Here is a 121896-nt window from a genome sequence, read left to right on the forward strand (position 1 = left end):
TTGCCATGAGTGTATTGTAGCTCCTGCAGTTGCTTCTATCCTATAATCCCTTTCTCTGTCAGCTTTAAGTCTCTAATCATGTGCTTTTCAGTCTCTGCTGAGTGACTCAACTTGTAGGTTTTTGTTGAGTCACTCTTTTCTGTATAACGCACACACACACACACACACACACACACACACACACACACACACACACACACACACACACACACGACACTGACACTCAGTGTCTGTTTTCCTGGTAAACATGTTTTTTTTTCCCATATCCACTTCAGAATAGAAAAGATTGTTATTTTGACTGATAGACTTTGTATAGGGAAGGCAAACAGGGTCGCTTAAGGGCCACTCCCCCTTTCAAGAGCGGAAATGAAAATATTGCAAGAGAAAAAAAGAGATTCAACAAAAAAAAAAAAAATACAAAAACAACAACAACAGGGAAGCGAGACAATGGGTAGAGACAGAGGGGCAACAAAATGTTAGAGAGATAAGAAAAAAAAAGGTTTATACAAATTGCAAAGGTCAGTGACATAAAATAAATAGAAAACTGAAGAAACATTAGAGGCAGGCAGATTTTTCTTCACAGCCAAGAAGAAAACTTTTCAGTGAGAGGAGAAGCAGACGGAAAAATTTTTCAGTCTCCATTGTGACGCTGGAGATTAGTAAATCAACATTTCCAATTTCTGTGTGCACTACCCATTTAAAACTAGAGATACACAGGGCCAAGACTCGTTCAATCAGCAGCAGCATAGGCAATAAAAAGAATAAACAGAATCAAACAGACTATAATAGAATTCTTTGTCTATACATCCTGGTCATTTTGGCTTGCATATGTGTCGACACTTCACACTGTACACTCGTTTATAAACTATACATGAATAAAAGCAGCAACACTTTGGGATTTTGCCACAGCCAGTTATGTTGTGTTCATTTGTTGATGCCTGTGGAGTTCCTTCCACAGCTTTCAGAGGCTACTAGTGAATGATAATATAATATAATATATTTTGCTGGTTTTTAAAGTTGCTGCTGCTGTTGTTTCTCTGGCAGTGAAGAGATAATTGAATTTTGTAGAATACAGTGACAATTATTAGGCTTAATTCTCCTGTAGTGTCCTGTCTTTTAATTAAAAAAAAATATATATATATTATTTTTTTCATTTAATACTGTGCTGGGCATCAACTGATGCTGCTTATTAACATTTTCTTTTCCACAGCAGCAGAAAATACATTTAAATGATCCATGACATATACAGTGTGGTCAGAAATTTACATCCACTCATCATGGGCAGGAATGTCATGTTAATTTTGGGATTGTAATGATTTCTTTGAACTGTTCTTTTTTTTCCACTGTGGAATGATTGTACAGCATACATCTTAAATAATTACATCTTCAAAACACAAGAATTGGATGCATAAGTTTGAAATTACTTGGGATTTTTTCTAATCCCCACAGGGTCAAAACTGTACATGTAGACTAAAAAAAGGTACATACACTCCCACTAATACTTGGTTAAATGTTCTTGGCAAATTGCATCTCAATGAGATGCTTTTGGTAACAAGCTTCTGGCATTATTCTGACTGGATATTTGATCACTCTTCTTGCCAGAATTGGTAGAGTTCATTTAAACTGGTTGGTTTTTCTTCACGGACCCAGCTTTTAAGTGTAGTTCACAAAGTTTCAGTAGGGTTGCGGTCAAGGGTTTGGGAAGGTCATCCCAGGATTTTAATGTTAAGCCTGCTTTATCCATTCCAAAACTAGTTTCGATGTGTGTAATGTACTTGTACCACTGATAGTAAAACAACTCCAAAGCATGATGCTACCACCACCATGCTTGACAGTTTATACAGTGTTCTTAGGTTTGAAAGTGTCACCTTTACTCCTCCAAACATACTTTCTATCATTGTGGCCAAATAGCTCAATCTTTGTCTCATCTGACCATAAAACCTTTCTGCAGAGGCATTTGGCTCATCCAAGTGAGCAGCTGCAAATTTCAGTCAAGCCTGAAGGTGTCAATTTTGGAGCAGGGGTTTCTTTCTTGGTCAAGATTCTCTCAGTCCATGATGATGTAAACCTCACTTTACTGTGGGCAGTGACGCTGGTATTCCAGCAGTTTCCAGTTCATGGCAGGCTTAAGACTTAGTGGTTCCTGGGTTGTTCCTGAGCATCCTTTCCTCTCATATGAGGGTGACAGTTTGGATCTTCTTACTTGGTAAAGTGGTGACACATCTGAATAATTTGTACTTACATACAGTTGTTTGAACTGATGATCTTGGAATCTGCAGTTGTTTAGAAATGGCTCCAAGAGACCTTTCCAACTTGTTTAAAGCTACAATTCTCCTTCTTAGATCGTCACTGAGTTGGACTTTCCCACTGTTCTGAGTATTGGTCAGTCCAGTGAGTGCTGTCAGACTAATCCTTTTTATGCTGGCAGAGAGAAACTAACAGTTGATGTTGTCAGTCATGATCACTAATGAGACGTTAACAGGCTTCGGCCCTGTCAAGTTAAAAGATATTGTAGAACCGTCAGCACCACTTATTAAAATATTTGAGTGAGTGTATGTATATATTTGAGCTCCAAACTACTATTACTGCCCATGATAAGCATATATAAACTTCTGACCACAACTGTACATGTCCCATATGTGAGCAGCTTTAACATTTTGGGCTAATTGCACTAATATATTTACTATTGGTGTGCTGATCAAACTTTCTGTTTAATTAATTAATACATTTTAAAATATTGCATCTTATATTTCAGACAGTGGACAAAAGCAGTCTTTTCGCTATAGTACTTATAGTGCTGTCTTACTGGGCAAGAGGTTAGAGTCTTTAGCTGTTTGATCTTTATGGAAGACATGAGATAAAGAAATGCTGGTGTTTTTGTGTGTCAGTGTAGAGTAAAATAGTTACAGTAATAAACATCCACTAACTCATTAGCCTATGTACAGATAAAACTAGCATCCCGGGTGGACTCCCACACAGCAGATGGGTTAAGTGGGCTTCTTTGAATGTAACTTCTAATTTTACCCACAAATAAGTTTAATGCTGCATAAGACTGTAGATAAATGTAGATAATGTAAGCTACTTGTACAAACTTTTGCAGCTTTTCTTATCAACTTATTTGCTATGAGGTGGCAGTGGTTACTGCTGCGACGCTGTGATCTTTGATTATTTGATTATATTATTTGATCATTTACTCTTGTTTCTTAGTATTCTTTTGGTTGTGGTGAGGGTAAGAAACAACATCCTGATCTAAATTCCTTCAATATCAGTTACTGTTTTATTACAATTAACTGTCAACTGCAGTGTCAATGTGCTGTCAGTTTTGTGAGCAGAGAACAAAATTAATTTCATTTGAACCTTTTTTGTACATTTTAATTCTATTTTACCAGTAACTATTTGTCTTCTGATTTTGGATTTTCTTTTTCTTTTGCTCTGTCAATCTCTTCTAGGGGTCCGATGGGTTCGATGGGTAGTCCCAAACCTGGCATGCAGCAAGGAGGCCATGGAGGAGGAATGGGAGGAGGAGGGATGGGTGGGATGGGAGGAGGTGGGATGGGGGGAATGGGAGGAGGAGGAATGGGAGGAGGGATGGGAGGAATGGGAGGGGGAGGAATGGGAGGAATGGGAGGGGGAGGGATGGGAGGAATAGGAGGGGGAGGAATGGGAGGAATAGGAGGGGGAGGAATGGGTGGAGGAGGAATGGGAGGAATGGGTGGAGGAGGAATGGGAGGAATAGGAGGAGGAGGGATGGGGGGAATGACAGGAGGAATGGGTAGTGGAGGAATAGGGTCCAGAGCCGGTGAGCCTTACCGCCTGGCGACTCACGAAGCTCCTACATCTCCTAGACATATGCAGTCTAGCCAGGGCTCTGGAATCGGGCAGGGTCCAGGGTCTGGTCAAGGGATGGGTCATGGTCCAGCTGGGTCTAGCATGGGAGGCCATGTAGGTCAAAGTCCCGGTCAGCACGCCTCTCGTCGAAACCTCCAAGTTGACTTCAGTGGATCCGGTGGCTCCAGGACAGGTCGGTCTCCTTCTGTGTCTCCTGACCGTGGTGTGACACCCACCTCACCATACTCAGTGCCACAGATAGCACCCATGCCGAGCAGCAAACTGTGCCCAGTGTGCACCACCACAGAGCTGTCCAACCCACCAGCTGTACCCAACTACAATACCTGCACCCAGTGCAAGGCCACCGTCTGCAACCAGTGTGGATTCAACCCCAACCCTCACCTCACTGAGGTAGGTCAGGTTTGACAATGCAGAGGTTTATATGAGTGTGTTCATCTGTATGCATGGAAAAAAGTATTATTCATGCATAAATAGAATAAATAATATGGTCAGGCTCATTCCTAAGTGCTTGGATGAATATCATTTAATCCTGTAGGCGGGCAGAGGCCAATGCTTCAGTTTCAAATGTTTATAAACAACAGCAAAAAAAAAAAAAAAGAGGAGCACACAGCTAAAATCTGAATGTTTAAGAAATTGATCCAGCAGAGAGAGTGGTTTGAGATTTTTTTTTCTGGCCTGTTGAGTCAGTGAAAAGAAGGAGAGAGAGAGAGAGAGAGAAAGTTTTTGCTTAAACAGGGACTTCTTTTTTGGCCAATAAAACACATTTGACTTACATGAGACTGAAGTGAGTGAATGAAGGAAGCAAGCCAATGCAGTAAAAGGGATTAAAGGCGGGAGAAAAATGGCTTAAGATGAGGGCAGTGTTGGGTCAGGAAAAGAGAGAGCAAGAGTGAAACCGTAAAGCTGTATTTTTTCAAGAAACACATGTAATTTATATTTAAAAAACAGAAAATATGCAAATAAGTGGTATAAAAGCTGAATGGATGACTGTGTATGCATTTGTGACAGACAGTGCGTTTATGGATTCATCAAGTGACAGCACTTCCTCGCTAAAACTGCCAGAATCTCCATTAATGTGCCAAGCCATGACACATGGGTCACAACTGAGAATTGAACCCAGGTGTGATGTGAAGACAGAAAGTGAAGCGTCATAGTACTTGGCAGTCAAAAAGACAAGATGAAAGGACAGATTAGTGTGATATTCAGAGGTGAATGTAGGGATGAGGAGGAGGGAGAAGGTTAAGAGTCTCTTTTTGATCGAGAGCTTGATGCTCACCTTTGGCGATGGGGTCAAACTATCAGCCTCTTCTCAGCATCCAGTGACTAATATCAAATTTCACTATCTCTGGGCAGATAGAAAAGGCATTAGACAGACAGCACAGCCTCACTAGATTCAGAAGCATCAGGGCCCGTCTGATATATTAGCCATGCTGACACTCATTGATTCCCGCTGTTGTCGGATACAGGGGCTTCTCATTCATAGACACCACAATAAACACTCTGCTGCATTAAACAAACAATGGTGTTTGTGTTGTTGTGACTCATTTTTCATTTGCTTTGGTATGCTGGCACCAGAAGCATGTACCTAGTACATCATTCACCCTGATGCTCCATGCTAACAAATTAGCATAGTAAATGGCTAATTATATTCACGGTTAGAACACTCACAGATTGTACTGGTAATTAAAAGTCTTCTGTTTTGCATTATGAAATTAAAAAAATGTTGAAATCTAAAAAATTAACATTAACAAATGTGTGATCACATTCATCGTCACTGACACTTTCTGTATTGTCATACTTTTACATCACCAAAACTTATCCTTTATCTCTGACATGTTAGCCTGGAGCTGGTGGTTACATAATGTATGGTCAGAACAAAGGTGATTTTAGTGCTTATATTCAGCACTCGGGTTGTGAGTTTCCTGCAAACATCAAAATGCTAACAGTCAGTTTGAACACGAGTCATTCTCAGCATAGCCTGTCAAGTTTTTACCAGCTATTTTTTTTCAGTTCTCCTACTATATTTACAGTATGGCAGCTTCTGTCAGGCTCATACGGGATAATTTTTAATACTAAACACTGATCTGCACTGAGGCGCACATCCTCTACTTGCAGTCCAGTGTGTGTATGTAAGAGAAAAAGTGAGTGAGTACTACATGTTGATAATAGTGGATAATGCTAATGAAGTGGAGGGAGGCAGGGATTGATAAGCCTCTGACTCTGGGATTTGCACTGCACTTCTGATAGATTAAAACACACATCACATATACCCACAAAGCTTCACACATACAACAGCACACGCATATAGATGCACTTGCTTGCTGCATGTCATTGTCACCTTTCTAACTTGAACCTCAAACAGTCCTTTTAGAATGGATTCCAAACACACACACACACACACACACACACACACACACACACACACACACACACACAAGGTTGTAAAGACACAACCCCACTACTTGGCTCAACATAATTCATGCATTAAGCCTCTGCAATAAATTGTGACGTTAATTAAATGAAGGGACCAACAGGGATTTCCTGTAGAGAAAACACAACAGCATAAAATACCCACTGGTGAAGTAGACACTCACATGTCAGTAGATTAGTGGTGGTGGTGCGAGGCAAATATTCTGTACCTGCACTATTTGCTGCATTTGAGCCACAAACCCTCCATCTTGTACAGATTAATGCGCCGGTCCTCCTTTTGTTTGGGTTTGTATGAATTATGGATTAGCTCTTTTCTCATGTTAAGATTCTAGTCAATGGTCTCACAGTTCTGGGGAAGTAACAAACAGTTCCACCCTGCAAACCGTATTAATGTAATGCAATTTACAATATTACGATGACTTACTTACTAATGGTAGCATGAGATTAATAAGCATTAGCATGTCATATATGCTTATTTACTTTACTGCGTTTGCAATAATAAGCAATAAAACATTTAATGCAATAATTAAATGAATATGCTCCATACTAGCTGATATTGCACAAAGCAAACATTGATGGCAGAGGTAAATGACTCTTTAAATATTATTTTGGGATTTTTTTCTGTTGAAATCCACCCAAATATTATGATGATGACAAAGCGAAGGAACATATGAAACGTGTATCCTCAGTGATGTTTCACGCTCTTTAGGATATACAAATAAATACACACTGAAGGCTTTCTGAAAAACTTCATTTTAAATGTCAAACTACTCTTGCCTCCACCAAAATATCTTTGTTCAGTTCTGTGTGATGGAGGGTTCCAGTCATGTTATGTCTGCAGCTATGGATACTTAAACTAAACATTATCCATTATCACTACTAATCGATGTACCGTGTACCCTGGTAATCTGACATGCAGAGCTAGGCTCCATATCTGCTGTGCTATGTTCTGATTAGATTTGCGTCATTTAACATTAAGCAGAAGCAGCCAGGCAAGGAAAGAGATTATTTTAGCTATATTAGCAATCAGGTATGTTTTATTATGAGTATTTGCAAAAACAAAGCAACACGTGCAGGCTGGAATACAACCAGAAGGCTTGTTTTTTATGTTGTAATTCTGAAAGAGGATACGCTAGGCTAAAGGAGAAGAAAAAAAAAAGGCATGAGCCATTTTTCTCCAGTTTCTTTACACCTGTATGTTGATGTTTCACCATCTTGTTTCATTCTAGAAATGCAGATAAGTATTTTAACTGAGTTATTCAATGTATTCTATGTGGTGGTAATCTTATGAACAATTCCAGGTTCCATATCTCATCCATATGTTCTGGTGTCTTTTGTAGCAGATAACACTGAGAACAGTAAACCATGAGCGATACAACAATTATCCAGCCAAAACGCAGGATCAGAGAGAGATTATGATCGATGTATCTAATTCAGGAAGGTGGCATTTATGAAACTTGGCTTTCATTGCATTAATTGGCATTTGTGCCCAATGACGAGTCATTTGGAATCATGTACTGAATACCCAAAATGTGGATTATAGTGCCATGTCACTGGGCTGTATATTGTCTGTAACTGAAATAACATGAAACACTTTTATGTTACTCTGAACATTACGTATCACTGTATGAAAACAACATTTTTACACTGAAAGAAGAAAAAGATGACGTCTAAAGAAAAGACAGACCACAATCCCTTTGCCTTCTTGTACTGCAGCCCTGAAAAATGAATGATTTGCTATAGAGCCCCAAATATCTGTGAGAAGTACGTTACATGCAAATTAACATGCACTGCAGGGCCAAGAAAAAAAATGTTTTTGAAATTTTACATTCCTTGGAAATTTAAACCACTGGTTTAGCCCAAAATGACTTGTGCAAGTTTTTTATACCATGACAGCAGTGTTCTAGGAACAGCAGCAGTACTGGTCTGTGTACTGGTTGCTCCATCGCTTTGGTACAGTTATATGTCAGCGGTGATTGGATTGACAGGACTGGTAACCATGAAAATTGGGTCCAGGTGTCCATGGTGCTACTCCTCCTGACCTGTAATTTTTTTTTTCTCCCAGTGAAATATGACAAGACATACAAATGGGATTGTCATGAAATTTCTACAAGCACTCTCAGTTCCAAGACAGTGACTCTCAATGCCTTCAGTAATCTGCCTCGATTTTTCTAGTGCCACCAGAGGCTGACATATAATATGTTGTTTTGAATGCAGTGTCCTTATTACCTCGCCCACCAATAGGTGGAGGGAGGGTTTGTTTGTCTGTCTGTCTGTATCTTAGCAATATAACTCAAAAGGTTTTTAACCAAAACTGATGAAACTTTGTGGAAATATTCCTCATGGGCCCAAGAACATATGATTCAATTTTCAAGGTCACCAAAAAAAAATCTCTCATCAATGGTGAATTTTTTAAATTCATATCTCAGTTAATGTTGATAATTCATTGACTTTTTTCTATATTAAATTAAAATACAATAATGCAAAGGGAAATACAAACCCTACACACACACACACACACACACACACACACACACACACACACACACACACACACACACACACACACACACACACACACACACACAAAAAATCACATACACATTACAATTCATATCTCGGTAAATATTTTTATTTTTTTCATTTAGTTTTTTAAAGGATGCTATAACAATACATAAATATAGCCAGACTATATATGCCATTATCTGTTCATGTGGCTCTCGCTTTTTAAATAAAAATATCAAATCAGATATTACAGTTTTTAAAAGCCAATAAAATACCTTTCTAATCTTTGTGATCTAGTAATTTATGATGGAGTAGGACAACATTGGGTGCATTGCAGCATTTGGAACATAGAATAATTGGGGTGGGGGAAGGTACGTGCTCCATGAAGTGCCTTTCTATGTATGGGTGTCCATGAACACTGGTACAGGAGTTTCTGTATTTCTCAGTATGAACAGAAATAAAGTCAGTAATCATCCAACCTTTCACTGACTGCAATCAGCAGGACAGAACGTTAGATTTGGATTTATGCAGTAGTTTTATTTTTAACCCAATACCTATAAAACATTTCCATCCATCATCACTGTACTTTAACAATGTTAGTTAGTAACATGCTGCCACTGGACTATGTGAAACTAAGGTTGTGAACATGGTAAATATACACGCCAAATATTAGATTTTAAGTCCTGTACTTTAGCATGTTAGCATAGAATTGAGCTAACTTCAGATAAAGCTAAAAATGTATCTAACTGCTAACAGGTATGTAGACCTACTACTGAACACTATATTTGAGCTGTTTTTAACTCCAGATCATCAGTTTGAGGCTTTAACAAAGAATGTCATTATAAAGCACATTCACAGATAAAGATCTGTGTTATTTTATGTAGTCATCACCATCTGTGTTTCCGATATGCCTCCTGCAAAATTACAGGTAGCTTTTTTTCTTTATAAAATGGATAAATAGCATTTAGAAATGAACCAGATGAACCCCTGCTCATTTGATGTTTTGTGTGTGCTGTGTGCTGGAGTTGTCAGTTTAGCACATTAAAAGGATAAACTCTGAGTGTTGCAGCTCTTATGAATATAGATGGGGGACGCTGAAACACCCACACGACATGTATTTGCAACTCATTTATGTGAGTTATTCATTCCTTGAAAAAGTGCACCTGGGGAAATTTGCTAAAAATCCTTGCTGTGTTGGTTCACATCTGAATCCATAAATATTTTTTGCTAATGGGTTGCGCGTTGTTACCTTTTCCAGATGTTCTGAAGATTAGATTGAAAAACAGTCAGCCATGTTCTTTAATGTTGCAGTAAACAGAAGTCTAGAAACAACTAAAATATACTGAAAAGTGTAATAATTTCTTTTAAAATCCAAACAAAATTTTGCTGCCTACCCCAACTTTGAAAGTTTGGTAGGCCGCAGCTGTTCCAAAGCACCACTCACTTTTATACTGTCATAACTGCACTTTGAACCAGCAACCATTTGTTTCTTCCCTTCATTTGCAGAGCATTGTTGACACTTTGCAGTTTTTGTAAACAGATTTACTGCTCTGAAAGAAGAGTCTCTCTCATTGGTTGATTTAAAGACCCATATAGAGTCAAAACCTCAGAAAGAAACTGGCTATCTAGGTAACAAAGGAAGCTGTGTTTGAAAACCTGAGCATTTACATCCATATAATTAGTTTATCTTCTTCCTCTTGTGACCATATGTATCGTGCAGTTTAACTTTGTTACAACAAATATTATAGTATTAATATTAAATAAACTGTGATTCTTTGATTACACCTCCTGACATAAGGCAGCACACTAGTACCGATATAATGTGACAAAATTTCCTCTTCTATAAAGAAGAAAGCAAATGTTATACTTTTTAAAATATTGTCTGAACACAAGTAGCTTTACTGTAATTTATGGCCAATTTACTTGACAGTTTTGTTAATTAGTGGTATGAACACACTCATGTCAGTAGCAATACAGTAATAAAGGTTTTCAATCAGTCTAGCTACGTGGTTGCTTGATCGCTTGCCTAAGACAGAAAATCTAACTTGGTGTCGATTTGAAGTCATGCCGAGTTGGTGGAGGCAACACACGAACAACAACTGAAAATTTGTTCATAAAACGATAAACTTGAACCACTTTAATCTAAAATTTCATTATGTAGATGTAGTATTGTTAATATTTGATGAGAGTTTTTGATGGAGTTTTTCAAATCACACTCTGGACTGATAATAAGCAAAAGGAGACTTATTGTATTTCAGTTGTTTCTCACCCATAGAGCCCAAGGCTGTTCATTTTGATTCTACAGTGTTGTAGATGTAACAGATATTTTTCTTCTTTGTTTACTTTTTTTATTTAAAAATTCAACACACACTGGGAAATGGAAGTATGGAAATACTTTCACTGTACATCATCCCTATTTAATGCATTGTTCTCAGCTAAGCTGCATGATTTTATGTGAAATGACATTCAGCTACCAGAAAATACACTAGCAGCCAGATGTGGTTATGCAAACTGATGTGCTGACTCAATATTATTATACATGATATATGATAACACTCAGAGAACTCCATTAATGAAAGGAATTAAAAGCATTCAGGCTTTAATCCAAAGTGCCGTTAGAAGAAGCAATGGTAGAGTCACAGTTTTGAATAAAGTACCGAATTACAGTAATGCTTTCTACATTTTTCTTTGCCTTTACATTAAACTGGGTTTATATGTTACATCTTTCATAGAAAAATACAAACAAACAAACAAACAAAAACCCACTTTAGGATTAAAAACTGCTATTAATTCGTGGCACTAAGATTTTGTGAGTTTACTAGAGGGCATGCAGCTTTTTCATTCCAGGAAGTTTTTGAGCCAAAGCACTTTGTGGATAAATGATGAGCCAAGAAAACAGTCAGATGTTTACAGCGAATGCCAAAACAAACAACAACAGAAAAAGGTGAAAGAAACCTAAAGAGAAGGAAACCAAACAGGCTGTCATCCATTTTTTTTTCTAAACCTCCTCTACTAGGACACTCTTCTGTCAGTTAAAAGAAAAACACCCAAATGTTGTTTACAATTAAACAATCGCTTTCACATCAGTCTGATTTGTTTAAATATGCAAATAAGTGTAACTAAAAAGTTTGTTAAGGTTTTATAGTTCTTATGAGCACTGTTGTTAATACTGACTAGGTCTCTACCCACATCTGCCCCTGTCTCGTCTCTCAGCTAAACCTTTTGGCAGCATGTCTTCCTCCCTGTAGCCTGTTTGTTGTTCAACAGATTGAGTGCTAATTTTAGACTCAGCGTGCATGTAGGGCTGCTAATAGAAAAGTGTGTGTGTGTGTTTTGGATTAATTAGTTTTTTGGTGAAATCCGCAGATTGTGCTTCTCTCCTTCCTCCTCTCAAATCAAAGCACCTGCCTTTCACACGTTCTTTTTATGTGTGTATGCTCTTCATTGTATTCAGTAATCTGTAAGAAACATACACAGTGATTCGTGTTTACTGAGTTTCATGGCTTCTAAAAAATGTAAAACTTATTTTTTTGACATGTTGCCACATCCAAACAGTCTGCTGTAAGATCTTGGCTCTATGATGAAGCAAGCCAAGAACAGCACACACACACACACACACACACACACACACACACACACACACACACACTGCAGTGTCTTACTTCATTCATCTTTAGCCATTTGTGAAATGAGGCAGACACAGTAAATTACAGTGTCCCAAAAAATTGATATAATTTTGGAATCTAATAACATTGCCAATTCTTGCTCAAGTAACAAAATGTGTGAAAACTAACCAAATTTAATTTTTAATGTGTTTTTTTTTTCAGGTTGAAGAACACTGAGTACTGATTTTTTTTTTTTTTTTTTGGGTGGGGGATAATCTGTACCTGATAGAGTATAACTACAAAAGGCAACATCATTGCCTTTACCAAAACTCCACATATACTGATGCCAGACTTCAACCTAGAAGCACTTAAAAGGAAAATCTCTGACAAATTTAAAAAAAAAAAATTAGAACCAGCTGCACATGAACACATGAACAACAGGTTACTGTGTATCCTGGAGCTGAAATTTCACAGGTCATTTAATGAGATCAGAGCCATTGCTTTTCATTGCTTTTCACTTTGTAACTGGAAGCTCTTAAGATAATAGTGGGTTGATAAAGCTTGTAATAAAATCTATTATTACATAATTTATTAATATATATATATATACATACATACATACATATACATACATACATACATACATACATACATATACGTATATGTATGTATGTATATGTATATATATGTATGTATGTATATGTATATATATGTATGTGTGTATATATATATATATATATATATATATATATATATATATATATATATATATATATATATATATATATATATATATATATATATATATATATATATACATATATATATATATACACACACACACAAACAAAACTTTAATGATCCCACAATGGGGAAATTTGCACATTACAGCAGCTCAGTGCAGAGAAGAAGGATAAATAAAACAGGATGAATAAAACAAATGAAATAAAATAGAATAGAAAACATTATATACATAAGATATATAGCAATACACATATACAGTACTTGCACCCATCTCAGTAATGTGTATATCTCCAGTGGTGCCTATTCTGTTCCTGGTAGCCATCCTGATGATGACATTAACAACAAAAGCTAATGACACAGGTTACAGGAATGACACTTTAGTAATTACCTCATTATGTGAATGGCAGTCCCGCCCACCCTCCCCCCGAAGAATGAAAGGAGATATTCGTAACTATACCAAAAAAGGCCTAAATGAGAGGATATATTTTCATCACCACAGAGGGCTGATAATGACCATAATTTAGACAACATTGAATTAATGTAAATATAATGGCTGGTGCCAGCTCGTGATTGTTGCTCTTTTTTTAATGTTTGAGCACCAGCTGCATCTATACTACAAGTATTGGTAGTATAGGAGTTAAAGCCCTGAGACTAACTTTAGCCTCTGGATTTGTTCATTACCTTTAAATTAACCTTAACATAACAATTATTTACATTTTTATTTTATTTTGAATGTGTTTTCCACAAGTTGCTAACTAAATTGCTACTAAAGAAGGCCTCATAATAAAGGAGCTTGTTGTTTAACTAAATCGTTACTGGCAAACTCTTTCCCCCAGTTTAAACTGTCTGAAAGCTTCCCATCAATAACAGTAATCTTAAATGAGCTTAAGTGAAGTCATATGGTAAAGTGAAAAGGCAGGGACTAATAATATATATTTGTAAGTGTGCATTATCATTGCCAGGGACAATTTTTCAAATTATTTTTTGAATCCAGACATGCAATTAAGTTTCATTTTAAGCAGTGAAAGTAGTCACCTCTTCTAAAGCCACATTTCAACTTCACTGAAATGTGAGAAAAGCATTTTTCAGTCATGCTGAAAATATAATTTACCCCCTATTTCAACTAATCACGCAGCAGACCTTTTCTTTCTGTCCATCACTGTATCATAGTCTTTCTCTTCCTCCTGCATTCTTGGTAGTTTAGGCCACTATTTCTTGATTTCCAATATGACTTCCACATGTTATCTCTTTCTTTAGCTCACTGGCCGCTCACTGTCTCATGCCACACATCTTTGGTATCCCTCCTCTGTTTCCCTCGCTCCTTCTTTCTCTCTTAAGGAAACAGTCTGTCATGGATGGCTGTCCGTGAGTGAGAACTGAATCAAAAGCCCCAGTGTCTGCATAAACCTCCACCAAGCAGCAAAAATCTAATTTGAATGCCTCCGGTAACACTGACAGCTCAGTGGAGATGTGCACACACACGCACATATACACACACAGATGCATATATTGTGGACAGTATGTCTACAAACAAACTGTGTATGTAATATATCCCACCAACTTCCCCCAAAAAGTTAATGTGTGAGATTTAAATAAAACAGAATGCAATGATTTGTAACTCTATAATTAAGTAAAGGCCAACACAACAGAAAAAAATGTGGAAAGTTATAAACAATATAATACAATATTGATTTAAATTTGATCCCAGTACCAAAGTTCAGTAGGACTTGGCGGGTGCAGCATTGGGGAAAAGAATTACTTCGAAATAACTCTCCTAATAATTTGAGCTCCAGATGATTTTTCTCTGTGTGCAGGTTATGATCACCATCACCTGGAAACAACTCCAGGCTGCAGCACAAGAAAAGTTAACTTATTCAACAGTATTTTTATTAATCTACCAATCAGAGTTAATTATCCATTAATTAAAGGTGCCCTGGCCCACTTTACCCCCAGAACTAAGGGGGGTGGACAGCAAGGACACTGGCAGCAGGATGCTATTTTAGGACATAATCTGGATTTACTCTTTCAGTGACGAGCGGTATAAAAAATTTCTACATATGTCCCCGTTAAAAGGTGTATGTGAGGGAAATGTGCTAAAATGGCAACTGAAGTGAAAGCGCTGTCTGAAAATGCTAAAGGAATGCCTTCTTTTATAAACTCTTTTACACATGCAGCAGCAGTCAAAAGTTTGGACACTAAATCTGTGAGTGTGTGTATCACTGAAATGTTTGAAATCAGATCAGATGGGCTGTGACTACAGTTTCAGTGAAGACAGTTCAAAGCAACACTTTATAATGCCACCAGCACTTGGAAGCTGTTTTTATGTTATTTACAGCTTGCTGTTCTGCCTCCACAATGTTGTCTTTCATAGATGGAACAGCTCTGTCTTTTTACATCGGCTGAAAATCCAACTTCATACTGGGCTCAACAAAAACTCTCTCATCGTTGGCTTGTTGTTGTCTGTCCAAAAAAAACAAAAAACAAAAAAAAAAGGGGGAGGGGGGGGTGCTGTATCAACTGTTTTTTTTTTCTGTGTGTGCTTTCTACTTTAGAAAAGGAAAAGTTTAACTTCCCTCTCAACCAAAAAAGCTTTTTTTTTTTTTTAATCTACCTCCAAAATGAATGACTTTGGCTTCAGCCATCTTTAATAGAAACATCCATCACTGCAACTCATTGCATTTACACAGATAGACTATCTACTTGATCATGGGTATAATATGTATGATATGAAACTTTCTTAAATTCTTTTTGCCACACAGTCCCTCACAGAGTGGTGAGCCTCTCTCCAGTCTTACTTCTTTATGGGATGCTCTTCATGTGAAGCGATTCACCTGCAGCCAGAATAAAAATATAAATTCATATTCAAGTTTTGCTGGCATCAAGTTTAAAATGAGCAAAAATAGCAATATTCCTCAGTTTCATAAGTTACCTCTGAACTGTTTTCTACTGTTTATACACTCAGTGGTCACTTCATTAGGGACACCTGATCAATTGGTCATCAATATTAACACATGGCAGCAACTCATTGCATTTAGACATATAGACTTGATCAACCTGCTGAAGTATCAGAATGGGAAAGAAAGGTGATTTAAGCAATATTATAATATTAATTAATGAATTAATATTATAATAAGTATTACCAGAGAACTTTTTCCCTTCCCTAAACATAATTATTGCTTTGTGTACACCACAGGGCTTGTCTATAAATACAGACAGTTCACCTTTAGACTGTTAAAGTATCAGATATAAGCACATGACCTCATGGCCTGCCATTAGGTTTAATTAATATGTTTCAAACTGACAGAATCACAATAGCTTCCTTTAAAGGATGAGCTAAATTCAAATATTCTTCACACATTTTGTAGGACATGTTTTATCTTCACCAGCCTCTTTCTGACTCCGAGTGGCCCCTGTGGGAATACCACCCCTAACCCTGCCCCGGTTACTGTGCTGTCCTTTCCAATTAGTCAAACCGAAGCACACTTTCCTGTTTTGTAATTCTTCTATAACCCCTTTATCTTCCTCAGCTCTACTCTGAGGTCTCAGGGTTTTAATTTTTTTTCACACTTTGGCAGACAACATGACTGTCACCATGGAGACCAGGTTACCCACAGCAAAGGTCACTGTATCTATGATGGATGTTTGAGGGTGTGTATGCTGAGATAGCAGGCAGTGCTTTATGTTCCCAGGTGTGAAGCTCCTTGAGCATGTTGAGACGGAGGAACCCGCTGGGAGTGACTGTGATGGCAACAGCATGATCAGGGCCACCTGGGGAAGCATACTGAAAATGAAAACAGAGAAACACACAACTAACTACAGTAACACGAATCCAGACAAACACTGGCAACAAAATTAATGCACATAATAAAAAAAAATTCATTTTCAATTGCTTATTTTTTAATGTCTTTGATGTCCTATTTATCTGTATTCACAGAGCACACTCAAAGATTGCACATAGTTGTTTATTTCTGTCTAGCCATTGTGTCTGTTGTGCCAAAGAGTAATAAATACAAATGACAGGTCCCGATGTTTACCTTCCATCCAGGAATGCCTCAGAAGCTGCAGACACAAAACATCAGCAGACTGACATAAACTCGGTTTTTCAAAATCATTTTTATGTGTGTATTGTAGCATTCAAATGTATTTTCACATAGATGATAATAGCCCTTTATCCATAAACAAACAAGAGTTTAGTTAATGTTGGGAATGCAAACCAATACTGTACCTTCTTTCAGGTATTTCATTAGTATCAATTTCAAGCAGTGCATATGCTTACCAAACAACTGATTTTTACAGTACATTGACTAATGAACATACTACTACTAGTACTACTACTACTAATAATAATAATAATAATAACTTTATTTGTATAGCAAATAGCGACCAGCTGAAGTTATAAGGGATCAGTAGCTCTGCTATTGTCATGTGTCAAGTCTCTTGTTTCAAGTTTGTGTATCTGTCCCCTCCCCTGTTCAGTTATCTCACTTCCTGTTCTATTTTTGGAGTTTGTCTCTTGCACGTTTTTTGAATTTTGCTTTCTGTGTCTTGTCTCCTGCGACTCAGTTCACCTGTATCTCGTCCTCCCCAGCTGTCTCCACTTCCCCTAATCACCCTCCTGTGTATTTATTGTCTCAGACTCCCCATGTCCTGTGTCAGAGTGTCAGTTTATGTTCCTGTTTTCCTTCTCAGTGTTCCCTAGCTCCAGCTCCCCCTAGTCCTAGTGTGTTTCTTAGTTCTAGGTTTCTGCATGTTTATAGTTTTCAGTTTCATGTTGTACTATGTTTCACACCTCTAAGAACCTGCCATCAGCCATCAATAAATGGCTCACTTTTAGTTCGACTCTGTCTGCTTTCACATCCTCCATTTCAGTCCTCACTCCTTCCACACTCCACACGATCTGAAGTGTCTTTAGAACATGACAGCTACAAACACAGGAGCCTGTCTATTTAGGGCTTCATATGATATTGTTGTAGTCTAGCTGCTGCGTTCTGAACCAACTGAAGTTGGGCTAAGGAGGACTGAGGGAGGCACATCAAGAGAGTTATACAATAATCGAGGGGGGAGAAAATATACTAAATAAATAACTAACCTAAGTGTAGCTACTGCTAGCAGATAATTTAATTTAATTTACAGTGTGAAAACAACCTGAGGAATAGACTAACAGGTAGCATGGCTCTTATCCAGCACATGTGGCTGTAATATCACACATGTGCTCGGATATCAGCACTTTTGTCTGCAGAAAACGACTATTTTAGCTACTGATGTCAGTGCTTTTAATAACTTGAGATAATGTGTAAGCGCTCCATGGCATCTAATGCTGAAGTTGTTCAGTATATATATATATATATATATATATATATATATATATATATATATATATATATATATAAGTACTCAACAGCTGTGAGATCCCTCTCTATTTCCCCTGTGATATTTTGCTTACAGGGCTGGTTTTGCCACTTTAGAAAGATAATTGCTTGAGGGGATAACATATCTTTTGTCCAGTATGTTGATCATTTTACTCACCGTTTTTATTGGACAACATATCTTTGGCCAAATAGAATGCAACACTTTGGTGATTTCAATGTACCTTTGTGAGCTGGATGGATACACTGAGGTGCTTTTGTGGATCTTTGAGTTGATGTTGGATGACTCACGTTAGCAACGATTTCATTGTTTTTCTTGGTGCTCACACATGAATTATTCTACAGTTTATGCTGTGTTTTCAGGCTGTTGAATAAGTCATATTGCTTTGTGGAGTACTTCCCCCCCTTTGCATATGATTTCTTCTTGGTTAACATTAGTTGCACTAAATCCAAAGTATTTCCAAACAATGGATGATGACGCACTTCGAGGGACAAGCGCTGCACTTTCTACTGTGCCAGAAATTTAAATGTTGTGTATCTGCCTTTTAAAGCAGTGTTACTCCTTCAGACTAGTCCAGAAAACTTCAAGCTGCATGATACAGGGACATTTAGGTACATCACGAGGTAGTCTATCATGTTCATTTAATTGTGGGAAGCCAAAATTGTGATCAAGATTAAAATGTGATTAATTGTGCAGCCCTACTGCTTACTGTACGCAGTGCCAAATGGCATATTTTTATGGTTGTGGGTGTTTGGGTCCAATGAAGGGAAAATCATTCCAGTAAAGACCAAATTACCTGCAGTTGATAGAACTGAATAAATTTCCCTCTAAATAGCAGATAGTGGTTATGGGAAAAGGTGTGTGCGTGTGTGTGTGTGCGCGCGTGTGTGTGTCACTGTTAGGGCAGTTCAGGATTATCTCCTAATATAGCCCAGCGGAAGTATCACAGTGATAGCTTCCCTGTGTGTGTGTGTGTGTGTGTGTGTGTGTGTGTGTGTGTGTGTGTGTGTGTAGCCTGTGCCTGTTGGCTTTAACCAGTGCCACTTTAACTTGGCACTGGTTAAAGCCAAGCCTGCTTGGCAGAGGAAACTACCGGAGACACAAAAACAGGAAACAAAACCTGATCATAAAGATGCCTCTTAGTTCAGTATTATTTATTACAGCAATATTGTGGCAGCTGGAGCCTATCCCAGCTGTCATAGGGCGAGAGGCAGTGTACACCCTAGATAGGTCGCCAGTCTGTTGCAGTCTGTGAGGCTATGTGTTTTAAAGAATAAATGATGACTGAAGCATTGCAACAGACTGGCGACCTGCCCAGGGTGTACCCTGCCTCTTGTGCTATGACAGCTGGGATAGGCTCCAGACCCCAGATGGGTGGATAAATGATTATTAAAAATGCTGTTAAACAATGAGCAAGAAATGGCAACTAGTTCCATAAATAGAACATGTTGAAAACTTTGGGAAGTCTAGGAGATCTCCCTCACTGGCTTCCCATCACTGTTTATTGTAACACTGTAGCACCAACAGAGTTAAACCATGTGTCCATGTGTTCCAGGTGGATAAAAGAAGAGATGGGGGTGTCCGTTTTTTAAAAAGAATTAATTTATCCTCTCTTGACCTATTGCACTCTTTCTTTCCACCTTACCTTTTTCATATGCCTCACTCCTTATCTCCCTTCTTATCTTTCCAGCTTTTTCTCTCTCACCTTATCTCTCACTCCTTCTCTCTGTGCTTTTGCAATTTGTTCTCTACTGTGTGTAGAGGAAATGGGGAGGAATGGGAGTTATCTTCCTTCATGTATGATGAGGATTGGTTCTATTCTGGGGAAGTAAAGAGAAGGTGAGAAGCTACAGGGACAAGGGTTCTCTCTCCACATGCATTAACCATGAGAGCAGAGCAGCAGAGAGGCTCCAGCCAGTTGATAGAGAGAGAGGGACCCCAGGCTAGCATCGCACACCTAGAAACACTTACACACTTGGTATACAAATATGCATTAGCACACACACCTATGCATGCTTAGAAAAGCAAACATGTCAGCGTCAAGACACATGCGAACTTGAGTCTGCTCATACCAATAAATACTTGGCCTAACATTGGCACACATACATTTGCAGTTTTGAGTGCAGCTGTAAGCCCAGGATTTTTCAGGAATTTATAATGAGGTGCTTTAAATGATTTATACAGTACCTTTTTCTGACATCCTCATATGCCTGCAGACAGACAGAAAGACAAAATTAAAAAAAATTAAAAAAAAGACCATGAGAAATGCAGGCATTTCACACGATCTTTTTGGGGAAAAATAAAAAATAAAAATAAATGTTTCACTGGTAGTTTATATTGGTGGTAAACTGTCTTTATCTTTTTTGTCTTCCTTGAAGACAATACAAATTTTAGATTCAATTTAATTTAATTTTTTTGTTGTTGTTGCTGTTGGAATTGCAACTGACTGAATTTTGGCTCCGTCTGCATCAACAATTACTGTAAAAGTGTGCACTGGGTACTAAAATTTAGACAATTGCGCTCTTTCCAGACATCAAAGAAAAATTGTTTGTCTGTGGCTGCTGAAGCGATTGCAAATTACAAATCAGGCTTTTTTGTATTTGCGGGAAACATTGCGGTTTATGTTCAATTTGCTAGCTTGTTAAGGTCAAAGGAGTCTCAAGATTGTGGTTTAAATAGACCAACACTGACTATTATGTTGCTCTTGTGTGTTATATTGTACTTTTACATTGTGATGTCTCTTTTCACCCCAACCTCCACACTTATGGAGTATTCTTTTTTTTTTTTGTGACAGGGGGGAAGGGTGTTTTGTTTTTGCAGGCTATACTTGTCACATTAGCCAGTTGGCTATGTTAAAACAGTTATATGGACACATTGTATAACTCAATCTTCTGAAACCTGTGCTCTAGTCTTTGCTAGTGATCTTTTACACCCATATTTGTGTATGTCAACACACTTTTAATTGTCCTTGGAGTCCAAAAGGAACCCAGAAACATAGAGAAACTACTATCACACACGCACACACCAGAAGGTAGGTTGTCGATAAAAGGATGAGAGAGGAGGAGGGAGAGCGGCAGTTGATGGAGAGGGAAAAACTGGCCATAGGTAGTTTTTAAAAGGATGGCTGGGCGCTGTCACTGCGTGATAAGACTGTTTGAGGTGGAGGTGATACAGCTCGTTCACACTGTCATACCTCTGCAAATAGGTCTGCACCATCTGGCTGTCTGGCCAGCATACTGGTTGGAGAGATGTCTTATCGCCCCTGTCTCTTGAAGACTGCAGACACCCTTTGGTGTAATGTCCTCAATACTCTGTGTCATATGGCAGTTCAAATCATCAAAGAAATCTAATCCAAGCAGAAAATTAACATGTTAAACTAATTAAAATCTGTGTTCCCTTCTAAGAAAAGTATGAAAAACCAAACTGTGTCTTTTAATCTTTACCTAGCTAACTCTCATTGGGGCCCTGGTAACCCTATGCTGGGCAGGGTAAACTGTTCCCTTGCTGTGTTTTACATAGGGGTCATTGGAATCGTTGGAATCACTCTTTATCTGGCCCCTCACCCAGGATCAATTTGTCATGGGAGCCCCTACCAGGGGGCGAAGCCAAAGGGACAACATAGCTCCAAACAGCTCCAAATATTCCAGCATTGTCACATTGTCGCTTTTACAGATAAAGTGTTGTTGTATGTAAAAAAACCCCTTTAGGCCAAACTCATTTTGGATTGGTGCAACATGATGTAAATTTGGTTTCGAATACAGTTTTTTTTTTAACTCAGTATTGATGTGTGCAGAACAAAAGAGTGCGTGGATGTGACAGAGAAGTAAACACATATATAAATTCACATCAGATGATGTTATCCTTCATGTTTGTGTAATTTATTTCCTGCAAACAAGCAACACCACTTTCTTTATCATTTCATTAAAAATGCATTGGAAATCCCATCATCCACCTCGCTCCTCTATTCTGTGTTTTTATCTCATGTACTCCTATCTCGCCGGATTTTTCTTTTCAAGGGTTTCTTTCATGCATACTTTATTTTTCTTTCCTTGTTGTCTTTTCATTCTAATCCATCCTCCTCTTATTCATCATCTTCCTTTGCTCACTCTATCCATTTGCATTTTTATTTTTCAAACATTTCCAAATGTTTTTTGAGTTCTTTTTTCCATCCATCTGTCCATTGAAGTACCCTGTGGTATTGTTTTTCAGCCTCACTGAAATATAATATTGATTTAACAGCACAGACTTCAACTGAAGGATTTAATCACAAGTTCAGTATTTATACACACACCAACACACACACATAATTTTGTGTGAGGACACACAGTCACAGAAGATATTCATTAACCTTTTATACTGTAGTAACCTTATCCATCATGACTAAAATCATAACTCAAGCCCTCACCACCTAAACCTAATTCTAACCAATGCTTGAAATATTAGATGTATTTCCACTCACACGCACTCAACCTCACACAATGAGGTTGCAATCATATTGGATTGGGCCCAAAGTGCTGAGCCAGATTTTAATTAAGAAACATGCATTATACTGTAGTGTGCTAGTGGTCAATACTATCGACCAGTTGGAGTTATTCAGTGAGGAGAGGCCATGGATGAATGGTGCTGGAGATGTGTGTGTATATATCTATGTGTGTGCCTACAGTTGAGGTTGGTCATCGGGAGTGTGTTTATTTGCAGATTGTGGCAACACAGCGAGATCACCCTGAGATAGCATGATAAGAAAGTGAGTTATGAAACGGAAAACAGACACTAGTGTGTGTGTGTGTGTGTATGTGTGTGTGTGTGTGTGTGTGTGTGTGTGTGTGTGTGTGTGTGTGTGTGTGTGTGTGTGTGTGTGTGTTGGTGCACATCTTTAGAAGTGAAAGGTGACTGGGTTTTATGACATTCTCTTAGCCAGAAGCTTGCTAATGGTAATTGTGTTGGGATAGGTGTGTGTGTGTGTGTGTGTGTGTGTGTGTGTGTGTGTGTGTGTGTGTGTGTGTGTGTGTGTGTGCGTGTGTGTGTGTGTGTGTGTGTTAGGTTAATGTGTGGCATTCATCTGGACAAGGCAGGGAATGAACTGTCAGTTGAATGAGGGGTAGTCTTTCTCTCTGTCTTCAGTTGTTATAATTTAAGGTTTGTGGTTTGTGGCACCGTGAATAAAATCTCAGCAACTGTATAAAGACAGCTAACATTACAAAAACCTTAACAAGCAAGAACACGTAATCTACTAACACTAGGTTTTACAGCTATAAGAGTATAACAAAAGAGGCTAATTATGCAAAATTGCACTGCTGCCTTAGATTATTATTAGTCTACAATGATATATGTTGCATGGATCCCGGAGAAGCAAGTGACAAAGTTATAGAAGCTGGGAGAAGATTTCATTCAAGAACAATTTGTTTCAATGGCAGCATCATTCACAGATGGCAGCCTCCCCTTTAAAGCCAATGGGCCCCACATGACCCACAAAAATTGTGTTGGCCTGGCTTCCAAATACTCCAGGCCCTATTTAGTCAAGCATCTGGGAACAAATGTGATCTATGTAGGCCTGAACTGATAATTCATGCGACTCAAAGCATCGGCTACCGGGTGTGTGAGACCACAAAACACCCCTGGGGAACCCATGTCCATGCCCCAGCAGGTCTTAGCTTTTTTGGTAGTACAAATGGGGCCCACAAAATAATATGCAAATGTTGTAACTATACATCCACTTTCTTCCACTTATCCTTTTCAGGGTTGCGGGGGGCCGAAGCCTATCCCAGCTGTCACAGGGCGAGAGGAGAGGTACACCCTGTACAGGCTGCCAGCCCGTCGCAGGGCTAACACAGATAGATAGACAACCATTCACACTCATATTCACACCTATGGGCAATTTAGACTCACCAATTAAATTAATTGGTGTGTATTTTAGGGTGCAGCAAAAGCTTGGTTTGCACCACACCTACATGAAAACAGCCATATTCTGCTAAATAAACTTTCTTTGAACATAAATGACTGAAGTTTGATGACACACAAAGTTTTCAAAATGCACTGTAACAATTTACATTAGTTTTCATTAGGTATTAATTGTCATTAATGTAGATTATCCAACATCACTCATCTTCTGAGCATCTAATCTGTCAAAGTGTTCCATTTCTGTCACACAAACAGATGACCCGCCCCTTAAACACCTTAGCTTACGTTAATGTTGATGCCATCAATCTTTTTGTCAGTGCCAAGATGCATGCTTAATGCTAGAATAAATCTTTGTCATATTTATAATGTATGTAATGTAAATGTAGTTTTTATTTTTAAAACAAATTCAGGTTGTCGATAAAAGGATGAGAATTTTTAAGCACAATGATGATCTCGCTTTAAAAGCAAACCTCTGTGCAGGTGTTACTAATAACATGAATATCAATGCCTCCAGGCCATGCTAGTGTAAGTGAACAAGCAACAATGTCGAGACTTTGAAACTAAAGCAGCTAAATGGCTAAATTCAAATATTACCTTCTATATTATTTATTATTATTTGGCGAGGGGCGAAGATGATGGGATTTTAGCTTTAATTTTTATATATTTTTTAACTTTAAAGTTATTAGTCATGAAAAATAGAAATGATATGTTCTCTGACAAGCCTTGCAGGTTGTGACATGTTATGTGACAATCCAGCTTGTTCTTCTGTTGTTCCTGACATCTAGTAATCAGGTTGAGTTTGTGGAAGATTTGGTCTTTCTCCAGAGTTAAGCAAACAGCAGGCAGGTGGTTGTGTGGGTTGAGGTTATTTATAGGGGCTAGGAAATGCATAATGTCAATGGGTGTTTTCACAAGTATGTAAAAGGAATACAAATGTGTTGTGTTGGTGTGTTTTCATAATTAACTGTGGAATCTGTGTGATTCATGACGGGATTACTTGCAGGGACGTCCTCTATCCGTGTGGAATATTGATCAATACATTCGTCTGTTGCCATGACCGTGAGCAGCCAGACAAACTGTTCACTCACTGAAGTCATTGTGCAAAAGCACCTCTACTCTGTGACTAACTCAGCATACAGCGACAGTATGCCTCTGTGTGCCCTGCATCTGTTAATGTTTCATTTAATATATTGTCATTCTCATATGCTGTAGTGATTCTTTTAAATCCAATATTCACATTAATTTGTTGATTGTTATTATCTTTAAACATTAACCTCCCTAAGTTGAGTACACATGTATCTGAGAAGGTTCTCAGTAAATTCTACCTGCTGTACATACTGTATATTAGTGTCCTCATAGGAACCATCTGTCTAATCTAAATTCTCACAATGGAAAGAAAAACTGGGTTTTCGAACCCTTGTTGTGTCCACTGACGTTCACGGTTATTTCTGTTGGTAGCTTTTTAGCTATTTAGCTGCATCAACAAAAAACAAACAAATGGTACAAGGTAGCCCAGCCATGGCAATGGCATGGACTGTTGTGAGTAAATGTACAATATTATAATTAAATCAACTACTACTATGACATGGATGATTGAGAACTTACACAGATTATAATTAAATCTGTATATTTCTGATCATCATCACACCTATGAACCTATGAAGCGAATCAAAAACAACTTAATTTCCCCCTGCTTAAAAGTTTTTACCAATTTTCACATTCACAATGTTAAGTAAATTTTCTTTTATCTGAAGTTGCCCTGCATTCCTACAAACGCTCCTATGATGTTGAGTATTTTCACTGCGTCCCTCTCTGCTTCCCTCCTCTTCTTTTGTCTGTAAAGCTGCATACATTGTTGATTGACAGAGCGATTAAAAACCTTGTATATGCCCTTCAATAGAGGTGCAAATAAATACAGCAGAGGAATGCTAGGCTGTATGATGTACTATATGTGTGACTATAGAAAGAGGCAAACAATCAACAATAAAATGTTTACTGTTTGCCTGAAAATTGAGAAGCTCAGGACAAACAATCAAAAAAAAAAAACACAGACAGTGGATACAGGCTTCATTTACATTTAGATGTGACACTTCTAACCACTCTAGACAATTACAGCTCATTTCAGGTGAATTTAAGGCAAAATGTAACCATACTATACTTGTAATCCTGAATAGACTTTCCACTGTTTCTTTGCACAATTAAATATTTTAGCTACTATGATTCTTAAGAGGAGCCATCATAGCTTACGTCTGCTCCCGCTGTGCTCTTTCATCCCCCGCCGTTTCCTAGGGCTGTTACAGTTTCACAGATACCCCCACAAAGACAACAGCTTCAACTTGGAAGTCATTTTTAATTCATGTGATGACTGATGCCTCAGTGCTGTGGACAAGAAGCATGAAATTATTGTCAGTGTTTGAGCCATTTTTGTGTGATGTTTGAGAAAAAGTGTCATGTCACTATACTTTCAAATAAAAAACCATCAGTGTGTTGAGATATGTGGGTGGGTAAATCCTCTATGTAGGCTTATCTAAGGCAACATTATGGCAAATACCATGATAAAATAGTATCGAGTCGACTGTGAGTACCAGTGCATTTTGTCTTCCAGGGTGCCAAATACTGCTATTTTGTCAAAGATTGTTAATCCTTATATGATTGCCCTATAAAGGGTTAAGAACACCGGGACACTAGTATTTATTTCAGCTCTACTTCACAATCCAGCCCTAAATTTACAATATACACATGTATATGTCGCAGAGTATACTATACAGGTGCAATTTTCTCTTGAAGTGCTAAAATGTGTACTCAAATTCTTTTGCATCTCCAAGGTGGTCAAATGAAAGGACACCTATTACAAGGTGGTTGGGCTTCTACACTTGTGAGCTGGTGAGATGCCCTTGAACAAAGCACTTGTCATCCAAACACTTGAGCTGCTGGCACCAGTGTAGCACTGTGACTGGACAGCTTCCAGGTTCTGCTCTCAGGGTTGAGTGTGGTACAAGATGGTCACGAAGCACTGCACAGATGTTCACCTAAACTAACTCCTGGAATAAAATGCATTTTCAAAACTACTACTCACGAGAGTGTTGCAATATAGTTTGAAGATGTTTTTATTGTGTTGAGGGACATTTTAAAGAGAAACTTCGATAAATGTTTGGCAGTGTTGCTGCAGACGATGTGATGAAGCGAACTTTTAGTTTTCGCTGTGAATTGACGGGAACACCTGGTCAGTAGTGTTTGGAGATAGGTGGCATGAATATTTTATGCTGACAGCTGGTCACTGTGTATGAGAGTGTGTCCCGTTTGTGTGCGCTGTTTTTCAGTGTGACCAAGTTCATATTCAATTGCCAGTTTGCGTGTGACAGACACATGAAAGCAGCACATCCTTTCACTGAGGCCTAATGTGTTAGAATTCTTTGTTTTTCTCCACTGATTACAGAACATTGGCTTCTTTTTAAAGGTTAGTATATGTAAAGTACTCTATCCTGTGCAGTTTAGGCAACTGAACTCTACAAATCAACAGGATAACCACATTAAGTGTATTAATTCCTCCTCCTCGGTCGAGTTCCTATTAACTGTTTTCATTAATTAGAAGATAGTAGGAGAAAAACAAACAGAGATGTGAGATAGTGAGAAAAGGCAGAGCAAGGAAGACCTCACAGACTTCCTCCTCTATGCTGTTTTAGCTCACTGATTAGATCTTGACCCACCCGCATCCTCCCCCCTTCTTTCTGTGTCTCCAGGCTAGTTAGTAACAAATTAGAGTCACAGTAATCTTCCACTTGCCTGATGTACTCAAAAGTAGAGCTGCAGGTATCTATGTTCCAACCACATTTTGATGGATGTTGCAGCTGGTATGCGATTGCATTAATTCACTGCTAACTCTCTACACATTTTATCTGTAAAGCCACTTGATCTAGTTATTTAGTTATTTTAATCTACATTTAATTTTTAGCTTTGGTTCCTCTACTTTTTGTTCCTTTAGGACTAACATATGCTTCCACGTTCATGGTGCTGTCTTGCAGGGTCCCAGAAAAGTTACTACAACAGTGTGTTCATAACAGCAACTAAATTGGCACCTCAGCTATCTGCTATCATTTGGTAAATCAGTTTAGCTATTTCTTACCACCTGCATCTCCCCATCTGTGTTTCAACATCTGTTCAACTTTTTTGACACCTCTGGCCCTTTTAAAAATGAATCCAGTTGTTTCCAGTGTGATTGCATTGTGTCACAAAGACACAGTCCTGACCGAGTTCAGCCTCTTAAACAGACAGACCTGACCTTCAGGTTAATGACTGTTACAAGAGGAGCTCAGACCTCCATGTGTGTGAGTGGAGGTGTGAAGTGTCTGCAGAGAAATAAGAGTGGTAGCAACAAAGAAAGTCTATGAGGAGAGCTGAGCTTCTCAAGGTGGAGGTTAAAGGTTACAGTCACAGTCTGCAGTGTGTGTGTTTTTGTTGGAAAGCACCATTCAAAGTCTTGTAAAAAAGTCTGTGGAGTTCACAGTGTTTCTTTCTTTACCTTAACAATAGGTCATTAGAACATGCTCGCATTATTCATCTTAATAACCATATTATGCTTCTTTTTTTTTGACTGGTAAACAACATATGCTGCTATTAGGCATGATGTTCTGTATATGCCTGCATTTGTAATAAGATGAAGACCACAGGCTGAAATGCGCTGGTCAAATAATGAAGCCGTTCTTTATACCACAAGTATTCAAATGTTGATGGAGCTTCAACCTATTTTGCATTTGTGACACCAAAAGAAATTAATAATTCTTGCAACATATTTTTCATCAGCACCAAGAGGTTTGATGCTGACAAATCTGAAAGCAGTGGTTTGGATAACTTTTTCATATAAAAGGATGCCAAAACAGTGTTTGCATCAAATTTCCTAGCATATGAACCTCAAATGTACTTTTTTTTGTTTAATCAAAATATCCAACATTCCTGATATAAGAAAACAGTACACTGATTTGTCTTTCTTTTATATTTCCTTCTGTGTGAGTGTGCAGTCAGCATTGTTGGAGATTGTCAGGGCTCATTTTCCTCCTTTCAAAAAAAAAAACATTTGCAGCTATTAATTCTCGTAACAACTTCCATGGGCCTGAAAATGGCCTGTGCTGACCAGCACACCACAAGCAAGCTGACTGGGAGAAATGTGAGGCCCACACACACAGGAGCCCATGTCCTGTAACTTGAAATCACTCCTGTATGCTGCTGTTACAAGATACATTTCATAGCTGTTCTGTAACAGGCTTATTAGTCTCTGTTTGGTCTATAACTTTCTACCAGAGAAGCTAATATAATACTTTTGTGCTTACTTTTGGAGTGTCAGAAAATGGTGACTGCTCATGAACACGTTAGATGTTGTCTGTGTGCATTTTATAAGACTGTATAAGGCAGGTGTATTAAAGGGGAACACCAATCTGCAAAAGGGAAGTCCCAGTACTACTAAATGACCCTATACAGCATACAGTATGCATACTGTGAGCAGTAGATTTGGGGATTTCTCTTGGTACATATAATATATTGTCTTACATTAGAGCATAACAATCAGAGAAGGCCCGTAAGTGTGTGTGTGTGTGTGTGTGTGTGTGTGTGTATATATATATATATATATATATATATATATATATATATGTATATATATATGTATATATATATATATATATATATATATATATATATGTCAATGTCAATTTTATTTCTTGAGCACATTTAAAAACAACATTGTTGACCAAAGTGCTTCACAAGATCAATTACAAAGTAACAAAGAAATTTCCATTGATGAATAAAATAGAATAAGACATAAACATAAAAAACAAGGGATAAAATAAATATGATGCAATAAAAGAAAACTAAAACTGACACACTAAAACAAGAGACACCACAACATAAAATCTGATGGGATTCAAACTGAACTCAAATTAAAATCCAAGGTAAAAAGGTGAGTTTTTAGAGAGGATTTAAAAGACTGTATGGACTCTGCAGTACGAATATAAAGTGGCAAATTATTCCACAGTCTAGGGGCTGCGACTGCAAAAGCCCGATCCCCTCTATGTTTAAAATGAGACCTCGGTTGCACTAAGAGCATCTGGCTAGATGATCTCAGTACTCTCTTGGGGTTATAAAGTTTGAGCAGCTTAGCCAAATAGCTGGGTGCCATTCCATTTAAGACTTTAAAAGTAAGTAAAAGAATCTTAAAATCAATACGAGACTGGACAGGGAGCCAGTGTAAACCTGCTAAAACTGGAGTAATGTGTTCATGCTTTCTAGTACCTGTTAAAAGACGTGCAGCAGCATTTTGGACTACCTGCAAACGATGGAGAGATGATCCTTCAAGACCCAAATACAGAGAATTACAGTAGTCCAATCTAGAGGTGATGAAAGCATGAATAATTTTTTCAAGGTCCTTTGGAGGAAGATAGGATCTGGCTTTGGCAATCAGCCGTAACTGGTCTTTACAACTGTGTTCACTTGCTTCTCAAATTTAAACGAACTATCAAAAAACACTCCAAGGTTTCTGACAGCCGAGGAACAGTAAGATGCAAGATGGCCAAGAATACCAGTTAGCTTATCCACAGGGATGCGGCTTCCAAACACAATAGTTTCTGTCTTGGTTTCATTTAAAGTAAGAAAGTTCTGTGTTAACCAGTCTTTGACATCATGAAGACAGTTAAACAGAGGCTGCAGCGGGACAGAAGCATCCAATTTAATAGGGAGATAAATTTGGATGTCATCTGCATAACAATGAAAGGGAATATTGTACTTCCTAAATATCTCTCCTAAAGGCAGCATATATAATGAAAACAAGACTGGACCCAAAATGGACCCCTGAGGCACACCACAACAAATATTGGCTGAGGGAGAGGAATATTCCCCCAGGGCTACAGAAAAAGACTTCTCAGATAGATAGGATCTAAACCAAGACAAAACTGTGCCTTTAAGACCAACAGCATGTTCAAGTCTCAACAAAAGAATGTTGTGATCCACCGTGTCAAAGGCAGCAGTTAAGTCTAAAAGAACCAAAACAGCAGAACAACTCGAGTCAACAGTTAAAAGAAGGTCATTAAAAACTCTTAAAAGTGCTGTCTCTGTGCTGTGATGGGATCTAAAACCAGACTGAAACTCTTCACAGATACCATGAGTAGTTAAAAAGGTTTGAAGTTGATTAAAAACAACCTTTTCCAATATTTTGGACATACAGTAAAAGGTAGTTTAGAAACTGGCCTATAATTGGAAAGAACATTTGGCTCAAGATTTTTCTTTTTAATAATAGGCTGCACAACAGCATGCTTGAAGGCAACTGGTACGCAGCCTGATAAAAGTGAGGCATTCAGTATGAGCAAAATACTGGGCCCAATGATGTGAAGAGTGTCTCTAAGCAGGCAAGAGGGAACAATATCCAGAGGGGAATTAGAAGGCCTTAGTTGAGATACCACTTCCTTTAGAACTAAAGAAGTCACAGGCTCAAACTGCTGAAAAACAGCTGAGAAATTTGAAGATGAATCTTGGTCTAAAACAGTCTGTGAGTGTGAAAGCCTTAAAGAGGAGATTTTATCTACAAAGTGTTTCAAAAACTGATCACAAAGTGTAGAAGAAGCCTCCATAGGAAGAGCATCACAGGGGTTAATAACTGAGTTAAAAATATTAAAAATAACTCGAGGTTTGTGACTCTTCCTGGAAATCAGGTTAGACAGGAAAGCAGATTTTGCAGCTTTAACAGCCCTCTGATATTCTGATAAACGGTCACGCAGGATCCCTAAAGACACCTGGAGTTTGTCCTTCTTCCACTTTCTCTCGGCGCGCCGACATTCGCGTCTGAGAGTGCGAGTGGTGTCATTCAGCCAGGGCTGATGTGATGATTTGTTACGTTTGATCCTGAATGGAGCGACAGAATCCAGGATATCAGAGCACGTTGAGTTAAAAACACTAACTAACTCTTCGACGTGTAGATCAGCGTGGAGGTTGGCATCACAAAGGACAGAGTTAGTAAACGCGGAGGAAAACTGAGCAGCGGTCGTGGCATTTATCGTGCGCAAACGCTGCACAGGTCTCTCGCTGTCCAGGTCTCTCGCTGTCCAGTCCCTGGTTACAAACCACAGTGTTAAAAATTACAGTAAAATGGTCTGAAATCTCACAGTCCTTAATATCAGCGATACAGACGTCCAGACCATATGAAAGAACCAGATCAAGTGTATGTCCCTTTTCATGAGTTGGATCACTCACCCACTGAGTGAGATTAAAAGAGTCAATAAGGGCGAGGAAATCCTTTACCAATGGTCCAGACTCACAACAAATATGGATGTTAAAATCACCGACAATTAAAACACGGTCGTATTTCAACATGAGACTCCCCAATAAGTCACCAAAGTCCTGGATAAAGTCCTTAATGCATTTTGGTGGACGATACAACAATGCGTAGAGGACTGAGGGAGAAGAGTTCAGTTCCAAGAGCTGCACCTCAAAACTGGGGTAGAGGACTGGTGACAACTGTCGGCAGCAAAATTCAGATTTAAATATATATATATATATATATAGTAACAGTGTTTCTTGGCAATGAATCTTATATCACTGAAAAGCCTGTTTATGTCCCCTTAAATGGTGCCACATGGTAGACTCAGCCCTACAAACCTTAGAAACATGGTGTCTAAGCAGATACTAACTCTGGGTGGCATTACCTTTGGCCTCCAGTAACACTGTGAGAAATCTTGGAGTCATTTTTGAGCAAGATATGTCCTTCAATGCACATATTAAACAAATATGTAGGACTGCTTTCTTGCATTTGTGTATTATCTCTAAATTAGAAACATCCTGTCTCAGAGTGATGCTGAAAAGCTAATTCATGCATTTATTACTTCTAGGCTGGGCTATTGTAATTCATTATTATCAGGCTGTCCTAAAAGCTCCCTGAAAAGCCTTCAGCTGATCCAAAATGCTGCAGCTAGAGTACTGACAGGGACTAGAAAGAGAGAGCAGATTTCTCCCATATTGGCTTCTCTTCACTGGCTCCCTGTTAAATTCAGAATTTAATTTAAAATCCTTCTTCTTACATACAAGGTCTTGAATAATCAGGCCCCATCTTATCTTAAAGACCTCATAGTACCATATCACCCCAATAGAGCACTTCACTCTCAGACTGCTGACTTACTTGTGGTTCCTAGGATACTTAAGAGCAGAATGGGAGGCAGGGATCCCACCACCAACTTTCCGATTAGTAGATGACCTTCTCTACCTCCTGAGCCAAAGTCACCCCCAAGTGGAAAAGGATGGAATGACCTGGCTGCAGTTCTGACCTCAACCCCACTGAACACTTGTGGGATCAGCTTGGGCATGCTAGTCGTGCCAGAGTGAACAACACAACCGCATTGACTGACCTGTGATAAATGCTCGTTGAAGAATGGGATCCATCCCGCAGCAGTGTGTGACCAAGCTGATGACCAGCATGAGGTGGCTGTGTATGTTGGGGTTACTGAAGCAATACTTTTGTTAAACCCTGAATGTGTGCATTTCAAACACGTCTTGACTGATTTAGAATCCACTTTGGTGGTGTACAGACGCACAATCACAAAATTTGCCCAAATACTTATGGATCTAACTCTGTTTTTCATTTTGTTTCACTTACTTGTAACATCGTCTTCCTGTGTTGGTTTTTGCATTTTTGTCATTTGTTACATTATTAGTTTCTTCATGCTACTTTCAGCTTTCTCTTGAGAAATATGTTTTTCAACTCTGTGGGACTTCCTGGTTAAAGGTTAAGTGAGAAATGTAATAACTAACCAAAACCTTTCAACCCAAGGTTGACTTCATGCTGTTGATTTGTGAGCGCACATCTCCTAATTGTAAGACATCGTCTCCTTCTGCTCTTCTACAGGTTACCTTAGTAAAAACCTGTGATAGGTCTAAGCATACTACTGTTCATGCTTTACTACAGTGAAAACAAAGCAAATCATTCACACACAAGGAAAAGACTAGCAACGGGCTGGGTAGCTTGAATATAGGGAGTAACAAGATAATGTGACACCTGAGAAGAGCTACACAAAAGGTAAATTAGATAACTATTGACAAGTGGTGCACAAAACTGGTGGTGACAAAAAAGTCAGGAAGCAGAATTAAATGAAGTAAATACAAAGATTTGGTGATTTCATAATAAAACATGAATGACTAAGCAGAACCCTAAACCAGCATAACTCTGGAGTCACAGTTGTAGGGTCTCTTAATGAAGTGGTAAGGTAGGTTCTTATGATCCCCCTGCTTTTCTGCCACTTAAGGCTAGTTGGTTTGGATCAGCACAAATGCAGTGAAAGTATGTAGGGCGACAGAGTCTGAATTAGAATAGGGCCATGCAACACCCAGACAACAAAGTTATGATTTTTTTTTCATTTGTTGAGCTCTTTTTGTCGTGATTCTCTGTCACTGGTATAGTTGTGTCAGAATGATTAGATGTGATTAGGTTGATGAGTATACTGAACACACCCCTGTGTAATTCTGCACCTGCATGAACCAAAATACCAGGTGAGGTTCTTTTTGTACACCCAACTCACTGTAATTTGCACTTGCTTTTGCTCTTCTGTGTCCAAAAAAAGGACAAAATTGTCATTATTTTAGTTTTGTGTAAATTGTTTAACAAACCCTTGAAGTCCTGCACAATTAGCCAAGATATTTTTCCTCACCTGTTACAACAATGGTCAGGCGTGCTGGTTTAAACCACAATATGGAAGTTAGAATTCTACTTTGCCATGCTGTTGATTAACCTTGACATGATGAGAGCTGAAGAGCTGCTGGGATTAAAAAACTGCTGACTTCTTTCCCTCCACTGTTTGCTCTTTCCATCTCCTCCCTGTTCTTTCCATCCCTCACCGTATCCCTCGTCCCTTCCAGTGTCTCTTGTGATGTAGTATATAAAGCAGAGGGCTAGACAGAGAGACAGGATTAAATCAGCTCCCCCTTCTCTTTCTCCTTATCCACTTCTCTTCTTCTCCCTCCTCTCCATGTTCATCAGATGTAATTATGGCAGCGCAACATAGGAGGACTGCGCACAGCAAAATTATACTTTCAAATTTCCTTCCGCTTTAGCTATTCAAGGAACGAGACCTACATTTTCAACCTGATCAGAAAGAGAACAGAAAAATTGGATACAGATGAAAACAAGAATAATCAGTAAGAGTAGGGGGAAAAAAAGAGGGTTTAAAGAAGAAAAGCAGATGTTTGGACGGAAAGCTACAGAGAGAATATGTTAAATGAGAAATAGACAATATCAGGCTGTAGAAATGGCTGTAGCTGCTGAGTTAACGGAACATGGGATCAGTAATGCTGTCAAGCTAGAAAATGCCAGACAGCAAAGCAGGCTGGGACAGCACAGTGGGAGGAATTGCTTACTTAGGGTACATGAGTGATGCAGACATTTCTCTCCTCTCTCAGTGTTTCTACATCCTCCACCTTACACTGTACCACTTTGCAAAAAAAAATTAGAAAAGGGGTTGGGGGGTGTTATTAAATACCGGGTGGGGTAATACAGTACATTTGCGCATTGCATTGTGGGAAGAAAAGGGGATGGGAGAAATCCATGAAACGTGCAGAGATTTACTAGCTTTGCTCTGACTGCAGGGGAGCTAAAATAGCACTATTTATGGCAGCTAGGTAGCAGTGGTGAATGCAAAGCTACAGTTGGAAAGACAGGACGAGAGGAGATTGGCACAGCTGAGAGAGGAGCTGGGTTGTTTTTGCAATCGGTAGAAATTAGAGAACCAAGCAAGGTCCGGACACAAGGGAGTATCAGCTCTCATCTGGAGGAGGAAGAAAAGGAAGGAGGAGGACAGAAGAGGAGGAGGAGGAGGAGGGTGATGTTTTATTTTTATTTTTAGATGGTGAGGAGTGTTGCATATTTATTTCATTTGACTGTGTGTGTCTCTTTATATATCTTTTCGTATCCCATTTGTGTCCATACTGTATCTGTGTGGGTGCATGCGTGCATACCTGCGTGTCTGTGAGGATTTATGTTTTTGTACATGTGAGAGATGCAATTTTTTGCACTTAGGTTGCAGTTTCTACTGTGCAGTCATTAAGCATTGCAGTCAATTTGTGGCTTAATTTGTGCAATAATTTGTGGATTATTGCTACATTGTCTTCACCGAAGATGTCCGTGGAAAGAAAAATAAATCATATTTTACGTGCAGCATCCACTTACATTCTTTATATTATCTGCAGCTTTGAAGCTGGGTAAATGAACACAGTTTATGTTGTTTAGATGGCAGGAAACATTAATGTGTCATGTCAGAGTCATCGATAATATTTAAAGAAATGAATAGTAATCAGCTTTGAAAGAAAATATGAATTAATTACAGTGATGGCTGTAAAGACTACATCATTAAAGAAAAGTTCTTGAGCCATACTAAGCCTGTTAGTGTTATGCAAAGAATTGTTCAAACTGACAGATACCTGATTTACATTCAAGTGGTATTGCCAAAGATGTGGTTTAACAAGTGAATTATGTATCAAATTATGTATGAAACATCTAACCTATTTCCATTCAGTGGATTGATGTATTCACAAAAATGTCACTCATTTGAATATTTCATTCAAAATAACTCTATAGTCTCTATGTAAGACTTGGACCAAACTGATGCCAAATACTCTCTATATATCCAATATTGTTACATAGACAAATCAAAATGACTTTTCAAATTATTCAAATTGAGCATATCCATATATTTGATTTTTTTTTTCTTTTTTTGTCTGCAGGTCCAGGAGTGGCTGTGTCTGAATTGTCAAATGCAGAGAGCTCTTGGCATTGATATGACCACGCCCCGTTCCAAGAGCCAACAGCAGATTCACTCTCCGTCCCACCAAGCCAAGCCCATTGTCCAGCCTCAGCAGCCTGCACCTCAGCCAACACAGCCGACAGCAGCAGCACAGCCGAAATCTTTGGCACAGAGTCAGCCCACCCAGCGGCAGCAGCAGCAGCAGCCTCAGTCTCAGCCCTACAGCCAGACTCAACCCTACTCCCAGTCACAGCAGTATCCCCAGTCCCAGCAACAGTCATATCCTTCATCACAGCCAGGGTCCCATACTCACACTTCCACTGGCTTACAGAGACATCCAGGCCCTGGCGGCCCCCCGTCTCAGACAGGGCCCTCTCAGCAGGGCATGAGATCTGGCCAATACCCCCAGACAGGTCCTGGAGCGCCAGGAACTATTGGAGGTCCCACAGGAGGCCTTAGCCAGCCAGGGGGTCCTCGGATTCCTCACCCTGGTGCAGTACCCCTCCCTGGTTTGACCAAGGCACCCTCCCAACCCGATTTGGGTCGTGGTTCTCCAATGCACCAGTCTATGGCACGGCATGACCAGACCAGAAGCGCTGGATCCTCCCCAGCTCACAGACCTCAAAGTCAGGCCCCTCCTGCCCAGGATGGCCTGACCAAACTATTTGGCTTTGGGGCATCGCTGCTCAATCAGGCTAGTACCTTGATCAATGTTGACCCTCTACCTACCGCCTCCACCCAACCAAGCCCTGCAAGAGGCAAGGTGGTGTTCAGTAATGCAACACCTGACAACAGGCAGCAACAACAAGGGACCACCAGCACTAAACCATTCAGTATGGGGGGTCCTCATGCGCCAAGCCAAATAAGTGGTCCTAATGTGCTAAGTCAAATGGGAGGTCCTTATCCATCAAGCCAAATGGGGGGTCCTCATGCACCAAGCCAAATGGGAGGTCCTCATGTCCCAAGTCAAATGGGGGGTCCTATGGGTGGACCCCATATGCCAACTCAGAAGCAACAGCAGCAGACCATGCCCCAACAACAAGAACTGCAACAACAGCAGTCACCTGCTCATCAACAAAAAGGACAGCAAGGACAAAAGCTACAGCCACAAGGACAACAGCAGAAAACACCTACTCATCAGCAGAAAGTGCAGCAGAAGCACGAGCCTGTGGCAGCAGCACCTGTGGTTGCTCCAGAGCCTATGAAACCCAAAGTGAACTGTCCTCTTTGTAAAACAGAGCTGAACATCGGCAGCTCTGACCCACCTAACTACAATTCCTGTACGCAGTGTCAGAGCCAAGTGTGTAACTTATGTGGCTTCAACCCAACACCACATCTGGTGGAGGTAAGAGTGACACACGTACAGGCAGTGCACCGAACCTTACAACATATTACTGCGGATATATAAGAACACAAACTGTGCTAGTACACACACAGGCATGTACACTTTCCCCTCACACAATCCTGTTTTTTTAAGAATGTACCAGATTGTTGATTTGGCCACTTCTAAAGCTACACTTGGAATCAGCTCCAGATCTTTTATCTCCATAAAATTGTCATGGAGTAATGAGGGAACAGGCCTCATTGTCCAACTAATTTTGAGTCTTTGGGGGGGCTATGTATAAAGATCACTTTAATTCCTAAACACTTAATGCAATACTTGTCTTAAACCCCTTAATTTAAAGCTAAAAGTGAGCATTTCAACATCTTGATTGATTGTTTTAAACTCCACTGCAGGGATGCATTACAAAATTACAACAATTGTGCGATTGCCAAAAGTATTCATTCACCCATTCAAACCACTGAACTCAGGTGTTCACTTCCATGGCCACAGGTGTATAAACCAAACACCTAGGCATGCAGACTGCTTCTACAAACATTTGTGAAAGAATGGGTCGCTCTTGGGAGCTCAATGAATTCCAGCGTGGTACCGTGATAGGATGCCACCGTGCAACAAGTCCAGTGGTGAAATCTCCTCACTACTAAATATTCAACCATCAGCTGTTAGTGGTATTATAACAAATTGGAAGTGATTGGGAATGACAGCAACTCAGCCACAAAGTGGTAGGCCACGTAAAATGACAGAGCGGGGTCAGTGGATGCTGAGGTACATAGTACACGCAGGTCACCAACTTTCTGCAAAGTCAATCGCTACAGACCTCCAAACTTCCTGTGGCCTTCAGATTAGCTCAAGAATAGTGCTTAGAGACCTTCATGGAATGGGTTTCCATGGCTGAGCAGCTGCATCCAAGCCTTATATCACCAAGCACAATGCAAAGCATCAGATGCAGTGTTGTAAAGCATGCTGCCACTTGACTCTAGAGCAGTGGAGACGTGTTCTCTGGAGTGATATATCACTCTTTCTCTGTCTGGTAATCCAATAGATGAGTCCAGGAGAACGGTTTGTCGGACTTTGTTTGACTGGATTGAGTCAGTGTAAAGTTTGGTAGAGGGGGGATTATGGTGTGGGGTTGTTTTTCAGGAGTTGGACTCGGCCCCTTAACCCCAGTGAAAGGAACTCTTAATGCTTCAGCATACCAAGATTTCTTTGACAATTTCATGCTCCCAACTTTGTGGGAACAGTTTGGGGATGGCCCCTTCCTGTTCCAACATGACTGCACACCAGTGCACAAACCAAGGTCCATAAAGACATGGATGAGCAAGTTTGGTGTGGAAGAACTTGACTGGCCTGCACAGAGTCCTGAACTCAACTCAACAGAACACCTTTGGGATGAATTAGAGCGGAGACTGCGAGCCAGGCCTTCTCATGCAACATCAGTGTCTGACCTCACAAATGCACTTTTGGAAGAATGGTCAAAAATTCCCATAAACACACTCCTAAATCTTGTGGAAAGCCTTCCCAGAAGGGCTGAAGCTGTTATAGCTGCAAAGGGTGGACCGACATCATATTAAACCCTATGGATTAAGAATGGGATGTCACTCAAGTTCATATGCGTGTGATGGCAAACAAGTGAATACTTTTGGCAATATAATGTATATCCATCCATCCATCCTCTTATATTCATTCAAGGTTGGCTTCTTGTGCCCTTCTGTACTTGTCTGCTAATTTTTGAGTGCGCCATTTAATTCTAGTTCTGACTACAGAAAGTGTGCTCTTTGATTTTTCCAATGCTGCAAATGTAGCAACATTGCCCAGAAACCCACCTTGAAGAGGATACAGGCCAAACTTAAATCAGGCTTTTTAAAATTATTTTTATGGAAGAAGTCTTAAAATTTTGTGTGCACAGCTTGTACTGTTGGCATATGCTCGTTTCACCTTTGTATTTGAGTCTAATTGAACTTGGTTTTGTCTCAATTCATAAATTTTCAGTAAAAAAAAATAGAAAATTATTCTGAAGTTAATTTATTAGTTGATGTGTTATCTCGTGTTATCTAAATTCAATGCCACTTCCTTGCCTCTCACTGCCATCCCCTTGAGCTATGGTAGCCTGTATTTAAGCCACATTCCTCAAAAAAAGATTAGAAATTATACTAATTGGAAAACAGAAACATCTGCAGTAGTGAGAATCATAACAATGTTCAGGAGTTCATGTTACACTTATCTGCATTATAATCTACTGTGACATTTTCTTTTTCATCATGTCAGTTTAGACGGTGTGTTGTGCACATGTTGAAATATTCTTCTGTACTAAGGGGAAGCAAAAAGAGATGAATGATGAATTAAAATAGTAGAAATACAATGAGCTAGACATAGGAGAGAAAAGACTGTGAGAGAAAAGACTGTGTTCCTAGGAGAACCATAATCAAAAAACATAGACATCCTTTTCTGTTTCGTTTTCCTTCTGTCCTCCAAAGTATCTCTGCTCATGGTATAAAGAAACAAGTGTAAAGGCTAACCGCCCTCTCACCTCCCCTTTTATCGATCCAGATGCAGGCTTAGAGTTGAAAAGAGGAGAGAAATCAAAAGAAAAGGAAAGGTAGTAAGTATATCAGGAAGAAGCGAAAGATAAGGAACAGAAGAATAAGGAGAAGGAGAGGAGTGTAAGAGTTTATAAGGGTAAGTACAGTAGTAATGCAGAGAAGGAAGTCAAATGGAAAAAATGTATAAAAAGGGAAAAACTGATGAAGGAAACACATGAAGGAAAATAAACAAGGATGCATGAAAGTCAGTCAGTCAGAGAGGCAGGCAGATTTATAGAGACTCGCGGTATATTTACTTTGAGGCAGCATGATGGCTCCTAGGTCTTGAGTACTTTACACTAATGTGAAGTGTTTGCCTGAAGATCGCCCTAGAGATAATACACATAATACCTTTACTACCATGTTCAGGACAGTGATAAACACACAGTAACAAGCAGGAGTGGGTCATAATGTTATTTAGATCATTAGAAATCACCATTGAAACTGTCATGCTTATTCATAAGTGGGCTTACTTGGACTTACTATTTATAGATAGCAAAGAGATGTGTGTATGCTATGAATCTTGTGTGTTTGTATGCAATGTGGGTTAAGGCTTGCAGGTCTTAAAAAGTGAATAAAGTGAGAAAGGAGAAGGTGGACAGAGAGATAAGACAGAAAGATTAAAAAGGAAAATAACAAATAAAAAAAAAAGGATGATGACTTCTAACTCCTGAGCTCTCTAGAAAAGGGCAATTATACCTAGAAAAGATGGGCATGATCACGAGAATTAATCAATATAAGCATACAGAAAAAAGTGGCAATAGAAATAGAATAAGAGTAGATTTCTAAGAGAAATTCTTAGAAAATTATGAAAAAGAACTCAAGGTGAAATTGAGATGGATGAAGAGACATTCATAGAATCAGAGGAATAAAAAGAGAAATTTTAAAGTGGGATAAGGAGCAGAGCTATGGTGCAAACAGTTGGAAAGAGAACTTGATGCTGAGAGGAAACCAGACATGCAGAGCTGAATCATGTGCAGCTTTTAGTCTAGAGGGAACACACACACACACACACACACACACACACACACACACACACACACACACACACACACACACATACACACACACACACACACATGCAAAAACCAGAAATCAGAGCAGTAGGAGGGAAAAAGAAGGCAATAAATCAAGGAAGTGAAGCAAAGAAGGGCAGGGAAAGAAGCCAACAAAGAAGTGATGATATCCCAGATGAACTGCATATACAGTACTTTTTTTTACACCTGATAACAATTCCCATCAGCTCAATCCAGGCTGGCTTTGTAGGTTTTACAATTTATCTTTACTCTTTGTTATTTTTACTTAACACACACATCCACAAAACAAATACTGTATGGATGTAAAGACTCCAGTTTACATCAGCAGACAGGAGTCAGCCTGAAGCTGAAGCAAGCTACTTTATATCTTGTAGAAGCAAGCCCAGCAAAAGAATGACTACCAAGCTGTTGCTAATATAAATACAAAATGTGCAGGTCTTCACTTGACCTGGGAAGTATCCTATTAGATCAATTAACATGGCACTTCAAGTTATAATGCAACCCCCCCTCCCCCCTCCCCCCCCCAATAGATCAAGGGCCATAATCTAGAGACAAACGTAAAATGTCCTGTTATCAAATTATATAGTTGTTTACTTTAAGTCATTATTTGGACTCTCTTTATCATGTATTTAACTATGACTATGAAACAGAATTCAACCCTTTGTCTTTATTAAAAAATGAACACATCTGACATCACAGTGCAGCTACGTCTGAGAAAGACAGGAACACTGTGGGACAGAGAAACATGGAGGTCGCGCTCGTTTGATTTATCAATAATTCAGAATAGTTTTTTTATATATATAAATAGAGAGAGAGATGAAATATGTAAGGGAGAGGCAGTGTCTGCTGAAACAGAAAAGTAAGAAGTCACATGGTTTAGCCTTCTCCCTCTCCTCTATCCTCTTCAGCTTAATCCCTGCCTCACACAGACCTCATCCTCCTTCTTTCCTTCCTTTTCTGGTAATTTTTTTTCCTTTCTGAATTTTTTCCTCTCCCTTTTTTCCAAGGTTGTTTTTTTCCCAAATCAATTACTTAATTCGACATGAAACATGCTAATCAGTATGACTTTGTCTCAGGTGATGCCAACATCACCATGACCACACACACACACACACACACACACACACACACACACACACACACACACTCACACACACACACACACACATATAAACCAGGTGTTAGTGAATGAGTGAATGAGGTTATTTCACTGTCCAGTCTGTCATTCAGACTTTCTCGGCTGTCACCACTGCTGTCCAAACAATTATTAGGATAACTGCACCACATCTACCTGACTGTGTGTCTAAATGTGTTTGTGAGGTCACATTTGTGTTTGTGGGCAACTGCACATCTGAAGAGAACTGATTAGGGATTGTGGCATTTAATCTGCTGAGTCATGTTTGTGCACATGTGGTGTATTCAAATCCACCTGTTTCGCCTGATGGTGTGTTTGTCTACAGTGTTTCGCTTTTGTATGTGTGTATAGTTTTTTTTTTTTTGTGTGTGTGTATAGTGTCTTCATGTGAGACTGTCTAACCTTAATGTATGTTGTAAACTTGCTTCTGATTAAGTCTCATGATAAAGTCACTCAATTATTCCTCCCACACAAAGGCCAAAAAGAAGGGAGAATGTACTTTCTTATTCCCAAGGAATGCCCCAGTGGACGGATCTGCATATTTTGATTTGGCACCATTATTGCACTGGTTGCCCTTCTTGACACAACCATCCCACTCATGGCATTTAAAATGACACATGAAATTTTGGCTTGTTTGGAAACTTTGTAGGGTTTCTAATACTTGCTGTGGCAAGTCTTACTTTGCTGGAGTTACACATCCTGAACTATGCTGGCATTGCTGTTCATAAAAATATGCCTGCAGCATGTAGTAATCATGTTTTAGATGCATTGTCATGTAATTAGCAGTTAGTAATATAGTTTTAAACCTCACATAAACCGCTACACACCCCTGTCCTAATGAGAAGGTCTCTATTTTAGTATTTAAGTTTATGAGAACAAAGTGAAGAGCAAAGCTGGTGAAAATCAGCCCAAGGAGCACTTCAGCATTTCATCATCATGTACAACACTTCAGGCCTCATCTCTGTTATTACCTGTTGAAATATAAACCTCTATAATAACTGGTAAAGGCAAAAGAAGACTGAAAAGCATGCCTCAGAGCTACATTCAAGTTACAGTATTTAGTTTAGAGATGTTCAGTCCAGACATGATCGGTCCAGGAAATCTGGCAACAGAACGAAATAGATGCAGGCTAAGGGTGAGAGAGCGCCACACAAAGATGTGTCTGCAGCAGTGCATAAGGCAAACCCACAGACAGAAAGGGAGACAGACTAAATACACCGGGGAGGGAGAGATAACAAGACAAGATGACACAAAATAGGACACAGCAGCAATCACGGTGGATAGAAACACACAAGTGCAGGAAGCAAGGACTCTGAAAAGTTAAAAAACTGAGTACTTAAAACATAAAAGAGGAAACATGTAAAGCATAAAAATGTAGAGAGCAGGATGAGGTGTGACACTTTGGCAGTTCTTTTTGGTCGGCCTACATTTAGCTTGAGCATCAGTCTGGATCTGGAGGTCTCCTGCTACTAGCTTTGTGGAACATGTTACATTTACAGGTGTTTGGAGAGGTCAGAAGTCATAGATGTTCCTGGCCAGGGTAGTTTGAACTTTACTGTCACATTATTTTCTGTTGGCCAGTGTATTTGAATGACTGCATGTGTCCTCCCTTTAAACCTTTTAGACAGCTCTGCTATTTTTGTCCTATCTGCTATACATACTAAGGTCAGCTGATTGTGGCAAAGCATGTTTTACTAGTGACTGTTGTGCAAGTACTAACTGTAATAAACATTAATGCATTACATTACTGAGATATATGTAATGCTACATAATATAATTACAACACTCAACACTGATCTTGTATCTCAGGTGCTGAGTTACCATAAGCTTCCAAGTAGTCAGTGACAGTCAATGATGATGTGAATGAAAGCCAGGTTTAAAAATATCAAAATTAAACGTTAAAAGCAGGCAAATGCCTTCAAATAATGCTTTGCAATTATTTGTTCCTTTATTATTGTGTGTTGTTTGCACAACATGCAACATTAACAGCTTAAAGTATGAAGGAGAAAGGCTGATTATTCACATTAGGATCACAGTCTTTGCTTCTATATTGGACTCCCAGACTGCTGCTACCTTATTAACCATATTATGTTGATGCCTTCTTGCTCTCACAGTCAGACAAATCACTGTGCCTCATGCAGGGACTACAGTGACCAAAAGGTTAACATAGATAATTTCACAAGTTTCACATGCACATCTGTAGTAATGTGCATGCCCATGTGTGAGGAGTCCCCACAGAGCTAAACTGGGTCATTGTTAAGGTTGCTCTCTGTACTGTTGGGGTCATTAAAGTTACTGGAGTAGAATTAGATTTTTTACGTAACAGTGTTTCATTATGCTCATCTTTTTCCCTCCTTAGTCTCCCTACCTTTGTCTTTTCCCAAGCCGCTCTCTGTCATCTTCCCTTATTGTTTTCCCCCTACTCTCTGGTCCACTGGTTAAAATAAATGGAGAATAACAATCTGTAAAATGATGAGCAGAGAGTAGACACCCAGAGAGGGGTGAGGTAATGGAGCGAGGAAACAGCACAACCAAACTTCTAACAAAAGACAGAAGCTGCATAATGTTCCATTAATTGTTTGACATTTAGTCAACTCCAAACAAAAAAATGCCATAACGTAATGTGTTCTGCTGCAAGATGATGGCCACATCCAATTTAGATTTGCATGGTCCGAAAAGGAAACTCTCACAGACACAATAAACACACAACGGCGCTAAATCGATTCTTGTGATCCTCGTCATCTGCATAATCCACTGTGGCTGTCGAGTCAGCCTATCAGCCTGTGTTTGTTTGTGTGTGTTTTGTGCACTTACGCAGACATATGAGTGTCTTTTAATTATAAGTGACGAACATTGTTAAGAAAGCAGTGATGTGCATGTGTGAGCACAATGTATGTAATCCAGTTGGCACGTGTGTGTTTTTGCGTGTTGCCGTGCATGTGCCGTGCGCGTGTTTGTGTGTCACAACAACTTCTACGGTCTGTTCAGCTGAACTGCCGGTCAGCATTTGAAAATAGCGCAGACAGGAAGAAGCAGATGTCATGCCGCGCCAGACAACCCGAACCCCCCCCCACCCGTAGTACAAGACACACACCCATCCCAAACACTTCACCTGTGTGTCTCGAGTTAGTGTATTGTTTTAAATTGTACTTCACTTGTAAGTGTCCACATTCACTAAGAAATTCATTTAAGAATATCTTGAAAGTTTTGCATGTTGGAAATATAGTCAGGAGATCAAAAGTCAAGTATAATCCACAGCATTACATCCTATGAATGTTTTTAGTTTTCACCCCAAGGCCAGACTGTGCACTACAGCAATGGTGGTACTCTTAAATACAACCTCTAGGAAAACACAAACATGTCTTCTGCTGCTGTAGTGAAACAACTCTGTTCTCAGTGTTTGGACAGCACAGACATTTCCCAGCGTGCACACTCTGACAGCAACAGTTGCAAACATTTGCTAAAGATCCTGTGTTAAACTCTTAGGGTTCAGAGACGTCTGAGCTGTCCTGGGCAGAATTTGCCGGAGCTGCCAGTCCTGAACAATACTAATAGATATTTTTTTAATGATTCATGTTTGAAGATATTCTACTGTTCTTTTTTTTTTGGGGGGGGGGGGGGGGGGGGGGGGGGTTACTTACATATTTGAATAGAAGATATGCAAAAAATGTTAGTCTGTGTGGTTCAACAGTTATTGTTTAAATCTGACTCTTTCAAGGATAACTGATTACACTGCAGTTCTCGTCTTTGCATTTCATCCAAAACCTGCAAACGTGTCAAAATTGGTGTTTGAGAATTTATATCAGTCAGAACTTCTGCCATGCACTAAAAGATGCAGACATGCACCTTAAGGCTTGAAATAGAAGGATCAGTGTAAGGAAATAAGGACAGAGTGAGTCATGTTTCTGTATTTAGAAAGAAGTCCGAATAAACACAGAGGATAAGAGCAGCAGCAGGAACGACTGAGCTACAAATGGACAGACGATTCGCTACTGCACTTCAAGACATCTCACTTCAATTAATAATACAAGGCTCACCATCCTGTGCTTCTTTCTTTCCTCTTCTTCCTTTCCCAGCCTCTGTCCAGCCACCTCCTCTCCATCTGTTCCTTTCATCTCATCCTCCCTGCCTTCTTTTTTCATCCTCTTTCACCCACCCAGATTCTCCGAGGTGGGACTCAAACTGGCAACTTTCTCATCATTGTTCTGCTTTGTGTGTTAATGCAGTGTTCCCACTTGCAACAGTTCAAACGACTTTCCCCCTTCTAAATTTTCTTTTGGTTTATTTTTCACAGATACGAAACTAAATAAAAGGTTTATTAGATTTACCTCTCCGGTAACAGTTTTCTTAGCATCATAGCACATTTTATTTAATAAGTTGTATGTTTATTGAAGATGTTTTCATAATTTATGGTGTATTCACACCTACTGTGTATTCACACTACTTATAAAAAGAAACATTGCAGTTCACTTTTAATCTCTCTTCTATTTTCTTGCTACTTCTAGTACTAACCTAGTCAGAGCTCTTGATTTATTCAGCACAGACCTAAGTCCACTCACCTCCTTAAAGAAGTCACACAGTATGAAATTAGAAACCTGCAAGACACGTAACTTTTATTTTTGCTTGTGTTACTTTCTCAGAAAATTAAAGGGTTAAAATTAGTCACTAAAATCAGGACACAAGACACCTGCTTCTCTGAACTCTTTTCAATATACAGCCATATGAAAAAGAAAGTCTGCAGAGGACTCTCTGTAGTCGGGTACAAAACTAGCTTCCGCAGAAATTTAGAGGGTACTGTAAGTAGCAGCCACGTGCTGATAATCAAATGCACTTGATTAATTGATTATCAGCAAGTGTGAGCACCTCTATAAAGAAGAAGTTTTGTCAGTTTGTTGGTCTGGAGCCTTCAGGTGTGTGTAATCACAACGCCACAGTATCCCTGGAGTGGATGTTCCAGCAAACTCACCCGAATGTCAGACCATGGGCAATACTCAGAGAACGATCTCAGACTCTACAGGCCTCAGTTAGCATGTTAAATGTTAAAGGCCATGACAGCACAATGAGAAAAGACTGAACAGGCATGGTTTACTTTTTGAAGCATTGCTAGGAGAAAGCCTTTTCTCTCTAAGAGGAACATGGCAGCACAGCTTAGGTTTGCAAAGTTGCATCTGAACAAACTACAACATGTCTGGAACAAAACCAAACACAGCATATCAGCACAAACACCTCATACCAACTGTTAAGCACGGTGGTGGAGGGGTGATGATTTGAGCTTGTTTTGCAGCCACAGGACCTGGGCACCTTGCAGTCATTAAGTCGACCGTGAACTCATCAGTGTACCAAAGTATTCTAGAGACAAATGTAAGGCCATCTGTCTGAAAGCTAAAGTTTGGCCCAAACTAGGTCATGCAACAGGACAATGATCCCAAGCACAGCAGCAAATTTACTGAAAAAGAAAAGAATCAAAGTGTTGCAGTGACCCAGTCAAATTCCAGACCTCAACCTGATTGAAATGCTGTGGCGGGGCCTTAAGAGAGCTGTGCATATACAGTACAACAAACCTCAAAGAAGATTGGGCTAAAGTTTCTCAACAATGTTGTGAGAGACTGATAAAAGTCATAAAGAAAACAATTTCTTAAAGTTGTTGCTGCCAAACGTGGTTCTACAAGCTACTGAATCATGGGGTGCACTTAGTTTTTCACAGGACTACATGGAGTCCTCAGAGTCCTGTGAAAACCCTGTTCTTTACGTGGCTGCACTCTCCTAAATGCAGAGCAGTGGATGTTGGTAACTGAATGTATTTGTGAAGGGAAATTGTGTCTTCAGTCAGAGAAATTTGTAACTGCTCTCTTGTTTGGTTATTATTGTGGTTATTGTCTGACTGCTGAACGCCATGAGAAAAAAAAACCCCATTCAAAAATGTTATATTGAATAAGTGAAAATGAAAGCTGATGGCAACTCTAACACTGATATTCTTATTTAAGCAGTTCAAATTTGTGTCATTTAAATCACAAACAGTAGCAGAATTCAGTGGTTACACACATTTGTTGCAGGTTCTTTCTTGTTGTCATCATTCCTAATGCATAAAACTGGGATGTTAAAGAACAAATTAAAAAATGAGGACTTAAGAAGGTTAATTATGGAATTTCAGAATTCCAAAACACATTTTTGTATTTCTGTCTTGAATCCACCAAATGCTTTTAAAATCTCAAACTAACCGTTTCACCTGAAGTTGACTCGGCTCTCAAACCACGAGTAGGTGCTGTATGTGCTTCTTAATGCTACCCAAAATGTGTTTTGCTCACCTATTCATTCCATTCAGATTTTCAGGCTGAAAGCTTTTAGAGGCACGTCTGTGGCATCGCGTGCTAACTTGGCCTGTCACAGTTGGTTCTTTAAATACCTGCAGATGACGTAAATTGAAGCGAAGCGCTCGGTTTGCCTCACATGCTTCAGTGAGGTGGGAGGTAGGAGGGGCGAGTGCCATTTTAAGATCATTCTGTTAGTGCAATGAGACTGAAGACTGATAAACCCGTGCTGGTTTGCAGCAGGGGTTTTTGCTCCTAAAATACTGCAAGTGTGGAAATCACTTCACAGACTGCAAATTAAGTACTCCCAGTCTGATGTCACTTGGGTCTTTTTTATGTATGCGCCTCACTCCATTTCAAACACATCACATACACTTCTCTTTCTTCCCTTTTCTTCCCTTCATTTATTTTTTTTATCGCTTGAGTTTATTTCTACACAGCAGCTCCAAAACTTTGTCTTCTCTTTCTCTTTTCGCCACCATTCTTCCTGCAGTTTTATGTTGCCTTTACCTCCTCCTCTACTTACTCCATCACCTCCTCAAGCTCTCAATCATCCAACCTATGCACCTTTTTCTTTTCCTTTCCTTGTGCATCTGTTTTTACCCCTCCATCTACTCCCCTTCCTCTCCTTTGCCAGCCTCACTTTCCATCCTTTTCTCCCCTTCCTTCTATTTGTTTTACTTTTCCTCATTACTGACTTTCTGTTTCTAGCTCTTGTTTGCGGGTGAGTTACAGCTCCATCTATATATTTTTACATCTTTCACATTCACCTTTCTCACCTATTTATCTCTCTTTGTCTCACTGACTCTAACTATTTGGGTGAATGTACAGCTCCCTGCTGGAAACAAAGGCCTTTTCTGTAAAGCACACAGCAATATACAAAAACTCAAAAAACAACACCCACAGTTTTGCCCCATAAACACAGGAGTCCTTAAAACATAAGCACTGCTGTGTTCCTGCGTGACCAGGATGCTGGCTCTGCAAATCCCTTTGCCACTATACTTTCAGAAGGAAATATTGGGAGAAATCACACACACATGAATTTTGGTGTTTCACTTTCTATACTGACCAGGCCTTTGAGGAATCTTTGTATAATTTAAGCATAATTTTAATGTTATCTTTTCTTAATTTGTAAGAAAGGGTAACATTAAAGTTTCATAAAAATAGCTTAATGTCCCACTGTTATGAGATTTCTTCAACTTACAGTAAATACACAGATTAAACACATTAATCTGTGACTGAACTTATTGTGGATAACTAAAATTATAAGAAGCATCAAAGGGGCTGAAAAAGCTCAGCCGTGATTTAAATGTATTAAGTGATGTAGAAATATGCGTGTGGGCACACATTTGCTTGCCAAGCGAAAGGTTGCTGGTTTGATTGCAGCTGGAGACACAAAAATCCTTTGGGGTTGCGTCAGGAACCCCAAAGGATTCCTGACGCAACCCCAGCGTAAAACTCAGCCAAATCAAACATGCGGACCGACCCGCCGTGGTGACCCCTTGTGGCAAGGGAGCAGCCGAAAGTAGCTTCTTCTTCTTCTTGTTCTTCTTCCAAGTGATGCAGCAAGATCCATGGTTTGCATGCCCTCATCCAGTTTAGATATGCAGATTTACAGTGAGTGCCAAACTTCAGGAGAAGAGGTGTCTGAGGAGGGCAGTAAGTTTGTTCCCTCTTTATAAACACACAGGAGTGGCTGGGGATTTTTCACCTGTTCCAAAAGGTGTCTGGTTGAATTTTTCAGGAGCCTCAATAAACAGTTCCTGAGAGTTATCTGAAAAAGTAGTCCTTCATTAGCAGCAGTAATTTTAATGACCCCCCCATTGGGACTTAAGCAGCTAAAACGCGTGTTGTGTGGCCTGAGAGAGAATTTACATCACTCTGATCTCGGAGCTTTTCATCTTCATCTTAACAAACTCGTTGCACAGTGTGCATGTGCTTGTGGAGGACAGAAATTCTATGAAAGTATTCTCTTAACGCCTGTCAGTATATACCTGCTCTTGTATGTGACGCTGTATGTATAGACCGATGTTACTGCCTGGGCGTGGGCTGTTTCTGAAGTGGAGGCAGAATTGCCCTCCTGGGAGCTGTCAAGTGGCAAGTCTCTCGGGGGGACCACACAGAAGGATGTAGAAAGTTATTTTTCTGGACAACAAAAGGGAACCTGATCTCTTGACAGTAGTGCTCTTATATGAAACTATGTTTGCACTTAAGGCACAGCGTGCTGGGAAAGACGCAGAGAGAAAAATCAATATGCTCATCTTTGGAGTTGAGGTGATAGGTGTGCGTTGTCCGTATGCTGGCCTGCATGTAGCATACTTTAAAGTTTTTCCTGCCCTACTTTCACTACTCCATCCGCCATGTTGCTTTTAAATGGGTCAGTGAGGAGAGTTGTTCATTCCCCTGGGCTACACAGCTGATCAAGTGAACCCGGCACATACACCAAAAGAGACTCCCAGCACAGAGGCACAATGTGATTCTCCAGTTAAAACCCAAAGGTAGAGAGGGACAGTACTGCTGAAGAGAAGATGGGTATTCCCTCACTGGAGTGAAAAGAGTGAATGAAACCTGATTTTTTTTTTTAAATACCTTTAAATGTAGACCTATGATGGGTATTTTTTTCTAACAGTGTCTACAAAGTGAAAAATATACCCAAATAAAACTCTGGTTTCTATAGATTCAAAATGCAGCTTTCAGTATAATTGTCTATAAGGGTCACGCCAGTATGCTTGACTAAGGAAGAAAGGTATCTAGAACTGAAAAACAATAAAACTGGTCACAGTCTACTAATACATATAATACAGGCTTACTTGGAGGGTCAGTACCTCTAACCTGAACTGTATACATAACAACACATCTTGAATTTATTATCATGTTAAATTTTCCAACAACTGTTATTAAAATATATATTTAATTAGGAAATAGGAAAAATTAGGAAGTCCAGGAAATAATGAAAAAAACAGAAATCCAGAAACCACAAGCTCCAGGGAAGCAGGGCCACACAAGAGGGCACATAACCAGACACACTGACAAAAGGAACACAGGACTATAAATACACTGGGAACTGGCTGAGGGAATGAGAAACAGGTGAAAGCATTTACACACAAGTGAAGACAATCAAGACAATCACAAAGGAGGAAGTAAACCTGACGAGACATGAAAGAAAACCCCAGGAACAGGAAATAAATAAGAGACAACTGCACTGACACACGAAGACTGAAACTAAAGTAGATGGCAGATTGCAGGGAACACAGGAGGGCAGAGGCACTAATGCAAAAAGACGAGCAGCCGGGCGAAGTAACAGGTATGGAAACACTGAGGGAAGTAAACACAGAAAAATTAACAAACTCAAACTAGGAAATGAAGCTTAATAATAATAAAAGACAAGAATTCAAAATTAACACTAGAATAGTAAAGCAATTCGAACAGGCACCCAGTATCCCACAGAAACAAACAGGGACCAAAACTTAAATATCAGACTGAGAAGTGAAGCTCAAAATGAACAGAATGAATCAAAAACTCAGGAATGAGCAGAGACAGTAATTAAAAAAAACAAACAAAAACTGGAAGCACTAGACCAGCAGATCCAAATCCAAGACTCAAAACACTCCAAACCATAGGACCATGACATCTGGGGCAAAGTATCGCCCTTGACCAAAAAACAAAAGCCTGTGAGGCAAAATGAGAATAGCCACACATCAGAACCACTGAGAAAGAAGCGTAGTAAAGCGCTATAGTGGTGTTCAGATTCATGGCCTCAGTAACAGCTTTGCCAATTGCCAGTGACGGAAAAGTAGCGGAGCATTGTTTTAACAAGTTGAAGCTTAAAGACACAATGAGACCAAAAAAAAAAAAACGAATACCATTACTGTAACTGGGTCTGCTTTAATGAAGAATTCTCTTTGAGCAGTATGCCGAGCAGAGGCTTCTTGAGTCATTAGAGCTGAGTGGAGTGAAAGTTTCTTAAAGCGACAAGAAGCTTGTTATCCTCAGGTTTGCACACGCAACAGCGCAGTTTTCTGTTTGAGAAGTGAAAGAACTTCACAATGAGTCTTGATCTGCAGTTGCTTTGCAGATCGATTGCACAGGAAGTAATGTGTGATGGGTGGTCCTTGGACTCTGAAGGTCCCAAAAGCCTCTACAGTAGGTAGCTCTATCAGCATTTTGTTTAACACAGCAAACAGTGTGCCAAAACAGCCCGTGCATTCTTACAGTTGCAGTACGCGATTTAATCCTTTAAAGTTAGTTGGATTGATAGAAGTGAAGTGAAGATCCTACACAGGGATTAAATAGATTATCTCATGTAATGCTTTCCTTTCTTGAGTACTTTATTAGCATGATTGTGAGTTTAGCATGTGTTTCCTAATCAGAGCGTAGAGAAGCCAAATGTCTCCGTGACAGGGAGCGCTGGTCGCTCAGGTGCAAAGGGCACTCAAATGACAGCATGTTTGTTATGCTGGGGAATTTACCTGAGAAAGGTGCTGCAAAAGGAGATTATTTAGAGACTAAGGTAAAAAAAAACAAACATTATCCTGTCTTTGGTTGTTTACAAAGGCAGAATCCTGAAACTAGCATATGTTTTAGTGAAGAAAAAGACAGAGGAGCAAACTTGGCAACCATCATAAACCAAAGAGACCATACTGTGTGGATATATGCACTGAAATCAGTGTCTCCTCTTTTTTGTTTTTACAGCTGTTTCTGTTTCTCTCTGAGGTTCTGATGTGTTCATATCAAAGGCAAACATGTTGATCTGCCTTTCTTTCGCATGTTATCTTCCTCTCACACACACCATTTCAAAGTCTGTAAAAGAAAAACGACTCATGGGTCAGAAACACACAAAAACCCATAAATGGTTGGTTGTGTGTCTGTTTTTGTAAAAACAAACAAACAAAAAAAACACACCTAAAATAACACAATCTGCTCTTTAAAGGAAACCCAGCACAAACACACACACACACACACACACACACACACACACACACACACACACACACACACACACACACACACACACACACACACACACACACTTATCCACAAACACACATGTATGACTCACACTGATTATGAAGTGAGATGGGTGAATGACTCACACATTTCATCTGTCCTTTTTTTGTATTTCTCATTCTCTTTATGGCACGACCACTCTTATTGGTTCCATTAGTGCTCCTTTTATACTCCTACAGTTAGTGTGTGCTTGCGTGTATCTGTGTGGCAGGCGTGTATTTTGGGGTTGTGATTGACAGGGAGAACATTGATTCACACCCTTTTTCATTCTCTTGCTGTATGTCTCTATCTCAGTACTTCACTGTGCTTCACACACCTGTCTGTGCTGCGCTGGGGTTTCACTGCTGGATGTAGAACCCAGCATTTCTTTATGGGAACAGCAGCTGATGGATTTGTCAACAACAACAACAAAAAAAATGCAAGCCTGAACATTTTAAAGAGGGAAAAAAAAAACATCCCTCAGACTTTAATATAAGCATTAAAGTGATAATAATGGTGCAATCTGGAGCCAACTGCTAAGATCATCAGGAACTGAAGAATTTGTATTAAAATAAATAAGCTGAACTGACCCTGATTGCTGATGTTTTCAACATGGAAAGTGGTTGCAGTAAAGACTGAACCCTTCTACATTCTTCTGTGCCCTTTTCTCTACCCCAGCTTGCCCTGTCTTAAATGCCTGACAGTGCAACAGGTGGAGGCTGTAGCTGTTAAAACAGATACCAATCTTTTGACAATTTTAGATTCTTATAATGAGAATATATGAAGGTCTAATGTAGCTGTTAGAACCTGTTAGAAAGTCTGTGATAGACAGAAGAAAAAAAAAGAAGTACAGCTGATCAAGCTGTACTATAAAAAAATCCTATAAATACTACTGAAGATTGTAAATACCAAGCCATTTATAATCTAAAGGGCTGCAATCCAAAAAGCTGGAGGTGTTCATTCAATAGGTTACTGGAAGGAAAACAACACTCTGTACTGCCATATACCCAAGAACAAATTCATAAATTGTCATAGGGCACAGGGTCAGCTGGTAAGGTTTCACTGCTATTCTCAAGGAGACTACTGAAAGACAGATGCTTGATGTCACAGGCTCTTATGTGCCATGTCTTCTGTGACAAACATTTGACATAACATTTGCATCATTTTTAACAACTCTATCTCCTGTCCTTTTTTTTTTAACTAGAAAAACAGTCCCATCCTAGTCGTTATCTGAAGTTGAATAGCAAACTTAAATTTGCTTTTATTAATGATTTATGAATGAGTCAGCTGTAGGCAACTATGAGCTAAAAACAAATTTCCTTAATAACCTCAGTATTCAGTATAAACTCCCCCTGACAGCGTGACAGTGTCCTCTGCGGTTGCCATGACAAATGTTGGTGGCCCATCTGCCAATCAGCTGTCAAATCCTGTATGTGTGGCTGCCCGTTGCTGACACTGACAGCTATAAAGATGTGACACACGCTGACACACAAACACTGATAAAGATATGTGTGGATGCAAATGTAAACAGTCCGTCACTCAGTCATGCTTTGTGCACGCAGAAAGAGATGAAGGTTCACACAGCCGACTGCTGAAGTCTGTGCGCATGTGCAGACGCAGTTACATTACATGCAAACTCCTTGATTTTGAGAAAAAAAAAACAGATATATGTTCAACTGTGCATGTTTAAATGGGATCCCATTTAAACGTACACATGGATCAGTGTGTGACACTATTTAACTTTACCTGTCAGTGACAGACATGCAGAAAACAAGAAAAAGAGGGGAAAAAATGGGCTGAATTTATGAAAAAAAAGAAAGTGGGAAATAACCTGACAGTGACAGGAGGACATGAAAAAGGAGAGGCTAAAAATGAAGGGCTCAAATACAGGGAATGACTTACATGATGACTCAACTTTGAAAGAGAAAGAATGAAGCTAGAGGATACACCCAGCACGATCCGTCTACCTCATCTCAAGACACCCCCCCCTCCCGTGTTGTTTGCTCAATGGATGAGTCCCAGGCAGACTGTTCCACTCTGTTGGTGTTTGTGGGGGTGTTTTTTTCTGCTGGCAGTCCTGCCCTGAGACTGAAGCCTTGTGCATTTCTGCTCCATTACCTCCTGCGTTTTCCCTCCGTCCTCCCTTGCAGTTATTCTCTTCTACCCACTCAGACTTCCTCTCCTTTTCTGTCTTCTTTTCTCCATCTGCCTCTGTGCTCTGTTGCTTCATTGGCATTAGAATTTGTGGGATTATACATGTTGATGTAGACACTTTTGGACTGAAAACGTCCTGACAAAGTTACCAGACACCACAGATTAATGAAATACTAATTGTAAAATATTTAATGATTGGGTTACCATATTTAATTACATAGTTATTATAATTCACTTTGGGTTAATTTATATAGCAGCAACAGTCATCTCAAAGTGTTTTATACTGTAGTATTCTATGACCAAGCACATTGCAACAGTGAGAAGGAAAAACTTTCTTTAAAAAGGAATAAACCTTTGGCAGAAATAGGCTCAGGAAGGGAGGAAGGGGCTGCCATCTGCCGTGACCAGTTTGGGGGGGGCATAGGAAGACAGGATAGAACACAAACTATTGGAGAGAGAAGACAAAGTTTAATGCCGTGCTGCGTCAACACCTGGGGAGTGAAGAAAGGAAAGTGGAGAAGAAATGCTCAGTGTATCACAGAAAGTCCCACAGCAGTCTGAGCCGATAGCATATAGTGCAGTCCTAGTAGAGGACCTGAGCTTCAAGGACAAACAAAAATGTATTTCATAAAAACAAAACAGACAAACAAACAAACAAAAAATGCATATGTGGGTTGGAATAAATGCAGTTCTGTGCAGCACTGACTTATGCAGCTGGGCTGCATGCTGGCTAGAGTTGAATTTTTGCTAGTACTGCAGACCATCATCATGTCACATGACATTAAAAGAGGAGCAGGAGCAAGGTGACTCCAGTTTCCTGAGTCAGTGTTATGTGACATCCATGATTTTTGGTATGTTTTTATTCTAAGAACTTAAGATCCACTACCCCCTATGGTTGTTTCACCCAGGAATGAAAGGGAATGAAGCTAAGCTTAGCTCCTAAAACACCATATGCTAAAGCCATTGAAATGTCCACTCTGTGGTTTTGTGGTTGAAGAACAATCTGACAAAAAACAAAAAAACCTGCTAATCTTTAGCAAATCAGCACCATGGGTGGGATTAACCATGAACAAACTGTTGTAAAGCATTGTCAAGTGGTACACCATCCCAGAGATATTTTAAACTGCAGGTGCTTGCATCTTTCAGCACCACTGAGTCATTTCTTGATCTGTAGTGATTGGTTTGTGAAAACTGAATCCCTTATCCACAGAGTGGAAGCAATGTCAAACCAAAAATGGAAATGGAGTGTAAGGAGTTCCCAGTTCTGTCTGTTATCAGGCTATAAAAGTACATTAGTTGCCAGATTGTAGACTTTGTTCCCATATTATTGTTATAAGGCATTACCTTGTGCTTTTTGGCAACATGACTTTCCCCCCCTGTTTTAGCCTTTTTAGATAACCCTTCCCATCCACAAGTAAAGACATTTGTAACCTTTTACCTGCTGTTTCATGTGCCATATACCACTGAGTACTCTGAAGTGTTCAAATTGGTGAATTTCTGTATAATCCGCTGTATAAGTCTTGTTGTTTCTACTTTGCTGGGGTTATTTTAATCCAATGTTAAACTGCTGCCAAAAAAAACCCTCAATATTATCTGCTTATGTGATAGATATGACCAGGAGAAGCAATCTTTTGTGTCATAGGAAAGATTTAAATCTGAACCATCTGTTCTGGAAATTTATCAGGAGCAGAAAAAAAAAACAGCACAATACTGTAGAGTGAGTGGCTCAATGAATGAATGAATGAATGAATGAAAATCATTTGACAGAAGAGGTATTCAGTTTGTGAATGAAAGAAGCAAGCTTTTTAAAATGATTAACTCATTTTGAGAGGCTTGCTCTAAAGCAGTATTAACTACAAACTACAGTAAAAACTGCAAAGGTTTGTCTGCTCATCCATTTTATGCACACAAAACTAATAAAGTAATTCAGCAGGCAGCTATGCTGTTTCCTCACCTGTTTTATATCTTTGCCAAACCAGTCGGAACTGAACATGGTCACATTGTAAACACAGCTGCTTTTTTTTTTTCTAGTCACCAACTGTCAGATCCGCTCTAATGCATTCAGATAAAGCACGAAAGAGTGAACTCAGTTCTACTTTGTCTATTATTAAACTGTTCCATGACATTTAAATATAGTTTTAAATAGAAAAGTATAAAACACTCACTCTCATATGCACATATAGTAGATGCAGTCTGTCTGTTATGCAGATGTGGGTTGATGGATTAGATCGGTTAAAAGCATGTTGTTCATCTGCTCAACTCTGTGCACGCACACACATTTGTGTTTATGTGCATGTTTGCAGTGTCTCATGATGGCTCACAGCTCCCAGTCAACAGACACAGACAACCTCACACACACTGCCTCTATTTCATTATGACAAATCTCACCAATAATGGTTCCAACAAAAACAGCTCAAGCAGACACAGAAGTCAGTTAGCACGCATGCAAAACACATACACACCCTGACCTGCCTGAGTGCACAAACGCACACGCTCATGTGGTTATTGCATTTATGGTGACAAATCTAAGCAATATTGGTTCTCACAAACACCATGAGAGAGTGAGCCTGAAACACCTGGAGAGGAAAACGAGGGACAGAAAGTGATGGATGGCTGAAAGAAAGAGAGAGCAAAAAGGTTCAGCTTGGACTGTACCATGGTAAAGAGGGGAGTAAGAAAGCAATGAAAGGGGGGTAAAAGTGGAAGGAAAAGTACAAAGGACAAAGCTGAATTGTGTGTGTGTGTGTGTGTGTGTGTGTGTGTGTGTGTGTGTGTGTGTGTGTGTGTGTGTGTGTGTGTGTGTGTGTGTGTGTGTGTGTTACTGAAATCCACTATGTCCAATATTAAAATGGAAATTTTAAGTCTCATTTTAATTTCTTTTTTTTTTCATAATGGCAGATTTCTCAATTAAATCTAAGCTGTAGCTATAGGGTTAGCATCAGTCTTCAGGATATTGATGTAACTTAATGTAATGTCCTCTGAGGTGATGGAAAAATGACAGTGTGTGAGTGTGTAGAACTAGAAAAATCCAGCTGCAACCAGCAGCTCAGTGGTTTGTATTCTGCTGCTGCTCTCTCCCTCTCCACAGTATCTTTCTCTCTCCTTGTCTCTTCTTATTCCTCCCCTCTCTATTACACCCTATCACATTTCTTTTTCTCCCGTCCTCTTTCTCCCTCTGAATTACAGACTGCATGGTTTTTAAATGCTAAAGCATTCCTTCATTCCCTCTATGGCAGACTAACTAGCAGCACATTAGAATGAGCAGTTCCATAATTCCCCACTACAGTAAAGCCCACATATAGTCGCTCTTATATTGGCAGCAGCTGTGTGTCTCCCTGCTGGTGAATTGTGGGAATTGCACTTGGATCTTGCCTCTGTCCATGGTGCTGATCTCAGCCAATTTTGTGCTGCTGCCTGGATGAATATCTGGCATCGCGTTCTTAATAGATCAAATTTAATGAGATGCCTTAAAGCATTTAACAAAACTAAATTTGTGGTGACAGAATATTAATTATCACATGCAAATGGAGCAATCTCGCAGTCTCTTTTCTGCACTGCTATTTAAAATTACAACTAATACATTCTAATATACAAACATCATTTTTGATAAGATGAACAGAAAATTCCACATCAGGGCTGACTCTATTAACAAATATACAGCTTTCACACAGTATGAGGAGCTAGGTGAGAGGAGGATACATCTTTAAATGGATCATTTCAGATGACTTTTCAGCATAATTCTGGTCTGCCAGGGAAGTGCATGTAGTATCATACACTGTTTTTAAAGGAAGGGTAATGTCACAGGTATTCTGTGTCAGTCTGATGCATCACTGCAGACAAGTGAGACTATATTAAGTTTCTGTCCGCATATATGAAATGACTCTGGTCTTCATTTTCTGTACAACAGAGATATTAACTTTAGGCACTGTACTGCATATTTAATTATTACACAGACAGGATCTGGTCTCATTGACAGCAGAGACATATGACTATCACAACTGTCAAAGTAATTTGGTTTTATGGAATTCATTTTCCACAAAATGCTTAAAATATGTCAGCTTCACAGGTTTTTAAATCAGTGACTCTGTCATATACCATCCAAAGGACTGCCCATCACAGTCACAGATACTCATAACCATATGCATGTAATTTGTTACCTGCTGGCCAAACAAGGATTGGAAAAGAGAGCCACAGAGTCAGTATTTTGTTTGTCAAATTTTCAGGTTCTTTCATTAACAGATGACGGTGCAACATGCAGAAAAAGGAAACAGAGATAGATAGATAGATAAAAGAAAAAGAAGTCAGAATAAAAACTGTTTCTCAGCATTTGCAGCTGTCAAATGCTTACTGTAGGCTTTTTTTCATTTTATCACTAGATTCAGGGAGATGATTCCTCAGCAGGCTGTCGGCTCCATTTTTCTCCTCGTCCACACCTCTGAATGCTATCTCCACACACAGATACTGCACTTAACTCCACAATGTTATGTTAATACTGGCAACTGACTGATTTTTTTTCTAAATTATAATTGATGTTAAATAACTGTCTCAACCAGGCTAAGACCTGTTTGGTACAGAATGGTTTAAAACAATTTGTAGTTTCCATTAGAAGGCTAGAAAGGAAGAAAATGCATTTAGATAAAATAAAGTAAATGTAACCACAAATATACAGGGAAGTGCAATGATATTCACTCTGCAATCTTGTCTGTTATTGTTTTCTTTTCTTATTGTATACCACACCTAAGCTCTACACAACTGTGAAATTAAAAATAAATAAACATTTTTTTTCTGACTGCTTTTAACAGCATAATCTGTGCAGAGATAGCAGATAAACACTTTGCATTTTCACATTAGGAAAAAAAAAGCTTATGTACCAACACTGATGAATTTAAATCATGTATTAAAGAAGGCAAAGCTATCACAGAGAGCGCTTTATAGCAAAGGAGGGAGGGAAAAAAAACAGGTGTACTATCTCTGTGACCCACAAGGGACAGGGGGGCAAATTGATTTTTGCCTCCCCAGTAAACAAACACACACACAACAATTCATGCTCCTGTGCACTCCAGCATAAAACAATTAGAAAACACCCCCTGGATCACTTTGGCAAATCACATTACAGTCCAGCCTTCTCTGGTCCAATGGGAATGAATTCTGCTCGTAACTGACCAATCAGTTCTTGCAGGTAGTAATCAATAGAGTATCTTACATATATGTGTGTGTGTGTGTGTGTGTGTGTGTGTGTGTGTGTGTGTGTGTGTGTGTGTGTGTGTGTGTGTGTGTGTGTGTGTGTGTGTGTGTGTGTGTGTGTGTGTGTATTAGAGTGTTGATAGGAAGTAAATTTCCCACAGGATTGAAGGTAGCTTTTACATCAAGCTTTCCTAAGGGACACAGAGAAATAACAGTGCAGTGGAGTCTGGTGTGTGTAGTGGCATGTCACTGTATGATGTCAGTGATAGTAATGTACGGTAGTTCGGTTTGGAGCCTGTTCTTATTTTCATATTATTTGCACTGTTCTTATGTGCACTGGAATATAATAGCCAGCTAGACCTGAAATAAACCTGCATGCTGTGGAAAAAATTCACACTCTCCCTCCCCTCCCCTTTTTCCATCTATCCTTTCCCCCCCCACTAACATCCACCCTGCTTTGTTTATTTTATCTGACCTTTGACCTGTCATCATGTTTTACAGCTGTGCTGTCCCTCTTGAATTATAATGTCTTTGATGAAAACAGATTGCAGGGACTTCAGGGTGACTCCTCTGTGTACTTGCTGGCTCAGCTAAATCTCCTGACTGGCCATGTTTTAGATACTTGACCAATTCTGTATAATTTCAAATTAAGCTTTTCAATTACTTCTGTTAAGTCTTAGTCCTCTGATTACTTTTAAAATATCTAAAAGAAAAGGTTATCTCATGCACTGGACTTGTTACAAAGGGAACTGGCTTCCAGTGTTGGTAGTAAGCTTGTTTAAATGCATCTTAGACCAATGTCTGAAGATAAAGCTAGAAGAGCCAGAAAGTCTGCAAATTTGAATTTGTTATATTGGATATAAAACTGCAAATAGAAAATCATCATATATATAACTGACATACATCAATAAACGCTGTCTTTCTGTACTCTCCAATATGCCACGTTACATTTTTATTCTTTGTCATTTAAGAGGAGGTTTAATGGCCATGAGTGCGGCTTACTGGCTAATGATCTGTAAACAGCCACTTACAGTACTCTCCACTTCAGTTGCTTAGATCAAAGGAAAACACAAATGTAGCCGACAACCTCTGAACAATGAAGGAATCCATATAATCATGGTGTAAACCTTTCTTTGCTGGGTGCCAATAATCTAATCTGATGGCTTGTTTACTGTTTATCTGTCTGATCATCTGTTTGTCTGATTGTGTGTCTCACCCTGTTAGACTTCTTATAGCGATAACAGAATATTAGACTGAAGTTGTAATAAATTGGTATTCTCCTTTAAGAACTGTTCAAATTATTCTCTCTTTCTCTCTGTCTTCCCTTTTTTCGCCATACTTGGCTGCCCTCGCAGCAGTGGGACACCAATTTCTAGTTAGGCCTTTCTGTCTGTGTAAAATGAACAAATGGTGGGCGCAGAGGATTGACACTGACACCTAATCGATGCCTATCTGAGCTGCAGCGACAGACAGACCATGTGTCATCACTGCTCAGAGATGACAAATAATCACCATGTAGTGATTTGTGTTTCCCTGCAGCTACAGCAACACTCAGGCAGTGAGTACACATTCATACATAGACATACAACAGAAACCACTGTATTTTTTAAAATGGGAAAAATGTGGAAAAATGGGAAAGGGAAGCCCAGGGAGTAGAGCAGGTCACCTACTAATCGGAAGGTTCAATCCTTTGATCAAAATACTGAATCCAAAGTTGTTCTCCAATGTGTTCATCAGAGTGTGAATGTGGGTGAACATTAGATAGAAAGCACAGGTATAGAAAAACGTCCTGTGTGAATGGATGAATGAGACATGCTGTATAAAGTGCCTTGAGTGCTCAAGTTAAGTAGAAAAGCACTATATGGGGACCAGTCCATGTATTATGAGCATGAAATACTGAAACACTGGAAGAGAAAGAGCATTGCAGGAGCTGAGACAGAGTGAAATCTGAAGAGTGTCGTGGTCCTGGGTTTAGGACCCAGTGTTTTCTGTTTTTGGATTTTGGGGGTTCTGTTTTATCTCTGTGTTATCCTTAGTTAGATATCTGAGTTCTGTCCTGAGTGATGGTTATTTGTATTTGAGCCTGGTTTTCTTGTGTTTCCCATATTCAGTCCTTGTCTCCAAGTTTGGTCTGCAGTGCCCGGTCTTTAGTCTGTCTCATGTGTCTCATGTCTCATTTGTTCCAGTATCAAGTCCACGTGTCTTAGTCCTGGTTTCTGTCCATCCTGTTTAGTCACTTGCTGTTTTACTTTGATAGTCTTTTGTATTGTGAGTTTCATATTCAGTTTGCTTCCTCTGTCTTGTTTTCCCTGGTGTGTCCAATTTCCTTGATTACCTGGTGTGTGTATATATTTGTCTCTGTTTCCTGTTTTTCCTCGTTACGTCCTTGTCTCTTGCTGCTCACCGTGTACTCTGCCTGTCTGCTCAAGTGTGTTTTGTAATTTGTTCTGCTGGCCCTGTCCAGCTCTGTCCTGAGTTCCAGCAAATAAAAGCTGATGTTAAAAGTTCAGTCCTGTTCTGAGTCCTACACTGGGGTCCTCAACCAGCCTGCCACAGCGGTTCATGACAAAGAGCTAAACTCAAAAAGACTGATAATAAACAAATTTAGCTAGTATGAACAGACAATAGACAAACAGCAGCTATAGTATGAGTCATCTGAAGTCCCTGTCTCTAAGACCAGGTGGATAATTCTACTGCACACTGTGAGCACACTCCTACAGAGAGATCTGACTGGATTGGGAGGTAAATTATTTGTATACATTTTGTGTGTGTGTTTATTATTCCACATGCATAGTTTTTATGTTTAGGCATGTGCAAGCATGTGTGGCTAATGGCATCACACGCTTGTGTTACAAAGAGTAGTGTTGGGTGAGTTAAAATCAGCCATTCCAAACTTCAGCCTGCAGCTGCAATACGCACACACACACACACACACACACACACACACACGCACGCAGACTCTTACATGTGATGCGTGCTGTGTGACAGGGATGTCATTATCAGCTCATATAGGCTATTGTACATGCTGCATGACACTAAATGTAAGAAAACTCTATTGACTCAGAAACTGAAACTGAATTAACTTTGATGATGAATTATGATCTTGAACTGTAGGCAGGTTATCACTTTAGTAAGATTTATTCTAGCATTTCCTAAAGTGGGGGCTATTTTAGGCAGCAAAAATTACATTGCCTGGACTTGCAAATATAAAAACCCTTTTTTTATGCTCATTTCAATGCATTTATCTTTTCTGTTTTTCTTACAGTAGCAGTGTAGCTGTTTTCATTGCACAGTATGCACTGTGTGATCTCAATTCACACAGCTAGAGGCCTGCTCTTATGCTTCAGTCACACTAGAGAGAACAGTTGTTGGAGCCCGCAGCAGACTGTCTGCAGTGAACTTGCAATCTCGTTGACTTTGAAATGGTTGTTTCAAAGATGAGGGACCAGGTCTGCAACCACTCACAGTCAGTTGCATTCACAGTCTAGCCAGAACCTCATAGACTTGAAACAAACAGTCAGAAATTTCTTCACATATAGTGACATAGCTGCTATAGGACAGCAATTTAACTGCAAAATGGCACATATATAGTTGGGGACCAGCTGAGTCGAGTCGCCAGTCTGAGAGTGATTGCAGTTAGTCAGAGTTGGACCACAACTGTCTGGAGGCAGGTTGCCTGTCACCAGTTAACCTATGCAATTGCCTTGTGAATGAAAGTGGATGCCCAGATGTTGAGGGTGTTGCATGTTCAACCTCTGGGCCACCAGTTGGTCACCACAACTACTATCAAAAAATTCAATGTGATCACCTGGCAACCAACAATTTTTCCTAGTTGCAAGGAGGTTGCCATTCTATTTTTATGAGTGTGATTGAGCCATTACGCACAAGACTGCAAATGGTTACCTGTGTAATCTGTTACACTGTCCACTCTCTGTGATCAGAGTGAACAGTAAACACCTTCTGGTCAACTGCAGTTTGTCTATTCTGAAGCATGACAACTGGTAAAGTCTATTTAATGGGTGAAAAAAAATTTGAAGGCATTGAATTATCTGTGTTTTTCCAGCTCTTACCTACCGTCCCCTTCATGGCAGCGCCTTTAATCGCATACAAGAAGTTCTGGCAATACGAATAAAGCATTTCCTCTTGAGCTCCCATTGAGCAGGATGCCACATTGTACAATCGGCAGGGTGGCAGGGTGCAGACTGACCCAGATATTGTTTGGCTGCACAGTATGCAAGAAGACTGTGTGCAGTTTTAGAGGCTGACTCAGCACGCTGTCAGGGTCAAAACAAACACACACACACACATGCAGAAGAGTCAGGAGCTGGGGATGGAGGAGGTGAGTCAGCAGTGAAGCACGGATGACACTGACCTTTACACACTGTTCTTGTCTGTTTGTGTGTGAGTGTGTGTTCATGCTGTTTTACCGCTGGGAACCAGGTGGATTTTAAATACAGAGGTATCACCGTTTGGTCATGTGGGGATACTGTTAACTCAGTGAACGCATTATTCATTCTTCTCACTTTAATGGTGATTGAGCAATCAATGCATGCACTGAGTTTATATTCATCCTGAGTTTGGGATGCTTAAGACTTATAAGTAATTATAAAACCAGATTTTTATTGGGATCTCTAATTTCATGAATATTTCTTGACTCCATAACTATGAAGAATTTTCCTTTGTAGTTTGTATAAGAGTTCCTGCATGCACTCAGTGACTTTGACAACAAAATAATACATGACAGTCTGATTCTTTGAACCTTCACATTCCTTGGAAGTCTCAAACTGCAAATGCATTTGAAACGCCCTCTCAGCAATTTTGGACCCTGAAGTGGTGAGCTTTTTGAGAGTGAGTTTGAATTACCCAGATGTCAGGAGCTATTGCATCAGAAAACCAATAAGTTCTTTTCCCTGCTTCTTATAGTGATGATGATGAAGAAATGGCTCTCTGAATGAAGTAACTCACTGCTGACTGGGATTTTTTTATTTATTTATTTTTAAATTTGCTCTTATGTTTGAATCCGTCAGTTGGAGTTAAGCTCCTGATTCACAGTTCACGCTAATTAGGCCATGTTTCTGATCTAGGGCCAGTAATAAGCCTCTGCTCCCACTAAAAAGCTCATTCTGAGTAGGATTTTGTTGGGAACTTGGAGATGAAATGAGGTGTTGTGACGTGACACATACAGTTTTTTTTTTTTGTGTGTGTTTTGTACTCAGCAGCAGCAGGAGCAGTCATGTCTGACCCTGTCAGCTCTCTGCGAGCTTCACTCTCAGAGTTGCTCTTTTAAAAGATGGAGCTTGTGTTTTTGTCTAAATGTCAGCATCACATCAGTTCTGTTCTGGGGGAGGGAGTGATGCTCTTTACACACAAACACAAGCAGAAAAGACTGGGAATACACATCCTTTTATGCAAGCACACACACGATATACAGTATAAATAGACGCGCGCACACTTATGTATGCAAAATTTTTTAAAGAAATGAAACAGAAACACACACACGCACATTAACACACTCACGCGCACCCTCACAGAAATCCTGGCCCCAAAGCATTTCTAAGCCAGGACTGCCAGTTTCATGAGGCAGAACTAATTCACTGTAGTCTGTCTCTCTTTTCTCTTCTCTTCCTCTCTCTTCTTCTAACCCCTCATCCTCCTCTCATCTCTCTTTCTAATTCACTAATATCCTTATCCCCTCCTGCTGCTTCCCTCTTTCAGTCTGACATTTTGCCTGCATCTATGCTCACTGATTATTTTTTTTTCATTGCTTTCACTCTTTGTCTCCCTCCTCTCCTTTTTGGGTCTATCTTCTTCCATTTTATCCATGCCCTCATGCATCCTCATGTCGACCCTCTCCTCACTCCCCCCTTCCCTTTTAGTCAGGTTTGGCGCATTACTCCCTCTGCCTTCCTTGTGCCACTGTGATTTTTTTTTTTTCCCCTTTTTCTTTCTGAAAGAATTTGATGGGCAGTGATGTGCTTGAAGTATTCTTCAAAAGCAGCCAAAACTGGCACAAAACTTTTATATGAAGAAAAGTGCAGCTCTTACAAGGATTATAACTGCATATGTGAGAAAAGATGTATAAAGCAGAGGCAGCTGTGCAAAGTCCAGAACTGCTTCAAGTGATGTCACTTGAGTGTGTGTCAGTTTATGCAGAAGACTACTGGGTCTAAAAATGAAAACAAAACAAAAAAGATATATCCATGAGGGACAGAAATTAGCTTATCAGATCTCTGCAGCCTGCTCCCTATCACTGTCCTCTTCTTGAAGTAAATGGCTCAGACTATATATAGCAGCAACACTTGGAGGCTGAAAAATAAAGTTATTTTGGAAGTGCCAGAAATTGCAGTTCTTTGAATTGCCACATGAAGCCGGCTCCAAAAACAAATCAAGCCCAGTTAACTCCCAAACTTTATGGCAGAAATAACCATGTTTATGGCCTAAATTTAAAAAAAAAAAAAAAAAAGGGTTTCTGTGGCTAATTTCCTCACTTTGTAGTGATTGCACAGAAGGTAACATTTATTTTTGTAATTTGCCCATTTAAATTTTGTTCTGGCCTAAAGTTTACCATTTTGGTCATTTTGACTGACAGATGATGGCCAGCACAGGCAACAATAGCCACTAGCTGTGTGCTAGGCTTCTCCTTCATTAACTTGAGCAACTGTACTAAACAGCAGTGTTTGTGACGGCTCATTTACATGCCTGTAAATGGTGTGTTTATTGTGTAGTGATATTCTATGCATTCAAATTAAACTACAATTCCCTCTCTGCACTACAAAATAGTTGAGGGATATCTTACTTTGTTTTAATACAAGCTATATTCAGTTTCATGTTGCATGTCACTGCTGGGATTGTATTTTTCATATACTGAGTCATGGAACAAACAAGAGGAAACCAGAGCTGAGAAATGATCTTGTTTTTCTTTCTTTACCCTGAGCACGCTCTCATTTAGTACTTTTCGATCACACACACACACACACTCTCTCTCTCTCTCTCTCTCTCTCTCTCTGTTGTCTGTGTGTTTTTTCTTCCTGCAACACCTCCTATTCTCTCATGCCCACCCCTCGCCTCCTCTTACTTTCCATTTCTAACCCTCTTCTTTCCTCCCCTCTCTGCCTCACTCACCGCTCTCACAGTGAAAGACTTTCCTTCTCCTCTCTTCTCTTCTCCTCTCTTCTCTTCTCCTCTCCTCTCTTCTCCTTGCTCTAAGCCCTCAGCTAAGTTTTCCTCAAGATTTTTTTTCCCCTCCACCTCTCTCTCTAGCATCTGTCTGATTGTGTCTTTTTCTTCACCCTGCGGGATGAGCCAGCAATCTTCCCTACCCATAATACTCCTGTCCAAGTGAGGACTGCCTTCTGCACTTCAAAGAACACACTTCAGCACTTCAAAGCCTGCAGTCTTTCTAACACTAAAACCAAGGCTAGATCAATTCCATCCTAATAATACCCAGCAGCCTCCTACCACTGATGATGAGGTTCAAATCTGTACAAACAAAAAGACATTGTCTTAGTTCACTTTGTTTTCCCAAGAGGTAACTTGGGTTGTAGCCCCAAGGATAAAAACAAGAAAAATGGGACTTGTAGCTTGTAGATCTCTGAGGTCATATCAGAGATCTACAAGGACTCAGGACCACAGAAACCAGGCTGTTAAACTAACTCAAGTGTACAAATAAAGTCATTCTGACAGGACTTGATTTATACTATTTCACAATGTAGTCATATATCTATTAATATTATAGAAGATTATTGTAAGATGAATTTTAGCCTTTCATTTGTACAGGGAAAACATTATGTATCATATGTTAAAGAAGTTTTAAAGGAGCTTATTTGTTCCCAGAACACAAACATGTTTGATAAAACTATTACTGGAGTTAGTTGACTTATCTGTCTTCATGTTCCCTGTTGACCCAGAGCTGAGATAGCCAGAACCACTGTAGCTCTGTGCTGCTTTGTTCTTGGCCTTCTGCCATCCTATTACTGCAGGAGTCAAAATCCTCTAGTCCCTTTAGCCTGTATTCACACACACACACACACACACATTACACAAACCCGTGCAGGGAAACACACGCTGCACAGACTGTACAGTTTTCCTTTTTGCTTCTGGTTTTTATTTGTGTGTATATCTGTGTGTCAGTCGGTCCCAATGAGACAGTGAGTCTGTTTAAAATAGCTCTTGTGACACATTTGTGGGTCAGACTCTAAACACATCATTGCACGCCTTTGGTCTGTGTCCATCTGCCAACCACAAAGTCTTCCATTTCTAAGCCTGCTTGTCACAGTCAGGTTACTAGTTCAAATGACTGGCTTGTCTGAGTGAATCCAGGCAGGAACTTCACAAGCACAAGGTCAAAATGTTGCAGAGAATGATACTTAACCTCTATCCAACATACTGGAGCTCCACAGTGCTTGGGGCTTCCAGTAGCCCAAGGGATGAGTGGTCATGTTTCTTTCTATGAGCTATAATGTTTCTTGCAGAAAAGTCACAAAGGTCAGAAAAAAGATAAAGAACTACAGAGGGATGCAAAACAAACAAAACCAGTACAAAGAACTCAAAGGACTGTCAACTGTCACTAAAGTCATAATTTTATATCAGTAGTATACCTCTTGCACATCTAAGACTTACCTTAGCTGTCTGGATTGAAGAGATTTTGACTGTGCAGGTGTTACCAGGTAAGACAGAACTCAGCATTAATTAATAACTTATGTGCTTTTCCAGGTATCGACACAACAAATGTCATTAAACAGGACATTCTGCTAAGAAAATTTCTCAACTATATCCGTATGTCTGTATGTGGTGAAGCTAATTCAGGAATATTACAGAACTTGAAGAACTCCTCACTAATCTGAAAAGGGGAGATGCTAACGAGAGGTGCCTCTCTATCTGAAGGGTTAGTCTGAAATCCATTTACCGTGGTTACAGTCTTAGCTTTAGGTAACATCACAATCATCATCATGACAGCTATAAATTGACAACATATGTAAATTAGATCCTCGTTTACGCAGCTCCGGCAGATGAATGAAGTGGGCAGATCGGTGTTGTCTCAGTTTTTACCGGCTCTGTTAAGAATAACTGGCCAGAGACAGAAAATAGGCAGGAAGTGAAAGAGATGACAATACAATGTGTATACACATGAACACAAAGACACGCTTATACAGCCTTGTGCACTCACTCCATCACCTCTCATAAAATGGAGTTACATAATTAATGAGGCCCCATTGTGATGACAAAATGACAAGATTTTTCAAAATGGGGGGAAGTGAAAATGAGATCTGTTTGGTTTATGCAACCAGAAAAGCACCTATAATTCACCCTCCACCTCTCTGTCCTCCCTGAAAGCTTTCCCTCCACCCCCTCGATACCCCTTCCCTTCTCTAATTTATTTTTGTTTCCTTCTCCTCCTCCTTTTCATCCCCAACCTTTAATTCATATCCCTCATTCCCTCCTCCTCAAGCTTAATTTCTCTTTTTTGTATTCTCCTGCATTTTGTCCTCTGCTCTTCTGCCTCCTCTCCTCCTTTTATTGCCTCTTTTCCTCCACTCCAGTGCAGCAGTGCGTATCAAAAGCTAAACATTTGACTGGTGTGTAGTACATGTTTCACTTCACAGGAGAATTGAGAGTATGGTGTACATGCAAATGCCAAAAAAAAAATAAACAGACTGCACGCGCTGACATTTGTGTTTAATCAAGAATTTATTTTTAATTATTATTATTAGATCAGTATGAAATACTCATGTCATCTCATTTTCTTATTTGTGATTGCTTCACTTTAATTCACTGCAGTTTGTTGGCTCAACAAAAAAAAAAACAACTAAATGAAATAAGTGTCTTTGGGACTTGCACAATTATGCAAAAGAATCTATGTATGAGTCTTGGGAAATCAGGAAATTTAACAAGGAGCCACAAGAGGATAAAAAGGTCACTAGTGCGGTGTTTAAAGACACATTATATTTTAAAATCTACAATGCAGATAAAATAAAATAGCTCCTTCTAAAAAGTAATGCAGAAGAAGTAATGGAAAATTAAGTTTAATACATGAACAGTATTTGCGCATGTCTAATAATAATGTTTGTTACATTGTTTTGCTCTTTCTGGCTGTTTGTTTATTTCTCAGTCTGTTGTTCTCAGTCACATTCCCCTTTATTGCATCCTTTTTTGTGTGTGCACTTGTGCACATGAAATATTAATGATGGACAGCAGACGGGAGAGAAAGATGAGGTGGGGCGAAATAAAGGAGCCAGTATAGCAAGAAAAGAGCAAGAAATTCAGAGAGGAAGTAAAACTGAGGAAGAGGTGGAGCTCCAGAGGGAGGAATTAGAATAGAGGCAGAGAACAATATTAAGTTATTCTGAAAATAGCAGGGGGAAGGTGGGAAGGGTCCTGTGAAATCTGCTTTGTGTTGCCATATAAAAGTGAGTCTGCTCACGCGCGATGACAGAAGTGATGCAACCTGTTCACTTAGTAGTGAAACCTGCCTAAAAATCATCACAAGGTCTCTTTGGGGTTCAAGACTTTTGGTGTGTAATAATTAGGTCAGAAAACTGAGGTCATAACTTATCATATGTTCAGAGCAAATGCAGTGTTGATATATTGTGGTTGATTCGTGGGGATAAAGTAAGCAAGTAAGTGATTATGGCAATAGCAGGGAACACACAGGTGTTCAGCAAGCAATATTTCAGGTGTGCTCTCCGTTGTTCTTTCAATAACTGCTATATTTCCAAGGAAATACACAGCTCGGCAGGGACTGTGGCCATGCTTCAAGTGAACTGAAAGGTCCAGTCAGCTATCAATCATAACCTGTCTGCACTGCTCAGTTGAGTGTCTGACCTGAGGTTAACCTGTATTGCTTCAAGAATGTCTCTTATTAAACTGTATGTCAAGATGATGATCGTGAGGAGGAGGAGGAGGACACGTGGCTTTGTGTCACTTGATGAAGAACTATCCTCTGTGAAAATAAGGTTAAAGGTGATATTTCCAATATCGTGATGAGTATGGACTTCATAGTGTGACTGGAGGGCATTCCATGGTTCTGGTGGCCCGATCAACTGACTGTCCAGAAGTATGAGGTCATAATACCCAGAAAGCAGTTGTGTCTGTGGTGTGATGGCAACTTTGCAAAATAGCTTTTTCTTTGTTGTTTTTGCTTTGAAATTGGACACTTTATCCCATCATTTTGACCATCTTCATTGTGAATGTGTTTTTAGTTTAAATTTATCTCTTTAACCTCTGTCTCTGAAGGCTTTCTTTTTCTTAAATCAGGATTTTTTTGTGGGGGATTTTCATTTCTTTTTTTTTTTCCAATGCCCCCAAAAGCAGTATTGTACTTCTCTGCCACAAACTGAAGCCAGTTACATGAGATTCAGCAGGGAGCCACATTACTAAAGGCTGGGCTGAATTACTGTATATGTGCACATGCACATATCCTCTCTTCTTTTCCTTTTCGTCCTCCTTCTGCTTGTCATCCCTCTCTCTCGCTCTGGTAAGCCTTCAGCTACACAGGCCTCCTCCATTTTGCATTGATGTGAGCTGCGTGTCTACATGTGTGTGTTTGTGCTTCTGTGAGTATGAGTGTATGTGTGCTGCAGTAGAGTGCAGCCTAAAGCGGCAGCCTGTGCTAAGGAAGTGTGCGCTCGAGCAGAACAATGGCATTCTGGGTAAAAATAGCCCTTGCTCTGTTGGAGGGAGAGAAAAAGAGACAGAGGGTGACAGGCAGAGAGAAGCGAGGAAGGGTAAGAGCTGAAAAGGAGGAGAAGATAGAAGTGTAATGATTGTGCGATGTAAAGAGAAAAGATAGACACTTCAGGTCCAAATGTGTGAAAAGTAAAACAGGAAAAAGAAAATCATGAGAATGACTCAGAAACTGACATTAATTCTTCTGAAAGAAGGCGTTTCTTTGTAACAATGAACTAATCACACTTAGTAGAGATAAAGATTTTTTGACATCTGTGTTATCTGTACCAACTGAGGTCCCCGAACAGTAAGATTTCATACCAAAGTTTATCAAATGCCCGTAGTAGAGGAGTGAAAGAGGTGGCCACTTTTTGGTGAACCATTAGTTTACAGGTAACAATGCATACAAGATGTGGTTGTAAGTGGCAAGACTGGCCATTTTCAGAGGAGTCTTATTTTTGTTTGTTAAGCCACTTAACACTGACCTATGACTTGTTCAAGCATTAAAAAAGCACCTAACTCAAGGGATGAACCAGTGTTGTCTATGCAAAAAATTATAATTAATAATTTGTTCCCAAATGCCAAATATAAAGTTATCAAAACCAGCATGTGCAAAGGGTGTGGCAGGCCTAAAAACTATCTTGAGCAGATGAACAGCATCTGAAAGTCACGTCCTTTAGAAACAGTCCTTAAAAATCTAACAAAGACCTGACACAGGACCTCAGAGACGCATCTGGCCTTCAGTTGATCCATCTACTGTTCGCCAAAACTTCATCAGAAATTGTCTCAGTGAAAGGGCTGATGTCAGGAAGTCATTCTTAATGAAGGGAAATAAGAACTGCACTGAAAATCAGTGGCAACCGGTTTCATCATGAGATGAACCCAAATGTGACATTTCAGCATTATTGAAGCAGTGTGGGGTCATCCTGACAGGGATCACAGCAAAAGGCAGCCAACATCCAAAGAAGAGCTTTGAATGTCCTTCAAGAATCCTGGAGAACTATTCCTGAAGACTGCTTCAAATAACAAGAAAGCTGCCTGAGAGAGTTCAGGCTGTGCTGAAGAATAAAGGTGGTCACACCAAATATTGACTTTCAAGCTTGTTAGAGTTGTACAAACTCTGCTTTTGCCTTATATACTGTATTTCCATGTATGTTTGTGCATATTTCAATAAATTGCTGCACCTCTTTCCAATTTTCTTAGCAAAACATAAAGAAATAAAGGGTGGCCCAAGAGTTTTGCACACTACTATTAGTCTCCATCACAAGGGTGTATTTTTTAGTCCTCCATTTGGATAAGACAGTAAAAACAATAGTGAGTTATTGCTACAGATTTTTCATGAATCAAATCCGATGGCAGGGGAGCTACTGCCTGTGACAGGTGTGTATGACTAAAAGGCAAGTCCATTTCTTTCCCTACTATTAAGTGCCAAAACAGATGGAGGAACTGAAAAAAAGCAGGAAATGGACTGAAAAAGAGCAGAAAGGTAGACAAGACAAAAAAAAGAAAAAAGAAATGATGAGAGGTGGAAGGTATAGGACAAAAAAGCAAACCCAGAAATTTCTGCAAAGACTTGGGAGAGGACAGACACCCAGAAAGAAAGAGAACAAGCGAGATTTAGAGACTTTAATATGCTGCAGAATGACACCAGCAGATGAAAAGAAAACAGCAGTGCTCTGAGGCATGAATTAGCACTGATGGAGCATTTCAGTGAGTGTTATTGACAGGAGCAGAAAAGGCCAGATTGTTTGTGCTATGCAGGTTAAGTGGGCACCACTGGGGTACTCTGTGGGAAAATGCACACGTGCATGCACACACGCACACACACTTACTTTCCTGTAATGTCATCTTGAATGTAGTCTCTCTGGGAAAAAGAGGGAATGAGTTCACTTTAGGGTTGAAAAATGATTCAATGGTTTCAGAACCTACAGTACAACGTGGTGCTTCAGGGGATGTACACACACACACACACACACACACACACACACACACACACACACACACACACACACACACACACACACACACACACACACACACACAGTTGTGTTTCCATCATGTCAGAGGACATTACATCAGCTTACATTCACTTCCTGTACTATATTCAGAATGTATTCTTTGGGCATTTAAACATGAGCGACAATTAAGCTTCATTTATGTTGAGCTTAAAGATTTTACAGTGATACATCTACTGTATAATCACTGAGATATAAATTCCTTTCAGTTACAATTAGTACTGAGGCAGCCAATCAGCAGATAATTCCTCATCAGCTACTTTGTTCAGCTATAGTTGCTGAAGGCGTGTAAGATATGCCAGAGACAGTCTGGCCTCAGCAACACTAAATATTTTCTGTCTATAATGCTTTAAGTCCCTAATTCTCAAAAAGCTTCTCCATCTTCTGAAAATCGGGTCTTTTTTTATGCAGAAGTCATGTCGGTGGGAACATGATATTCAAATGAATGTGTGGTTTTACAAGTCGCTGAAAAAAGAGAAGCAAAGCCAGTCCTGAGTGCTCAATGAAACCATTTAGTCACTCATCACCTTCCATACACATGTTTTTTAACATTTTTTCCTTCATTTTTGAATGACTGCTCCAAATTAGTTAATACCAATATTAATATTTCACTTATCCTAGGCTACATTACTCAGTCATTGCAAATTAAATGTAGAAATGTAGGTTTTACTGCGATATTCACATTACAGGAGAAATTTACATGACAAGTGGCAAATGATAAATGATTTTTTTTTTTTAAAAACACTCAGATGTAACCCATCGCTTTTGTTCAGCTTCTTTTTCTACTATTTCACTGTTGTCTTCTTTCAAAGTGTCTATTGTAATTAGTCGGTCGTGATAACTCGAGTTCTATTTTTACAGGAGAGGAAAGTTCAGAGAGGCTAACATTTTTGAAACTGTTGGATCAGTTGGATTTGAGGAGAAAAAAAAATCAATTTGGACTTTGATAGCTTATATTATTATATTTATTATGATAGCAATATTATCGTTGCTATGAATTCTGTGCCAATTATAGTGTTCACTGCTCAGCCCAAAACAGCACAGTCACTGTGGAATCTGAGGGAGATGGAGTCTTTTGTGTGACATCTAATCACAGATAAACTCCCAGAAGGATTCGGAGAAAGACAAGGGACCGAGCAAATAAAGGAGGCTCGAGCGCGTGGGAGAGCTATTAAAGGCAGAATGAGCAAGTGAAAGGAGTTATTGTAGGAAGAGGTTTGGTGAGCTTAGTGTAGAGAGAACAAGAAAGGACTTGATTAGCAGGTGGAAAAAAATAGAGATGGTAGATAATTGTTGAAGAGGGATGGCTACTTCTGTCAATTATTCATTACATGAGTAATACAACTGCTCTTCAGCCCCAAACTCCATTAGCTGTACTGGACAGAAACAGACACAGTGGCAGAGAATAAACAGGAGGAGCTGGTAGAGTTGGTGGGTGGTGAGAAGATACTGGAGAGATAGTAAAAAAAAATACATAATGCATAACTAAGATGCAAAGATCATTCTCATTTAAAATATTATGTTGAAATACAGCTCTAAATGTATATGTAAATGTAACCCTCCTCTTAGTTTTATGCTTCAAAAATCACTCCTGTAGCATTTCTGTGCTACTACACTCTATTATAGTATAGTAAGTGTTAGCTTTGGACAAAAACGGGCAGCTGTCCAAAGCTTCGCAACACTTTATAATGTGTTACACCTAATTTATTTATTGTGCAGATAGATATTTTATTATTTTGAGTCACTCTCACTACATTTTTTTGGGCCTAGAAGACTGCAGATTTCACCTAGAAGCTCTAGAACCATTACCAACTAGCTTAGTTAACAGATTGCAGCACGTAGCAATGGACCACACCACATAGCACCACTTATTTTAAATAACTTGGTGTTTTATGTTGTATTCTGTTATGTTTTATATTGTTATGATGTTATACTTTTGTTTCTTGTACTTTATTGTGAAGCACATTGTGATTTTTATCTGTGAAAATTGCTATATAAATACATTTTACTTACTTAGCTGCTAAAGAGCCAGAAAATACCCTTAGGAGGGGCGACCCAACGTGTCCTCCAGTCCGAATGACAATATCAGTATCAATATCAATAACAACCTATATTAGTGTTTCCAAAATGAGCCAACGTGTGGCTTCGAGTGTCATATCTGTTTGGCAGGTAATGTGGCTGTAGCTCAGGAGGTAGCCCAGGGCACCTACTAATGGGATGGTTGGTGGTTCAAGCCCTGGCTGCATGCAGAAGTATTCTTGGGTGAAATATAAAGCGCTTTGAGTACTCAAGTAAAAGTGTTATATAAGAACCAGTGTATTTATTTAATGTTTAAGCATTTCCTGTGACATCTAAGGCCCTTTAGTCCCCATAGACCTTTCAGAAATCTGAGAAAATCCATATTTACGGTATTTCTTCAGGATTTGCCGGAGAAACCGAACACCTTATTCTCACGTTATTCTATATGAGGGTTTTTTTTAAAGGAGGACAGTCTCAGAATAACTAGGTGGAAAATGAACGACTGTTGCTGTAAGCAAATTTATAAATACCTCTTTGTCATATCAGCTTGCAAGATGATGACTCAATACTGTGTTCACAAACTGTTTCCAAATGTGGCGCCCTTTAAGGGGAAATGAACAGGCTTTCCAACGATATAAGATTTATTGCCAAGAAGCATCGTTACAACAAAGAAACAATAAACCAAACACAAATTTCCTTACTTTTTGTGCTAAGTTTAGTTTGGCTCTGTCAGAACAAACAAGACCAAATTAAAAGCTAGATTAAGTACACTTTGTGTGCATCATAATCTTAATTTTTGTCACTCAGTCTCACATTGTGTGAACTGTGTGAGTAGAGCTGAGTTGATGAAAAATAGGGAGTAGCTTTTAGAGTGACTTGGCCTTTTAGAAACTTGCCTCAGCTCAGCTTCTGAGAGCTCTGTCTGGATGTAAGATTTCCAGAGTGTACACAGTACATAAGTGTGTGTGTATGTGTAGTTGTTGCTGCAGACACACATTTAAGTGAATGCTAATTTGAATGTTAAGAATATTAATCAGTGTATGAATTTGTCAATCTTAATTAATCTGCGTAAGTTGAATGAGAACACATGATGTGATCCCTGGAGTAGTAGGGGTCAAGTTGTGTTACATTTACACAACTTGAACCAACACAAACACAAACTTATATCTGTGTGCTTTTGTCTTCTCTCTGTTTCAGAAAAAAGAGTGGTTATGTCTCAACTGCCAGACCCAGCGGCTGATGTCTGGAGAGGGTCTTGATGAGCCTCCGCTTCCCGTTCCTCATCCGTCTCCCAAGCACCAACCCACGGGCTCACCCCGACACCAGACGCCACCCAGTCAGCAAAGTCCTCTTCACAAACCTACCACCCAACAGGGGTCCAAGCCAGGCCAGCCCCAGACGCAGACCCAGAAGCCACAGGCGGGAAGTGCCGGTAGCGGGCTGTTTGCGCCCTCAGCTGCCAAACAGCCAACTGAGACCAAGACCGCAGCACCATCCACGGCACCAGTACCAACCGCAGAGACAGAGAAACAGCTGAAACCAACAGAGGAGAAGCTCAAGACTGAGCCCGAGACTCAAACTGCCAAAGAGTCCAAGCCCTCCCAGAAGAAAGGAGAGCAGATCACACCAATCAAGGAAATTAAGAAGTCCAGGCACTATGATGTAAGTCTGATTTCTGTATGGTAAACTAAGGACTAATGTTTTTGCTCTAGTGTTTGAATACAAACACTAGAGCAAGCATAAAATATACCAGTGAGAGTGCAGTAAGAGAACAACCACGGTGTAAAATAAAAGCCAGAAATCTCAGTATATATGCAGGTCAAGTTATTTCACACTGCAAGGCTTTGGGTTCAAATATGATTCATTGCCCGGATCTATTTTTTTGTGCTGTTCACATTGTTTTTTAAATGTGGACAATATCACATTCAAATGTGAACTGGTCACAGTCCTGAACTACGCAAAAGTAGAAAAAGAAAATGTGACGTGCATTATGCAATTACAGAAATATGTGGATACACAGTTAGAGCCATTAATGTTTTGTGGCACGACTGGCTTCACTGAAACACACTTCTTCCAAAATTTCAAGATGTGACGAGTCACCCTCCATAAAACTCACAGCCAGACGCTCAGGCCAAGCAAGGGGTGAAGTTTGATTTGACTGTTCAGACTGAGACTGCAGTGCATAAAGCAAACCTGCATTTGATTTGTGACCATATATGGAAGTTACCCAAGTCAAAATTGAGAGATAGCAGATGTCATGAGGCTACTGTTGGCTGTGATTTGACTCTATAAACATAAAACTGAATTGAACTATGTTTACATTGTATTCAATAATTAAAAAAAAAAAAAAAACAGCTTACTGTAACTTTTAAGCTGTGGCCCTGCTTCACAGTTATACATTTTTTTGTGTGTGTGTTTGTGTTCAAACCTGCAGAGTTGTAGTACAGAATTCCTGGACATCCAGGCCACTGTGTATCACTATCTTCTAGAAGACAACACTCAGTCATTCTGAAGCTAGTGGAGCAGAGGCAAGGCTAGCTCAGACTGATACCGTGTGACCACCTAGCCTAATGCACACTTCAGCTAATTTTGTACTTTATTTTGTTTTCTTAACATAACTAAACAGTAGCCAGTATTGTACATTATCCACAGACATCATTTGTAGTTGACACAGAAACTGTAAAAATTGTTACTAGGTACATTAGCCAAATGTTTTTCACATTAATATAGAGATTATGTTGATTTATGGTAGATGACCTACAGCATCTCATACAGCTGTTTCACTCAAATTCATGCTTCCATGCTTGTTGCATTTTTTATTTGCTATTTTTCATGAATGCAGCTAAATAGTTATTAATTTCTGTAAACTGATTCTCTATAATTCATATGACCATGGGACAATGGTCACGGATAGGATTACTCACCACTTCTGGATACAAACTGTGTGTGCATGCATGTGTGTGTGTGTTTTATGCCATAGACTGATTTGAAAAGTTGTTTATTGTCACAGAACTAAAAACTACAAAAAAATGCTCTTTCAGTGTTTTTAAAGTAAATTATAGTGTCCTCCTAAGGCGATCTGTGTTACACTGATTCTACCTTTTATTACATATTTGTGATATTTGCTTACAGAGAAAACCTTGTAAAGTTTATTTGAACCGACATGTGAATAATGTAACACCAAATCAAAGTTAAATGTTTACTTTAAGAAAAGAGAGATTTTTTTTTTTTAGGGAGTTCTTGCCAGACTCATTTTTTCCTAGCAAACAAAAACAGTAAATTTATGCCTTAGAATGAAACCCGCATTATTTTACCATCACTATTTCAGATCTTTTCCTGCATGTTTCTTGTTATTAAAAATTCCAAAGAAAGCTCAATTTTAATCAGGACTCAATTCCACACACACACACACACGCACACTCTATGGTTGTTTACATCTTTATTCAAAATGAGAGTCAAAATGCTTCTGCTTTACTATGAGCTCTTTCTTATGCATATTTTATTTGGAGTCATGTTTAGTTTAGCTGAAATGAAAAGTTCATTAATGCAGTGACACCTGAAGTGCATCAAGGTTGATTCTGCACTTATTCATAGTGGGATGGGATACCTACCCTGTCTCATTTTTCCACACTCTGCTGTTATCACTAAAAAAACTGTTAGTAGTGAAATTGTTTTTGTCATATTTTTCAGTTTCAATCCTTCCGCAGTGAAGTTAATGTGATTCTTGGCTTTTTGTGCTGCCTATGTAAAACTCATTTACTGCTTGCAGTTCTTGTACAAAATGTCCCTCGATACTATATTTCTATTCAGACTGGTGCTCTCAGCCCACACCAGTTTTCACTGCCTCACTGTTGATATGATAATCACACTGTTTGAAGATATGGTTCATTTACATGGCAAAATAACTGTCACAGCGATGTAGTAATATTTAGAATTGTAAGTTAAATCAGTTACATTTTCTTCAAGTGCTGGACATCATTGTTGGTTTGGAAAGTATGTCATTGATTCCCTTCTCACAGTATGCTGAGGCTGCAAGTGGCAGCAAGGCATTGGATTACCTTGGGGAGAGACAGAGACTGAAAAACAAAGACAGCGGGGAGAACAACCTTTTCTTGCTGTTCTAAGATTGGCATGCCATGAATTTGTAAAACCTCTGAGCCCTCAGTTAACATGATTGTGGTTTTTAAAAGGAGTGCTGACTTCATCATCTGAGGAGCTGCTAAGTAATTAAATTACAGAGAGCTCAAAGTACAGTATTGGAAGTATTATAACTACCTTAAGTAATAATTTTTTTTTATCAATTTTCCATCCTTTCCTCCATCTCCCCAATCTTTTATCAGGTTAGTCCCTTTGAGATTATAATTACTGTTATTAAGAGCCATTGATAAATGAGTTTTCAATTATTTGGATGTTAAAGTCAACTTAACTATACAATCTTACTTTGAGCTCATTATCAAAAGGAAAAAAAAAATCACCTTGAAAGATGCAGTTTAACTAACCTCTTTCCATCAATGGCTCAACATACCTATCAAATATAAGTCACATTGGAATTACTACATAATAACGTCATTTGTCTTGAGACAAATGAATAAATCAGATGAGACTCAAAGATTTAAAATAAAATTCAGGTTTTCTGACTCAATCTTTATTACCTACTTACATAAAAATTTAATTGTGGTTACATTGTTTTTATTTAGGATTTAATTTGTAATAAAAGACGTGCTAGTTGTTAGTGAACCTCAACGTAATTTTTTTTTTTTTTTCAGATTTGGAATCGGGAAGAGTGAACCTCTATGTTTTATATAAATGTTAACAACTGGAAATATATAAAGACTGCTTTAAATAACTACATGTTAACCATTAACGCTTCAGTGTGATCCTATTTATGCTCCACAGAAGGAAATCATTCCTATCTGTGGCCATCAAACTTTACAACTCCTCCTTATGACACCTGGACTATTTTCATTTGTAATATCTAATTTATAATTTTACATGGCATTGTTTAAATTTGTAATATTTAATGTAACATTGCACTTTGAGTGCTTTACTTTTATTTGTTTGTACGTTTTTATAGAGAGAGTTTACATTTTCTATCTTTCATATATATTTTTTAATTGAGAAACAATTTCCCCCCAGGGATTAATAAAGTATTCTGATTCGGATTAATTCTCACCTGCATTGTGGAGTTGGAGACAAATCTCAAACCTTCTTTCTTATGTTTTCTTATATTAAATCTCCTTAACTTGTAAGACCTGAATAACATGTAGTGATTCTAATGAAAGTAAATCTCTTTTAAACAGATTTAAAATGAAGCATTCAGCCCATGGACTTAAAACTATTTTTAAATAAGATTTAATTTCTCTAAGGGGATGATAGCATTCATATCAATCACATTCATATGAAATCAGTTTTTATCAAATTTTCCTTTGTTGTCTTTACTTATATTTACAAGACCATGAAACTGCAGTTTTAGCAGACACGTTTAAGCACCGTAATGATATTTTTTATATAAACAGTAAACATACTATCAGGATCATCTCACAAATTTCATATTGAGAAATCCCTTTTTAGGATCTCTTATTAATTTGATACATAATTATTCTCATAAATAATAGAATAATAATAAAGTATAAACTATTCATTTTATATCTAAAATCAGAATGTGATTTTTAAGCGGGCTTAAATTGTATGCACAGGGATGTTCTTAATTAGTTTCAGCGCATTCTCAAATTTAACCCAAATTATGACTAAAAACCATAGCTCCCCCAAGTCTAATCCATTGTTCTTTCTTTTTCTCCTCTCTTTAGGATACAAAAAACAACAGCACCCATGACTTGTCACGCAGCCCTCAGAGTCTCAGTGACACTGGCTACTCCTCTGATGGCATCTCCAGCTCCCACAGTGAAATCACAGGTCTTATCCAAGAAGAAGAGATGAAGCTGAGTGAGAGGGGAATCAGTGGGCGGGGCTCCCCACCAAGCCCCTCTGAAATCACCAAGCTGGAAAGCTCCATGAGGCCATTACTAGAGAAGAGCTTCTCTGAAGAGAAGGCAGACAGAAGGGGAAGGAAGCACAGAGACAGAGATTTGGATGACAGAGGGAAGCAGCGCCCACGTTCTCTGTCAATCCCTCCAGATGCATATGACTCTGATGAGGAGCTAGAGGATATACTGGAGGAAGAAGAAGATGGGGTCGACTGGGAGGGTAAGCGAAAGGAAGGGAAAGAGGAGAAGAAGGAGAAGAAAAAGAAAGAAAAGGAAGCTGAGCCCACAGAGATGACTGATGAGGAGTTCATGAGGAGACAAATAATGGAGATGAGTGCTGATGAAGACAATGAGGAGGAAGAAGAAGAGATGGAGGAAGATGAAGATGAGGAAGATGAAGGATATGGCTACCAAAAGCCCAAGAAAAGCCACCATAAGCACATCATCTCTGACTCAGGGAAAGAAAAGAGACGCCTTCAGCACCACTCCAGCAGTTTTGAGGAGGAAACCAAGAGCTCTACTGATGTTTATAAAGGCTCAGTAGAAGAGGGTGAGGAAGATGTGATGGCATCGCAAGGAGGACTGAGGCGCTTCAAAACCATTGAACTCAATAACACCAATAGCTACAGCCGAGACATTGAGCTGAGCAGTGAAAATGACTTAAGCCTTGATCGGGAACCGGAGCTTGAGATGGAGAGCTTGACAGGATCTCCTGAGGAGCGTTCTCGTGGTGACTACTCCTCTACTTTGCCACCCACTTCATCCTCATATGGCTCAGGGCAGTCTCCTACTTCCATCTCATCCATGGAGGAAGATAGCGACAGTAGCCCCAGCAGGAGGCAAAGACTGGAAGAGGCTAAGCAGCAGAGGAAAGCACGCCACCGCTCTCATGGCCCTCTCCTTCCAACCATTGAAGATTCTTCAGAAGAGGATGAACTGAGAGAGGAAGAGGAACTTCTGAGAGAACAGGAAAAGATGAGAGAAGTGGAGCAACAGAGAATCAGAAGTACAGCACGAAAGACCAAGAGAGATAAAGAGGAGCTGAGGGCTCAGAGGCGCAGAGAAAGGTCCAAGACACCACCTAGCAATCTCTCGCCAATTGAGGATGCTTCTCCAACAGAAGAGCTAAGACAAGCAGCAGAAATGGAAGAGCTTCATCGTTCCTCTGCCTCTGAATATTCCCCTCAAAGTCTGGACTCAGAGGCTGAGGGATATGAATCCAAACTTTACAAGTCAGGAAGTGAGTATAATTTGCCTACCTTCATGTCGCTCTATTCCCCAATAGAGAAAACAACTACAACCACCACCACAGCACCATCTTCAACTTCCAAACCTCTGAAGAGCGCTGAGGAGGTTTATGAGGAGATGATGAGAAAGGCAGAGATGCTTCAGAAACAGCAGAAACTACAGCAGCAACAGCAGCAACATGGAAGACATGGGCAGTACTATGAGGAGGACATAAATGGGCAAAGCTATGATGATGAGTATGAATATGAGCAAGATCAAACTGGATATGATAATGAGGCAGTGGAGACAGAAACCGATATTTATGAGGAGATCAGACAAACATCTCAGAACATTACCAAGATGCAGCAGGCCACAGATGAGCAAGTAGAGATTGAAATTGAGAGCTCTTACCCAGATAAACAGCTCTTAGATACAGGCTCAGCCTTTGCTAAACTACTAGAGCAAAGCAATGCTTTGCTCACTCCAGGGACCAGCCCCACCCAGATCTCAGCTCCTGTGTCCTTTGCTGAGACTGGAGGACGAATCCCTGATGTCAGAGTAACCCAGCACTATTCTGCAAAGGATGGACACAAAGACAGGCTCAAAACCCAAGCAGGAAAGAATGGAATAACTCCAACAGTGGCTGCCACCACCATTGCAGCATATGGTGTTTATGCCAGAGATACAGTAACTATTTCTCAGACTGGTTCAAGCCACACTGTTACATCTACTCAGTCTGATATAGGTCGCAGACACACAGGTAGTACATCAGCATCCTCAGCTACAGTTTCAAGTGTATGCAGCAAGATTGCAGAGATTACCCAGGCCTATAGTCAAAGAGAAGTGATCACCAGAAGGGTAGGGGAGACCAGGGGGATCCAAGTGCGAGATAGCTCAACATCTTCTATTGAGAGAATTATTGAGCCACGTTCTCCCAAGTATACTACTTATTACAGAAGCACCAGTCCTCCTCTTTCACCATCGCCACCACCACCGCAGAGTCCCACTCGTTCTCCTTCAAGAAGGGCTACAGCGGAGTTCTCTACGCAGACTTTCAGTTCAGCATTGCGAATGGAGTCAGCAGGCTCTGGTCCTACTTCACCAGTGATGGCTCAGGGAACCCAAACATCACATCGATCAGTTTCCCCTAGGCTCTATCGACAGCAATCCTCTCAGGATGCACCATACTCCCCTCCTCCAAGCCCAGCTAGGCCAATGACAGTCAATACTGCAACTTCCCCGCTGTCTTCGCCTACCCGATTTAGCCGTCAATCAACATTTGACACTTATTCACCATGTGGCAGCCCTCCAGATACACCACCTTACCACCACTCTCCTACACGGAGCTTTTACCGTACACAAAGAGTGGAGAAGGTAAATGTAGGAACGAGTATGGTCACTACGGCTAGCATATACACCAGAGGTTCTGTTTCAATGGATAATATCTCCCTCTGTAGGATATCTACAGTCCCAGGGACTTCAAGGGTAGAGCAGGGCCATATGATTCATGGTGGAAGTGTTGTGGATCTCAGAACAGTAACCAAACCAGCTCCAATTATCATGACTGACCAAGGAATGGATCTCACCTCCTTAGCCACAGAAAGCAGGAAATACCACGGTGGACCAGAGGGTAGCAGACATTCAACGATTGTACAGCCACTGATTATGAACTTGAACACACAGGAGACCACCACACCAACCACTGTGAGTGTCACCGTAGCTGCTTCAATGTTCATGACCCAGCCAAAACAGCCAACCGTTTATGGTGATCCACATCAAAACCGAGTGGATCTCGGACAAGGCATGGGTTCGGCAGTTTGTCTGTCCCAGAACAAACCACCAGTTTCACCTCCAGCTGACCCATCAATACCAAAAATTGATGCCAAACTGGAAGACCTCAGCGTACAACAGAGAGAGCTACAAAAACAACAAGAGAAGTTGCAGAAACAACAAGAGCTCCTTGAACAACAGTTACAACAGCACCATCAGATGCAGCAACAGCAGCAACAGGCATCTCTTTTGGCCAGGTACAACCTTAGTGGCCCAGTCTCACCTTTACTGAAAAAAGATTTGCTAGTGAGTCAGACTAGTGCTTCTTCAGCTGTGGTCAGTGCTGTATCACCAGTCATTAACCCTGAGCTGTATGGCACTGGTCCCATTGAGCTCAAAGGGAAGCCCAGTCCTCCTGGTTTGATGCCAGGAGGTAAATCACCACATAGTATGGTTGTACAAGTGGATGCAGGGCCAGAGCCAGCCAGGGCTGTGACTCAGCTTGTCAAGGTAGAAGAAGGACAGGATGCTGTGGATCTGACAGGAGGCCAAATTAAGCCTGACAACCAACCCGCTTGCTGTGATGTAGTTTATCGACTTCCATTTGGTGGAACTTGTGTTGGTGCTCCTGAGAAAGAAGGCATAAGGCCTCCGTCTGCCCCACCTCTCACCTATGAGTCTGACCAAGAAAGACAACCTGGAAGGTACCATGAGTATCCAATGGATGGGCGTAAGGCCTACACATTACCTTTTCCTGGTAGGCTCCAGCCTTCAATGTCTGATACAAACCTTGCTGATGCTGGGTTGCAGTCTTACCATTCTAAACTGGAGCCACACCTCCAAGCTTCAGGAGAACTTGCCATGGATCTAACTGCTGTGAAACAGGGCTATGGAGGATATATTGGGATGCAGTATGGTTCCTATACAGATTTACGGCATGGCGGAGATATTGCAGCCCAAACACTGCCTATCAGAAGATATAATTCCTTGTCTAACATCAGTTCAGATTATGGCTATTCTGCTCGTGACATTGCTAGCTTTCAGGAAGCTAACTTGGCTCAGTACAGTGCAACAACTGCAAGGGAGATTAGCCGGATGTGTGCAGCACTCAATTCCATGGATCGCTATGGAAGCAACCCAGACTTGATGCAGTTTGGCAGTTTAGGCAGAGGTACTGGGCCTGTGGCCTCCAGACTTGCAGCTGGTCTTGGCATGAGGCAAAACCTTCTCTTTGGACTAGACGGGAAGCCAATCTCTCACAGTCAAGCACTGACTAATCTTATCAATGCCAGGCAGGCAAGTCTGAGAGCCATGTACCCTGCTGCTATTAGATCCTCAGATGGGATGATCTACTCAACTATTCAGACCCCCATTGCTTCTACACTTCCAATCACAACCCAGCCTGCCTCTGTTCTTCGCCCACTACTAAGGGGAGTCTACAGGCCATACCCCTCTGCCAACATGACACCCGTGCCCCTGTCTAGTCTTAGCAGGCTACCAATGAGCCCCAGAATGTCGTTATCTGGACAAGCTCCAGTCCGTTATCCTGCACCAGGCCTTCTCCAAACAATATCAACTACTGACCCAACTGCTGCTGCCACAACAACTTCAGCACCAACAGGGGCCCTAGTGGCTGTTCCCATGACAACTAGCTCAGCAGCCCAGGATGAACCAGTTTACCTTGGCAAAGGTGCTACACTGACCTCCTCATCAGCAGAGGCCACCTCAGTGCAAGGAACGGTTGTCATACCAGCTGAGCCACAGCAGCAGCCAATAAACCTGTCCCAGGCACACCTGATCAGCCAACAACAACAACAGAAACAAATGACAACTGCTCAGCAGCCACAACAACATGCCCCTGCTGCCCATGGTTACGCCCAACCTCCAGCAGTCCTGTCTGCCCCTGCTGCTGGCTTACCAATTGCAGGTGGTCTTCCTCCCTTCCCTCCACCAGGTGCCATACACAAAGAGGGTGAAACAGAGGCAGACAGACTGCACCGCCAGCAGGAGCAGCTCCTACAGATGGAAAGGGAGCGTGTGGAGCTGGAGAAACTCCGGCAATTGCGCCTGCAAGAAGAACTGGAAAGGGAAAGATTAGAGCTGAAGTTGCACAGGGAGAAAGAGCAGATCCTGGTGCAGAGAGAGTTACAGGAGCTGCAGAACATCAAGGAACAGGTAGAGGGAGAGGCAGGAGGTGGAATGCAGTTTGATAATTAGTGTGTTGTTTGATTTTGTGTGGTTATTGCTTTTGCATTGAATATTGATTTGTTTTGGTTTAGCTTGTGGTGGTGTTATTGTGGTGTATTTTGCTGACTAATTATCTTTTTATCACATTTAAAATGCTTTCATTCAGTGTTTTACATTAAAAAAACCCATCAAATTATATATACAGTACACTATATTGTCTCTTAGCAATTTTTTAAAATAAGTATATCAAACTGGCATTTTTAGTTAATCTGACACAGCAAAGCCAATAAATATCCCTGCAAAGATAGTGTTTTTGGTATAAAGAAATATTTTTATTTTATTACAAAGGATTAGTTCTGTGGTTTGCATGTTATGTGTCTTTTTTTCTGAATATTGTACATGATGTTTGCATGAACATGTCTGTTTTTTGTGTGGTGGAAAATGATAATACCTGTTTGTAACGCTGTCTCATGTTTCATTTATTAGTTTGATTTTTAAGCCAAAAAAAGTGTTTATAATGTTCAATTCAGTGGGCTAATTTATATACAATGACAAAAACATAGCAAAATATATTAAAATATGTTACAAAATTTTCCAAATCAATAATGAATGCAGAGTTTAATACATTGCTTTCTGAAGTCTTGGCCTGTAAAAATGTCTTCACAGTTAACTCAAGGGCTAACATGACAATTTTCTTCTTTTTTAATAGAACAAGCAGTTGAAAATCTTTCAACTTAAGTCTGTTAAACAGGTGTGGAAGTCTTCCTTAATGAGAATAAACTAGAAGTGGAATGTTTAAAATGCATCTCATAATCTACAGTACAAGCAAAACCCCCTAACTGCTTACTTGCATCAGCCTGTCATTTTAGCAGTAAAGTCAATGCATTAAATATTTTCTGTAGAGCATTGTTTGACTGGTAAGAGCAATTACCAGTACATGCTGGACTTCATTTATGTTGCGCCTCCATTCTTGATTTTTGCAATATATACAAGTTTGACTAACTTGGAACCATTGTCAAAACTAATCCATCAGCACAAGAATAACTCCATGTCACATTCACATGTGGGAATCTTGTGATTTAGACTGCACTTTAGAAGTTTGATCATCATGAATTTGACCAGATTTCACACCTTTGGCCCTCTCTTGCTCATTTCTCTCTTTTTTTTTTTCTTCTTCTTCTCATGCTATTCTTCACTTTGCTTGTTTCATCTTTTCTCCTTCATCAACCCATTCCATCTCTGCTCTCTCTAATGCCCCATGCTCTTCTGTTATGTCATTTGTCTCTTGCTCTCTCTCTCTCACTGTGTTTTTGCCCATGTGTCCTTCTTTCTATTCCCATTCCCACTGACACTCTTTTAGGTTCTGCAGCAGCAGCAGCACGAACGTGAGAAACAACTTGTTCTACAGCGGGAGCAGCTGGCCCAGCAGAAGTCCCAGCTAGATCAGATCCAGTCTTTACAGCAGCAGCTCCAGCAGCAGCTTGAAGAGCAGAAGAGACAGAAAACAGCTGCTGCAGCCCAGAGCATGCAGGTGGGGGGTGGGGTGAATGAAGAGCATTGGTAGCTAGCCCTTAAACTATGCATGTAGTCATCTTGACTTCTTATTATGGAAGAACATGTTTGTGAGGTACACAGCCTTGTCATCCTCAGCCAAATCACTGATTTGTAACAATATTAAAACACCATGTTTTTTGTACAGCTGGATGGACAGCCACTGCACCCCTACACAGACTCTCATATGGGCTCCCGTTCTCTGCCCAACTCCTCATCAGAGATGTGCTTGAGGAGTCAGGAGGAGCAAGTGGAGGCCAGGGCCAACATAAGAAAGCACAGCTCCATGAGCAGACTGACTAGGGACAGCTTGGATGGAGATGGTGTGGTGTTCTACGGCTCCCCCCGCAGGATTGTGGATAGTTGTGTGCAGACTGACGATGAAGACGGAGAGGAGAGGTAACTGTATGCATGTACAGAGTGGCTGAGAAAGTGTGAGAAGGTGGAGGGGCGTAAAAGGTGAGGCTGTGTGTATATAGGCAAAGGTTATTTTAGCAGCCTTGCAATTTACCTCACATGTCTGTAATTAAATCTAAGACCTGAGGGGAAACCGGTTTTATGACTATTTTATGAATATAAATAGAGCCATGTAGAATAAATGAATCAATTAAAGGAAAGTTTGGAAGAACAGTATATAGTTTACTAACATGCAAAAAGTTCACACTCAAAAAGACTGAAGATAAACTTTTAACATTTTATACGCAGAGCATTTTATGATATTGCAGTTATCAAGTTCAAATTGTGCTATTTTACTGAAGCTTTATATAATGCCAGCAGTTTTACAAAATGACTTGATAGCAACATAAAATACTTATTCATTTTATTTTTTTCTTATATTCCCTCCATCACCAGGTACATGATGCGTCACCGTACCAGGAGGCGTGGTCGCAGTGTTGACTGCTCTGTCCAGACAGACGATGATGAGGACAAAGCTGAGATAGAGCATCCGGTCCGCCGAAGACGCTCCCGTTTCTCAAGGCACTCGGAGTCCAGTGCAGCCAGCAGCAGCACTGCCGCTACAGCCACCTTAGCAACCGATACCAAAACTGACACAACCAAGATGGTTTCTGCCAACATTGCCGTTCAGACAATCAGGGAAATGTCTTGCCAGACGGAAGTGGAGCACCTAGGAAGAGTCTCCCCAGCAATCCATGTGACAGTACCAGACCCTAATAAAGTAGAGATTGTGCACTATATCTCTGGACCAGAGCGAACCCAAAAAGGACAATCTCTAGCTTGTCAGACTGATCCAGAAGCCCAGTCACAGGGAGTTGTAGCTCCACAGCTAAGCGTACCAACCACAGTCAGTCCATATTCATCTTCTGCCAGTACTGGAACACAACAGTCTGCCTCTGACCTTCTAGCCCAGCAGCGTCAGCAGCAGATTGCAGCAAATGCAGCCAAGTTTGAGCGCCGACGCCCTGACCCACTCGACATCAATTATCAGCCTCACAACCATCTCCACAATGAGTCTATCTCCAGCATCATCCGGCAGCAGCACACAGCCCCCAAATCTCCACAAGTCCTCTACTCTCCTGTGTCTCCAGTGTCCCCTCACCGCCTCTTGGAGACTTCTCTGTCAAGTGAGCGACTGAACAAGGCCCACGTCACACCTCAGCAGAAGTCCTACACAGCCGAGTCTCCCCAGCGACACCCCTCTGTGCCCCGACCCATCAAGAGCACTCAGAGGTCAATGTCAGACCCCAAGCCCCTTAGCCCCACCACAGACGAGCATACCAAGGCCAGGCTGTCCCTGTATCAACAGCAAGCACTCCAGAGCCAGGTAAAGCCATTCAAACCATGCTGATGTACTCTAAAAGCCATTTAGAATTATACTGAATGACTTTATTCAGATGGATAGGGTCTAGATAACCTCATATATCACTGGATATTGTTCAAAAGTACAACTTTTACATCCAGAATGATGAATATCAAATGCACTGGTCAGATTTCACACAAAATTGTAGAATATTTTTCCCCACAATTAGTTATAAAGCAAGCAATCTTGTGATATATTCTTTAGGCAATGCTTATAGCTACAGTAGTTAAACAGTAACTTGTTAGATGAACTCTAGCAACAACAACAAAAAAAAAAACAGTTCAAAGATCTTTAAGGTCTTAATGTTTGGTTCCAAATTGCATATCATGATTTTTTTGGATGATTTAAATCCAAATTCTGTACATTTTTGTACAGAATAAAGTTCTGTACAACTTTAAAAAAGTGCCACTGTATTTAACATAATTTGAGAATGTGTTTTGGAGTTGTGATGGCATTGAAGTTTCTCTCCAAAACTTTAGTCGGGTTGAATGTTTTGCCTTTGGCTTCTTTTTATATATCTTACATCTTTCGTGCTACATATTTGAGTTCTGGCTGAAGAGATTAATAAACCACATTTAAACACCAAAATCAAATTACTGACTAAAATAATGGAAAAACGGAATAAAAAAAAAATGTATTGGTAACTTTAAAACTTTTTGAGGGGACAGGTTCACACAGTCATTAATGTTGCTCTCAACAATAGACTCACTTTTATATTGTTCTTTGGAGTCAAAACCTGCCGCGGGCATTAATACTGAATGACCTCTGTGTAACTTGGAAACCATTCCTTTCATTCGATGTTGCCCTGTTTTCATTTTCTGAGTGCTATGAATGTTTCATGTGGATGCTATGATGAGTAAGTCCCTTTGTTACATTATTTTTCAGATGTTGTTATTGTTTTGTAGTTATACGTCGTCTGTTTGAAACGAGTAACATTTCAACAATAACTGGCATGGAAACATGTGATCTATTATTGATCCCTCTTGAGGTTTATTTAAAAGCCTGATAAAGAAAGGGTAACAACTTTCCCACAAACTAACTAAATATGCTCAAACTAGGAAACATCCTTTTTTTCTCTGACTATATTTATAAAGGTACAGACTGTTCTCTGATTTTAGTTTAAATAATGTATATATTATTTAACTGGGGCTTGGAGAGTTCAAAAAAACACTAAGCCGTGACCCATTTAAAACTGTTTCAGTGGCATCAGAAGCTCCCGTGTTTGCAAAGCAGGAACAATAACTCTTCAAAAGGGACATTGCATACTTACCCATATAGTAGGGTAAATGCCTATAACCATCAGTAACCATCTCTGAAGATCAATTAACAACAATAGCAAAGGCAATTAATCAGCATCATGACAAATACTTCTACTACTACTAATAATAATAATGACGATGTTAACACTACTACTACTACTACCACTACTACCACTACTACTACTACTACTAACTCTTTTCCTTCCCACTGTCACCAAGTGCTCGCTCATAAGGGGTCATCTGATGTTGGCTTTATCATTGTGGGGTCTTTACCTTACAGTATAAACTGCTTTGTGGTGACTGTTGCTGTGATTTGGCGCTTTATACATAAAATGTAATTTAATTATTATTAATAATAATAATAATAATGCAGACTGCCTTGAACATGTCTATGAATAAAACAAAAACAAATCCATTATCCAGCTGTTTTCTATTGAATGGTCCCCTTACTTCATCAAGTCAAAGTATGAAATGTTTACTGACTAACCACTGCACCACTGTGCCACACTTTGATACAGTAGTATATTACTACTCTTAAAAAAAGAAAGATTCCCCAAAAGTACCAACAAAAGGTATATTAACAGTCACATTCAATACAAATGCATCCACTAGGCTGAGCAGACTGTGGGCTGTTATGCTTGAGTGCAAAAAGCTAAGAATGCTATATTGTGTGTTTAATTTATTTACAGTTATGTTATGATAGAGCAGCTCAGAACGAGACTGAGACAGCATTTCTTTTCAATTTTAACTTTAATTCTGGTCAAGCTAAACTTTGCCAACATTGGCAGCTGGTGTCAGTGAATGTAACAAAGCCTCTGTGTTAGATCACACAGGTGTGCATGACACAACAAAATTAAAGGTGGACAGATGTTACCTGGCCACCTGCTGGATGTCCTTCCTGAACAAAGCAAAACAAACAATTTTTGTTGCTGTTATTATTGTGTTTTTGTACACATCTGGATATTTAAGTGAATGCATCTGTATCGAATGTGACTGTCAACAAATGTTTGTTTTTGTTTGTTTTTTCATATTAGTAAATATAATGTAAAATCATGAGATGGCGAGGTTGAGAAGAAGTAAGCACCTCACAGCGAGAAGTTAGAGCCCTTTGGTCACTCGGGGTATTTCTGTGTGAAATTTGCTTATCCTACCTGCACCTGTGGGGTGCATCCATTTCATGTTAGTGTTTTGATGTCTTTAAAATAGATGGATGTATAATCCTGATTCCATGGTTGAAAATAGGTTCAATTCAAGTTTTTGCAATACCTTGAAAACAACTTTTCACCTCTCCATTTTCAACCAACGCTCAGCTTTGTTGAAATAACTTAAGTATCCATCCAGTTTTTGCTGGGTGGGTATTTATTATTTGAATGCAGTGATATACGGTTGATGTCAGGAGTTTAAATATACTCATCATGGACATGAATGTTATGGTAGTTTGGGGCTTTTAATGGTTTCTTTGAACTGTTCATTTTTCCAGGGTGGGATGATTGTACAGCACACATTTTTAATGACTTTAAAAAAACAAGAATTGGATGCACAAGTTTGAATTTACTTTCGATTTTCTCTAATCCACACAGGGTCAAACATGCAGGCTAAAATATATGCATTCACCCCCACAAATATTTGGTTAAATGTCCCTCAGCAAGTTGCACTTTGACCTGATCCTTTTAAACTTTTGTTTAAAATGGTTGGTTTTCTTGCACAGACCCGGCTTTCAAGCATAGTCCAAAAGTTTTCAATAGGGACCATAGCTTTGGGAAGGCTATTCCAGAAGCCTAATGTTAGCCTGTTTATCATTCCAAAGCCTGTTTTGATGTGTGTTTGGGATCATTTCATGTACCTGTACTGTTTCCAGTTCATGACAGGCTTGAGCCTTGGTGGTTCCTGGGTTGTTCCTGAGCATCCTAACCAGTTTACTGTCATCTGAGGGTGACAGTTTGCTAAAGGGCTTCGTCCAGACTTTGGCAAAGTGGTGACACATCCAAATAACATGCACCTATGTACAGTTGTTTGAACTGATGATCTTGGAATCTGCAGTTGCTTAGAAATGGCTCCAAGAGATCGTCCCAGCTTGGGTAAATCTACAGTTTTCATTAGATCTTCAGTGAGTTCCTTGGACTTTCCCATTGTTCTGAGTATTGGTCAATCTAGTGAGTGCTGTCAAACTAATCCTTTTTATGCTGGCAAAGAGACACTACCAGTTGTGGTTAATCACAGTCAGTAAGAAGAAGTCAAGTTAAAAGACTCTGTAAGACCTTCAGCACAACTTATTAAAAGATTTAAGTGAGCGTATGTAAATAGGTGATCCTTCATGTTTATAGAAAATACAAAATTAATTCAAACTTACGTACAAATTCTGTACGATCATTTGTTCAAAGAAACCATTAAAATAACAAAGTATCTATTCAAAATCATTCTTTCTACAGCTGTATATACCTATTTTCATTAATACATCCTCACATTGCGGTATAGTATTTTTTCTCCTGATCCCTTGAAATGTATTTTATAGTGTATTTTTTTTCACTGCCTCCATGCTAGGATTGTGAGAATAATAGCTCCCAGAGGGGATATCTATCGCTTCTGCCTACGCACAGACTAATATGAAAAAGAACACACAACACAGCATGATCTGTTTTCAGTCTGAATATATGTTTGGTAGGGAAAAAAAAGGGGAGATACATTATTATACACAGTATAAAAACAAAGATAAACTGAGATTATTTTGATGGTCACATCATTGACTGGTTTTGACAGGGGAGCCCACACGAATTCAGTATTTTATTAGTTCCATACTAGGCAGTCAAATTTATAATAATAATCAAATACCATGAAAATCCTTATTTTTGTTCTGTTTTTTAGTAGGCTTTACAGTGGGAAAATGCCCATATCATTTAGCCAGCCTTTGAATCCAGATATTTCTTCTAGAATATTCATTCAGCTGCTTCATTATAATGTGGTTCAGATACTGTTTTTTTCCCTTCCATGATACATTCTTACTACAAAGCAAGAGTACAGAGTACAAATTTCGGCATGCCAAAACCACATGCAGTGAACACAACCTTAAAATTATTTCCAAGTCTGATCATTACTAATTAATTTTAAAAATTACTCCTTATCCTCCTAATCCTTAAAATAGCAACTCAACAAAACTGCCAAAAAAAGATTTGCTTACATTAGTGGCTATTAGATTAATGTCACAGTTGCCACTCATTTCACTGTTTTTGTACGTCTGCTAACACAAACTCCACTCTTGTTTCCTGTTGTCCTTGTCTCTTTGTCTGTGTTTCCTTTGTCTTCCTTGTATGGCCCTGTTGTTGCGTCCTTTCCTCGTTTCTTCTGTTCTTTGACCTTTTTTTCTCTTTTTGAGTTTTTCTTCCTCCTTTCCTCCCGTTCTACTCATATTTTTTGCACATCTGCCCCTTCAACTTTCTCCCCGTTGTTAAAACTTTACATGACTTTCCCTCTACGCTTTTATTTTCTTTTTCACCAATTTTTTTATTTAAATTTCTCTCTCACCTTATTTGTTCCCTGCATCGCTTTTTTCCTCTCATTCCTCTGTGTTCTTCAATCCTTCACCTGTTTTTTTTTTTTCTGTTTCCACCATTTTTTTTTATTTTATGAACCCTGTTTGTCTCACATTCTCATTTGAATGCCACAAATGCCCCCACCCCTGCATGCGCCCCCCACAAACACATATCTTTCCCATTTCTCCATTTCCCATTCTACTTAACTCCCTTACCACTGTATCACACTGATCTCTTCATTCCCCACATCTGTTTTATGTCACCAATCCCTCTCCATGTTTTTTCCCCTTCCCATATTCTCCATCCCTTCTTCCCTCCCTTCCCTCTCTTTCTCTCTCTCTTGCTCTCTCTCTCCAGCTGGCAGCCCTACAGCAGAGCTCACTGCTCCGCAAGGTCAAGCGAACCCTGCCCAGCCCTCCTCCAGATGAGACTGCTACATCAGCTCACCTGCCCATGATGACACCAGCCCTCCAACAGGTCTACCTGCCCGCCGTGCCCAGCCTCAAGCCCAGCTCCAGGTCTGGCCTGGCTGCTAAAGCCAGCCTCCTCAAAGACCTCACCCACGAGCTCAAGGCTGTGGAGCAAGAGTCGACTAAGTTGAGAAAGCAGCAAGCTGAACTGGAGGAAGAAGAGAAAGAAATTGATGCTAAGCTGAGATACCTTGAGCTGGGGATCCACCAAAGGAAAGAGACACTGGTCAAGGAGAGGGAGAGAAGGGATATTGCCTACCTGAGGTGTATGGGGGACACCAGGGACTATATGTCTGATAGTGAGTTGAATAACCTACGTTTAGCAGCTGCAGCTGCGTCACATGAGAGTAATGGGCTACTAACAACTAGACCAAGCACTGCCCCTCTCAGCCAGTTCACCAGTGACCTCAACACAGCAGCCCAATACCCACCCACTTCATCCTTCCTCTCTTGCCAGTACCCCCAAAGCCAACCAGCACCTCCATCTCAACAACCAAGTGTGCCATACCAGTCTTCAACATTCAACCAGCCTCCCTACCCAACAGTGTCACAGTCACAGGCACTGCCACAACCCACGCCCCTTCAAAGCCATGTTCCCCCTCCTGGACCTACCTATCAGCCTCAATCCTCATATCCTTCTCACACCTATCCCCAAACTCAGCCCCCATACCCCCAGACAGACATGGGGTTACCAGCTGCACCTCAGCCTCAGCCTCAGCCAGGGCATACAGGTTTTGGGCCAGCACCACCTGGTCAGCCACCATACCCCACCCACAGCTCACCGTATCCCAGCGCTGTATCCTCCTACCCCAGCCAGACCACACCCTACCCTGGGCAGCCACAAGCTGATATCCTCACAGTTCATCCAGGAAGACCTAGGCAAACTTCGCTGGCCGATCTAGAGCACAAGATGCCCACCAACTATGAGACTATTAGCAACCCCACTGTTGTGGTTACCACCACGGCTCAGGATGCTACCTATTCTAGTGCAGCCCCATCCTATGGTCAGTACACTGGAGCAACAACCATGGCAAGCTCGTATGGGCCCTATGGGTCAGCTCCAGTGTCCAGTAGCTACGGTGGGTACTCAACAATGCCCCCCAGTACATATGGCCAGTATACTTCCACCACAGCTAGTTCATATGGCCAGTACACCACAACTACTGCTAGTTCTTATGGCTACACCACCACCACAGCCAGCTCGTATGGACAATATACTTCCACTGTTTCCAATGCCTATGGGCACTCAGTAGACAGTCCTTCCACCTACAGCACAGCAGATGGGATGTACGGGGCTCCTGGTTTAGAGCAAAACATTCCGAGGAACTACATGATGATAGATGATGTTAGCGAGCTGACGGCAAAAGATGGGCTGGGCACGATGACAGGGGACATGATGCATCATGGCAGCAGTGGGCGTTACCCGGGCGACATCCACAGCCACAGCAGCACCGCTGGCACGACGCGTGGGGGAACTGGCAGCTCCCCTTATGGCAGGGCACCCGAGGAGGAAGCAGCGATGCAGGAAGAGCTGTACGACCACCATGGCAGGGGTAAGAGCAGCTACAGGCACGGACCTCTAGGGGGCAGCAGCAGCAGCGCTAGCATGGGTGGGGGATCCCCCTATTTCTATGACTACGACTACAAACATGGCAGCATCCGCTCTGGGGTACAGAAACCTTCACCGTCCTCCAGAACCCTTCTGGCTCCTGCTGTCATGTCGTCAAAGCGCAGCAAGCACAGGAAGCTGGGGATTATGGAGCAAAAAATCTCCAAGTTTTCCCCGATTGAGGAGGCACGGGATGTGGAGGCAGACCTGGCCTCCTATTCCTCAGTGACAGGTGCGGCTTACCCCTCCTCTCACATTCGAGGACGCCAGCTGATCGAGGATTATGGCTTTAAGAGGAGTGCTTATGAGAGTGGCAGTGGCACCACTCATGGTAGTCGACACTATGGTATGATGGTGGATGAGGACGATCGGATTTACTACACCTCCACTGGCCGCTCCCGTTCCACTGGCTACGGCATGGACAAGATCTCAGCCAGGGACTACCCTGGGTATCGCAGCCGATCCTATGAGAGGGACGACCGCTCCTATCGATCTGGCTACAGGGGGCGCCATCCAACCCGACAGTACTCTGAAGAGGAGAGTCCCCTGAGTCCTTTGGGGAGATTCATGGGTTCTGGGCGATCGTCAAGTTTAGGTCCTGACCCATATGACAGTCGCAACAGTAGATATAAATACTATTATGGCCATTATGGTTCCAGTCACTCGCTGCCAGATGTTCAAGACCACATAAGGGACCTTCCCCGGACACACGTCTACAAATCGGATGATACATACTTTATAGACGATTATCATTGCGCTGTGTCAGACAGCGAAGGTAATTGTGGGAGATGAAATCCCACACAGTCTCACTACCTTCTACTGCTCCCACCGTTTATCTAAACGTCCCCCACCCACCCAAAAGCTAGGCTTAGCAAAGAGAAAGAAAGAAAAAGAGAGACAGATATAGCTGTTGCATGCTGATGTTTTCTTCTTCCTGAGAGTCACTTGGAGCTCTCGTATCAGTGGACTACTGTCTGTCTGTCTGCCTGCCTATCCGTCCTTCCGCCTGTCCTTCCAGTCGTCTGTCTGTTCAAAACTCGCATGGTTCTTCGGCGTGGTCGTTTTCGTCATTCGCTACACTCTGATTCACTTGAAAGGTCTTTGCACGACACAAATGCATTGTTTTTCCTTTACAGGTTTTTAACTTTACTTGTGTTTTTACATGTGTTTTGATTCACACTGCAAAACAGTCCCCCACAATCAGTTTTATAGTTTTCCTTCAAAGAGGGCTGATATTATTGGCTTATTTTAGCAATTAAATCATACTCATAGAATCAGCTATTTAAAAGGAGGATGACAAGGCAAAACAGTGACGTAGTGTGTTTGTGCAGCATAAATGTCCTCCTCTGTCACTGGCTTTTAATTTGAAATGAATGCAAAAACAATAGCCAAAGCAGACAGTTTTGCAGTGTTTGTTTTATTCTAGTAAAATCGTCTTGTATGTGTGAAGTTTACACGTCAAGTGTTAAGTGCATGGATGTAAAACTTTTGTTTTTATTTTTCTGCCCTTCTTTCTGTGTCTACCCCTACCTACTCTTTTCTTTTGCATGCGGTTGGTCTTCTTCCTGCCTTCTTCCTTCTTTCAGCCTGCATGCCGCTGTCTCCAAACGACATGGAGATTGACTGTGATCTGCTCTCGGTTTCCAAAGCCTACCATCTGGGCCAAGAAGAAACTGACTGGTTTGAGAAGCCACGCTCCAGTTCTCGCCACTACGGTAGCAGCCACTCTGGGAGGAGCCGGCACAGTGTCAAACACACCTACCATGATTACGATGAGCCTCCTGAGGAGGACCTGTGGCCCCAGGATGAGTATGGCCACGGAGGGCGACACTCATCATCTCGTGACCACAGACACCATGGCAGTTCTAGCCGCCATTCCTCCTCCTCACGTCATTCAGATGAGCCTAGATCCTCAAGATCATCTAAGGGGCACCCCAAGGACCCATCTATGCGCCATGATCCTTCAGGAAGAGCTTCATCTTCAGGCAGGCGTGTTGACTCAAGATCTGGTGGGTACCACTCTTCAGACTACTCCCGCGACTCATCTGGGCATCATCATGGCCAGCGCTCCTCCAGACAGGGGGACCCACACAGGACTTCACGTAGCAAGTCCCAGGGTCCAGTGGACATGCAGGGCCAGCCACCAGGTACATACAGTCCACCATTACCACTGATGTTAAATCTCTTATGAACACATTATCTCAAATGTGATTTAAGAGCGTAATGTTTGTACTGCGTACAGATTTATTACAATGAATTCAAAAGCCTTTGTCTTCCATCGTAGATCACTGTACAGAATAGACTTTATCTAACTAATTACTTATATGATAATTGGGATGACTGTTCAAGGGTTAGGGTTAGGGACTGACTGACCTTCACTTCTTACAGTAATGATGGACTGTCATTTTTCTTTACTTAGTTGAGTAGTTCTTGTCATGTACCACTGTGGCAGGCAGGATGAGGACCCCAGAGCGGGACACCCAAGGCAAAAGGCTTAATTTGAATTCAGCTTTATTTATGGAGTTGAACACAGAAGGGCTGGACGGGAGCCTGCAGCACCAACATTAACCCACTTAACTTGACTTGGATGGACGTGACTTAACTTTACATAATCATAAATCTAGAACCAGGAGCAAGCAGCAGGAACCTTAACGACGAGGATGCGACAACAAGCAGGGGAAACACAGGACTTAAATACAAAAGGGGGCTGATGAGGGAAGTGGACACATCTGGGAACACAGGTGAACCAAATTTCACTGACAAGACAAGGGGAAGCAAACTGAACACAACACACAGATACAACATGACTGTCAAAATAAAACAGGAAACAACTAGACGGTGACAGGAACGCGGACTAAGACTGAGACACAAGAACTTGACATGAGGACAGAGGGTAACCATAAAGCACAGAGGCAAGACTGTCACAATAAAACGGGAACAACAGGAAACAATGACCAGGCTAAACTCAAAACTAAAACAAACTGAGAATGTAAATGATAAGAAAACTAATAAAATAATCAGAGAAATAAAACTTAACCTAAGGACACAAGACCACCGGCCCAGGATCATGACAGTTTTTGCCATAATACAGATTAGAACATTACTCCAATAGGGCTATTCACTGTGTACCATCTCTACCTCTTCACAACACAACTGATGGTCTCAAACACATTAAGACAGTAAGAAATTCAAGAAATGAACTCTTGACGAGGCACAGCTTTTAACTGAAAGTCATTCCAAGTGACTACCTCATAAAGCTGCCTGAGAAAATGCCAAAGCTGTCATCTAAGCAAGAGGTACCTACTGTGAAGACTCTAAAATATAAAACATATTCGGGTTTGTTCAACACTTTTTTTGTTTACTAAAGAATTTCATATGTATTTCTTCATAGTTTGGATGACTTTAATATTAATCTACATGCAGACAATTTTTAAATAATGAAAAACCACTGAATAGGCAGGTCTGTCCAAACCTTTGCCTGGTACTGTACTTGTATCCCTAACTAATGAAAGTAGTTTCTTGTTTTTAAGTTTCTGATCTAATAATTCTGATCAGTGAGCTTAATCTTAGTACTGAACATATCATTGTGTCAGGCAGTGGAGTTATTACTTGGATGATCCCTGTTAATTTTTAAATTATTTAAGTCTGAGGCAGAAATATTTAATAACCCCTGTTGTTCACACTGAGTTTGATGCTTTTTGTATTCCCTCGGGGATCAACAGTTTTTAATTAACTGCACAATATCAAGCAAAGGTTTTCCAAGAAATGTTTTATCTGAAAGCAGCACCCTGACTGTTTTCTTAACAGTGCAGTCATTAAATCACTGGTTTCATCTATGCTCACAACATTGTTGTATGCCATCATCTCACTCCTGCATTTCCTGTCAAGAATGCAGTTCTTTTATCAGTAAATTATAGTTTTGCGTTTATAAAAGCAGAACTTTAACTGAGGTAAATGGTGGCATAAATCATCTAACTCTCTGACTTGCATAACTGACTGGGAAATGTGTGCACAAGACAAGAAACAGATGATGCAAAGGTCACAGATGCTTTTCAGCTGTCAATCATTCATTCAATTTTGACACCAGTTAAAGGCCTTCAGGCAGTAGCTGCGGAAAACGTCAGTGCTGAATTAATGTCATGTACTTTTTTTTTTTTTTGGCAAGATGAGTCTATTTTCAAGAAACTTTCAAGAAATAAGCACAAACTGTTGATAAAAAAAAAAACACCCTTATTTTCTCTATTCAGGTTCCTCAAGGTCTGGCAGTGGATCTGCCAGGGCTCAGGGCTCTGCTGGTGGGCCTACGGGATCAGGACGGCAAGGTGGTCCAGGTTCCCAGACAGATGGGGCTCCAGGACAGAGGGCCCAGCTCCAACAGCAAGCCCAGACATCAGCAACCAGACCGGGGCAGCCTGGTGCCACGACGACAACCGGCTCTCAGCAGCAGCCCCAAGCTCAAGGACAAGGCATGGGAATGGGAATGGGAATGGGAATGGGAGTGGGAATGGGAATGGGAATGGGACAGGGCCAGGCCAAACCAGGGCAGTTGGGACCAGCAGGTGGACCCATGGGCCAGGCCAGGCAGACAGGTCCACCAGGAACCACAACATCCACCATTGTGAGTACAGAGGGGGAAAACAAGGCTCTTCTAAGAAATAGAAATATTTGTAACAGGATTTAATTTGTTTTCTATTCTGCATGATATAAAATTTTTTAAAAAGGCATCTTTTCAGTACACTTAAAATGCTTAAAATCACATCTGTAATTGACATTTAGAAAGAAAAGAAGCATGGTACAATGCTTGCTCTGGTCTTGTTGCTGTCTTGCACAATTAGTTTTGTGTTATGTAGACGTTACTTTCTAATGCTGCCATAAAAATGATGTTTTTGGTTCCCTGAAGTCGCATTAGAAGTATTTCATTACCACTAAAACTTTTTTTTCAAATTTTGCCATCCTAATGTACAGTAACACTCCATTTTCTTATAGTGCTTCAATCCTTTAACTTATAAACCTTTTCCCAGTTTACAGGCTGTCTCCACATTCCTCCTTTGCACTCCTCCATCCTCCCGTGTCCCTCTGTGGCCCCTGAGATAAGAGCCGATCTTCCTCCCAGTTCAGATAGTATATTGAATTTCTGCCTTGCCTCTGTTGGCAAGTATCATCTAACATTGTGATTAGCACAGAGGCAGGTGATAACTCAGTGCAGCTGATTCATTGTCTGCTAAATGCTCAAGAAATGTTCGCTCATAAAGTCTCTTTACAAAAATCTGTTCTCACTCTGCATTTCCTCCACAATCAGAAATCCATATCAATCTATTTTTTAGAGCTAGAGCATAAAAATCTCACTCTGACATTTAACCCAAAACCTGAGATAGCTCAGCGATTCTCTTCATTCAGTCTTCAGTAAAAATATGAATGAGTTTCAAGCTCACAAAGCCACTGTCACCATGCCGGTTATTACTAACACAGAATCATTCATAATGTGCTTTCATCGCTGAATGGTGTTCATGATTTTCATTTTGGTGCATTAGTATGAAGCCAGCAGGAAAGAGAAAAGTGAAGTTGTTCATAAAATCTGATATAAAATGATGCAGGAATGGCTGCTGGAAATCATTCTGAAAGCTCTGACAGGAAACCAGAAACAAAACATAAAATTTGCCTTATGATTATTATTCAGTGTGTGAACTCATTCACTTGTGCTCTTATGTTAGGTCCATTATATGATTAAAAAGCATTGATTGAGTGGCTGTAAATAATGAAATTCTGTATGCAGCATTGTACACTATAATGCAGCACCTATGCAGCAGCTGAAAGAGTCAAAGGGAATTGACTCACGCACACAAAGTTTACAGAAAGCAGAGGAGTCAGTGTATCATAAAAGATAAAAAGTGACAGGGATCCAAACAGAGCAAACACTGGTTCGTATTTCCTGTGTTCAGATAATCCAAGCTGTTACTGTGATGGATATCAGAAATGGTCTGGTCTGCATCTTTCCTGAGGCTATTGTCTATTTAGTCCTCAGATGGAGAATGCAGAGCAGTGGGGTGTCAGGGTGGGGTTTGAGAGAGGGAGACACAACAACACCGAAACTTTCAAACTGCTCACAGTGAAACGGCAGCTAGCACCTTTAAATAAATCAGCTGAGCCTTTCAGCCCAAGGGAATACATGTATTAAATATAGATTTGAGTGACAGCGAGCTCAGAACTCAAGACCAAAAAAAAAATAAGGAATGAATGAATGGAAGCATTTTTCTTTAATAAATGTAACCTGTCCTAGTAATCAAAATAATCTTTTCATAGAGTCTTTCCAGAGAGTTCAAAAGCATCAAATATAGAAGGGTGACAAATTAAAGGAAAGACTCCAATGCTTGACCCCAATTTGATCACTGGCTCTATTCTGTCTCGAGGATTTTGTAGCTATGGCTTGAGTCCATTTGCCCATTTAGGAAAAAAAGGTCACTGCAAATCAGTAGGGGAAAAAAATGGTGTTCTTTTTCCCCAGCAGTGCTACAGAGACTTTAACAATCAATGCCAAGGTGCATTAAGCCTGCTATTTTCTTCCTTTTTTTTCTGAATGAACCTCTGAACAGAAGAGATCTCATCTTTTTCAAGAGAAAACCCTCAGACTGACACTTGACAATGTTGAAAGTCGTCATTCAGTCAGTCAGTCATCATTCAGTGAGCTGTCACAGTACAACACAATAAGGGAGCAGCTTTCTCTCCAATCTTGTTTCCTTCTCTCTGTCTTATCTATCACTTTTGCTGTCGTCTTCTCTTTTTAACTCATGCAGTCTCACTCTTTCATTCAGGTTTTGTTTAAGTAAACAGCCAAATTCCACATTTCCCAAATTCCTGTCTGTCACAGCGCCGTTACTACGTGACAGTTATTGCTCTCCGACTGTCTTTTGTTTCCAACCATTTTGCTTTGAAAAGAAGGTAAACGTCAGATGTTTGTGTTTCTAAATGATCAGCATCGACTCTCTCTCTCTCTCTCTCTCTCTCTCTCTCTCTCTCTCACTCTCTCTCTCTCTCTCTCTCTCTCTCTCTCTCTCTCTCTCCAGCCCAAGATCGACACACCTCCGGCAACAGCTATTGGAGCAAAAGCAGCACCTGTTCTGGCCTCAAAGACTGCCCAGCCCCCACTCACAGGCATAGGTACTGTATACTCATCACACACATACACACACACAGACTCCTACCCCTTCCACGACTTGCCATCTGCTTCCCACTATGTCTGAATTATGTAAACGCTGCGCACTCTTTCATCTAATCTGAGATTAATCTGCAGATAATCCCACAGTGGAAAAACACACAAGAGGGCTTTCACTTCATGGCAGTAATTCCTCTTGAATATGCCAAGTCATGACATAATGTGTTAGTTAGGTAATTTGGTATGAAGCTATTCAGTTACTTTCTTAAGCAGGCAGGCAATCAGCCAACCTACTTCTGTGAAATTATGCAGAATACGATTCACATTTTATCCACTGCCGAGATTCACTGCTGATGCAGTTAGTAGTGGTTCTGTTATGTAATGTGTCAAGTATTCACGTTACCAGCAAATATCTAATGCTTTCTCTCACTGCTATCTAACACTTTCTGTAACTTTCTATTAAGATGAATCAATACTGAATCATTAGTCTGAGGTTGCCACTTTATACTACTCCTAAAACATAGTTTCAGAAAGTTTTTTTTTCTTCTCTCTTTGCTGAAGAGAGGACGGCTCTAAAGGCAGAGCAGATAAACCAGATTGTTTCAGACAGTGGATGAATAGAGCGACTCCACAGAGGCCCAGTGAAAGATTTTTAAAAAAGGATGATTTTTAACTGCCAGTCATGTAACACCAATTGCTTGACTTTAAATGCAAGAAGTGGGCATTTAAAATTTTTAGAACACTTCAAAACAGTATAATGCAGTGGTGATGGACAAGTTAACAGATGAGGTTATGCAGGACTATCATGTTTGCAGATGACATTGGGATCTGTAGTGAGAGTAGGGAGCAGGTTGAGGAGAGCCCGGAGAAGTGGCTGTAGGGAATTGAAAGTCAGTAGCAGCAAGACAGACTACGTGTGTGTGAATGAGAGGCAGACAGGTGAAAAAGTGCAGATGTAATGAGTAGAGGCAGTGAAGGTGGATGAGTTTAAATACCTGGGGTCAACCAACCAAATTAAGGGACAGTGCACAAGAGAGGTGAAGCAGAGGGTGCAGGCAGGGTGGAGTGGGTGGGGACGAGTAACAAGAGTGAAAAGGAAGGTTTACAATATGGTAGTTAGACCTGCTGTGATGTATGGTTTGGAGACCGTGACACTGACAAAAAGACAGGAGGCTGAGCTGGAGGTGGAGGAGTTGAAGCTATTAAGATTTACAAGTGACCAGCTGGGACAGGATTGGAAATGAGTACATCAGAGGGGCAGCTCAGGTTGAAGAGTTTGGACACAAAGTTAGAGAGGCAAGGCTGAGAAGGTTTGGACATGTGCAGAGGAGGGATAGTGGGTATACTGGACAGTGAAGAGGAAAAGAAGAAGACCACAGAGAAGATTCATGGAAGTAGTGATGGAGGACATGCACTGGGTTGGTGTGACAGAGGAGGATGGTAGGGACAGGGTGAAATGGAGGTAGAGAATCCCTAAAGAGAGCACGAAGACGAAGACGGAGAATTAAAAACACTGTAATCCAGGTTGTCCTGCATTAGTGCTGTTTTCAGGGACTGGGTTACACAGTTAAGAACATCAAAGGCTAATTTGTTGGTAAGATCCAGCTGAACAGGATGAAGAAAATTTTTATTAAGGCAGGATATCAGCAAACAGGAAGCCTACATATGTCTATCCAAGGGGACCCAATGACCTAAAAAGGCTGCAGGCAACCAAATAAATCAGCAGACTTAAAGGGCAGAAAAAACTGAAGAGCGATGCATTAATTCTACTGCCCTAATTTTCAAAGCTCAGTGAACAGATACACAACAACACCGGACACCAGATGCCATCATGAAATTTATATAAACCAGCAGGTGCCACCTAATATTACACCTGTACAAATGCAGAATATAAATTCCTCTTCTGCTCAGAATCGTCTTCTGTATTTTTCCTCCCTCCCACATCCCATCATCCTCTCCCTCTCATCCACTCTCTGCATTTCTGTCCAGGCTCCAAAGCTGCTCCTAGACCCGGTGGTATTGGCAGTGCTGCGGCAGGTCAGCCGGGCATGGAAGGAGACAGCATGTTGTCCAAGATCCTGCCTGGAGGAGCAGCTGAACAGGCTGGCAAACTGGGAGAAGGTACCACGAATGAATCAGCAGAAAACAGACTAAACACATTAAAAAAATCAAACTGGCTGTAATCTAATGAACCAATTCTGATAAAAAGGATAAGAAATGATAAATAATTGCTAAAAGAAAGATACTTTTCTAACTGAATTTGACTTTATTAATAACCCATAGATAAATAAAAGAGGGCTCTATTTGAAGAGACAAACTGGAATTTTCAACTTTAGCTCGACAGCTAGCTTTTGAACTACAAAGCACAGAAAATGACATACATGATACACATCTGATATACAGTAGTAATGAATTCATTGCTGAGTCAGTGACAGCTGCTGCTGAATAGGGGGCATGCATGTGCTGTCCAAACCTAATAGGTGGTACTGTAGCTGTATAGATGAGGGATTTCCAATTTACTAATAAATCCAGTTCTGCAACATTCATCTAACCTCTTGCTCTTGTCCACTTTTCTCCAGCTATCTCTGGTTTTGGCAAGAAGTTCACCTCTTTCTTCTGAGGTGCTAAGATTGAGGTATTTCTCTTCTTCTTCTTCTTGCTGCTATTCATTCCAAGATGCTATGGACAAAGTCAGACCTGCATAAAATACAGAAGATAATGGATAAAAGATAAAAACACACTAAGAAAGAAAGAAAGCAGGTTAAAAATAGAATTTCTCTCTCACTTACTGTTCTGTCTCTACTTGAGTTGAACACTGTTCGTTTTATGAAAACCACATACAGACAAAAGCACTTTTCTTCCTTGTCATAGTACAACGTAATCAGACGGCAGTAGTATTTTTGGTCAGCGATTCATGTACAAGGACCTGGAAACATTTCGTCCTCTCTTCAGTGAACGAGCGCATCTCAAACATTCGGTATAAAAATAAATCTGTGAGATGCTGCTAGTTCAAAGTCTGGTGGGATTCTGACAGATATCTAGAGCGTGTTATGTGTTGACTCTTGTAGGCAGGAGGGAGTGGGTGGCTTAAAGTGGTTTTACTCAGAACGGGCAGTGTGTTCATGAAGCAGTGGGTGAGCATTGTGTCTGTGTCTGAGTGCCATTGTGTTAGTGTTAGTTTATATTCGGTCCTCTCACTGCTCTGTGTGAGCAGGGGGAGAATTTAACAGTGACAATGACAACTAATTGCTACTATGACACACGGTTTGTATCACGCAGGCTGTTTGTGTACACAGTAGGTCATCAGCTACATGTACACACAGTCTACAAACTACCACCACTGGAGATGTAGACTTGAGGTGATTGATTTGGAATTAGCTACTGTGGCATTTTATTTTATTTTATCTTATTTTATTTTATTTATTAATTATTTCCTATCAACTTGAGACATAAAAGCAAAAACACAATGATAAATAAATAAGACAGTGATGAGCAGGTTTTGCAGATACCTTTAATTTTAATTACTGGGCCTTTGCACAGAAAAAGGATTAAAAAAGGATTAATGTGCTGCAGACAGGAGTGCTTAATTTGACCTGCTGAATAATTTGTAAATGAATGCACTGCTTTCTGCACCACTACTGCTTGGATATGCTGACTTTTCTAACAGGATATTCGTGCATCTGCAGGACTATTAAAACAGCCATGAGGCCTCGTACCAGAAAAACCTGTGAAGTTCCCCCTGCTTTTGTTTTACTAAAAAAGAGAGAGAAAGGAGAGAGAGAGAGAGAGCGGGGAACAGAGAGGAGAGCTGAGCAAACTGGTGAGTGCTTAATATTCGAGGTCGTTTAACCTCCAAACACTTTCAGACTTTTATCTTTCACCCCACTAACAAGCTTAAATTGTGGAAGGCCAACAGTCTGCAGCTTTTCCTTCACCGGCTGTTTTTACTAATGAACTCATCATCAGCCTGGAGGCCTAATTAGGAAAATCAGCTGCTGCATTGGTTGGACTTCAGTTGCAGCAGAACGTGGTTCAATATCATGCTTAAGTCATATGTGAGTTGGTCATGTTGGGCTAAAAATTAAGCATGCATCCACTCTCAAAACTGTATGCATTCAATTTCAGTTCACTTACCTCAAACAATGGTGCAAGCTGGCCTTAGCGTGCATGTTTCTTTGGTTTTTGAGCTCTCCATTACTGTTTAACTCTTATTTATTGGTTTCAGACGGTATAATCTTTCAAAATCCAAAGCTAACGGTGCCTCCTTAATGTAAATGAAAGCATCTTCAATTTTATTAAGTTAAAAAAAATAAAGACATGTACAGTAAAGTCAACAAAAATAAGCTGGAATATAACATCAATACACAGTCTGCCAAAGATCATATCCACATATCTATTCATTTAGTGTTACCATCGTTTCCAGGGGCACAAAGTCATGTTAGTGGGGTTTCTGATAGTTATGTGCTTCAGTGGTCACTCCTTGATTTATTCTAGACTCAAGTACAAACCCCTGATAAACACAAAATTTTTCTTTATGTCTCCTGAATGTAGACCAGGTGTGTCAATCTCATCTTAGTTTATGGGTCACATACATGGACTGGATCAGTAAAAGCACTGCATAAAAAAACAGCCCTACAAAATTTCCCCCTTTTTAGTGTAAAGAAGTAAATTTATAAAGTATTCAGCTGGACCAGAGCCAGGATTTTAACAAAGCTGAAACCATAAACCGAAGAAATCCTTCAGCACACCCTTAAAAAACTTGCTGGGTGACAAAAGGTATTATTTCTTGTTAAATTATTGTTCTCATTTTTATTTCTCATTTAATGAGTGATCCATTTATAAAACTGGTGATGAACAGTCTGAGAAGTCTTCTGCTTCCCTGTGCAGCGAGTCATTGCATGTCGTTTACAGTGGAAAAGGCACAAAACATTCACATGTAAAGTTTTTGGAACTAAACAACAGTGTTTTACATCTTTATTATTTAAACAACTCGAGATCTTAGAATACTTTTCAGTTTCTATCCAGTTTCACTCCCTTTAGTATGCTGGCATCACAACAAATGGAATAACAATGGATTTTCCTGAAAACCTGGAGTAGTTAAAGACTTTGCAAAGCCACCAAATGGGACGAATTGTGTCCATAGGCAGTGACATTTGCACTGGCAGCATCTTATTTTCTCTACAAATCATATAAAGCTTTGCCCGACACTGCCAAATATAAATACACCCTCAGTGTACCCTCAGCTATTTTGGTCCAGTGTGCTCATCAAACTTTCCGCTTCATTCTCACCAATCAAACAAAATCAGGAAGGGACATGCCTTATGATATATGATGTAGGTTGGCTGCAAATATAGATGGAGGAGAAACTGATCCTTGCTGGTTTTTGCAACAACAATGCGATACAGAGGCGATAGAAGTGGTCTGAAACTGAGGACACAGACACCGTTAAAGTGCAGCAAAGAAAATCAGGTTTCAAGTCTCGCTGAACGTAGCGTGATGTTCACTTTGTAAATCAGGGTTGCACTCAGTGTAGATCCAGATGAGAAAGCAAAGCATGCTTTAGGGCAGGTCTACTTTGTAAATGAGAGTGTCCTTAGTTTTTCACCCCGCTGTCATGGCAGTCCAGACTTCAAAAAGGAACTTCAATAAATAAATTTACGGATGCGGTGTCTGTCCTTTAGGTGCAGTCTATGCTTCGGAAAATTTGAATTTGTTCTTTTGAAAAATATCCCAGTAGGTACAAAAACTACATGCAATAAATTGTACTTTGTGCCTAAAATACTTTTACTTTGTCTTGCAGCCAACAAGGACTGGAATCCTCTGGATGCTCCATGTTACCAGCTTGAGCACACACTGGCAGAGAGAACTCGCTGCTCTCTCTGACAGCCCAGACAGTGAGTTACTCTTTACTTTACCCAACTGATCCCATCAAGATCTCTCCATCTGTGGAAAGCCTCCCTGTAAATATGCTGCTTTTCAGATTCTGACAATCTGACATCCTGCAAATGCTTTGTGGCGTGTCAGTCGCTGTTGTGACAGTAATGATTTTATTTGGCATGTAAGGCACGGCTTTAGGTGTGAAAGCTTTTGAACAAACCTAAGAGGCACCAATGTCAAAAATTCTCAAATTTGCCACATACTTAATTAAACTCTGCATCGCTTTATAATGCTTCGTGAAGTGGATTGGGTGCAAAACAGGGTGGTTTGTTGTTACTCTTTATCTAAGCTGTGAAGCCTCATGATACAAATTACCAAGTATCTGTGATTCCATAAAAAAATGTTTTTGTCTGTGCAAAAATCTGATTCATTTAGAGCATCATGGGACATTAAAGGTGTCCAGTAAAACCCACAGTTGTGTCTGTCATCTGGATCGTGTGATACTTATCAGCAGCTGGCCAGAAGACTCATAAAAGTGAAAGCTCAGGATATGTGATTGCTTTTAAATGCACAATTCAAATCTAAAGTAAATAAAAACAAATGTGAGAAAGGAAGATTGTATTATTTTAATAATGTAAACGCTTTTTTTTTTCACTTTGATCACATAAAAACAAAAATCTACCAACGTCAAGCACAAAAACCAAACACAGAAATAATTTTAAATGACTGATCACTTTGTCTTCAGGAAATTAGTACATCTGTAACTCATCATGTGGAGGCTTAGCTGCCTGTTGTCTGTTTTCTCCAGCAGCCTGAAGCCAGTTGCAGCTGGTTTAATAAAATCTCTGACATCTGAGGTGTGTGAAATTTAAAGCTCAGTCGACTCAGCTAGCGGTCTTGTTCTAAAACTATTGCACTGATTTCTAAAATCACAATAAAGCATCAAACTCCAGATAGGATCGGAATCTGGTTGGTGGCTCATTTTGTCTCTTGATGAACCAGAGAACAAAGATGCTGCTCGCAAATTTAGCTAAACAGGCATGAATGTTTGTCTTTCATCAGCTTTCAGTGTGAGACACTGAGCCTGATAAAATGAGATGCTTCCTTAAATACTTCATCTTTATCTTTTGTTCTGATGTCACTGCACGTTGATTGCACGTCAAAATCTAAAAGTGCCCGAGGTGTATTTTGGGGGTTATTTATCTGCCCTTTGATGAAACATCACAGAAGTCAGAATTTCTTCAGAGGTGTGACAAACAGCTGAGGACCTCACTACCTATATATAAATCAATCAAATGATTCAAAGTGAAAAAAGTACTTGAAGTGTTTTACACACAATATTTGTTGTGTAAATAGTTCAGAGGTCTGTGTCTAGAGGGTCACTAGATCACGTATTAATCCTATCGCTGAAAAATTGTTGTAATAACTTTATATGATTGCACTATTCCAGCCAGAGTTACTATCATAGTTCTGCTCTGTTTAGCTTGAGTTTCAATACCTAATAAATACTTACTAAAACTTTTGTTTAATCTTAACCATGTATGTATTTCCATAAACTTACATTAGCAAATATAAATTCATAATGTTAGTTTAGGTGGGTCACAAAGTCAAGCTGAGCTGCAGTCCTGGCAGATCAGTTCATCTCAGTGTCAGAGGCTGATGGCACATCTGTTTCACATAAACGTGCTATATAACTGGATCTATTCTGCCCACAGTTGCACATCTGCAAGCCACTTTGCAACCCACCTCCATCCCAGCGGCTCATTTCATGATGTCTCACATCTGTTGGCACCGATGCCTCCTCTGTTCTGTGCTGGGGCTTCCTGTTGCTCTGCAGCACCATGCCACCAAATCTAAATGACTGCAGCTGGAGACAATAATCTCCTTCTCACTGTAATGGTCCTGACTGAAATGCATTTGCCCCATGAGACTAATATTTAGAAGACAAGTGAACAGAGAGTGCAGGTCATTTACTGCCAAATGACTCTGACAAAGGATTTAGATTATGTGAGAAATACGAGCAATAGTCAGAAAGTCTGTTACATCCTTTTTCTTTCTTTTTTATTTAATTTTGTTTTAATCAAAGCGCAGCCTTTTATGTTGTTGCAGTGGTTTCTGAAGCTTTTGATGCACCATTGGATGATCAGCAGGCATTGAGGTTGGTACTGTTGCTCAGAATATGTTTAGTAGATTAGTGAGCCTATAGATTTTATATAAGCATGAGCCTTTTTTGTGTGCATGTATTTCTGTGTGCTGTGCAGCCATGCACCAACTAGCTGTGACTGGTGCAGAGACTGTCTTTCTCCTCCCACACGCTACTCCTGCTGTCAGCCTTTTTTTTTTTTTGTCCCTTCTTTTGCTGCTGTGCTCTCATTTTGGCTTTTTCATGTTCTCTTTAACAGGTCTGTGTATGTGTTTTCTTGTTCCTCCAATAACTGTAGACGTCTCCAATTTCTTGCTCTGTCACTGCTCTTTCTAATTCTTCCCAACCCCCAATGGAGAAAGTCTGCTCTGTGTTTTGTCATTTCTCCCAGTAATTGCTATCTAATCCTTGCAATTTTTTCTATACTAAATGACAAAAATTACTACCATAACTGCCACTGACTCAAAAACCACTTAAATCTTATGTGAAGATTTCATGACAAAGCCGTGTGCGTTCATGTCTTGGTCAAAAGTCCTGAGGGAACCTGGTTGCAGGGGTTTGCTCCCATTGAGCCACAAGCACACTAGATAGGTTGTCCACACTGATAGGGGCTTGAGTCTCTGATAATCTTTCCTCTGAGCCAAAGGTTCTTGATGATGTTAATTATTTATTTCCTACCAACAGGGAACCATTTCTTTATGGCCCTCCCCCTCCACTGGCTTGTCACATTAACACTGGAAAGGGCTTTCCCTTCACTTGCTTTAAAGTTGGAAATACATTCCAGCCTTAAATGTGATTTGAATTTTAATTTGAGCATTAAAATTTCCTGATCAGAAAGAATAAGGACTGAACCATCATCGTGACAAACAGACCAAAATAGAAAGAAGTATGTGTCCCCTCATCCCACAGTATCTCTCTGCCCAGTCAGTCAGTCAGTGTGTACTTGTGTGATTGTATTAATACATCTTTGTGTGAGTCACTGTCCTTGTTTGTGTGTGTGAGTTGTGTACCAGCCCTTTGGGGGCCTGTGTTCACTGGAACAGATTAAGTCTGGCACTGGGAAACATATAAATATGTTGGAGCAGTTAATCTGGGTCAGGCACAGTGGGAAAGAAAACTGGAAGGCAGTAAATGTACAAATACACATTTCCACAATTTCCATTTAAGGAAATATGTTGCCACAGGTCCTACCAGTTACAAACAGGAGCTCATGGGTGACGCAAAGAAAGTAATAAATGCAATTAGACATTTTTTCTTGCATTTTGCAAGTAACATGGATGTGCCAGACATCATACTTTTGTGACATTGCTTTAAAATGATTGGTGCCTGTCATGCCTGATATGTCTTCTGTAGAGGAATCAGAATCTGGGGATGAGTGGGACAACTCGCCCATTACTGGGGGTGAGGTTGCTGAGGTAGTTAAACAACTCCTTGTGGCCAGGCCCTTGGGGTGGATGAGGTTCCTTAAGGTTCTCGATGTTGTGGGGTTGTCTTGGTTGATACACCTCTGCAACATCACATGGGATCATGTTGAGGAGATTATATCTCTTGGCTGGCTTGGGAATGCCTCAGTGTCCCCCCTAATGAGCTGGAGAAAGTAGCTGCGGAGAGGGAGGTCTGGGCTTCTCTGCTTAGACTCCTCCCCCTATGACCCTGACAAGCAGCAGAAAATGGATGGGTGGAGGAATGCTTTAAAATTATGTCTCCGGTGCTCACCTCAACTCCTCCCTCCTCTGAATATGCAAATAAGAAGAAGGGATGGTCTGACGTTTACAGGTGTTTTATGTTTAATTGATTACAGTGTGCTGCATATGTACACTGGAATGCTCTGTCATTTTTTTTTCTTTTAAGGCTGAACCAGGAAAGAGTTCTAATTGAATTTTAAAAATTCTGTCCTGAGCAAATACAAACTCATAAAAGACTCAACACTGCTTTTTTCTCAATGAAAGGCCTCCACCTCAGAGGTGTGAGGCAAATTTGAAGTGCCAGATCGTACAAGTGATTCACTGTAAATTCAGGCAGCACAGTAACGTGTGTCCTTCCCATCATAGTCAGTGCTGTGTCAGCACAGGCTGACAAGCTGAGTTAGGAATACGTCTGACCTCGTTCTCCTACAGCCTGGTAGGTAGGTAGGTAGATAGATAGATAGATAGATAGATAGATAGATAGATAGATAGATAGATAGATAGATAGATAGATAGATAGATAGATAGATAGATAGATAGAGCTAGTTCAGCTAGAAATACTAATATGTGGACAAAGTGTAGAACCATTTTTTCTTTGAAATACTGTTCATGTTTTGATCATTTTTATTATTTGCTGCCACAAAGGTTTGTTTTTTTCCTTCCTACTAGTTTTCTCTTTGTGTCTGACAGTAGAGTCATCCTGTTATCAATAGATGAAATACACTGAGCAGACACTCCTGCATTGGAAAGAAAAAAGTTCTTAGGAAGTGTAAACACAAATCAGTGAGAATGTTGACTTTATTTCACAAAAATCATTTTGGTTTGGATCTTTGTCAGGACTTTATAGTAAATTAGACCTGCAGGATTATTGGCTTTGTTCAGCTGGAATCTTCCACTGCACTAATGTGCTGCAGTAAGTACAGATATAAGGAATTATTATTATGTAGTGTGTGTGTGTGTGTGTGTGCGCGCACACGCGCAACATGTCCGTTCATTTCTTCGGCTAATACACCATCTAGTGGACATCATTGCAGCTGCTTTAAAATCAGTAGAGGCTCTCTGTGTCTCTTTGTCATTAGAAAATATAGAACCTCAGAGAAACCCTTTTCCGCTTTGTTCTCATCTATATTTAATGATGCCATTCACAGAAAAGATTTGGAGCCAAAGCATATTTAACTCTGTTCCTTCCATGTCAAAAAGAGGCAGCTATTACATGCTAAATAATGCTAAATAATGGTTATAGTGTACATATGTGTAAGAAAGAAGCTTTACAAGGTGACAGAGGGTTATTTTTGGTGTAGTGACAAATGCAGCAACACTGTTGCCTATGTTGTAATCTAACAAGAGACATTTATGAACATGTTACAATACAGAGAGGCCAGACCAAATGGGGTGTGTTCTGTACACTGACAATATTCATTTCGTGTGTGTGTGTGTGTTTTTTTTTTTTTTTAGATAATTCCAGATCCGAGCCAACATCCATCTTCCGAAGGAGTTTCCTCATCCATCCAGCTGCCCCAGCCAGAGAATCAGACTTGAATATTGCAGATCCCCGAAACCAACCTTTAGCAATTGTAAACAACTCCACTCCTTCAATACAAAAGAGCCACTGGGAGCTACAAATGAACTCTACTTATACCAGAGATCTCTGCAGCTGATGAAGACATGTGGAACTAATTGAGGGTCCTCCACATAGATTCAACACTTCCTTTTCCAGTGGAAGGAAATACAGGGGTGATGAAGTTTTATTCTCATGTGCTGATGTTCAGTCCCACCAACAGCATACAGGAAATGGGAGCTTTACCACAGAGGTGGTAGCATGCAGGAATCCTTGGTTTCACCGTCCTTTGCTAAAACTAGGAAGAATATCAACCCGACTCGCCTCTCTCCTCTTTTCCGTCTCTTTTCAAAGTAAAGGAAGCGTGGGGGGAAATGAATTAACTCGCTGGAGAACTGCAGGTTTTTCTGGTACTAAAAGACTTCTTGTTGATGCCACTCTGAATGAATAAGACAATGATGATGATGATGTAGCCGACACAGGAGGAGCGCGTTGGCACGCGTTTCTTTCCACGGTTTGCTCTGTTTCTATCTACATTCCAGATCGGAACTGTTCCCTCCTCCTCACCTCGCTGCATCTCTTCCAATGCAGATCCTTCTTTCTTTCCAGTCCCCGTCAAACAATCCACAACTTGCCATGTCTTTAAAGAAAGGGGATTTAAAAAATAAATAAATGTAGGAATTTGGAATGCATGGAACTTTATATCCAAGACCTTACACTGTTCATCATTAACAGAGGCCATAGAGACACTGGGAAACACAGCTTAGCTTAACAATAACAAAGAAGAGAGATTACTGAAGCAACACACGAGAATCTGGCCACGGGAGTAAGAGGAGCGTTTACTTTTATTGTGTTTTGTTTTGTTTGTTTGTTTTGTTTTTGTTTGGTATGCAGAATGAAGCTGTAAGTGGTTGGATTTTTTTTTTCCAGCCATTGCAAAGCCATTAAGACAATATTAGCCTGCAGTGCTTGTGGCAGTAGGGTACGTCCACAAAATTTGGCTCTCAGACACTTCTCATGTTGTTTTGGTGGTTGTCACTTTTGTTGTGTTCTTTGGAAATTTTTATTTCTACTTTATTTTTGTTATTTGCCCGGTTTTATGTTGCAGGTTACCAGTATCGCCTTAATCAGTTTTAAATGTTTTATTTTCAAGTAAAAGCAGCATACTTTTTTATGACATCCTGTAAACACATCATCTGTCACGTCCTTTTTGTTTACATAGTGATATCAGCTGGAACACTGGCCACAGAGAGATTAATTTATATTTTTTTAAATTAACATTGTTTTGATAATTGTTTGTGATATTATTTTTCATTTCTTTATTTTGTAATGTTTTGTTACCTTCATCAAGCCCCCCTGTAATTTTTTTTTTAACTCTTATTTATTGTCAGTAATTATAAAAGCAATAGAGTAAGCGGTGATGAAGTAAAGAGCACAATCATGTGTCGTTTTAAAAGTTGGTGGAATAGAAATGTGTTGCCTCCGTCTGTCTAACTTACCACCGATGTCTGACTTAAAAAGTACCACAAAATGAACTCTCGCACTGCTGTGGCAGAGAGCAGGAGTTCGCCTAATAACCACAAGCCCGCCCAGATCTTTTTTCCTCCAACCGAGAGTCCCTGGATTGGAGTGTTACACTGCTACATAAGCCAGCTGGAGTCCGATCTAAAAGCACTGCAGGGCAGCGCAGAGGCACTGAAAAGCAGACCATTCACACACTGAGGCAGAACTGAACTTGACATCATTTCCTGGGCGGGGGGGTGTTTGCGTGAGGGTGATTCTTCCGGCCCTGCAACATGGACGTTTATTAGAGAGGCTGGGGAAAAAAAAAAAGCTCAGCCGAGCGCTTCACACAGTTTTTGTCAGCATGCGCCTTCACTCTGTCAAATGTGCACAGCGCACATGAAAGCACACTGTAAATGGTGTCAAAAAGGAACAAAAAAAAAACAAAACAAAACAGCGCTCATGTGACTGAAGAACCAAAAGTAACACACTTGTGTCACAAAGTCACTCGCCTTTTTTTTTTCATCTTTCATTTTATATCGTTGGTGGCATCTACAACTGCACCCCCCCCCCCCCCCCCCCCCCCCCCCCCCAAAAAAAAAAAAAAAACTCTTTCTGAGACTGCCAGCTGTCAAGGAAACTTCTCAGGTCAGTGTCCTCCCTGCTGTTGCTCCTGCAGTGTATTGTGGGATCTGTGGTAAGGTACTCAAAACGTACTCTGTCAGGCCAAACATTGCGAGGCCCTCAGCAAAGCAAATGAATCAACCAACTTCTGCTGTATATCGTCTGTGTGAGCGCTCGCTGGGAACCTTCGCATGCCTCCCGGCGCAGAAAACCTCAGTCACCTCTATATTGTTCTGTTCCTAATGTTTGTATGTGTGTGCGGGTTCTGTATGCGTGTATTTAACAACCATCATCCAATGTGGAGGGGTAAGGAAAAAAAAACTAAAAACAAAAAAAAAACATGACTTCAGTCACAACAAATATGGTGGGCAGAAGAGGCGACCTCTCATCTCCAGTCGTTCTATGCAATGAATCATATTTGGAAAATCATGGAGGAAAAGAAAAGAGAAACACACAAGTGGGAGGAAAAAAAGTCACAGAGTAATTTTTTTTAATCACAAAAGATTTTTGCATATCGCATTTGCTTTGTTTTAATGTTTGTTGTCGATTAATATAAGAGGATTCTGTGAATTTGTGTATGAAACTGGTTACTTGTAAGGGGAAATCTTAAGACGGATCTTTTTTTTTTCCTTCATGTTAACTTGATATGTTTGGGGTATCATTCTGCAACCAAAGATGTATTCATGGCAGCTGGGAAACTGCACCTGTGATTAAAAGAAAATTTTTTTTAAAATGCAGCTTGATGAGTTAGATGCATCAAGCTGTTCTCAATCAAAGGTTTCATGTAATAGAACCGATTATAAAATACACAAAGCTGAAAAAGTTTGCAGTTTAACATTTTATATAGGCTCAGAACAAACACGTTTTTTTTAACCAATCAGTAGCTCCTATTGGTTTATTTGAAACCTGCTTACCAATAAACAACAACCAAATAATTAACTAAAATGGAGGGAGAGAGCACCATGTGCAGATATTTGAGGATAGTAAAAGTATTTAGGAGGGCCTCAAAAATCCCAGTTGACATGGACGCATCCAAGCAGCTCTTGGCCTTATTGGTCTGTTTGGCTTCAAACGGGTTAAATGGGTACACATGTATATGAAGAAAAATATAGAATTAACAGAGTATAAGAGACAGATTTCGATATATTTCAATAGATTCCCTCATATGGTGTCTGCTCAGGGGTAAAGAAGTAAAATCCATACCAGAATTTTTATTAGCAAGCTGCCTAATGTGCAATTGTATTTTTTTTCTCAGATAGTGAAGCACCAGGATTTTAAGGATATAGACAAAGAAATTTAAAGTTCAGATATATAATTAATACAAAACCTATAGAATATATTTGGCAAAAGAAAGTGCTGTAGGCTACTATTTAGACTCTATTCAGAGCATTCCTAAATTAAATTTAGTGAAATAGGTGAGTTTGTGTACTTGAGTGTGTGTGTGTGTGTGTGTGTGTGTGTGTGTGTGTACTGGTACTGGAGGCACTGGTAGAAGCCTATTAGAGCAAGATATAAAAGAAGCTATTTATTGAAAATCAGATTTAAAGAGTTGGTTTATGCAGTATGAAAGTATCCCTTAACTATAAATTCCTTCTAAATCTTATTTGAGCAGGATCTCACAAGTCACTCCAACTGTGTAATAGAAGCTCGCATATGTATATATATTATTATTTTTTGTGAAACATTGATCATTTATAGATTTGTCTATGTAAGAATTTATTTTATCATACAGAGCGGGTATAGAGAGCGAGCTGGCATTAGGAAAAAGGGAGATTTAGGTTTCAAATCTATAAACGTATTGATGAGAAATTGTGTTTGTGCGTATGTTATCTATACGTTTTCTCATTCTGGTTCTTCACCTTCATTCTCCTGAGTTGCATATTAAGTGCATGTTACCCAGACAGCACTTCACAGGAGAGCTCACAGGTACACTGCCATCAGATCAGTGACTTCACTAAGAAAGATTAAAATTAGGTGTCAACAAACAATATGAGAGAGAGTTTAAAGTTACCCAAGTTAATACCAACTTCCACTATTGTATGTCGTATGTTTTTGGAAGTTTTTAAAAAAATAAAATCAAATAAAATGTTCAATAAAACAATCCTCAATCACTTTTGCCTCAGGAAAGCACACATTAAAGGCGGCATCGCAATGGAGATGTTCAAAGAGACAACAGATGATAATAATAATAATGGATGTGTTTGTGCAGGCGCAGTAAATCAGATCGCTTACGGCACACAGGTGATGTCGCGGCTGCTGCCAGTCAGAGTGAGTCTGTAATATTTGGAGCACATAAATACCAGGAGCTGTGAAAACATGTTCATGGCGTATTTCTTTGCTCCAGCCGCTGAAGGTGACTTAAATATGC

General features: G+C 40.1%; 1 protein-coding gene across 1 annotated transcript; it reads left to right on the forward strand.

Annotated features, from left to right (window-relative positions):
* The first annotated feature begins 3699 nt into the window (after positions 1-3699).
* bsna (bassoon presynaptic cytomatrix protein a) lies at positions 3700-119404 on the forward strand. The gene is made up of 16 exons (XM_030733218.1): positions 3700-4239; positions 37143-38507; positions 78783-79247; positions 83393-88741; positions 90114-90284; positions 90453-90703; positions 91157-92087; positions 97267-98932; positions 100638-101135; positions 103236-103606; positions 106050-106143; positions 108128-108259; positions 108718-108773; positions 109825-109958; positions 111939-112032; positions 117299-119404. The coding sequence occupies exons 1-13, from the start codon at positions 3700-3702 to the stop codon at positions 108756-108758; spliced, it is 11874 nt and encodes a 3957-aa protein (XP_030589078.1). The 3' UTR covers positions 108759-108773; positions 109825-109958; positions 111939-112032; positions 117299-119404.
* Positions 119405-121896: the final 2492 nt, after the last annotated feature.

Source organism: Archocentrus centrarchus, chromosome 7 (genome assembly GCF_007364275.1).
Source record: "Archocentrus centrarchus isolate MPI-CPG fArcCen1 chromosome 7, fArcCen1, whole genome shotgun sequence".
NCBI classification, from domain to species: domain Eukaryota; kingdom Metazoa; phylum Chordata; class Actinopteri; order Cichliformes; family Cichlidae; genus Archocentrus; species Archocentrus centrarchus.

Coding starts and splice junctions, on each gene's coding strand:
- bsna (XM_030733218.1), top strand. CDS start 3,700: ATGGGAGGAATGGGTGGAGGAGGAATGGGAGGAATAGGAGGAGGAGGG. Junction 4,240..37,142: donor CCAACCCTCACCTCACTGAG/GTAGGTCAGGTT, acceptor TTTTGTCTGCAG/GTCCAGGAGTGGCTGTGTCT. Junction 98,933..100,637: donor GTACGACCACCATGGCAGGG/GTAAGAGCAGCT, acceptor CGGTTTCCAAAG/CCTACCATCTGGGCCAAGAA.